Consider the following 142,154-nt stretch of genomic DNA (forward strand, 5'->3'; position numbering starts at 1 on the left):
TCCAAACACAAACTAGGTTGTTCCCGGGCTTTTGTGAAATGGAAGTGGAGGACTGACAGGGCCATGGGGGCTCAGAGGCCCAGAGGCTGGAGGCACATAAGGGAGGGGGAGGGACTAGCTCAGCTTGGGGAGTCTGGGCAGCTGTGTGGGTTCTGGTCCCTCAGTCCTGGGGCCTCCCCGACACCTGCACTTAGCCCAGCCATACCGCATCTTCAAGTTCCTTGTTCATTGTTTCTCCCACTTCCCCCGATGATCCCCTCCCTCACCCCCACAGAACTGTGGGCTCGGCAGGCTGCGTCATTCTCCCCCTGGCGCCGTGAGCTTGAGTTCCTCCAGGACCAGGTGGGGGGTCGCTCCCATGCTGCACGGTCCTCAGACAAAGGAATGGCTGTAGGGGCCGCCGCAGTGCATCCAGAGAAGGGCCTGGCTGGGAAGAGCTCAATTAATCGGAAGTCTCGGCCCCAGAGGAGGTGGAGAGAATGAGCGAGTCTGATCACCCTTCTCCTTGACCGGCTGCTAGTGGAGTTTCAATTAATTGTGGTCTCACTTAGCTGAGGCTGGCCGAAGGTCTGCTCTTTCCCGTGCCTTCTGTCTCAGGTGGTGGCACCCTACAGCAGGTGCCTGGAAGAATGATAAAATGAGCCTAAAGATGGTGATAACACCCATAGTAACACCAGTCCTGCACACTTAGGATGTTCCACAAGCACATGGGGTTGTTTTTCTTTTTTTTTTTTAATATTTTTTTAAAGAATTTATTTATTTATTCACAGAGACCCAGAGAGAGAGAAAGAGGCAGAGACACAGGCAGAGGGAGAAGCAGGCTCCATGCAGGGAGCCCGAAGTGGGACTCGATCCCGGGTCTCCAGGATCAGGCCCTGGGCCGCAGGCGGTGCTAAACCGCTGAGCCACCAGGGCCTGTTTTTCTTTTTAATCTTCACAATAGCCCTATAAAGTAGATGTTACGATTATACCCATTTTGCAGAAAGGAAACGGAGGCTCAAGGAGGCCAGCAAGTGGGTGGAGTTGGGAGTGAACTGCAGGGGGTCCACCATCAAGGCACCCACCCGCCTCCTTCTTGCCTCCCCCAGCTCCTCCTCTGCTGCTACCCTTCCACCTGCCCTCTACCTGCTACCCTTCCACCTGCCTTGTACTTTGTGTAAGTTAATTTATGCTAAGGTGTGAGTGACTGCTCAGCTCCACTCATCATAGCAATATTTGCCTTTTTAAGTGCCAGTTCTTCCAAACGCGTGCTTAATCAGAATGTAGAGAAGCATCAACCAAATAAAAGGGGCCCCTCTCTTATGCCTGTCCCTATGGGGTGGGCTGGGGGTGCCGAGGAAGACCTGCCGCTCTCCACCCATCCACAGGCCCTATCACAGCAGAGGCGGTGAGAGCATCACCTCCAGCCCTGCCCTTGGCCGTGAGTAAGTCTTTCCCAGCTTTTTCACAGCGGCCGTTAATCTCCAGCCCTAACGACCAGACTGTTCCCCGCACTTCCAGGTCTTGTTTGGACTGGAGCAATTTTAAATGCTCTCTTATAATTACAGAGGTAGTGCAGGCGGGGGCTGCGCCGCCAGGAGGCCACTGGACTTGCACGTCTCGGCTGTAGCCGGCAATTTCAGTAATGATAGTCATGCATGCTGGTTATCTTTGGGGTTTCCAGAAATACAGGGACTTTTCCAGACACTCGTGAGTGTCTGTGATATGAGTGATTCGGTCTGCATCCTTCTCAGAGGCTGTGGAGGACTCACTCCCTGGATGAGCAGGGATGCCTTTTGTGACTGTTCAGGGAACACTGAGCTCAGAGGGGTCCAGAGAGTCTATGGGGGGAAAGATGTCCAGAAGCTAAAGCTGGAGAAGTATAGTTTCTCAGGATGGAGGGATCTCCTGGGATGCAGGCCTTTGAGTCTTAAAACCAAGAAAGTCCTGGGCACATCAGGAGGAGTTGTTCACCTTATTCCCAGTGAACTCAGGGAATCGAACATGTGTGTTCTCTTAAATTCCATCCAGAGCCTAGGCTAAAAAGGTAACAAATGTTTAAATAAAGGTATAAACCTGGGCAGCCCAGGTAGCTCAGCGGTTTAGCGCCGCCTCCAGCCCAGGACCTGATCCTGGCGACCCGGGATCGAGTCCCACATCAGGCTCCCTGCATGGAGCCTGCTTCTCCCTCTGCCTGTGCCTCTGCCTCTCTCTCGCTCTGTGTCTCTCATGAATAAATAAAATAAAATCTTAAAAAAAAAATAAAGGTATAAACCTAAAGAATAATAGGGATAAAAGGGGGAACAACTGCTGATGAAGGACATCCACAACGTTCTCGGAAATGGAAACCAAATGAATGAAGACAACCCACTGAGCCCAGCAGAAAAGCTGCCCTCTGAGAAGCATGGGGTGGCAGAAGGCAGGCAACGACAAGAGGCCCAACAAATTAGGCTCTGGATCTAGCCCTTCTCTGGAAGGAGATGGGAGGTCTACACTGCAGAGAGACGAAATTCAGGACTCGCCATAGCCAGGGATGTCACCAGGGAGAAGACAGGGCGACTGTGTTGTGAAAACGGGAGACTTAAGTGCAAGACAGTGTGGAGAAGAGGGAGGCCTTCCCCTTCACCTGCCACAGGGACTGCCTCCTCATCAGAACCAGAAATCAAAGCACACACACAGAAAACAATGCAACATGGAGGAAACAAAGACAATGCAGAGAGAAGAAACTCACTTGAGAAGAAAACCAAAAAGCACAGTTAATATCCTCACAGAGATAAAAGACTGAATTTGTACAAGAAAGAAATGTGATTTTTTTTTCTTAAAAGAACTTTTGGAGAAGCAAGAATGTCCTTTTGTAAAATTGTAATGAGAGAGTCAATACAATCATTGAGAGATAAAAGTAAAAAAATATCCCTACACGTGGCGTAAAAACCTGGAGATGGAAAAGTAGAAGTCAGAGGCTCCATGGTGGGACCTGGCTCACAGCTAGCAAAAGTTCTAGAAAGAGACGATAGGATGGAGGGAGAAATTATCATAGCATTAACAATTCTTGGAAAACTGGAGATAAAAAGGACACGCCAAGTTTTCCCAGACAAAGAGGGGAAAGTTCATATACAAATGAACAGGAATCAGAATAGCCCCAAACTTCTTAGCAGCAATCCTGGAAATGTTGCAACTCTGAAGAGCACGAGCCAAGCCTTACTAGGCCTTCAAAAGTCTGGAGGAAAATTATTCTCAAATGAGACATTTAATACTGGGCTAAATAATCAAAGTGTGTGATAGAATGATGTTTTTATATATTAGAAATTTCAAGAAGTTGCCTCCCATGTATCTCATCCCAGCAGCTCCTGGAGAACTTGTTCTGACCATACAATAGCATAAACCCTGAAAGATGAAGGCATGGGATCCAGGAACTGGGGGCCCACCGCAGGGAGGAGGCAAAAGCTCATCCCTGGGTGATGTGAGGGGAAGTTCCAGGCATGCATCTGGCCTGGAAGCCACTGCCGGGAACCAGGAATAACTGAAAAACCAAAACAAAAAGAAAGTCACCCAATAGATTACCTGATGTCTTTGTGTTGAAAAATTTTTAGAATTCTTTTGGAGAGCTGGAGAAAGACATAGCTAAAGGCACAAAGAAAACTGAGCAGATTATTTTCTAGAGGCAATCATAAACTTCAGGAAAAACAAAGGGTTGTGCAGGAAATGATGCCATAATATACTACATGGCCTCAAGGGAAACAGTGTTGCCATGGCCATAATTACATAAAAACTAAACATTCATTTCACTAAGAATTGGTATCAATAGATCGACAAGTTGTGGGAGAGTAGTCCACACGTCGGGATAGTATGTGTTTAATCCTTATGTTCCATATGAGAAGTCAATGAATAATGCTTAAAATAGGAAATCAAGAAAGAAAAGTATGAGCATATTTTTTAGAAACACAAAGGTATATATGAGAAGAAAGAGTCAAAAGAATTTTTTAAAAAGTGGTTTCTTCTAGAAGGCACTAATGTCCACATTGCAAGTGCTCATCAGGTGCCCAGTGCAATAAAGTCCAGAGTGGTAGGTCCCCTTCTGTATCCCCACTGAGAGCAAGAGGCAGTGCTAGAGCTGGGGCCAGTCCACAGCTGCTCTATATTATAAACTTGTATTTGGTTTAACTTTGTACTTAGGGCAGCCCCGGGGAGCTCAACGGTTTAGCGCCACCTTCAGCCCAGGGCGTGGTCCTGGAGACCCAGGATCAAGTCCCGCATCGGGCTCCCTGCATGGAGCCTGCTTCTCCCTCTGCCTGTGTCTCTGCCTCTCTCTCTCTATGACTCTCATGGATAAATAAATGAAATCTTAAAAAAAAAAAAAAAAAAAAAAAAAAACTTTGTATTTACCTCTGCATAATAAAAATTAAATGTAAAAAGTAACAAAAGCACAGTTTCCTATGGGAAGAACAAGAAATAGAAGAATGTATTGGCATACACATCTGCGAAGCAGGGGTGGTGGTGGCCTGCTTTCAAGGACAGCTGGATTCAGCAGCTCACGTGATGTCACCAAGGGCTGGGGTGGCGGACTCCAGTCAGTTCGCCTGGGACTTTCTCAGTTACAGCACCAAAATTTCCACCCTCGGAAGAAACTGGTCAGTCCCAGGCAACCCGGGACGGCTGGTCCCTCTAGCAGCAAGGGCCCGGTGTTTCTGTTTCTCCGGCCTGCCTTCCACGGGGTCAGTGTCGTGCTCACATCCCACGGGGTGGCCCCTCGAACATTGTGTGGTCCTCTCCCCCGCCAGGTGCCCAAGCCATTAACTTCGCCACTCCTTTTCACAAATTGCTACCCCGATTTTATTTTTAATCTTCCTATTTTTCATATGTTTAAGCTTTCTTGTCAAGCCTCCCACAAAACCTTTTTTGGGAAGCAGTCCATCTATAAATCCTAAATAAATAAACACATCACTCTCCTTTCCACAGCTGCCTTGGCGAGCGCAGCGTTCACGGTGGACCTGCCAGGCTTCCCAGGGGTGGGGACTGCCAGAGCAAAGTGGATTCTTGAGCCTGAATTATCAGGGTTGCTCACAGAGCGGTCAGTGAGCAGGACCACTGCCAAAACCCCTCTTCATGCTGTGCTTGGTAGGTGACCAGTGAGGTCACTTGTTTATGTTTTAACTCATCCACATACAGGTTTGGGCAAGAGGCTGCTTCCCTGGATTCTGGTTCAAGTTCTCAGACGGTGGGCTCCCACGTCAGTGATGTTCAAAACCGGAAGAGTGCCGGAAGTCAGAGCGGGATCTGAAGTGCGACAGACCTGGGTTCAAAGCCCTGCTCCCGGCTGTGTGACCATAGCAAGTGACTTGCTCTCTCTAGGCCCAAATCCTCTTCCCTGGGGCCATTTCCAAGCCTGCCAAACGCCTCTGTGTGAGTAGGGGTGAGGTGGCCTTCTCGGTGGACGTGGCCCTCCACATGTTCTTGGGGGCCCATCACAGCATCTCTCTTGAGGGGTGGACTGGGACAGTGGGTGGAGATGCCCGGACCAGCACCTGGCCACAGTGCACAGGTCAGCAGCTAGTGGAGAGATTTCCCCCTCCTGTCTTGGTCCTGCCCCAGCCCCTGCCCCTGCCCCAAGACTTTTAAGGGCTTGTGCAGCCCCCTCAAATGAACAGATTCAAAACAAGATATTCCAAACTGAACTGAATAACTCGCAGGACTGTGCAGAATGAAAAAGGTGGACATACCAGCCGTTGGCAAGGATGCTGGGCCAACGGGCCCCCCATGCTGCTGGTGAGGATTTAGTGTCCAGCCACCCTGGATGACAGTTTGGCAGAATCAACTCAAGCGAACGACTTGCAACTCCTTGACCCAGCCGTGCTGTCCCCTGGGAATAGATCTGACCGAGGTGTGGGCCAATGTTCACCAAAAGGCAGGGAGGAGAGGTCGTTCGTAGCAGCGGCTCCTCCTTCAACAGGAACTGTGAGCCACCAGATGGAAGGATGAGGAGGATTTGCTGCATCCACATAATGGAGTACGACACAGCGGTGGAAAGGAGCAGCTGACAGCCAGACACAAGGTGGGTGACGCTTACAAACCGAATGTTCAGGAAAAAAGGCCAGACCCCCGAAAACACGTATCATCCTGTTTTGTTTGCCTGACTTTCTCTGACAGGCAAAACTAATTTGGGGGGGGGTAGGGGTGAGAATCAGGGCAATGGTTCCCCCTGGGAGGCGAGGCTGTCCCACAAGAGGCCCCTTAGAGCCATGATGCTATTTCTTGATTTCTTTTCAGCGCAGAGACTATCCCTCAGGGTTCACTTGGTGAATATTCATTCTCGCAAGCTTATGCCCTTTGGGGCACTGATGTCACACTTCAGTAGGAAGCGCAGAATAATGCAACGACATGCCCTTGACTGTGTTCCCCTTGTCCAGGGGGTGGTGGGGAGCTGGGCTGATGGGAACTCCCCTTGTCATCCTGTCTCAGCTGAAACGTCACCTTCTCAGAGGAGCCATCTCTGGAAACCTGTCCTAACGTGGCCAGAGTACCCCCCCTCCCCCCCGCATAATTGTCCCGTTGTCCACAGCCGCTGTGTCTTGTGAGCCTCTTTCCGTGGTTGGTGGGCTGTCACTTGGTTTGGGACATCGGTTGATGGTGTCTAACCTGTGTCTCTCTCCCTGCTGCGTGCTCGTTTTCCAGGACAACAGGTGTCGGGCGTGTGGAACGGACGAGTCAGACATTTATGAACAGACCAGAGGAGCGGAAATGCACACAGTGTTTTACGTCCGGTGAGAGAAGGTTGGGTTTCTACGTGATGTTTTACCTCTTCCCATGAGCTGCTGTTTATTTCCAAATCTAAGATTAGGAATAATCCGTGTTAACCACAGGCGCGTTCTGGTGATGAGCTGGACGTAGGCAGCCAGACGGAGGCTTCGGGTGACGCTGCAGGGGAGCCCCCCGCAGCCCATGGCAGGGACAGGAGCTCACAGCTGGGCGAAAGCTAGAAGACATGCCGTCCCAGGTGAGTCCACCGAGCATCCCCAGCGCCCAGAGGCCCACTCTGGCTGAGGACACTGGCCGAGGAACAGTGGCACCTGCTGTGCGCACGTGACTCCATGGGTGTCACGGACCCAGGGTGTGCCAGACTCTGCCACCCATGTCACGCCTGCACAATCAGGCCTCCGTTCCTGGGCTATTTATACCCCTGGAATGTCACCAGGCTGGCTGGGAAGCAAAGACCCTTGCGGTGCATCAAACCCACAACCGCCGTCCCCGTCTCAGCCCAGGACTTCCGAGAAGACCCGCTCAGCGTTATCGGCGGGCCCACTCCGAAGATAAGGAGCCCCCGCTTGGCCCCACTAATGGTATTATTTTAGGGACCACTCAAAGGGACAGGATGGGATGGGGCACAGGCGTCTGTCATCCTGTCCTTCATCAACAGGCTACACAGAGGAGAACAAAAGCCAGCGCTGGTTTGGAGAAACCATCCTCCCCCAAGGCCATTGGGGGAGAAATCTGCTCCGAGTGGTTATTTCCATCCCCCTGGCAGCCCCTCCGGACAACCCACCCGCCCACAGGCCACGGTGGGACGCAGGGCGGAGGGGCAAAGCTCTGGGCTAGACGGAAAGTGTAAGAGGGCTTCTGCTAAAACCTCCTAAAATAGAGAGATCCCGGATCTGGATTCGGTTAGAGGGTCAGAACTCGAATGTGTGAGTTAGAGGGTCAGAACTCGAATTGTTGGCTTTAACGATTGAAACCATTTTTAATCAGCATTTCTATGACTCACTTAAGTCGGAGATGCACCATCGAGGGTCAAGGACAAAGGTGCAGGCCTCAGCAAGTGCTGGTCCACGTAGCACCCCCCCCACCTCGGTCCCCACCGCTCCCGCCACCCCCACCCGACACACGCACAAACTGTCCTTGGGGGTTATGTCATCTCGCACTCGGAGGCTTGCTCACAGGCATTAAATAAGGCCGTGAATGTGGGGGAGCAGGTTCAGAGGCGTGGTTCCCAACTCCCCCGGCCACTCGCCGTCGCAGAGAGGACAGCCACCTGCCCGGGATGAACGTCAGCGAGAAGGTTCACCGCTCCGTTGGCGCGCCTGGGCACACCCGAGGAAACCCGAGGAAACTTCTCACTGATGATCCCAAAAAGTACCCACCCAGGGAAGCCAACTGTGAGACCCTGACCCGAGCCTGGATCTGAAAGGGAGGGATGCAGAGGGCCAGGCCTCCCCAAGTTCATGCAGCTACTGAGGGCAGACCCCGTCTGGTTCCAAGCCTGGCAATGACGGTAATGACATGTATTCCTCAAACAAGTCAAGGAAGCTCTGCTGTGTGCCAAGCCCTGGGCTGGGCACTGGGGACAGTACAGTGTCCGAAACAGACCAAAGTCCTGGCCACGAGTAGGGCTCATGCACAAGGTGACCTGGGGCAAAGAACTGATGAAGCTTAGGGAACAGCAGGCCCCTGTCTGGAGGAACAGCCTTCCTGGCACAGGCTGGAGCCAGTGCAAAGGTCCTGAGGCAGAGCACGCCTGGGGTGTTGAGCTCGGAGGGTGTGCCGCTGTAGCGGAGTACAGAAGGGGGGAGGGGGTGGGGTGAGGCGCGGAGGGCTGAACAATGTCCCCTCAAAGCTGTCCACATCCTAATCTCTGGAATCCGCGGGTAGGGTACCTCCAAAGAGGTGGCCTGTGTTACTCTGTGCCAGCTGTTTTCACCTACCACGCTTCTGACTCCAAATGTGGTGGTGAAGTGGGGGAGTCCCCCACACCAGCCAATTCTTCAAATCCTTAGACACCCACTGAGTGTCCTGTGATTCCCTTCGTCCTGCACTAGTTACCGGGAGAGTGTGCAGACCCCCGGGTTGAGGGCTCCCCCGCAGGCCACCCCACGCCCCTACAGCACCTGTAGGCCCCAGGAGTCACCTATACTTCTGACCCACTGGCTGTGCGTCGGGGGTTTCCACGACCCCCCCTCGGTCTTGACAGTCGGCTAGAGCAGCTCACAGAACTCAGGAGTCACTTTACTACAGTTTACTACAAACTTCCAGTTTATTCTGAAGTCAGGAATTGCCAAATGGAAGAGATGCCCGGGGCAAAGGATCTTTGTGGGGAGAGAGGGACGTAGAGCTTCCAGGCCCTCTCCCTCGCCAGCGCACCCCCCTCCCCACACCTCCCATGTGACCTCCAGTGGGGAAGCCCCCCAGACCCCATTTTTCAGGGTTTTATTGGATGTCCCATTAAGTAGGCAGCGTTGGGTAAATCCTTGGCCGATGGTGACTCCCTCGATCTCCAGCCCCTCTCACCTCCCGGAGGTCAGGGGATTGGGCTGGAAGTTCCAACCCTCTAATCCCAGGGTCCCCCTCCCAACCCCCCCCACCCGGTTCAGGCAAGCATCACCTCATTAGCATAAACTCAGATGTGGCTGGAGGTAGCTAGTTCTGGGAATCGGAGAACATCTCGAAAACCCCTCTTTGCATCCCTCAGGGAATCCCAGGGTTTTAGAAGCCCTGTGCCAGGAACTGGGAACAAAGATCAGACGTTTGTTTGTTTGTTTGTTTGTTTATTATCATATCCCACCTTGCACTGGGGACCTTGCAGATGCGAAGGATGCTGAGATGGGGAGATTATCTTGGGTTAGGTGGGTGAGGCCAACATCATCACTAGGGTCCCTGTGAGGGAAGGAGGCGGATCGGAGAAAGATGTGAGGAGATGTGAAGATGCCACCCTGCTGCCCTGAGGCTGGGGAAGGGGCCACAGGCTGAGGGGTGACAGCAGGGAGCTCTAGGAGCTGGCAAAGGCGGGGGGCCCTCCAGTCTCTGGGAGGAACCAGCCTTCTGTGGCCCGAGAAGACTCCTGAGCCCCAGAACCGTAAGGGGTAAGTTCGTGCTGCTGGAAGGCACTGGCTGGTGGTCATTTGGTACAGAGTCCCAGGAAACCGGGAGCGGGGCAGGTGCTGTGGGGCCTTTCGGGTTATTGGACTCACAGTGGAAGGTTCTGAGCAGAGGTCTTTTGTTTAACAGGATCACTCTGGCTGCGGCAGGAAGCCAGGCCCTGAGGTGAGTCCTCTGCTTACGTCCTGTCATTTCACGCCCTCAACGTCCCTAAGAGGTTATCATTACTATGCCCATTTGACAGAAGAGGAAGCCGGGGCTTTGGGGAGCTATGTGGTCACCACGTGGTCTTCGGGATGTGTCAGCTCGTAAGAGACTCAAATTCTCCCTTTACCAGGGCATTCAAGGTCCCACGGCCCCACCGGCTACAGGAGTTTCCTTCCGCCGTCCTCTGGAATAAATGCCAGCTGTCAACTGCCCCCTCACTGCCCCGGCAGGTGCTCACCGCCCTCCCAACGAGGCAGGCAGTGCCAGAGAGCGGACTCGGTCTCCAGTCCAGCAGGCTGGACATCACGGGGCTTCTCCAGAACCTCTCACCATCGGTGGCTCTCAGCCGGGAGCATCGGTGTTCCCAGGGGACGTTCGCCAATGTCAGGTGACATAAGCGGCTGTCACAACTCAGGGGATGCTATTGGCATTGAGAGGATGGGGGCCAGGGATGCCGCTGAGCATCCTACAGGGGCCAGGATGCCCCGCAGAGAGAATGACCCGCCCCAATGGTGGTGGTGCCGAGGCTGAGACGTCACCCGTCTGCCGGCCTCGTGTCTGTCCCTCGGGGTCTGTGGGGCACTACACGTGGTGATTCTGTACACTCTGCACACCCTTGTTGCACCCCCTTCCTGATGCCCCCCTCAACTGGTCCTGATTTGAGTGCCTTCTGTTCCCCTCGGGACCCCACACTGATCCCCACCCAACTCGTCCCATGCTCAGCCCCCTTCCCTCGGTTGTCTATTCGCCCTGCTGCTCTCTTGGCTCGTGGGGTATGGGTCTAAGAGCATGGGGCCCTCGTCTCCCCATTGCTCATGGGGTATCCTCGGTGCCCAGAACACTGGTCACGGCGTGTCGGTGCTCCAAATGTACTTGCTGAACAGCCAATGTGGCAAGGACCCAACTGGACCCCAGGCCTGACACCAAAGTCTTTTTTCCTCACCTGGCACAGGACAGCCGGGGTGGTGGTGGTGGTGGTGATGCTCGCTTAGGAGGCAGGAAGAATTTCAGGACAGTGACAAAGACACATTGAACCCGACAAGGGGCCATTCGGAGCACAGAGCCCTGCGTAGCTGCCTGGGGCACGTGGCCCGCGAGGCTGGCCCTGGCGGCAGGAGAGTTTGTACCGTCTCACAGTGCCCGCTGTGGTGACGAGGTCTGTGGCCACACCTCAGTACTCACAGCACGGCAGGCAGGGCCAGCTCTGGGCCTTGCACCCCGTGGAGTCGGGGGGCCGGAGCCCCTGCTCCCCGGGCCACCCCCTGAGCCTGCTCGCCGGCGGAGCAGGCACCGCTCTCCAAGGCCAGGTGCACTTTGCCTCCGTCCAAACAGCTGTCGCAGCTCCAAAGGCTTTGGAGAGTTCTGTGTTTTTCCTCTTCTATTTTTATTTTCTCAAATCTAAGACCAAGAGGGGCCAGTGCCAGAGTTCTGAGGCCGTCTGAGCCAGTGTGAAGTGATCCACAGGCGCAGGGAAACGCGTCTGGAAGAAGTCACTGTAAGTATCCTTGGAAGGGATGGACAGACTTCACCCTGAGGGTGAGGCCGAGTCCTGGTAAGGACTGGGTCCCCTGAGAGAGGGTCCGTCCCGCCGGCACATGCCCCTGGACTCAGGGCTGGGCAGGGCTGCCTCTGCAGGGCCCCATCTGGAAGCGCGGCTTTCATGGACCCCCCAGCCTGTAAACAGCGCCCCCTGGAGGTGTGCGGGGTCCGGTTCACTAACATCCAGCCACCGTGAATGGTCTCCACCTCCCGGGTCATAGAGAAAGTGGGAAGGGCAGTTGGCGTTCGCAGCTCTCAGCTTGCCCCGGCTTTCGATGAGCTCAAGTGCAAAGCTCCGTGTGCCTTGGGTGGGGTCCCCGGCCCGGAGGGAGCACTCCAGAGCTCCTACCAGGTCTTGCAAAGATCCAGTCAGGTCAGTCCATCATCCTCCCCAGGCACATATGAGAGTAGCTCAGGCGATGAGTGACTTTACAAAGAATTTGGGGATGACAGGTAATGATTCTGGGCACAACTCAAATGGTGCCACTCATTTGGTGGGGTAGGGGGCTTCTCAGGGGCAGGACCCTGCATTCAGCTCTAGTCATCGCTCTCTTCTGGGCCTGCTACTTGCCAGGGACCTTCTGTGTACGTGGTGCCTCTCACACCCTCTGTAACGCGCGGCTCCCCCAGATTTCTGCCCGACATATAATCATTGGCCCCAAAGATGAAGGGATTTTGCAGGTGCAATATGGGCCCCAAACCAACTGACTCTGAGTTAATCAAAGAGAGATTATTCTGGGTGGGTCTGGCCTAAGCAGGTGAAATCTTTAGCAGAACAAGGAACCTCCGGCTGGCTTTGAAGAACGAAGTGGCCACATTGTGAAAGGTCCACATGTAAAGGAGCTGAGAGTGGCCTCTAGGAGCTGAGAGTGACCTCAGCTGACAGCCAGCAAGGAAAGGTCGCGAGGGATTGAATTTAGCCAACAACCCGAATGAACTTGAAGAAGACTCAGGCTCCTGGTAAGAATGCAGCCACGACACGTTGACTGTAGCCTTGTGAGGTCCTGAGCAGAGGACCTGGCTACACCTTGCCTACACTTCTGACCCACAGAAGGTGTAAGATAATAAATGGGAGATGATTTAAGGCAACAAGTTTCAGTAATGGGTGTGTAGCGATAGAATTTGAATACAAACAGCTAACTACTTAGGATGTTCCAGCGTCCCTAAAATTCCGATGATGATAGAACCCTCACTGCTGATTTTTGACTATGTACATTGCCACCTAGAATAAAACACTAGAGTTTCCAGTCTCCCCTACAGCAGGGTGTGGCCATGTGACTGTAATTTTGTTAATTGGAAGTGAATGGGCATTTTGTGTCTACTTCTTTAGGATGGCTGCTTGAAGGGAGCAGTCAGCCTAGAATATGGATATGATGGCTGGTGCCCCAGCAGCCATGATGGACTACGAGGTGGATTGTTGAGGATGGAAGCCATGAATTAGGATGACAGAGCAGAAAGGCAGAGACTAGATCCCAAATGGTGGAGCTGCCATCCTGACCTAGGACGGCTGCCTTTCAGACTGCTTTTAAATGAGAGGGAAACATTTATCTTATTTAAGCCCCTGTTATTTGGGTTTCTCTGTTATATGCCACTGATGCTAATTCTAAATAATCTAGGTGGGCACCATACCATCTCGCAGCTGAGAAAACCGAGGTCACAGAGATGGCAGAGAGTTGCCCACAGCGAGGGACCCACAGCTAAGTAACCGATCGCAGGCCCCTCTGCCCAACACACGCTGTCTCTGGACTCTGTGGCGTGAGAATTCTCCTTCATTCCAAACAGGTATTTGTAAGAAAGCAGCAGAGGTCTTCCCCCGAGCTGGTGAGCTGGTGGTGAGTGCCCTCTCTGCAGCCTCCACCAATGAATTTGACGAGGTGTCACTTCTCACCCCAAACACCGGGTGAGGGGCACCAGTGCTCACCCCACCTTCAGCCTCTACAGATGAGGAGGCGGGAGAGGTTCAACTGGGGCCCCGGAGCCTTTGCACATGCTAATCCCTCAGGCAGAAATGCTCTTCCCTACAGTAACTCCATTGCCTTTCACAGGTCTGCTCTGTCCTTACTTCGGGGTCTCAGCTGCAAGGGCCCCAAGCTGTCCCTTGACAGCTCCATCTGAGGAGCGTGGCTGCCAACCCTCACTTCCTCTCCCTGCCCACTGTTTCCTCCCGATACACATCATTACTTGCCGCCAAATCACCCGCCGTCAGTGCCAGCTTGTCCATCAGGCACCGTGGACACAGTGCCCGGGGCTCGTGGTACCATCAGGGGCCCACAAAATGGATTGATGTCTTCTAAAATCAGAAGGCAAGGGCATCTGGGTGGCTCACTAGTTAAGCTTCTGCCTCCGGCTCAGGTCATCATCCCCGGGTCCTGGGATTGAGTCCTACATTGGGCTCCCGGCTCAGCGGGGAGTCTGTTGCTCCCTCTCCCAGTACCCCTCCCTACTACTTATGCGTGTGCTCTCTAAGTAAATAAAATCAGAAGATAAGAAATGAATGTGATTCAGCCTGATCTCTGTCTTTTTTCCAACACCATCATAAAACAGAATTTGTATTATTTTGCGTGAAGGAAGGGGTCCGCACAGCCATGCTGTTTGTTTCCTGTGCTCCCCAGATGCAGGCTTCATCGAGCAGACGCCTTGCCTGGTCCTCATCTCCGGTGCCTGCAGCGGTGCTGGCATCCAGCAGATACCAGGAATTAGTGCATGAGCAGGTGAGTGAAGGAATGCTTCTGGCCAGAGGGCAGTCGGGCTTTCTCCAAGTGATCGCTGCTCCTGTAGAGGGCTCCATGGTTTGGCTGCCCTTGGCTGTGGTCACCCCTGTGAGTGGTCTCCCCGCCCCTCCAGGGCTGACCTGGCCTGGATCCCTGGGCCGCATGAACCCAACCAGAGGATGGTGGCTCCTGTAGCGTGTGGGCAATGGGTAGGAGTCGGGGGAGCCGGGGGTGGGCTACCAGGCCCTTTGGCCAGCCACAGCATAGGGCAGGAAGCTGCAACTCTCACACCACCAGCACGTCGGGCACGAGGCACGTTGTGTGGACCATCTGAGGCTGGCTGGAAAGTTCTGTGAGGCCCCGAAACTTACTGGTGGGAGAGGGGGACAAGGCCTTGTGAAAAGGACGAGAGGCTTACAGTAATGGATCGAATGGTGGCCTCAAAATGATCTGTCCACATCCTCATCCCTAGTACTTGTGACCTTATTTGGAGAAAAGGTCTTTGCAGATGTAATTAAGGCTGTTGAGTTGAGAGCATCCTGCACTATCCAGGGAATCCTTAATCCAATGACAAGTGTCCCTCTAAGAGACAAACACAGGAAAGACACATAGGCAGATGCAGAGGCCACGTGAGGACAGAGCCAAGACTGGAGTGACAATTGCCACAAGCCAGGGAAGCCAGCAGCCCTAGAGGCTGGGACACACGTGGAAGGATGCTCCCCAAAGCCTCTGCACGGGGCACAGCTCTGCAGAAGCAGCTGGCCCGGCCACAGGCCCCACCCAGGGACAGAGCTCCACGTCGGGCAAGGGCGGACTTCGAGCAGCGTGGGAGTAGTGGGGAGTCCCCAGGCCTGCACTGTGGTCCAGGAAGTCGGCATGGGTCCAGGGCCTGACGTGTGGGATTGGGACATTAGGAGGGTGGGGGCTGAGGTCCAGGAACTCCCACATTCACGGGAAGCCCCAGCAGATCTCAGCTCCAGTGAGCTCAGCGGAGCCCAGGCTTTGGGGTTCGGTTTCTAGATCCAGTCCTGATTAGCTGGGACTTTGAGTAAATGCCTTCACCTCTCTGCACCCACTCTGTATGGCCAGTGGAGACGTCAGGCCAAGCAACAGAAGCAAATGGTACCCGATGCTGGAGCTCAGAGAGCAGGTGATGAAAAACTGCTCCACGGTGGAAATGAGCAAGAGGTGGAAGGCAGGAAGGGAAACGTGAAGGCAAAAGATGAGGCTACGTGTGGTGCTGCAGCCACAAACACACGTGCCTACCGGGGCCCGGACAGGTGCCAGACGGGGAGGTGAGGCAGGGGTGAAGAACGCTTGTCCTCTCTGCTTCCTCCTGCAGGTGAGGCCCTCCCGACCTAGCTTGTACCTTCCCGCTCTTCATAGACACACGGGACAAATACATAGCGGGCTGCGATGATTGTAACAGCAACGGACATTCACCCCTTCGTGAGAGGCAGCTGGGAGTAGTGGGGAGTGTGGCAACAACCACTCTTCGGCCCTAACCGAGAGTTCCATGCAGGAAGGGGGCCCAGGGTAGCCAGATCTGCCCATTTCTCAAGAGAAGCCAGGATGGGGCTTTTTTTCATCCCCTACTTCTAGTTCTCAAAAACACGTTGGCCATGAATTCACTCTTTGAAGACATATAAACACCATGCGGGGGTGGGGGCTGGAGTGGATAAGACGCGTCTGCAGGCCGCATCTGGGCCCCCCTCTTCCGCCCCCGGTTTGTGGCTCTGGTCTTTGGCCTGGAAACAGAACAAAAGCTAATTTGCGCATCAGGACAGTGACAAGAGGGTTTGGAAATCACAGGCGCTGGAACTGGTTAGGAGCAGCTGCTTCACTGGGGGCAACGGGGAAGAGCGAACAGTCTGGCCCTGGAACAGCTGCGGTTCTAACATCCATCAGGTGACCTCAGGGTGCGCTTCAAAGCGAGCAGGAACCTGAGCTGTCGCTGCGAGCTGCACCACCGAATGCTGCTCTGTGCACAGTTAGGTGGTGGGCCCCTCCCTGCCTCCTCCAGAGCCCCAGGGCCCCTCCACAGCCTGAGCCGGGAGCCAACAGCAGCCCCCAAACCACTGAAATAATTCGCACTGGACAATGTTGGCTTTGGGGCCTGGGCTGCTTTAGTTTTGGGTGTACACTTCCCCCACCCCGCCTTTCTTTTTTTCTTTCTTTCTTGTGCCTCTATTTTATTGGGATGACTAAATCTTTAAACTATGTTAGCAGTAAACACAGCTAATTTACCCCCTGCCTCTTTGAAACAGCTGTTGACAGCTGCACTGTAATTCAATCAAGGATCTTTGTAGCAGAGCCTACCAAATTCCCATTTGTTGTTGGGTTCCATCTCTCCTGCCTGGAGCCCCACACAGCTGCACCAAATATTGATGAGCGCCCCTTTCTCCCCAGGGCCTGGATGATAAACAGCGTGTTAATGGTGGGGGCCCAAGCAGAGAGTTCTTAGCAAACCAAGAGAACTCTAATGTCCAGGAGTTGAGAGAAAAAACGACACACACAGACATACACAGCCCCAAGAATCAGAACCAAATGTCTCCTTTTTATTGAAAAGTCAAAACCCTTTTTATTTGTCTATTTATACAGAAAATTTGCTGAAGACTGCTCTATGCAACAGCTGAAGGTACATTGGTCTGACCATTAATAAATAGTCTTAAATAAGAAAACAAACAGGCTGGGGGTAAGCGAACTCATCATCCTGAACAAGGGACCGAAGGAGGGTGTAAAATGAGCTTCTGATGGACATAAATAATTTCTTTGTTTTGTAACAATTATTTACATGTTTCAATGTACAAAGGATGCTAGCCAGGAGCCAGGTGGGGTGTAAGTGGTGAGAGAATCTACAACAAGGGTGAACCACACGAAAATCCCCAGATCTGCCAACAGATAAAACAAAGTTCAGCAAAAACAGTGACTGTTCCCCATTTACCAGGCAGAGTAGAGGCTGCAGCCTAAGCTACTGAAGAAGAAAAATAAAAGAAAATTAAAATGGGGCCCCAGTGTTTCTAGGAACCAACTCAATCAAAGTGAAGAAATGATTCCCCTTGGCCTGGGTTCCAGGGGCACAGGCCTCATCTGGATAACCCTGCTCTTTGTTCCCAGACAGCTCAGAGTTCTGCAAGGTCTGTGTTGCAGCTAGAGGCGGGGTGCACGGCATTTAGGGACCCGCTGGCCAAGGGAGGCTCATGCCAAGAGCCACATCAGAGATGGCACCTTTGAATCAGAATGCTCAGGACATCACTCTCAAAGCAGCTTCTAGATCCCTCCATATGAGATTCATATCCAGCATACCCTGCACCTAGCAGATCTCCAACCATGCTATCTGCTCCTTACGTCAAGGAGCTGATTGTTTGCAGAGCCCTCAGTAGGGGTCTGCAAATGAACATAGGTGGCCACAGGGGCCCTGGTTGGAACCCAGAGTTCAGAATGCTGCTGCCCATCAATAACCAACAGGGGAAAAGACCTGGAGGAGGGACAGTACCCCTGCCCACCCCACCCTTATCTAGAGTGAGGTTTTGTTGGCACTTCTTTAAATAGGGCTGTGTTAGCTACAGTTCAGGGTCACGTTGTGGGTTCTCTCCTGATTGCTATCCCTTCCACTCTGTCATTCCACATTGATTTTTCTACCATGAGGAGGGCTGGAAAACCAATTCCAAATGTCTGCCGGTGCTTCACACGCCTATTTTAATTTCTGCCACCACACACCCAGCAAGGATGGAACGTATTTTTCCTTCAAAGTCAACACAACCCCTCCTGCGAGCAAAAATTTGCCCTCTCTCTTCCCGGTCAAATCTTGGATTTGGGCATGTCTATGTAAACAGCAGGCCTCTGCAAGCCTCAGAATGAAACCAGAATGGAACGGAGAGGGGGGCCTCCCCTTCCTCCACCGGCCACGGCTTCTGTTTATGAAATCAGAATAAACCAAGAAATGGGGATAAATTGTTTAGGAAAATATATCTGTAACATCCTAACCATTTTCATTCATTCGTTTTATTGTGACATTTATTACAGGAACTTCCGTGTCAATTTTCCTTGTGCACAGACACAAATGTGCCCACCCCTCGCCGTGCCCCCTTCCTCCCGCTGCTGGGTGGCCTGGCTGAAGGGTGCTCCTAATTACCCCTGGGAACGAGTCAGTGCACGGCTGAGACTTCACAACCAATGATCGTGGCCGGGCAATTTTTCTTTATATATTTTTTTTTCCTTTAGGTTTTGCCTGCAGCAGCATGTAGGATCTTGTCCACAGGAGGCCGATGAAAACCTGATCAAAAGGCATTTGCCTCTCAAATTCCTTAATCCTCCTACGCCATTAAGATTGGGGACGGGGGCGGGGCAGGTCTCCAAAAGGTGGTCACTGTGCTGGGTGGTGGGGGTTCCCAAGGATCCGGGAACAACGCGGCCTCCCTGAGGGCCTGACCTCCAGGAGGTGCTAGTGGCAGCCACAGGCTCGGACGACCATGTTTCTGTATTTCTTCAGGATGACGTTGGAGCTGTCGTCGAAGTAGAGGACAGAGATGGCGTTGAGCTGAGTGGGGGCACAGCATGGCTTGGGCACCGTTTCGGGGTTGATGAAGTGGACCTGGAACACACACCGAATGGTGGCAGTGGTGAGAAGCGCTGGGTCACTGCTCCCAGCCTCATTTCTGTAAGGAACGGGAGCTGCTTGGGCAAAACAGTGGCATGTGACACACACACACCCCCACCTCCCCAGCAGTGACTGCAGGTGACACTTGCAGTTCTAGCCAGTGACACATGACCTCTGCTGCTATTGCACAGACCAGGGCACCAGAGCACACAGGTCTGGGCAGCACACAGCTGGGAAGCTAGGAGCCAGGTGGTTCTCTGCTGCGGGGCTGTCCTGTGCACTGCAGAGTGTTTCACAGCGTCTCTGGGCTCTACCCCCAAGCAGCCAGAGGCACTCCACCCCCAACCGTGCCCACCAAAAATGTCTCCAGACATCGTCAAAGGTCTCCTGGGAGGCGGAACTGCCCCGAGTGGGGAAGCCCTGGCTTAGACAGAGTGGGCCTGCAGGCCGCATCCTGCCCCCCTGCCGGTTTGTCAATAAAGTTTTATTAGCATCCAGTCACGCTCATTCGCTCTGTAGTATCTGGGGCTGCTTCTGCACGCCAATGGCAGAGTTCAGCTGCCACAGAGGCTTTGTGACTCACAAAGCTAAAAATATTTACCATCTGGACTTTTTCAGAACAAAGTGGCCGACCTCTGGGCTAGACCTGTCCCGTCCAAGAAAAATACAATGCAAATCACACGTGTAATTTAAAATGTTCTAGCAGCCACATTTGAAAAGATGGAAAAGAAATTGGTAAAATTAAATAAGATATTTCATTTAACCCAATATTTAAAAAAAAAAAAAAGACTATTGTTTCAACACACACTTGCCATAAAGTATCTTTTTTTTTTTTTTTTTAATTTAAAAAATTTTTTTGGTATTAAGTCTTTAAAACCTAGCATGTATTTTAGACTGAGAAAGCATCTTGATTCCGACTGGCCGTATTTCAGGTGTTCAAGAGCCACGTGCAAAAGCGGTCACTGTATTACTATATTGGATAGTGCAGATCCAAATTATACTAGACTCTTCTAGCAGTAAAACCAGGAGGACAAAGTTGGGCAAACACTGGGTGGGACGTCAACAAGAAGGAAGAAGGTCTAGAAGGGAGGAATGAAGAAACACGCCAGCTAGCCGCTCGGGTTACTGCTCCTTCTCGCTCATAAGATTCTCTGCACCTTACAGGGGACGAGAGCTGGGGGCAAACAAACTCAAAAGCCTGAAGGGGGGGATCCCTGGGTGGCGCAGCGGTTTGGCGCCTGCCTTTGGCCCAGGGCGCGATCCTGGAGACCCGGGACCGAATCCCACGTCGGGCTCCCGGTGCATGGAGCCTGCTTCTCTCTCTGCCTGTGTCTCTGCCTCTCTCTCTCTCTCTGTGACTGTAATAAATAAATAAAAAATTAAAAAAAAAAAAAAAAGCCTGAAGGGGCCGCGTAAGCACCCCTGGGTGCGCAAGGCAGGTGAGGAATAAAACAAGAGGGAATAGTGGGGGTTGGGGCGACCCGGAGGGCAGCTGCTGCCGCTGACCGCGGCCAAGCAAAGGCAGTGCGGTTGGCTGTGCCGAGTGGCCAGGACAGGCCAGAGACCTAGTTCTGCTGAATTTTTATGTGAAACTTCCAGGTTTCCGACGCACAACGTGTGCCAACTGAAAGCACTCTGTGGCAGCCTCTAGCCTGTGACCTCTGAGATAAGCCAGCACATGTTTTAGCTTTTTATTACGGACTGTTTCAGACCTTACAAATCTATACCGCCTCCTCCACCCTTGAATAATTTGAAAGCAAATCCCAGACATCAGCTCATTTCCTCTGTTTTTCACCAGGACTCCCAGCAGGCAAGGATTCCCACCCCCATCAGCTTTTTTGTTGTTGTTGTTTCAGAGGTAGAATTTTGTGATTCATCAGGTGCAAACAACACCCAGTGCTCATCACATCACCTGCCCTCCTTAATGCCCGTCCCCCAGTTACCCCAGCCGCCCACCACCCTCCCCTCCAGCGGCCCTCAGTTTGTTTCCTAGAGCTCGGCATCTCTTATGGTTTGTCTCCCTCTCAATTTTTACCTTATTTTATTTTTTCTTCCCTTCCCCCTTTTTAAACATGACCACAGAACTTCTTTTTCAGAATAATCAGAACTCCCGTTCTGATCCCAGGGCTCTCTTGTGACACGCAGACTAAGTAGGTGATCAGGGGACAGCCAGGCTCCCGCTACATGGGCCATGAAGCAGGGGTCGGAGGGTAGAGGTGTGCCCTGGTAGCCTGGGAGACCCCCCTGGGACCCCCCAGGGGCCACCAAGGCAGGGCCTGAGGGGGCATGCGGGCACAGGGGAACAGGCCTGGCCCAAGGAACAGGTTGGGGGCATTATTCATTTCAATCCTGAGCAGGGCTTCAGAATTTACCTTCCTTTCCAAGGAAGGGCCTTGGAAAAGCATGGCTAAAAAAGAAGCCTTCCCTCGGAAGGGCAGAGCATGGTCCAAATGAAAGGAACAGGGGAGCTTTTTCTCCAAGACATAACACGTGGGTCAGTACCAACTCTACCACTAAACCTTTAAAAGAAGCCAAAAAAGTTTCAGAACAAACAGAACTGTAGGACTGAGGGGATGGCCCTGGGTAATGAGCTCTCTGTCACCAGGAGCATTCAAGCCAGGGAAAGGCCTCAATAATGTTCCTGGCAGGGAGCTAGATAATCAAGATCCCTGAGCCTCAGATTCTAAGGAGAAGAGCCAAGTCCCTAATTTTTATTACAACTGATATTTTCGGTAGAGTAGTAAAAACCACTTCTACCAAGGGTCGCCAGGGCTGTGCATCCTGTTAAAAGCCTATCTTCTTATCACACTGAACCCTCCAGTGACCCCATGGAAGTTCGACCTGAAACAGCCCCCGCCCTGCCCCACCTCGCTGTCCTGCTTACTCCTCTCCCGCATCCTCTGTTCACCTGATTGCTTCTCTCCCTGGAAACTGAGGCCCTGAAGGCAGGGACCAGGTCTGTGCTGTTCCCTGCAATGCCCTCAGCTCCCAGGGCAGGTTTACCTGCAGAAGATGCTCAGCAGACACCCTTGGGTGGCTGACCCCCCAAAGTTTAAGGCTAGGAGGCAAAGACATGAGTTTGGGGAGTGGACAGGCTCTCAGGCTGGTCTGAACCCAGGGACGCCCCGACTCTCGGGGATGCGGGGGCACCTATGGGGGCGGAGCAGATGTGTGGTCAACTAAGAACAGCCGCCCAGAGAGGCAGGGCCAGGACTGACCTCGCCATTAGCCACAGTGACCATTATCCAAGACACCTTTGGGAGCCCCTGAAACTGTGCTTATTTCTTCCAGAATGGGGAGAAATACATGAACTTGAGGGTCGGGGATGATACATATCTTTATGCCAATGCTGTTGTAAAATAACATCTTTAATCTCTCTTTTTTTTTTTTTTTTAACGGAGGAAGGGGCCTATGACAGGAGGAGTGCCCAGGGCCCGCGGAAAGTCAGGGCCCCAGCCTGGAGGAGCAGCTGGGCAGGGCCACCAGACCCTGCCGTCACCCCACCGAGCGGAGCATGCCCAGACGGCACGCAGGCCCCACTCACCAGCGTCTGCACGATGGCGTGGTTGGTGGCGTTCATGTAGGAGTTCAGGGGGAAGGCACACTCCCCCTCACAGTAGTAAGCGGCATAGCCTTCGGGAGCGATGATCCAGTCCTGCAGGGGACAGAGCGTGAGCCCCACAAGGGCCTACCCTTCGTGCCCAAGCCCCCACCTACCCTGCGGCCCAGACTCGTGCTCCCAGAGGACAGAGGACAAAGACCCGGCCCACACCATCCCGGCAAGGGTGGGGAGTGTCCTGCAGAAGCATGAGAAATGGAGGACCCCCTTCCATGGTCCCCCACAGAATGCAAAATGAAGGAAAGACCACCCTGGGGCTGGGCTGGGCTGGGCTAGGCCCAGAAGAGACACCTGCAGGGCCTTATGGGGAGGCGGCACAGACCAGTGTGACCAGGGTGGCTTCGACTCCAGCGCTACTAGGTGGTTACGCGTTGGCAGTTTGCTTCAAACAAAAGCTCCACCCCTCAGTTCACGGACGTGGGAGAAAGACTAATAACCCACAACATCGAGAATTAAGCGCCCATGTAGACGAGCCAGCTCAGCGCTGGTGCACGTGTGCGGCTCGGTGGAGGATGCACACGGCCACGTCTGCCGTCAGGGCTGGGTTAGCACCGGAATACTGCTCTAGCACTCTGTCCACCCCTCCCTGACTCAAGTCCATGGACTCTTCCCGCAGAGGAGCTGGAGTCTGGGGCTCAGTTCCAGCACCAGGATGCAAGCACGGGAGCCGTGAGTGTGAGGTCAGCACAGCGGGAGGGCTCCACGCTGCCCGAGCGCAAGTGCTCTGATAGTGCGCTTGGGCATGATCCCCAGGGAAGCATCTGGACTCCCCCGCTGAACCACAAGCTCAATGAGGAGTGAACAACAAGACCAGTGGCCTTGGTGATCTCAACACCCCATTAGGACTATTTGAGCTCCACGAGGGCAGGCACACGGTAATGCTCCCTGTGGCACCTCCAGCGCCTGGAACAGCAGCCGGAATGTCAGATAATCCTAAACAGTCATTAGACTGTATGACCCTCATGCCTGTCCCAGGATTCACTCTTGCCCTTCGCCCCATTCCATCCAAATGGTTCTGGAAGGAGCAGTCATGGTCCTATGATATGATCCCATCCCCAAAACAGCTGACTGGTTCAGGATCAAGCCCCTGACCCCAGGTAGGCCAATCAGTCCCTGCCCTGGGATCTGAATCATGGAAGGGAAGGAGGGACAGACAGGGTGGAGGGTGGGAGCCGGCCCTGCAGCAGCTGAGTTCTAGGGCATGGGCCCCACCTGAGAGAAGTAGCCAGCCGCAGGGTGGAGATGGAAGTTCACATGTAGCATGGGGCTTAGGGTTCAAAGTGTTTGGGCTCCTGGTTCTAGCATGAGTCTCCACCACATTTCTGCTCCTGGGTGTCATGAGGCATCCCTGCATCCTTAACCTCAATTCTCTACCCTAGTTAGGACACCTGACACTGGAGTCCGAACTGAAGTAGATGAGAAACGTGACTCAGTGTACACATGGGACCCAGCCCCACTGCCTTGGGCGGGGGGCACGAGGAAGCCCACACCAGAGCCCCCACCATCGGGGCAGATCCGGCCACCCATCCTTACCTGCCAGCCCAGATCGCGGAAGCTGACGTACAGTTCATGCTTCTTGCAGGCCTGCCTCTGGTCGCTGCTGCTGTTTTCTGCATTGGTGGGAGACAGAGGCACGGGGGAGAGAAAACACACACACATATTAAGGTTCCCTCCATCTAAGGCAGTGGTGTGAGCACGGTTGAACTCAGCTAGAATGTGACCTTCCTGACATGAAAGCCATTCCAGTTCCTATAGCCTTGAAACTCATTTCCATCCTTAGCAAATGGCCTCTGCACCAACGTCCCCATCCCTCTTGCGCCATGTTAGCTCCTAGTATGCTCTGGATCCTTCTGTGGACATTGGCTTTTTTTGTACATGTGCGTTGTTTGGAGGCTGACCTCTGCCTGGGTTCCACATAGGAACCAAACTATAGCCACGTGCCACCATGCTGGCTGCAGAAGCCTGCTCAGAGGGGTCTGCCCTCAGCTGCTGAGGCCAGCCCACCTCACGATGCTCACCCCTCTTTCAAAGGGCAAAAGGGGCACAGCCAGGGCCTGGGACAAAGACCCCACTGCCAGGAAGAAATGCAGAAACTCACATCCCATTGACCTCCCAGAGAAACACACTACTTAGGTTTTTCTGAGGAGTGAAAACTATGACTGGGGTTTTCCAGAAGTATGTAAGGTTCGCAGGCATCTGCGTTAGGGCTTGAGCACTTGTAAACATGTAGAAAGCTCTGCCCTTCGTCTCTCTGTCACTCTCACACAGACACACACAGAGACAGACAGACGCACACACACACATACTCTGGTGCTCCTGCACCGTCTTCTACCCTGTAGCTATGGGGTTATGGGGATGGTTTTTTTTTCCTTACTCATGACTTGTCTTTCCTCCACCTAAAACTTTCTAGGGGCTTTCTATCATGCTTAGAGCAATGTCCCAACTCCTGCCCTTGGCCTGTAAGCCCCTATGTGGCCACAGCCTTCTTTCTGTGCTGTGAATGTACTGTCAAGTCTGTTCCTATCAGGGCTTTTGCACTTGCTGTTTCATCTACCTGAAATGCTCCTTCTCGTAATCTTTGTATGTCTGGCTCTACTGGATATTCAAGCCTCACCTCAAATGTTGCCTCTTCTAAAAGGTTTTGGGAGGTTACCATTGGATCCCCAAGGCCCAGTGTCCACCAGTATTTGTGTAGTTAACACACAAATACAGGAGACGTCAATGCCTCAGCTTCTGTGCCCTGCTGTGATCCCTCCAGGCTCAAGCATCCCAGAAGGTAATGAACACCAGTGGGTGAGGAACACAAGGACAACTCTTTGCAGGATGAAGAGGAAAGCCAAGGAAATGAACCAGGGTTGCTTGCCTACCTGACTTGCACTTGGGAGGCATCCAGATGCACCCAGATCCCCCTGCCTGGTCAGCTCTCTCAGATGGCCAGGTGAGTGGCCCTCCTTGGGCCTGGGGGGTCATGGCAACCCCAGCCATTGTCAGTGACTAGTTCAGAACCCAGGTCTGAGCTCACCAGCCCATATGTTATCCTTAGAGCGAGGATTGGTTCAGATAAGAACAACAACAACAAAAAGAACAAATGACACAATCCAAGCCAACAGGACATGGGTGAAAGCATGCTGGGGGCTTCCGGAATAAGTTTCTTTATTCCTAAGAAAGGCTCATGGGAAAAGATGCTCATCTCTTTCCCCTATTGCCTGGGAATAGAAAAGCAGTAGAGCCTGATGACTACCTACAGCCATAGCCTGAACGTGGTGAGCAAGGACAGAAAGCCTTCACTGTTGAAAGCTTTCACTGTTGTTGACTTTCTGGATCAACCTACCCTCATGTCCACCCAACCCCGTCACTGTGAGCCAATGGCTTTTCTAGTGGTTGGAGCCACCTGACTGGTATTTCTAAGACTTGTAGCCAAACCACGCAGTGGGTCCTACTTGGAAAGGTGCCTCCCAGTGTGGGGCTGATAGTCAGCTGGAGCCCAGCTGTAGACTCCAGAGCACACCAGCTCCCAGGTGGGGTCTGGCCAGGTAAGGGGGTGCTGCTCCAGCTCTGGAGTCAGACCCTGGTTCTCCTAGACCTTGAGATGCTCATCTGCAGAGTGAGGAGGAAGTGCCTCCAGGGACAGCCGTGCACATTCCCATCAGTTTAGCACACCTCTTAGCTCATAGCAACAAGCTGCTGATTATTATCCTTCCAGCCCACCTGCCAGGGAAAGTTAAAACTATACACAAACTTCATTCCTACACACACTCTTTAACCATTTGGAGTAAATGACTGTTTTTTCCAAACCCAATGTTTGGAAGAAGTGAAACACCCATCATCCATTTGCTGCTTTCCCCTGAGTCATAAGACTTCTATCTGTGTGGCTTCTAGGTTAATGAGAAACAGTAAGATTAAAAACGGTATTACTGAATTCCTTTCCCCAGACCTCAACTTCCCCATCCATGAAATGGGTGTGAGAGTGGTGGTGTGGTGACCATACACAAGTCAGGAAGCTTCCTCTGAGGCCTGCTGGACATTATGCTGTCCTAGAAGCCCTGGAGGTACAGCCCCCAGGCTACCCCAAGGCTAGGTACAAATCAGAAATGGGAAGAGTGGGAAGGAGAAACAGAAAGAAGAACGGGGTGGAGGAGAAGAAGACAGGGAAGGAGGGCAGCAGAGGGCACAGCGATCAGAGATGTGTAGGCCCAAGATGAGCACCTGTTTGCAGCTCAAACAGGGGGTTCAATGCAGCTTCCACCTCTATCAGCCTCTGTGAATATCCCCGATTTTATACATAGTTTTACATCTATTGTGCAGGAAAGCAATTTTTAAAGATTTGCAACCAATGAGAAAAATGAGAAAAATGGATTATGACAGAATTGTGTGTGTCTTTATAGGAGGGATCCTGGCCCTTGGGGACACTCAGAACTCCTGAGGTGACCTCAGTGAGGGCGGGGTGGGCACAGTCTCATCCCCTGGGGGCCTGGTGCACCATCCATCCATGCATCCACGCATCCATCCATCCATCCATCCAAGCATCCATGCATCCATGCATCCATGCATCCATCCTGGCATCCATCCATGCATCCATCCGTCATGCATTCATACAAACTGTTACTGAGTGTCTATTGGTTTGCAGACACTGTTGTAGGTATTAGAGATGCAGGTATGAACAGAGGCAGTCAGTAAGTCAGTGAGTAAATGTAAACTCTTTCCCGTGGAGATGGAGAGCAATAAGGTAGGAGAGGAGGCCGTGGGATGGAGGATGCCAACAGAAGGCTCTTCTGAGAAAGTGATGTTTGTGTAAGAACCAAAAGGAAATAAGAGCTAGCCAGAGAGTCATCCAAAGGAGGAACATTCCAGGATGAAGACATAGAAGTAGGGAGAGAAGGGTGCCCTTCATGACTGAGAAGACCAGCAAGAACCCAGACAGCAGTGGCTGCTAACAGAGGGACAGAGAGTCAGGCACTAGAGCCTTCCAGGAATGAGAAGGCATGAGCGGGGCTCAGCAGTGGGCAGAGTGGAGGGGGCAGGAAGTCAACCTTGCTGGGGGCTGCGGGGGGATTGGGAGGACAAAGCAGCAATGGGGAATCTGGGGTCCCCCTTCCCTACCTCTGGGCCTGGCAGCCCAAGGGCTGAGAAAGGGAACCAGCTACAGAGGTAGCTGGGCCTCCAGAGGGCCAGGTGGTCATTGATATGTGAAGGTCAAGGGAGCCATCAGAGAAGAGCCCAAGCAATCTACCGGACCGTTTGCAATACTGTCCGTAACGCACCGAGTGGAAGTCCAAAGATGGTCCCTGTTGCTGAGGCAAGGCCCACGGCCACAGGTAGCAATGTCAATGTGCAGGCCTCCTTCTCCCCTTCACTGCAGGGAGGTGGAAGGTAGAGGGGAGGGACGAGGAGCACCCCTCGGCCCAGTGATGTGTGGAGCAGCCTCAACAAGACAGGATCGAGCACATTAGTTTGGGACAGGGACGTGGCAAAGAAGCTTCGCATCAAGTGCCAACATCGCTGGCTGCTTAAGGTCCTGAGTAAAAAAAGGATCCGAAGCTGTGGAGGCTCAGTGAGAAGAAGATGCCACCATTGATTAGTGATGTCTACCATGAGCAGAGGGAGGGCAAGTATCGGCCTGAGTGCCACGTTTCCCAACCCCATCTTGAAGCAAAGCAATGATAATTGGCTTAATGTTGAAACCCAAGTCTGTGAGCAGCTTGCGAGGCCGGCTGGGGGTGTAAGTGGGGGCTGGACACAGGCCCTGCCACCAGAGACCCAGACCTGTGCACAGCACCTCTGGGCCTCCTTAGATCACGGGGCTGCTCCGGGAGAAAGGGGTCAGAAGTCCTGTTTCATGGTGGCCTCGTATTAGCAGATAGACCACAACAAGGAAGAAGAGATGCTCGAGAAGCAGACAGCTCCCCTGTCGCTCTGGCCTGGCCCCCGAAACCCACCCAGCCGCTCCATCTGCCTCCACCAGCCCCTGCCTGAGCAGCTCACAAGTTACAACCCCCACAGATCACCTGGGGAAGACACCTAATTACCAGGGGGTTGGGTGCAAATGTGGGTGAGGAGAAGTAAGTGGGACCCGGTCTTTCAACCCCAAGCCACACTACCTAGGAGGAGCTGAAAGCTCTGGGCCTGCAGGGAAGAGAGTTTTGCAGCAGACGGCAGGCCAGAGCGTGTGTCCCTCCAGCACATAAAGGGCTGCCACATGAAAGAGGATTCAGCTCGTGTGGCCCTGCAGCAGGATCCCCAGCCATCTTCACATGAGGTAAAGCCCTTCGGGAGGGTGTGTATGTGTGTGTACATGCACGTTCAGATATTCTGCTTTACCAAGCCTGGGGTGCGGCTCAGGCCTTGGTATTTTTTAAAATTAAATTTCCAGGAACGGTTTAGATAAACTGCATAAAGGGCTGGGAAGTAGAAAGTCCCAGGAGGGGAAGCAGATTCCAGACAAGCCATAACGGCTGCCACATGAGGTAGTGAGAGCCTCATCCTGGGGGTTATGTAAATGGAGCGTTTGGCGAGGATGCAGCGGGGGAAATCGGGTGTGGACTTCTAAGATTTTGAGGCCTGGTCCCTCTTCCTTCACTCCTGAGGTATACCTGATAGACCTCCAAGACCCTGGAGTCTGCTGGCATGGAATCTTCCAGCATTTTCTGCCTGGCTGATAAGGAAAGCCATTTAACAAGTCTCCCTCCTCTGACCCTTCCTCAGGACCCCACCCTGCTCCCCACCATTCTCAGGGCAGCCCCACGATCATCCGATCACCCCTGCCCCCGCACCATAGCTTAGAACTGCAAAGGCTTCCAAATTTGTTTTGGTTGAAGTTCAAACTCAAGGCACGACTCTCCGAGGACTCCTGATCTTGCTCACCTTGCCGGCCCCACCCTCCCCTTGTCCCAGACACCATGGCCTCTCTCTCCCCTCGAAGGAGCCCCGCTGCCTCCTGCCCTAGTCTTCTGTGCCTGTGGGTCTCACTCCCTGGACCCAGCCGGGCCTCAGGGGCATCTGCTGGTCCCAGAGCTCTTGGCGGGGCATCTCCCCTGTGATGTGTCACGTGTCACTTCCTAGTCACCATCCCCTGACTCTTAGGCCTGTTAGTAAGTGTGTCTGTGAGTGGCAGCCACCCCCACCCGGCCTAGGCCTGGAGGGCGGACCATGGCTGGGCTCTCTCCATCGGATCCCAGCCCCTAGAGTCAGCCCAGAAAGGGTTTCCAATGCAAGTTAAGGGATTCAGCTGGATTTTTATTAGGGAGCATTTCAGACCCTTTCAAAAAGCCTAAAAAAAGAATGGGTCCACTTGCCAGTACAGGATCCCACCAAAACCCCTGCACGTGAGCTTCAGGGCCACAGAAATCCATCCAGGGGCCCCTGGGGCCAGGGAACCCTGCTCTGAAATCTTCACTAACCACAGCAAGCATTCCTTTCTTCTCCTTCCAAAAAAAAAAAAAAAAAAAAAAAAGAACAAAAATGTAAAAACTGGCTACACGAAGCCAAGGACGCTGGTTAGAAGGTTCATCTGGGGGTGGGGGCTGCTCGGCCACCTGGACACCAGGTTTCTAACCACCGCCGTGCACCTGCCCGTGAGCCTCTCCGGGCCAACCCCGGGCCTAGGAGCCGGCAGGGCCGAAGAGCTGAGCCAGCGGGCTCCTTCCTGCTGCAGACCCTCCCCGGCCTCGCCGCCCACCCAGGGCCCGGAGACGGCGCGTGGGCAGGCCGAGTAAAGCCCTCGGCAAACGTGTGGACGGGCTTCCTAGGGCTGCTTCAGCGGATTAGCACAAGCACGGCGGCTGGAAACACCACCAAGTTATAATCTTCTAGCTCTGTAGTTCCAAAGTCTGACGCAGGCTAAATTCACGGCGTCAGTGGGGCCGTGTCCCTGCTGGAGGCTCCGAGGGAAATCCATTTCCTTGTCCCTTCCAGCTTCTAAAAGTCACCCGCGTTCTCCACTTGTGCCCTGTACCTTGTTCTCAGCTTGTGCCCTGTACCCCGCCTCCACCTTCAAAGCCGGCGACATCTCCCCTCTCTGCCTGCCTCTGGACTCCCACCTGTCCGACCCCAGTAAAGAGGGCTTCTCCCCCCTTGAGGACCCCTGTGATTACAGTGTGATGTGGGCCCCCCTGGGCCATCCAGACCGACCCTATTTTCAGGTCAGATGATAGCAACCCTCATTCTGTTGGAACCCTTGGTCCCCTTTGCCATGTAGTCACCAGTTCCAGGGACTAAGACAGGGACACCTGGGGACCTGAGGGCTCACCCCTCAGACAGCAGCACGGCAGGCCAATGTGAGGGGACAGGGCAGGTGGGCTTTCAGCCGCCGGGCTCCTAGCATCTGGGTGGTCATTTCTGCAGTCCACTGGGAAATTGGTTTGCTGGTGAAGTTCATTTGTTTGCAACTTTCTTTTTGTTCTGGGGTAGAATCGAAGTGCATCTTTGCAGAGGCAGCACTCAATGTGCTGGAGAACATGGCACAAGCCAGGGTGTGGGCATGGAGGCCTCAGGTGTCCACAGTGCTAGAGGCTGGTCCGGGCCAGCCCAGTCCCCAAACTCATCCCAGCCTCCCCAGGCCACCAGATGCCAAAACCAGAGGCCTGGTCAGCCTGGAGGTTAAGAGGACCATGTCCCAGTCAACCCCCGATGCTGGCACAAAGGTGGGCCCAAGCGGGGCTCTGCAAATGCCTGGTGAATTGTCAGAAGACATTTAACAGGATCGCTGGGGACGCCAGAGCCCACCAAGTATAGGCAGGTGCCTCCTGGCAAAAACCAAAAGGGCTCTAATCCCAGGACTGCCACCTACTTGCTTTGCTGACTTGGAAAAGTTACCTACGCTCTCTGAGCCTCATTTTTGGGGAGGCCACCCTCCTCCGAGCCTCAAGAACCACAGAGCACCATGCACCCTACAAGTACCTAAACGTCTCAATCCCTGGAAGTTTCCTTGGAGGAATGTACCAATAAACATTTTCTATTAATCTTAGAATTGCTTGCTATATAAATTCTACCTTTATTTTTAATTTGTTTTTACTTATAATAATGCAACATGGTGACGAACCTAAAAGTATCCCCACAAAATATACCAAAAAGTCTAGTGCTTTTTTTTTACCTATAGTAACAAGACATTTCAGACAAACCTAAAAGTATCCGAAATAATACACAAAAAAACCCCAACACCACTCCCTCATATTTAACAAGTACTAAAATATTTTTCACTCTAAGAACAAAAATGAAAAACACAGCAAGCAAACTCCCCTCATGTCTCCTCCTCTTCACTCCCAAGAGCAGCCTCCCTGGGGACGGCGGTGCCGTGTTCCGCTCCACGCCTTTCGAGCTTTCTTTCAGGTATTTGTGGCCATCAATTCGTCTACCTGGGAATTCACACAACTGGCATCTTGTCATACTGATGCTTTGCTACGCGCACTTCTCACTGAACTTTCTACTTTTATACGGTGAAGGCGGTGAGCTCGGCGCAGGATGGGATTTTGTGGGGTTGGCTTCCTGCCGTGTCAGCTGGGGGATCATTGGCCGAGCGGAGTCACAGCCCTATGGGGGTCCTGCTGGGGCCCGTGGGGTCCCCAGGGTCCGCACATCAGCCCCCACCCCGCCCTGCACATACCTGCGACGTTGGCCACCCGCAGGGCTTCCTGGTTCTTGGGCGTCTTGGAGCGGTTCTGGCTGCGCTGCTTGGCGCCCGTGGAGCGCGTGCTGCGGAGGTGGACTTCCGTGGCCTTGAAGAAGGCCACCATGAAGGGCTGCTTGTTCTGGGGCCCGTGCCGCCCGATCAGGCCCGCCAACTTGGGGTTGATGCTCTGCCCTAGACCGGAAGCAGCCAAACGCACAGATGGATTACGGGAGAAGCGGTTAGCAGGAGGGGCTGCGGGGACACGAGCTCGTGGTTCACCCCTGCATCTGCCGCGCTCCCGCCAGCGAGGCCTGCTTCGGCATCTACCCTGGGCCAGGTTGTTCAGGAGCTCGGAGCACAGCAGGGGGACCCACGGAGAAAAGCTCCTGTCCCCCGGGGCGTGCATGCAGCCAGGGCAGGTGGGCCACCCTGGTGACAGGTGTGCAGGGAGAGAAGCAGGGGGGAGAGGGGGCCGGCTGAGGTCTGCAGGACTCGGGCTGGAAGTTCCACCTACAACCCATTGGCCAAAGCAGGTCATGCGATCCACCCAATTTCAAGAAGTGGGGGAGACCCGCTTGCGAGGGGTGGGAGGTGGGGATGTTGAAGCAGCAGCGGAGAGACCGGCCGCCTGGTTGGAGCACAGGCTGGGGGGAAGCGGGGAAGGAGGAGGGCTCCATGGGACAAATCATGGGGGACCTCGGGGAGCACAGATAACAGACGGTCCTGTGGGCAACAGCACGCGCTCTGCTTTATTCTGTTTATGGAGTCGAAGTGTCACACGCAAATCAATGTCCCCCCAGAACCTCAGGACGTGATGTTATTTGAAAAGAGCCCCTTTGTAGATATAATTAGCTACGAGAAGGTCATACAGGACTTGGGGGGTGGTGGTGGCACCAACCCAATGACCAGTGTCCTTAGAAGAAGCCGCCCACACGCATGCACACCGATACACACCGATGGGGCCAACGGACGCCAAACTCCAGTGGGGCTGGGAGAGGCAAGGAAGGACTCATTCCTCGAGCTTTCAGAAGGGGTAGAGCCCTGGGACTTCTCCAGTCCTCGGGGAGGATGGAGGCCTGCTGCTGTGAGCCTCCCGGGGGGGGCCTTTGTAGCTGCCCTGGGGGGGCACTGAGACGGCTGCCTGAAGTGGCAAACGGTGGGGTGAGCTGCTGAGCAGCGGGCGCCCCGGGCGGACAGTGACGGAGCACCCCAGGTGCCCCAGGGCCGGGGGAGGCCAGTGGGCATCCCGGGAGAGGAACAGGGCTGGCCCCAGGTGGCGGGGAGTGCGGCTGGCCGGAGACAGATCCTCGGTGCTACGTTTTTCAAATGCATCCTAGGAAATTTTTTTTTTTAAGATGTTATTTATTTATTCATGAGAGAAACAGAGAGAGAGAGAGAGAGATTGAGAGAGAGAGAGGAGCAGAGGCACAGGCAGAGGGAGAAGCAGGCTCCATGCAGGGAGCCCAACGCAGGACTCGATCCCAGGACCCCAGGATCACACCCCAGGCTGAAGGCAGGTGCTAAACCGCTGAGCCACCCGGGCTGCCCCATCCTAGGAATTTATGTCGAATGTTTGTTTTGAGAGAATTACAGATTCATAGGAAGCTGCAGAAGAAAGTGTAGAGGGACGGGCCCAGCTGCACCTGGCGGTCACGCTACAGACCTGGGTACAGGTACATCCCAGGCTGGGAGGCAGCAGGCCCCGGACCTACTTTGAGAGAAAACGCTGGCCGAATTTGCTAAGGGGCTGGACAGAGAGGGTGTGAGGAGATGCAGAGTCACACCTGACCTTCACGCTCTGGGCCTGAGCACCTGGAAGAAGGCAGGTGGGGAAACTGAGGCAGGGGTAGGGGCAGGGTGGAGAGAATGAGCCGGGGAGGGAAGGGCGGAAGACAGAACGCAGGGTGGTTTAGTGGCCGCTGTTTGCCACGACCACCTGTCCCGAGGGAAGCTGGCAGGTGGGCAGCCTGGGTGCGGCCCTGGATCCAGAGGGAGACGGCCCTGGCACCAGACGTGCTCTGGCCTGGTGCCCGCCTTCTCGGGTTCAAGTCCTGCCTCTGCCACTCAACACACAGACGCTTCTCAGAGCAGAGCTCTGCACGTCGGAAGCGCCGGATAAACGCGGCTCAGGGCAGCGGGCGGGGTCCCCCGGGGGAGCTCACTGGGGACAGCGTGTAGCTGGACGAGCCGCGCGAGGGCTGAGCCCGGGCACCCCGGATCCCCCCTCCGCTGAGAGGTCAGGGGTTGCACCGGGGATCCCAGTTAGGGAGGACCTGGGAAGATCGGGAAGGTGCTTGGGGAGGAGGAAGGAGGACCCCCGGCGGATGTGGGGCCCTAGAGACGGCAGCGAGGAGGAAGCAGACGCAGCCAGCCCCGCGTCCTGTGCTCCGCGGCTGGGGGGCGGGACGGGAGCCGAGGACAGCCCGGCCGCTTGGGCCCGCGGCCAACATGCAGTTAACGTCACGCGCGTGGTGATGAGAATTCCGAAGAAAGATGAAGCAAGAGACAGGGCAAAGGAAGCCTGTCTCACTCACGAGAGCGCAGCTCAGAGACGCCCAACAGGCTGCCCACGGACGCCCAGCTCCGAAGGGAGGACAGAGCGGAATTTGAACCCAGGCCGCATCACTGTGACACGGAGGCGCGACCCCAAGTGAGGTGAGGGGGTCAGAGGCCAACAAACACGGTGCTCTGGGAGGCCCCGGGCCGCCCGTCCACATCTGGAATCAACTTCACCTGGAGCCCCCCGCCCCACCCCCCCAGGCCCCGACAGGCCCAGGTCAGGAAACCCAGCCTCCCGGGACCTCATCGGCACCACGGGGTTCGCTTTGGTTTTTTAACAGCTAATGTTTAAGAGCGCAAACTTCCTCCATCCACCACGGTTTCACCTTCACCCCCTTGAACGTTCTCGGCTTGCCTGCATTCTTCAGCAAGGGTTTCCTCGAGTTCATGCATTTATAATTCGAACGATTCTATAAAAGAAGCCATTAAAGCTGAGCCCCTAGGAATTGTATCTTGCCCCCACCCCCACCTGGAAGGCTTTTAGGGCAAAATAAAAATGCCTGGCCCGAAAACCTGATGCTGTTCCAGATACAGTAAAGTCACGTGCTGCGAGGGCTCCGTGCAGCCCGGCAGGCGGGGGTCGGGCCGGCTCTCGCAGCTGCTCGCGCAGCCGGGTCCAGGGACCCAGGGACCCACAGCCTTGGGTGACGATGGGCAGACGGAGTGGGGGGAAAGGAAAAGAACTTCAGGGAATTTAAACTCACATCTGCCGCTGCCCACCCAGTGTGGGCCAGCAGAGGTCAAGTTGGATGCTGGGGCCTCCACGGCCTCATCTGTAAAATGCGGATGATGCCACGTGTCTCACCCGTGCCCCCATTCCCTGGCACCTAGCTCAATTTTCATTGTGGCCTCTGTGCCTTAGGGGACCCCACTCCGGCCACAGGGTCTAACGGACAAGAACTAACCCTCCAGCTGCAGTGACTGGCTGGACAGGCACGTGACCCAATGCAGCCAATGAATGGAAGAGGTTCCCTGGACGTTCAGCCTTCAAAAGCAACCTTCTCTCTCCCTGGACAAGACGGAGGGAGGAGGAGTGGACGGAGCCCCAGAAATGGCCACCAACTGGAGACCACGAGAGGGTTACATTTTCAAATGGGGCTGATTCCTTCAAATGGAAGGAAGAGCAGAGACAGACACGGCATCGCTGGTGACATCGCTGAGCCACTGGATCAAACCAGTCCTGAAGCTCGTTTCTTGCCCCAACCACCGAGATGAACAAACCCCCGTAACTGTTTAGTCTAAGCTGCATGCACGTGTGCGCAGTTCCTCGTAACTGGGACTGCACTGTGACCGCTGTCTCATATAAACCCGGCCTTTACGCAACACACTGTGGACGTCTTTCCACATCAGGGAAACACACTGACCTCATCCCTCATGGCCACAGAGGAGCCTTGCATCTGGAATGGCCTTTACCTCATCCTCTCCCACCAACGGACATTTAGGTCATGTGTCCCAGGCTTGAGTGACCACCCTGTTACCAATCCATTGGTTCATTTGGTGACTACCGATGGACACCTACCGTGTGCTGGGCTCGGAGCCAGGTACAGGTGCAGCAGTGAGCCAGGGCGGCCCCCCAAGGGCCCCCAGGGAAGGAGATGGGCTCGGGGATGCGGAGTATCGTGTCTGATGGTGGTGATGGCCACGAAGCAACAAGGGCCGGGTCGGGGGCAGGGACAAGAGAGACTGGTCAGGGAAGGCTTCCTAGCCACAGGAGTCCCGGGGAGGAAGGTCCCCCACGGAGGAAGGGCAGATGCCAAGACCAGGAGATAGGAACACATGCAGCGTGTTGGAAGAATGGGGCAGGGGGGACCAGAAAGGGGGGGTGATAAGGCTGGGTCCCTGGGGGCCTTCATGGGGACTCTGGATCACATTCTAGGTATGGCGGCAGCCTCAGAGGGTCTGCAGAGAGGAACAGGGCCAGATTCCAGGCTGAGAGGCCCACGTGGCCTGGCGTGTGAGGCAAACGAGGTCCCTCCCACCACACTCTCCCCCAGAGCCCCGCACTTTGGGCAGCCTCTCTGGGTCCTGCACATATTTTGCCGCCCTCCCACAGCCCAGGGATTCAGGGCAGGGTGGCCGCCTCCACCCACCACCCCAGCACAGGACAGGGCTCTAAGACTGGCCAAAGCACCTTCACCAAACAGACAGTGGCGACACAGTGGCTCGTCCCCAGCACCGGGCACTCGGGCCTCAGGGGCACTAGAGGATGTGCAGAGGGGTCCCCGGAGCACCCTCTCTGCAAGTTCTGACGACCAAAACTGTCTCCACGCACTGCTTAGTGTCCCCTGGGAGGCCATGTGTCCCAGGTGGAGAGCCAGGGCTCTACACATACCCTCCCCTAAAGCGAGCACCTGTCCTGGACGGACCCACGAAGGAAAGTCCTTGCAGTCAAGGTTTTCAATGCAAAACGCTAGAGACAATGTGGCATTTTTATCAAGACAACGAACGGACCAGACACCTAAATAATTCATTCATCTCTTTACAAAATATTCATGGTGCATAGGCCAGGGCCCAGGACCACTCTGTACCCTGAAGGTCACAACCAGAACGATACAGGCCCAGGCCCCGCCAGGCCCCGGGAAGGAAGCACAGAACAAGACAGAGCGACGTCACATCAGGGAGAAAAGACATTTAAAGCCTACGCCAATACATGCAAGTATGTACATGTGTATGGTTTATTTTTGCTTTAATACCTCCAAAAAGGGCCGAGAAGGGTTTTAGTGAAGGAGAAGACATGTGGGTTGTCTGGGAGAAGAATTGCATCTCATTTTATGGCATCACAGGATATTGGCTTTACTTAGCACGTGCAAGGGCAAGTATCTGTGTCGAGAGTTTGTATCTAAACGTCCGGGACGAGTATCACCGAATAGGGAGCCAGGCCACACGCATTTGGCAGAGGGCTCGAGGTAGGAGAAGCTAACAGATCATGGCAAGGAGGAACACGAAACGTAATACTTTAACTGTAACTTCTGTATCTTCAGGGAAGTTGGGAAAGATCTACAGTCTAAGCTAAGAGTTAAGTGAAAAACAACCAAAACCAAAAACCTCACCTGAAGATTTGCCCAAGAACAGGGTTGCCAGACTTTGCAAGTAAAAATACAGGATGCCTGGTTATCGGAGTCTCAGAGCAATGAATAATGTTGGCAGCGTGTGGGGCATACGTACACTAAGTAATTACTTGTTGTTTACCTGAAATTCAAACCTCACTGGGGGTCCTGTATTTTAACCTGCCAAGAGGTGCTCCTCAAGCCAGGAGAGAAAGGTCTTCCGGATGGATCATCAGCACTGATCCCCCTGCTGGCTGCAGCAAAACGTGATGGTCCGGGCATCTGGTCCACCCAGGAGGCAGGTCAGGGGGCCCAGGGCGATGGCTTCACTGGTTTCTTCTTCTTTAGTAGAACACACGGTGGGCCTCTTGGAGGGATAGATTTTACCTCTGTTTTTTTTTTTTTTTTTAATTTTATTTTAATTTTTAAACGAGCATATACAGATGTGTATACAGATGTGAGTCTTCACGAATATATAGACTGATGTGATCACCACCTCCACCAAGATGCAGAACGGCTCCAGCACCCCCAGAACTCCTTTGAGCCGCCTGTTACCTCCGTGCATCGAAACCGGAGATGCCTCTGCTTCCCAGGGACACGTGTTGATGTCCGGAGACATTTTTGGGAGATTTACAACTCGAGGGAGGGGCATCTCCATCTAGCGAGTAGAGGCCAGGGATGGTGCTAATCATCCTACGATGCTCAGGATGACCCAACAGGGAATGAGGCAGCCCCAGCGGTTCAACAGTGCCAGGGTAGAGAAACTCTACCTTGTAGACCTGCTCTTGGTCCACTCCCGGCCTCTGGCAACTACTGATCCGTTCTCACCCCCATAGCTTTGCATTTTCTCAATATCTCATGTATGTGGACTCCCACTGTCTTCCGCTTCAGCTTACTTCAACCTGGATGTCTCTGAGATTCGCCTCTGGGGTCGCAGGTTCCAGCGGCCCACTTTCTGGTTGCTGACTACCCTTCTGTACTACGGATTTGATCCAGTCACTGAGTAGTAGTCTGCAGTGTGATCTGACCTGGCTCATTGATCCATTCAGCTGGTGGAGGACACCTAGGTTGCTTCTAGTTTGGACGGTCATGAACATGAGGCACAGTGACCACCAGGTTTTGCGTGAACTTGTGTTTCCCTTGCTGTGATGGAAAGCGGAAGTGAAATCCTTCGTGCTGCTTATTTCCACAGCCTTTGCACACTCCACGTGCCTGCCTGTTCCCAAATCACCACACCTACTGTCTGTAGAGGCCGGCAAAGCTGTCTGAGCAAGACTCTGCTCCACTCCGGAGCTGAGAGGAGAATGCCCAACCCTTGCAGTGCTCAGGGAGGCAGAACTGGCTGGTTGTGGATGCACGCACCATGCCCAGCCCCTTTGTCCCTGGCCCTCCTCCACACAAGGAGGCTACAAACAGACCCTTCCCAGTCCCCCCGCAGCTCCTTCTAGGATGGGCGCTGCAGGCTTCTCAGAGATGTCCTCCTCCCCCAAAAGGGCTGGCGGATGGAAAGAAGAGCCTTGATCTAGCCCCCCTGCTTCCTTCTTCCATGCTTGGGGATGTGGAGGCCAGCATCTTGCCAAACGTGATGTGATGAGTCCCAGGACACAATGGGAGGCCAGGAGGGAAAAAAAAAATCTTGACTTGTTGATTCTGTAACCCAGGGATTGGCAGGTGACACCCTGCAGGCCAAATCCATTCTGTTTTTGCAAATAAAGTTTTACTGGAACGCCACCTTGCACACTTGTGCACACGTTTACCACCTGCTTTCACGCTCTAATGCCACAGCTGAGGAGCTGTGCGAGAGAAGCCTGACCCACCAAGCCTAGAATGCCTGCTGACACTTTACAGGGAAGTGTGCTGACCTCTGCCCTAACCGACCCCAGACCCACATACCTCCACACCTGTAAAGGAAACCATAATCGCCCCGAGATAAGACGCTTTTATTGTCTATCATTTGCCGATGAAAGTATTGCTGGCAGAGTGGGTTCTAGCCACTGCTGGCTCACGATAAAGATGAGAAGTGACCGTTACTGAGCGTTTGCTCCGAGCCAGGCTGCGCTGAGGCCATTCCATGTGTGGCTGCTCCTGACTCCACACTTACAGATGGGGAGGCTGGCTCGGAGCTATGGACATAACCACTAAACCATCGCTGAGTCCAGGTGGATTGAAACACAGGAAGGGAAAGGTTCCCGGGGCATGGATGTGGCCGACCTACAGAGCCTCCAGGGAGGGACTCCCCGAGGCGTGAGGAGGAAGGTCTTCCAAGAGGTGAGCGGCCCGCGGTGTGGCTGGGGACTGGGGGCGGAGGGCGAGCCGGTGCCTCAGGCCACCGCTGGCGGGCCCTGGAGCGCAGTGAGCAGAATCGGCACGCCCAGCCCAGGGGGCTCCCCAGGAACAGGCATGGAGCCCAGATGGGGCCCCTAAGGAGAGGAGAGCACAGCCCAATCAGGGAAGGCGACATTTCTGTTTCTTGGGGCTTGTTTATTTTCCAGGCCCCGTGGAGGCCCGCAGCACAAGAATGCACTTTGCTGAGTGTGCAAAACACATACATTGCAGCCACCTGTCTCGATGCTGCAAGGCTCAAGTGACAAGTGACAATGGAGTTAACGCTCAGGGCATCTGCTTGGCCCCAGCCACCCCGTGTTGTCCCAGCCGCGGCGGCCCACCCAGCCCTGCAAGGACCCATCCCAGCCTCTGGGTCATCATCAAGGCCTCCTCTTTTCTCTCGCTCGGCTTCTGGACAAACAGGATGTGAAGCAATCGCAAAGGCGAAGGCACCTTGGAGCCAGCTGCGCCGTGGGCGGGATCCCTCGCCAACCTCGGCTTTACGGGGCTTAGTCTCCCCAGCTGCCGTGGGCGAGTGGCTCACCTCCCAGGCCCGTCCCAGCCGCTGCAGCCCAGCCTCGCGCTGGCACAGCATCCGCCCTCGATCCTTTAAATGCCTCGCAATCCCATTCAATCCCATCTGGGATGATCAAGAGACGGACACGTGCTCTCGCGCCCGAGGAGAGAAGCCCGAGGCTCCCTCTGCGCCCAGACGTCCAGAACACACGCGTCCGACTTCAGGAAGCAGACACAGGGTGGGTGGGAGGAGACGGGGCCCTCCTGGTCTGCGAGCAGCAGCCCGACGCAGGGAGGCGTGAGGTGGGCCAATGAGGCCGCCGGCTTGTCCTCTTGGATTGGAGAGATAGGGAGGAGGGGGACCCTATAAACTAGGACAAGATGCTGAAGTCCTTGTCTGGGGGACAAATGACTACATCTGCAAGGGCAAAAGTGTCTTCAACCCAAAGCGGTGTCTTCATCTCCCCGTAGCTTTGGGACGGAAGGTGACAGACGCCAGGAAAACCATGAATGTTGATCTGGGGAGCAGCTGGAAGCCCTTGTGAGGACCCCAGAACTTGTCTTCACAGCCTCACCCCTGACCTGCAGCATATGGTCCCGCCACCGTCCACCTTCCTATGAGAATATGGGCGCTGTGACAGCAAAACCCTGCAGACCCGGGCCCCAGGGCCTGCAACGATCCCTGGCTCGATCACATGTTTGTTGAGCGAAGAAACGTGTTTCCAGGACAGGCGGAGAGGCTCTCCACCGTAGGAAGCTGGTTCTAACAACCAGGTGTGGGGCGGGGAGAGTCCGGCGACGCTCCACGGCCCGGGATGCAGGGCCCGGGGCCATCCTGTCCGCAGGCACAGTGCCCAGGCCCGCAGTACTTTTAAGGGCCCATGAAAATGTTTGACTGTCTCTTAAAATCCGAAGAAAACTTTTGAGGGTTGTGGAAAATGTTTTAATTTTTAACCCAGCCAGGATTATGTTCATCTTTATACCAACATGGTCATAAAACATGGTTTTCCTTTTTTTTTTTTTAATGGAGGGAGGAACCCACAAAAGTCAAATGCAGCCCTGGCCACTTCTGTTAGCCCTGCAGGAAGCCCACTGTCTTCTGGGTTTTTTTCTCAAACCCCTTCCTTCCCAGGCAGGAAGCAGGGTGCTGTGGGGTCCTGAGCTGTCTGTCCGGATGGCCCGGCCGTGCACCCAGCAGGGGCTCATAGAATACACACCACTCCCCAAGCCTGGTCTCTGCTGACCACACTCCTCGGACGGCGTTCCAGGGAAGAGTGAGGTTGGGGGGCTGGAGTCACAACCCCCGGTGAAGCCCAGGTCTGCCCAGGGCACCGGGCGACTTCAGGTATGTGGCTCCTCCTTCTCGGCCTGGGTTTCCTCATCTGCTAACGTGTTGATGCTAATGGCTGTGCTTCCCAGGCAGGTCCCCGCGAGCACAGAGCACGCTGATGGCAACCAGGAGGGTAACAGGAAGCATGAGTGAGCGTAGACGGGGTGCCAGGCCCAGGGCTCAGCATTCCACGGGAATTCACTTTTCTTCCCAATCATTATGCACCCGCAGAACGGAAGAAGGGACAAGGCATCGAGAGGCTGGACCGACTGCCCAATGAGCAGGGCCTGGGCCGTTGGCTCTAGGGTCCGGGTGGGAGCCGCTGGCCTGTCCCTATTGTGCACAGGAGCCCCAAGCCAGCACCCTGGGCCGCGGCCACAGCCCCCCTGCCAGCTGGCTAGCCCTTCACTCCGGGGAAGCCAGAACGTGTCTGCACCCCACCATTCAGGGTGCCTCCTCTGTCTCCCACCGGCACCCAGCAGGGAGCACCGCCTGCATGGCTCAGGGGCGGCTGCCTCTCCTCTCTTCTGTACAAAGGAGAAGACAAGCAGACGCCAGCCCTCCTTCCCACAGCGTCCTGTCCTCCGATGAGACAATGCTCCCCGGCTGGCTCCTGATGAGCCACAGGTGCCCGGAGCGTTTATGGGCTTCTCCCCCGCACGGCGCTGGTGGAGCAGAAGCCCCGGCGTCTCCCCAGGGGCCCCGACAGGAAGGCACAGCTGCAGAGGGAACAGACGCTCGACTCCTGGGTGGTCTCGGGAGGTATCTGGAGACCCGCGGAGCAGAAGGCTCGCCTCACACCAGACACCAAACTTCTCAAAGACGATCTGGGACATCTGAGCCTCACTAGGACGGAAGCAAGCTCAGCAGCGTAACCGTCGTCAGCATGCCCATTGTATGGGTGTGAAAACAGAGGCCCCCGAGAGGGGACATGCTCCATATTCTGGGAGCCACCCATCTAGTGGCTGCAAGATGCTGCCGGGGTCTGGATGAGGATTAGACGCTGTACCTGACTCAGGGCCCCTCCCCGTCACCTCGCAGAGGGGGCCCTGGGGCCTGGGCACGGGCGCCACGCCCGGAACTCAGCTTGCCCAGGTGCCGCAGGAGGCAGGGACCTGGCTGCTCCTACAGGCCACACGGCCGCGGTGTACTGGCACACGGAGCCCAGCACCCACGGGCACGGTGGGGCGCTCAGCCTGGGCATCATCTTATTAGCAGCTACCCCAAAACACAGGGCAAGGCGTTGCCGGCGTTGTCAGCCCTGGGTCAAGGCCCTGAGTTATTCAAGGAGCCTGTGAGAAAAGGCAGGTTCCTGGGCCCAGTCCTCTGGGACCCGGCAACAGTGGGTCTGGGGTGGGGGCCCAGGAGTCAGTCCACTCAACAGGCCCCCAGCCACCCCACCCGGGGGCTTCTGATGGACACCGGGGTCAGAGGGAAAGCAACGCATCGCCAGGAGCCTGTGGTTTCAGAAACGTTGGGTTTATGTGCTTGTCTCATTCCCAAAAGGATCCTGAAATTCATACCCCTTGAGCCATTGAACGCTTTGCGCCTTTCGGATGGCTCGAGTGGGTAGGCCTTCCCCGACCCAGGCCACCAGGTCAAACTTGCTGCTCCGGCATGCACCGTGCCCGGCCAGAACACCCAGATCTTTGGGTGGCGGCGGCAGCCTTGCCCAGCTCCAGGTGCCCCCGGGGAGGAGACGGGTCCCAAGTCAGGGGTACAGCTTCCGATCCTTGGCCGGACCCTGAGCAGCATCGTATGTGCAAGGCTATGCTCCCCCTAGATGAGGGGGATCCCCGGGTGGCTCCCGGAACGTGGAGCCACACACCTCTGTCTCCTCTGCTGTACCATGAGGATCTTACTGGCAGCACCTGCCTTGCGGCCCCCAGGGTGGGCATGACAAGAGACCACAGCGTAAAGCACTGACTCTGGGCTCAGTCGCTGGCCCGAGTGGAACAATTAAGCTCTTCACCCATGAGCTCATCTGATCCTTCACCACCACCCTGGAAGGTGGAAACTATTATTAACCCTACTTTCCAGATGAGGGACATTTAGGTGACTCACCCTGGATCATGTGGGTAGAAGCAGTAGAGATGAGGTTTGAACCTGTGAGTCTAGCCTCCTGAGCCCAAGCTTTAACCATCGGGCTGTGCCATCTCAACGCTAAGCCTCACCTACATTCTGGGGGCAGAGGAAGCAGAAGCTGGAGGAAACGAGGGCACAAAACCCCAGACTTTGGGGGAGAACAATGATGCCAAGCCTGACACCAGGGGAACCGGGTTGGGTGTCACTTAAGAGAAAAACTAAACTCAGGCCACCCCAAGCCAGCAGGGCAGACAGCTCAGAGAAGCATAGGACCCGTTAAGGTCAGGTTGGAAGAATGAGACAACATCCACACGTCCAGGGAAACGGTCACTCCCCAGAGAGGAGCCAGGTCTACCCGAGACTCCTTTTTACCTCATCTCCAACATGTTCCTCAGGAACTTGTAAGTAAAAAGAAGAGTTGAGTGACTCTATTGCCGAATAAGTTTAGAATTCCTCTATGCTATGTTCCCCATCAGGAAATCCACAATGGACGTTGACAAAATAAAGGTTCTGATAAGTTCTGTAGAGAAACCTGCTTAGTTTATCCAACCTAACACTTTCTTTCTCACACTTTCTCACACTTAACTCATGAATGCTTATTCCCTTTACCCCTGGGACACCCATCGACACTTCATGGGACACAGTTTGAGAGATTTTGGCATACAACAGGGACCGTACATTTGGCCCATGATCATCTGAAAATAATATTTTCAACTTCGTGGACCACAAAGTCTCTGTCCCAACTACCTAACTCTGCTGCGACAGCATAAAAGCAACGCCTAGACAATGTGTAAATGAGTGTGGCTGTGTACTAATAAAGCTTTATGGACACCAAAATGTGAATGTCATATAACTGTACGTCATGAGATAGTCGTCTTCTTTTGATATCTCTCACCCATTTAAAAATGTGAAGACTATTTTCAGCTCCCAGGCCACAGTAAATCAGGACGCAGGCTGAATTTGGTCCACCAGGCATATAGTTTGCCAACCCGATACAGAACAACAGAAAACTCTAGCATTTCTGGGATCTCCCTCCCCCTTTAGGTGTCATGGAAAGAGGAAAGAGGAGGGGAGAGAGGCTGAATGCTCCATCAGTAGAAAGAACAGCCTGGAAGCGAGACAAGCATGGTCCTAAACTCTGCGGCACCTCCCACATGGTGCCTGGCCTCAGGCAAGCCTCAAGTCCAGGCGGCAGCTCCGGACCAAAGCAGTGGCCTCTGATGATAGGAAAGAAAAGAGTCTGCAAAGCCCACCAGTGATAAAGCAAAAGGTTAGACAATGTAGCTGCTCTGTCCATATCCATTTGGTAAAACCTGGCATTAGCCGTAGTAAAAACAAAAAAAACAAAAAAAACTAGAAAGTGGCAGAATATTTGCAGCTCCAATCACAAAGGGCCAGATATCCTTAGAATATAAAGAAGAAAAAGACCCTCACTCCGCCAGAGCAATGGGCAGAGGGTACGAGCGGATGGCACGGAGGGTTAGCTCCGGGGAGGGCACCCAAGAAAGGGCCCGGCCTCCCACCACAGACAGAAAAGCAAAGCCCAACTACAAGGTCCCATTTGTTGTCTCCCTGGTCACCAAAGATGGACAAGTCCGGGCACGGGTACCGTCCAGGCAGGGCCAGCAGGTGCCCCCGGGCACACTGGTGGGGGCGTGAATGGGACGAGCCCCGAGGAGGGGGGACTGACAACATCTCCCAGACGCACAGACAGCGCCCTTTTGGGAATCCGGCCCGGAGCTACACTCACGGGGACAGCGACGTATGCCCTGAGGCTCCACTGCGGGCCCCGTAGGTAAGAGCCGAGGACCCGAAAACACCTCCCCGCCCTTCCCAGGGGCCTGGAGAGGTCAGCGTGGGCAGCAGGGGCAGTAGAAGCACCACCAACACCATTAATACCAAAAGCAACAGCCTCGGTTTAGGGCGTGTGTCCTCGGCATCAGGGGCCACACTCCGCCTCTGCTTCTCGACCCTCTGCCGACCCCAGGCCCCCCAGACCCGCGGAATCAGAATCTGCACCTTAACAAGCCACCCGGGGGATGCATATGCACACTAGCGAGGCCGCAGCTTAAAAACTCTGTGTTTTTAAATTCAGAAGTTTTAAGCTTCTGTGTTAACTCGCCCCATGGCAACTGTGTGTTGGAGATGAGGAGGCTCCGAAAGGGTAGGAAAGTTGCCCAAAGTCACACAGCGAGCCAGCAGCAGACGCTCACCCCGCAGGGACACGACAACACAGCGGCCTCTAACCAAATAGGGCCGCTCTTCAAGGGCTGCAAAGGACCGACCCTCGAGGTAAGTTGTCAGGTACAAAAAAGCAGGGCGGCCAACACCGTATATACTATGCTGCGACTTACAGGAGGAGGAAAAAAAAAAGGAAGGCAGACTCTATATACAGTTGTTTAAACACCCAGAGGGCAGCTCTGAAAAGATAAGCGGATCGGGAAACAGCAGCTGCCTCTGGGGGTGGAAGCGAGCAGCGGCAGAGGCAGCCCCGGGGAGAGTCCACACTCTTGTGCGCATCTGCAGCTTGCATTTTGAGCCACCGGCAAGTTTTACCTACTCAAAAATAAATGTGTTTTTAGTTTGGGTGTTTTTTTTTTTTTTTTCTGAACGCTGGTGTAAGGAAGAAGCTACCCACTCCAAAGTCATCCCCCACTTAATAAGAAACACACTTTGGGGGAAGAAACGGATGCAAGCGGCTCCACCCTAGCTCTGGCTCATCCTCTGTCCTCCCTCGTGGGAGCCGGTGGATGCCTGGCAGAGGGTGAGTGGAAGGCATAGGGCGACGCAGGCGAACACTGGATTCTCCAGGTATTTGGGACGCAGAACCACATTCAGGCTCTCTTGGAAGGGGCTTCAGGCCTCATCCAACGCTGTGGTCCTTAACCAGGGGCAGTTTTGCTCTGCAGGGCACATTTGGTAACATCTGGAGATGTTTTTTTTTTGGGAGATGCTACTGGCGTCTGGTGGGTAGAGGCCAGGGATACTGTTAGACATCCTGCCACACACGGGACACTCAGGGTGTCCTCTGTCTCCCAGTTGGGGCACCTGGGTCATTGCATCTCAAATGGTTATGCGTTCAGGCACCACCTGGGGCTCCAGTTAAAATGCTGGTTGTAACGCAGCAGGCCTGGGATGCAGCAGAGTCTGCCTTTCCGAGAGGATGCCAACCCTGCTGGTGCAGGACCTCACTCTGCACAGCGAGGCTTCACCCAACCCGGCCTTGGCCAACTGTGTAATCATCTCTTGCAAAGGGGGCAGGTACTACTTTTGCTGGGGATCGAAATGCTGGACAATGAGTACTGGTGGCAGCGGGGGGGGGGGGGGCGGGGGGGGGACACTCTTTTGATGGAAACAAGCATGAGCTTGCTGAGCACCTATGTGAATCCAGGAGCACAGACTGCATCAGAATCAGTGGGGTGGCGGCCGGGGACCTACCGTCCAAGGTCTCCACGCAGAGCTGCAGGCCCAGGTTGTGTCGTGGGTTGACCACCCAGTGGTTGCTGGTGGCTGTGATGTCGAACACCAGCCAGCCCTCCTCCGAGGCCCAGAGGGTGCGGCTGTCCAGCAGGAACAGGTCTGACTCCCTGCAAGAGAGGAGGAGAGACACAGGCTCCAGGTCAGCAGGGCGTGGCTCGGTCACCCTGTCACCAGACTGCTGCTGGAGAGAAGGAGCATGTAGAGTAGGGGAGGCAGGAGGAGGTCCCCTGGGCCCCCAAAAGTGGCTGCATCAGAGCAAGATCCAGGCCTGAAGACCTCCTAAGAGCTGTGATGCGAAAAGGGGGTACAGAAGTGGCATTAAGAGATACATAGAGGGGACACAGAGCTGCTCCGAGGCAAACTCACCTTCCTACTTGTTGGGGGCACACCGATGGACAGGGTACGGGAAGGCCAGAATTCACAGCCTCTGTGTTGCTGGGCATCTCAGGGAACGGAGGCCCACATTTGTTAGATCTCTCACCATTTGCCAGGTACTGCCCCAAGTATTCTACACACATTATCTCATTCAACCCTCACAACCCTATGGTTTCGTGATATTATCATCTCCATTGATCATGGTAAAGCCATGATTGCCCCAGGTCATTGAGCCAGGAAGTTACTGAGTTGGGGCGTGAGCTCAGGTCACTGAGCACCAGTGCACATGATCTTCATTTCCATGACCTGCAACTTCTTCATAAGCTCAAAAGCAGTAGGAGGTAAACTCCTAGACTTCACATTTTTATGAATAGAGATAACTCTTTAATACTCTCTTCCTCATATTTTGCAGTAGTAAAATGGGTAAAACTACAACTGATGTTGTAATGGATGGAAGATGGATAGATGAGTAGATGCATGGGTGGATGGGTGGGTGGATGGATGGATGGGTGGGTGGATGAGAAGATGGATGGGTAGGTGGGTGGATAGGTGGGTGGATGGATGGATGGATGGATGGACAGGTGGATGGGTGGTTGGGTGGGTAGATGGATAGGTGGATGGGTAGGTAAATGGGTGGATGGGTGGGTGGATGAATGGATGGATGGGTGGGCAGATGGATTGATGGATGGATGGATGGATGGATGGATGGATGGATGGATGGATGGGTGGACAGATGGATGGGAATGTGATGGGTGGTTGGGTGGGTAGATACCCAGGTAGGTGGATGGGTAGATAGATGGGTGGATGGGTGGGTGAATGAATGGATAGATGGATAGATGGATATAGATGGGTGGGTGGTTGGGCAGGTAGATGGGTAAGTGGATAGATGGGTAGAAGGATGGATGGGTGTGTGGATAAGAGGATTGATGGGTGGGTAGGTGAATAGGTAGATGGGTGGATGGATGGATGGATGGATGGATGGATGGATGGATGGATGGACAGGTGGATGGGTAGGTGGATGGGTGGTTGGGTGGGTAGACGAATGGAATAGGTGGGTGGGTCGTTGGCAGGTAGATGGGTAGGTGGATGGGTGAATAGAAGGATGGATGGATGGATGGATGGATGGATGGATGGATGGATAGGTGGATGGGTAGGTGGATGGGTGGTTGGGTGGGTAGACAAATGGAATAGGTGGGTGAGTCACTGGCAGGTAGATGGGTAGGTCGATGGGTGAATAGAAGGATTGATGGATGGATGGATGGATGGATGGGTAGGTAAATGGGTGGATGGGTGGGTGGATGAATGGATGGATGGGTGGGCAGATGGATTGATGGATGGATGGATAGGTCGTTGAATTTTTACCTTCGTTGTAGTAGAATTCTAGAACAAGGTAACATCTTGTGCAGTTTTACTTATAAGCATTCAAAGTTTCAATATTTGGAGTCCTTCAATAATCAGTTAAAATATTTGAGCCCCCACATTGTGCCAGACACTGGGGTACAATGAACAACACCTAACCAGCCCCTCCCCCAGGGCACTGACATTCTCCATCATATCTGGAGTGACCTAATTTTCCTGGGAATTATGGTGAATCCTCTCTGCTCACACATAAAGGCGTGAGATGTAGTGGCATCTCCGCTCGAACTTATCGAGCACTTACCATGCGTCAGGCTCCGGGTTGAAATGCCTGACCAGCATCAGGTCAGCACTGAGTCCTTACTACAACTCTCTGTGGTGGATAATAGTATCACCTGTGCCATCGTGCAGACCCCAAAACTGAGGCTCAGAAAGGCATGGCTGTCTGCCTGGGGTTACCAGGGGTCACCGTGTGTGAAGACACAGTCAAGGCTGGACTGAAATCCAACCAGACGACCTGCAAGCCCAAGCTTGCAACCACCCATGAACACCATTCTTCTGGACACTTCCTTTGCTCGGATGTAACTGTCGTCATTTCAGCAAGTCAAACTCATCGTGATATAAGACATTAAGCCATCAGCTGGCGCCGAGGAGCAGATGCCCCCTTTGCCAGGCACACATCTATTGGCCTCGGTCCCTGAATCTCCGGTTACCAGTCATCCCTATTCATCTCTCCTGTATGGCCCGGACACTCCTTGTTTGTGAGGTCAGCAGAACTGTAATTCTGCAGCGTGGTGTGCCGTAACACACTGACATCCACCAGTCCCCTTAACGGGAACAAGACTCGTGAGAAGTCCCACGGAAGAGAAATCAGTAATTTCAGCCAGTGTCTCACATTCGCTGTAATGCAGAACCCACTGGAAATGTATGGGGAGGTAAACAGGTCACCCAGAGAAGCCTACACAGGGATGGAGAAGCAGCCTCGGAGCAAGATGGGAGCCACAGCAGGTGTGAGGACATGGGGCTGTGTCATCCAGCAGAGCCGTGGAAGGCAGGACTGGAGTTCGATTTCTCTCTTGCATCGCTCCGTCCCAGAGTCCGAGAGCGGGGAACCTAGCTGGCTTGGACAAGTTGGTGCCCCGCCCGTGGCCATGGGAGGGCAGGGCACCCCACGGTGACGGACAGCCTCCCCGGGGCCACAAGACAGGAACCTAAGGGTTATCTGCATCCACGTCCCCCCCTGAATCTCGCTTTTTAGCTCATACTCAACAATGGCCAGAACCTGATTCAGAAAAAAACCGAATTCTATCACCAGTGTGTGTGAATGGGCCGCGACTGCCGACCTGGCCAACGGCACGCAGCCCAACAGCACAGGCCTGCCACACTCGAGTCCCCGATGGGCGCACTCCCCGCTCCCGTACAGGGAGATGACAGGCGCCGGGGCGGCCCCATTAGAGCCACAGGGACCTTGAGGACCCTCCCTCAGCCCATCGCGTCCCAACTGAGTAACAGCGAGACGGTCTTTGACGACCACGCCGCTTCGGCTTTGTCCCTGTACCCCTGCCAGGCAGCCCGACAGCTGGCGTGGGTGGGGGACGTCCACGCAGGTTTCGAACTCACAAACAGGAGTCTCCCGCCGTCTTGGTCTCCGCTCTGCCGCGGTGACTCCCGGGCCGTGGCGCGCCGCCAACACTGTCAGAGCACCAGTCAGCTGTTCGCAACAATAACAGGCGGGGAAGGAAGCCCGATCCACATCAAAACAGCTCCCCCGCGCAGGCAGGCTCCCGGGGCCCTCGTGGGAAGCGTCCACACCGCAGCACAGAAGTCGCAAACCTGGGTGGTGGCTTTGCTGGAAATTGTTATTTGCAGGAAAATGTGACCAGATATCTGGATAAACCCTTATGGGCAGTAAAACAAATAGTAACTGAGGGCCTCGGAGCCGTGCACGCCTTGCCAAACGATACTAAACATTCCTATTACAGCCGTGACACCGCGCGCCAGATGTTACAGGCCAGCGTTGACTCATCCCGTGAATCAGCGCAGCGCACGGCTCCCCGCCCCCGGGGCACGGTCTGCAGTTGTCCCAGGCCTGCCTGCAAGAGGCCGAGGCACCGGGGCACGGAGGCAGGGCAGTCTTAGCCAGCCGGGGAGCAGGGGATGCTAGCACGGGCTTTGCTTCTGCACCAAAGGTCCGGCCGCAAGGCCAGCACGTCCACAGGGATGGGTGGGAGGGGGGAGGCCCTTCTGGCTGCCACCTGGCGCACCTCATTAGAGCACAGCGGTGCACACGCCCAGGAGGAACCAGAGGAGCCCCTTGTGATGTGTTCCTTACCTTGGACACCTTGGCCTCCCGGACCCAGCCCAGCTGCGAGCGGAGGCAGGAAGACTCCGGGTGAAGGGCCCCATTCTCCCACCCCTGGCACTGCTGGGGATCCGGGTCCTTCCTCGCGTCAATCCTCTGGAGCCCCCAACGGTAAGACGGTTGATGAGCACAGTGGGCTCCAGAGAAGCGAAGCCAAGCGTCCACGCTCAGTGGCCTTGTAAGGGACAGACCCGGGCACAGCGTCGGAAGTCTGACCCCAGAACTTCAGCCCGTGAGCGCTGTCACTTCCCTGCCTCACCTCTCTCCAAAGGACAAGAGACACGGGAGGTGGTGAGATCCTGCGTGATGCAGGTTACTGTCACGACACTGCATGGAGCAGAGAAAATACTAGATAAGGTGCGAGGTCTGGGTGGTGGGGGAGGGAGGAGGGTAGGGCAAGTCAGCGGATTCCTGGGCCTCAGTTTCCTCTTCTGTAAAATGGGGGTGATGCTACCTTCCTCAGCAAAGGGGGAGACCCAAGAGAAGGCCAGCTTGGCAGCAAACTCTCAAGGCTTCCTGGGGCATCTCTGGAGTTACTCGAGCCATGCAAGTGCTTGGTGCACGTTCCCTGCTGTGGATCTGTCTTCGTCCCCAATTTTTTTTAAAGATTTTATTTATTTATTCATAAGAGACATACAGAGAGGCAGAGACACAGGCAGAGGGAGAAGCAGGCTCCATGCAAGGAGCCCAATACAGGACTCGCCGGGATCACGACCTGAGCTGAAGGCAGACACTCAACCACTGAGCCACCCAGGTGCCCTGGCCTCTGCTGTATCATGACTGCCTAAAATCCACACGTCAATAGACTCAGTCAATCCACTCACTTCAACTCCAAAGTTCATCAGACAAGTATACTAGGACGTTCAGAGTCATAGACTTTCTGCAAATAGGGCCGCCCCCAATTCCCCCCACCTTGGCACCCAACTACAGCCCTCCCATAAATCACCGGGGTCTGTTCCCCACCTCTGAAGTCTGGGCTGACCTTGCAACTTGCTCTGATCAGCAGGACCCAGTGCAAGTGCGGCCTGGCTACGTCCAAGGCTTAGCAGTTCCATGTTTGCTCTCTGGGAAGCCACAGCCGCTGGATCAAGAAATCAGACTGCTGTGCTCAAGAGAGAGACAGCATGGAAGGGGGCAGAGGCCATGGGGAGGAGGGTCTAGAAACAGAGAAACCGCGCCAGCCCCCAGACGAGGTGCCTTCTTGGGTGTTTCTGACCCGGCCACACTGCCAGCTTCATCAGTGACCACAGCAGACACCGCGGAAAGTACAAGAGCCTCGCAGCTGAGCCCTGCCCAAATTTCTGAGCAACAAAATGACTGCTGATTTATCCACTGTGTTGTGGGTAGTTTGTCCCTCACAGGGACAGAACCCAAACCATAGTTACACTGCGTATTACAGGAAAACTGAAAACCATCTCCCGGGAGAAGGTTTTACCAGAGACACTGGTAAAAACATGGTGCACCTCAAGTGCCGCACAGCTGCTTGTTCCAAGGACCGTACAAACCAACCCTTCTGGACGAGGGGGAAATCAGGTACCAAGTGACATGGTGTTGTAACACAGAATGTGTAACGCACATTTCTGGAGAAACGCAAAATGCTAACGGCAAAAAAAAAGGAAATAAAATCTGAGCCTAAGGCCACGTAATGTGCCTTAAGAATTTAAACAGGAAAAAAAAAAATAAAAATAAAAAAATAAAAAAATAAAAAAAGAATTTAAACAGGAATATAAAAGCCTTGGGACATCCGGGTGGCTCGATGGTTGAGCGCCTCCCTTCAGCTCAGGTCATGATCCTGGAGACCCAGGATCAAGTCCCAGTTCGGGCTCCCTGCAGGGAGCCTGCTTCTCCCTCTGCCTGTGTCTCTCTCTCTCTGTGTCTCGTGAACAAATAAACAAAATCTTAAAAAAACAAAAACAAAGACAAAAAGAACCACAATAAGGTAACACCTCACACCACCAGGATGGCTAAAACCAAAACAGACAGTAACAAGTGTTGGCAGGGATACAGGGCAGCTAGAGCGCTTGGACCTTTCTCACGGGAATGTGAAATGGTGCAGCTGCTGTGGACACTAGTCTGGCCGTTCTCCGAAAGGCAAAAGACAGAGCTACCATTTTGGGGTAACTTTACTACCCAAGAGAAATAAGAAAATAGATCTGTACAAAATCTGATTCACAGATGTTCAGAGCAGCGTTATTCAAAAGTGGAAATGAAAAAAAAAAAGTGGAAATGACTCAAAAATCCATCAACCGATAAATGAATAAACCAAGTACGGTAAATCCACACAACGGGAAGTTGTCTGGGAGTAAGAGGGAACCTGCGACCACGTGGATGAACTCTGAAATCATCACCCGAGTAAAAGAAAGCAGACACCAGACCACATGTGGTGTGATCCCATTTATAGGAAATGTCCAGAGATACAAGAGAGCTCGGCAGTTGCCAGTGGCTGGGAGGGTGGGAGCTAGTGGGCACGGAGTTTCCTTTTGGGCTGATGAAAATGTGGAATAGTGGTGACGGTCACACAGCTCGGAATAGACTAGAAACCACTGAACTGTACGCGTTACAAGGGTGGACGGCTACATGGTGTGAATCGTACCTCAATAAATCTATTATTTTCTTAAACGGATAAAGCCAATGTAAGCCTAAAATTTAAAATGCAGAGCCATTACGCTAACGATACGCTCAGGCTTGCACACCTACGTGCCAAAGGCCTACGTGCACACACCCGGCGTCTGAGCAGCGCTCCTCCCTGCACCGCTGCCCTCGGCCCGGCATGTGTTCATGGATACCGCCCCGGCGCAGCTGGCACCTTCTACCTCTGAGGGAAGCGAGGTCGACACGGGCAACACGTCCCCAGGCTCTAACCGATCCGCGCTACGAACCCTCGGCCCCCCTTCCGTGGCTGCGGGACCCGCTCCCCCCAGGCCCACAGAGGAGCGGCTGAGCCGGGATGCGAACGTGGCCTCCCTGCAGCCCCTCCTGCCGCTCCCGCTCCCGAGGAAAGCTGCAACAGCCAGACCCCGGAGGTCAACCTCGCTCGCCCAGACTCAGGCGGCCCTGAAGCCCTGCTGTCTGCGAGGCGTGAACCTCCGGTGACCCCGACGTCGCGGCACTGAGGGCTGTTAATGTTTAACCAGCGGCCTGGGAACAGGGTGTTGCTGGGGCCTGCGGCCTCCTCCTCCTCCCGGGGACAGCGCTGAGAACCACTGACATCTCACCCACAGAGAGAAGCGGGAGCCACCACCAGAGCTGCCTTCCAGCGCCTCACGGCCCACCTCCCCTGGAAAGTTCCACCACACCGGAAAAGTGGGTATTTTTAAGTCTCCAACGTGGGAAGGTGGAAAGTCCTTTTTCCCCCCCCCCCTCTGGCTCCTTAGGAACTATTCAGAGCCGGTGATCTCAGGGGCCTTCACCACGACCCACTCCCAGAGCAGTAGGATCCCTCGGGGGACGTGGGGTGCCAGCCGCGGACCAGGGCCTCAGAGAGAGCAGCACGCCCGACAGTACGGCCCTGGAGCTGGCAAATGGCCAGCGTGGGAGCCTGAGGATTCCCTGGCCCGGGGCGCTGCCGGCAGGAGCAGGGGCCACGGGAAACAGACCCCGGCGCCTCCCCCAGGGCCCGCTGGCTGTCCCCAGACCGAGCCCCCGTCCTGCAGCCATGTGGGGACGATGCCTCCTCCCGCCTCCAGCCAGCGGGTCCCCACAGATGGAGGCCTTCAGAGCTGGCCCTGGAAATCTACTGCCCTTGCTTTAATTTTCAGCTTGGGAGGCCAGACCTTGTGCGTGGGCCACTGTGGCCACACGGGGATAGCCTGGTCTGGGCCTCAGTCTCGGGGAGTAGGAAGCAAAACACTCCCGCCATCCTAGCCTGCCATCCAGCTTGACCGTCCCTCAGGGGCTCCTCAGACATAGCCCGTCTCCTTCAGGGAGCCCACGCAGCTGGGGTTTGGAAGGGCCGCATGGGGAGGCGCCCAGGGTCTCTCCCCTGGCAGCCAGGGTGCCCAGCACCCCAACACCGAGGCCTGGGGAGCTGCTGTGCCACCAAGTGCAGGTGACATTCTCTCACCTAACCCTCCCTCCTCCAATGGGCTACATACGGTCGACGTGACCATAAGAACCTGCTTTATAGATGAAACAGTGGAGGCACAGATGAGTTCTGAAAGTGTCCCCAGGCGGTGAGTGGCAGGCCCCAGACAGGCAGTGACGTGAAGCCAGCCTTCCCATTGGGACCCCCAGCCAGGAGTCCTCCTGGGGGTTCGAGGGTGTGGAGAGAATCGAGGAGAACGTGGCTGGCCCAGTGCCAAGTGGCACCCATCAAGGAAAGAGAAATGAATTTCAGGATGTTAGGTGCGCAGAATCACACACACACGGACACACACACCCCCGATGCCCACGTCTGAATCCCCAGAACCCATGACTCGTCGAGGCAAGTGGGCTCTGCAGATGTGATTCAGTTAAGGACGCGAAGCTGGGAGATGCTTCTGGGCTCTGCAGGTGGCTCCGTGTCATCCCCAGGGTCCCTGCAGGGCAAAGAGGGTGACATGCCAACCAGAGACGAGGTGTGAGGACAGACGTGCAGTCACAGGGACGTGACTGCTAGCCAGAGGCCGTGAGCCAAGGAATGGGGGTGGCATCTGGGAGCTGGCAAAGACAAGGAAGCGAATCTCCGCCGGAGCCCCCAGAAGGAGGACAGCTCCCGACGCACCTCCGTGTCACTCCTGTGAGGTCCGAGAACTTCCCGCCTGCACAGACATAGGGTAGCAGCCGGGGGCCGTCTCGAGCCACTGTGTTCGTGGGGATTTGTCACAGTAGCCGATGCATTCCTGAAACCAGCCCCGGACACCCTCACCCCCGCCAGGCGCTCTGAGCGGAGCCAGACACACCACGGCAGCCCTGGCGGGGCCCTGACTCAGGAGCCGAGCGCACCCCACAGTGAAGGCAGTTGGACCCGATGGGGTGGCGTGAGGAGAGGAAGGAGCCCTCCAGGGCAGCCGAGGAAGGAAAGGCCTCGAGGGTCTCCCGAGGCAGCCCAGAGGGAGGGGCGGGCCGACCCCGCGCAGGAGGGCACGAGGGCCTCCCAGCAGAGGGCACGGGGCGTGTGAAGCAGGACAGAGGCGAGGCGGCCTCCGGCCACGGGAAGGCTCAGGTCCCAAGAGAACCGGGAAGCCGGGCGGAGGCTCCACGCAGGGGTTACCAGCAGGCCCCCTGCCCGCACCCCTGCTCGGATCCTCACCCTCACCCTGGGCTCCCTGGAACCCCGCGGGGCCCGACGCTTTACTAAAACTCCGCACGCCAGGGACTGCGGCTGGGCCTCGGGGACAGGCCCAGAAGACACAGAGCAAGAGCGAGTGTGCCAGGGAACCCCGAGCTTCCCGGGCTGACGGATGTCGCGGAGGCACTGCAGGTGTCCTGCTGGTGTGTGTGTGTGTGGGGGGGGGGTCAGGCCGGGAAGCCCGCGGCCGCCGCGCCCCTGGCTCAGACCTGCCCCAACAGCGGCCCGCGGGGCCCGGGAGGAAGCTGGTCCCGACTGGGGAGGACCCCGGGGCCCCAGCGCCTCACCTGGGGCTTCTGGGAATGCCCTGCCCTTCCTCCTTCGTCGCCCAAACCGCCCCTGGCCTCTCCGGGGCAGGATCATGAAGTCGGGGAAGTCCGAGGCTTTTTTTAAACATGCTTTCTTTAAGACGACGCAGATCCAGGAAGGCTAAAATTAAGTCATTTGGGAGGAAGGTGGAAAAACACACAAAGCGGCAAGATGCCCTCCTCCCACGGCCAGAGCATGAGTCGCCAGCCCCCGGGCTCCCCACCCCAGGACCGTCTGTCTGTCCGTCACTCTCCCTCCTCCTTTCCCGCCCCTGCCCCTCGCCTGGGCGTTCACTGGACGGTCAACAACACTCCTGTCCACAGGTTGTCGAAAGTCAGGAGGCAAATCAGCAGCCAGCAAGGTCTGGGCCTCTGGTTCCTCACCTGGCGAGGAAGGGTTTGGAGTTGACCAAGTTCTAGAAAATGCCTCCATTAATCGGACACCCAAGAGAGGAAAACGAGAGGGTCAAAAATCAAAAGGCTCCGTATTCAAATAAGGAGGCAATGCACCATCGGTGCTCCTTGAGAGACCTCATAATGTGCATTAGCTCCTTATAAAGCTTCTGAGAAGTCCTGCTGCAAAGAAATGTCTACTCTGGCCTTGGCATGTGATAAGGAGGCTTTCAAACGTGTGTGTGCACCTGGGTCATGGGGGGCAGGGGGCGGATGAGGAGGAGCAGAACGAAGAGCAGGTTTTTCCCTATTGGGGATGGAAGAACCACAGGAGAAAACAATCACGAGTTCTGAGTGGAGCCCAGCATCCTCTTTGTGAAGAAGCCCCCGGGTTTTTGGGGTCACACTTGGGTGGGCAGGGACGTAGGCATTATAACCCATGGCTGTGGATCTTAGGGGAGTTAAGGTGGAGTGACCCTGGGCAGGCCAACTTCTATCCTGCAAGTTCTTTTATTTACAAAGTGAGGGTGACTAGGAGGATTGGAGGATTGTTCTAAAAATGGAGTAAGTGGGATGATAGAGTCACGAGGCCACAGCAGGGCGGAGACCTCAAAGTCAAGGTTAATCTTCCCTCCCCCTCCCCCAGATGCAAGCAGCCCCAGCCCTCAAGCAAGGAGCCCACAACCGGGATCTGACCCTCACTTAAGATGATCTTACAAGAGGTCTGGCTCTGTGACACCCCCAGAGCTTGCTGATTCCCGCAGTCCCTGAGAGACAGGGGCTGAGGCTCAGGGAAGCCAGCAGCGCTCCTGATGGTGGAGGGGGGCTGCCACCTGGAGGAGCCCCGGGGGGGGGGGCGGTCCTATGCCCTCCCTTCCTGAGCCAACCTCCCCAGTCCCCAGCAACCGGCCAGGGCTCTCAGAACCTCAAATCCTGCCTTCAACCATCTATTAGCTCTTAGGATAAAAAGCCCGAGCTCCCTAACATGTTTCCCTACTTCCCTGGCCCCCTGTCACCCCACGGGCTGCCTGCCCGGCCCCACTGCTTTGGCCCCCCGGCCTCTCGTGGGGTGCAGCCTCCGCACACACCGTCACTCCACCTGCAGCACTGTTCCTGGTCCATTTATGCCCAGCACGCCGGTTCCTCCTCCAGCTCTCCCAGGAAGCCTCCACCGACGCCCCGATGGGCACGTTGTCACAGGACACGCTCGGGGCCTCTCCCTTCCCGCACAGAGCCTGGTGTCTAAATTTGGGTTCCCCCTTTTCCTACAGATCCTGAGCTCCCAGGCCACAAGAACCGGTCCCGCTTTGCTATTGCCGTAGACCCAGCACACGGCGTCGCACAGAGGAGGTCTCAAATGTACGTCGAGTGAAGGTGCCAGTGCCTTCAGAGGACCCCACCAGGCTGGGGGGTCAGCGGGGGCACGATTCTGGGATCACGTTCTGTAGTCTGCGTTAGTAAAAGACGAGAACCGATTTTTTTTTTTAATGACTCCAGTGTTTCCAGCAATGGATTCACCCCCCACGTCCTGGGGCCTCGGCCCACTGTGGGGCCCTGGTCACACCAGCTGGTCAGTCCCAGGCCTTGCGCAGCGCCCCCTGCAGACCCGCCCCTGCCGGCTGACCCAGGCTGACCCCCAGGGGGAGGCCGTGGGGGCTTCACCGCCCCCCAGCTTTGTACCCTCAGCACCATCAGCAACAGCTCCCTATGGGCACGAGTGCGGGGGCGCCAGGCGGGGGGACCCTGAGAGACAGGAAACCACAGCCGGGCAGGAAGCCAGTGGCAAATTCACTTCTGGACCCGACTCTTATTCCCCTTTGCTTTGGGTTCCAGAGTCTGGGCCCCAGGATTTCCGGAAACTGGGGGGGTGTCCCCCTCATTCCATTCAACCCGGGCACAAACCACACAACATCAGGAGACCGGCAGCGAGCCACGCCCGTGACCCCCGTGCTGGGGAACATCTCGGGGGTGGAACAGAAAGGCCCTTGGGGTCCCCCCCAGAAAGCAGGGCTGGCAGGAGCGGGGGCCGCCGTGGGGCTGCTGGGCGGCCGTGGCCCCAGGGGTGGAGGCGGGCGGGCCGCGCCGACGACACACTCATCCTCCCGGACCTGCCCTGGTCGCCCCATTTCCTCCGGCCTCCAGCTCCAGACCAAAATAGAACGAGGTGAAGTCGGCCTCTTTCACGCACACTCAAGGGATAAACAAACCAACACAAACACAGCTTTCCTGCTGGGTCATCTTCCCTCCCTCCCGCCTCCCGCCCTCTCTCCTCTCTCCTTCTCTCTCTCTCTTTTTCTTAAAAGAACCACAGGCTGTTTTAGGACTCCGAAGCCAGAGGCAGGAAAGTGAAGCAGGCCGACGTCGGGAAGGGAAGGGAACCACCTGGCGCGAGCTTCGGGCGATCACCAACCAAAGTCAAGGTTTTCAAAAACAAAGGTCCGGGGGATCCCTGGGTGGCTCAGCGGTTTGGCGTCCGCCTTCGGCCCAGGCCATGATCCTGGAGTCCCGGGATCGAGTCCCTGGAGCCTGCTTCTCCCTCTGCCTGTGTCTCTGCCTCTCTCTGTGTCTGTCATGAATAAATAGATAAAATCTTAAAAAAAAAAAAAAAAAAAAACATAAAGGTCTGACCCTGGGCCCTTACACAGAAGACTGGTGGCCAGAGGGGAGGCTGAGGAAGCTCTCGGGAAGCCCACGCCAGGCCCGGTGCCCGCGCCCCACACCGCTGAGCCCCCCAACGGCCCTGCCAGCTGGACCCTCCATCATACCTTCCATCGTATTTTGGGGACCCCCCCCAGCTGCTGAAAGTGGATCCTGAGTTACTTAAGTGCAAGTAATCTGAGAAGTGACCCCAGGAACCCCCTGGAGGGGAGAGGGAACACGAGGCAGGGATGGAACAAAGGCCCAACGGGACACCGTGTGCATCTGGGGCTCACACCCCCCCCCCCGGGCCCCCAGGACACGGCATGAACCCAGCTCAGCCTGGTGCTTCCCACGGTGACAAGAGGCTGCGGGATTCATCTCCAGGGCCCCTGACCACCAGCAATGGAGGGCTGCTCCCCGGGGCCTTGGCTCCTCCGCGGGCTGCACACATTCCCAGGGTGAGAGGAGACCCTGGGGCAGGAGAGGCCAGTGCTGCGCGGGAGCATCCGGGTCCGGCCACCTCACGGGGGAAGGACGGCCTCCGTCCGAGGCCACAGCTGGCGATGCCAACATGGCAGGAGTCACTGCCCTCGGGGTGGCCAGCAGGGGCCGGAGGAGAAACTGCTTCCAAGACTCGGGGCAGGGACACCCACCCCAAACGTGGTGCCAGCGAGAGGAGACAGTGACAGAGGAAGGCAGCCCCCCTTTACTGCCCAGGAAGCAAGACCGTGGGCGTCACAGGTTTTTCTGGGGATTCAGGCTCTGGAGATGCGCCCCCTGGACCCCCGATGGGAGAGGGATCTGAAGCCGGGTTCTGTCGGCAAAAACTTTCCAAAGAGAACCCCCATTTCCTTTCCTTTGACAAGAGGTTTCTCTGGAGGCTCCTGGTTCTGACAATCCCATCTGACTCACGGACCATCCTGCCCTCCCTCCTCCACTCCCCCCCCCACCCCGTGGGCCCAAACCCCAAGTCAAAGGTTGAGTGCTAACCTCTAACCCCACAACATCGAGGGGGAAAAAGAAGTCTGCTTGGGGACCCAGGTATCATCTTTAAAGAGTCCTTAATTAGGTCCTAAAGAAGAGTTGGAAAAAAACCCATTCCTTAAAAGACTCTTATATCCATTCATCTTTCAACGGACCCCGAGGCTCCTTCCAGTTTGGCTATTGTGGACATTGCTGCTAGAAACATCGGGGTGCAGGCGTCCCCGTGTTTCATTGCATCTGCATCTTTGGGATAAAGAAAATGTGGTTTATGTATACAATGGAACATTCCTCAGCCATTAGAAATGACAAATACCCACCATTTGCTTCAACGTGGATGGAACTGGAGGGTATTATGCTGAGTGAAGTAAGTCAATCGGAGAAGGACAAATAGTGTATGTTCTCATTCATTTGGGGAATATAAATAATAGTGAAAGGGAATATAAGGGGAGGGAGAAGAAATGTGTGGGAAATATCAGAAAGGGAGACAGAACATGAAGACTCCTAACTCTGGGAAACGAACTAGGGGTGGTGGAAGGGAAGGAGGGCGGGGGTGGGGGTGAATGGGTGACGGGCACTGAGGGGGACACTTGACGGGATGAGCACTGGGTGTTATTCTGTATGTTGGCAAATTGAACACCAATAAAAAATAAATTTACTATTTAAAAAAAAGGCTCTTATAATCTAGTCTTCATTCAAGAAGCAAAACCATTTGCTCTATGCCAGGCCCTGGAGGGTGGGTGAAAGCACCAAAGGGCTACATGGTGCACCAGGCTGAGGGCCTAGTAGGGATCTTGACTCCCAGCTGTCCGGGTTGAGAAGACAGCGAGACGCCAACGCAAGGGGGGATCTGGGCTAGATTTTCAAGTAGGCAAGGTTGTGGGGGCACCTGGCTGGCTCACCCAGGACAGCACATGGCGCTCGACCTTGGGGTCGGGGGTTTGAGCCCCGCACTGGGTGCAGAGGTTACTTCAATAAATAATAAATAAGTAAACTTAAAACAATAAAATACAAAGAAAATATAAAATACAGAAAGAGTCAGATTAAAAAAAAATAATAGGGATCCCTGGGTGGCTCAGCAGTTTAGCACCACCTTCAGCCCAGGGCGTGATCCTGGAAACCCGGATCGAGTCCCATGTCAGGCTCCCTGCATGGAGCCCGCTTCTCCCTCTGCCTGTGTCTCTGCTTCTCTCTCTCTCTCTCTCTCTCTCTCTCTCTTCTCTCTCTCTCTCTTTCATGAATAAATAAAATTTAAAAATAAAAATAAAAAAATAATAATAACAACAACAACAACAATAATAATGTAGGTAGGATTGTGACAGACCAGCAGCAGTGGGAGAGGGTGACAGAGAGACGCTCTGTGAAAAGCTGGTTTGGGGAAGGTCGTCAGAAACAAGCAACATCTAAGAAGGTCAGAGAGAGAAGTACCTAAAGGGACATGACCACGGAAAGTCATGTGGTGTCCTGGACGGGATCCTGCAACCGAAGGAAGGCATTAGGATAAAGAAAAATCTGGATAAATTGTCCGGATAAATTACTGACCTTAGTTAATAAATAACAATGCATCATCATGGGTTCATTTTTTATAACAAATGCACCCTACTAATGTCAGATGTTAATGGGAGGAGCTGGTTACAGTGAGTATGGGAATTCTCTGTACTAGCTACTCAGTTTTCCTATGTCTAAAATTTCTAAAAAAAAAAAAAAAGAAACTAAGAAAAAAAAAAGAAAGAAAGAAAGAAAGAAAGAAAGAAAAAGAAAAAGAAAAAGAAAAAGAAAAAGAAAAAGAAAAAGAAAAAGAAAAAGAAAAAAGTCTAATAAAAAGTGTATTTTTTAAAAATCTGGTTTGGGGGTGTAGGTGTGGGAATTAAACTAGAGTAGAAGACTGGACAGACAGGGAAATGGGGTGAGAAAAGCAGTGGCCCGAAAATGAGGGGTCTCCAGAGAAAAGGGGGAGTGCAAATGCCAACCTGGCCACACGGGAGGGCACGCATGCAGGCACGCGTGTGTAGGTGTGTGTGTGCATCAATGTGTGTCTGTATATACGTCTGTGTTTTGTGTGTCTGTGTGCATGACTGTGCGTGTCTATGTGTGTGCATGTCTGTGTGGGCGTGTGTGTGTGTGTCTGTGTATCTGCACAGGAGACAGCTGGAAATGAGGCTGGAGCTGGACTGTGGGTGGTGTGCCCTTGGACTCAAATATTGGAATTTCAAGGTATAGATGCAAGCTATTCAAGTAGAGCCACATTTTCATTTTGCACTGGGTCTCACTAATGACGTGGCCAGTCCCAGGCACTTGGTCTTAACAATGAATAGTAACAGCTACAACCTGTATGATTCCAACCACAGGGCACTCTGGAGAAGGCAAAATCATAAAGACAATAAAAAGATCAGTAGTCGCCAGGGTTTGGGGAAGGGGAGGGATGAACAGGGGGGGCCCAGAAGATTGTTAGGGCAGTGCAAATATTCAATATGACACTACAGTGGTGGATACAAGTCATTACACACTTATCCAAGCCCAGAGAATGGATCCCAGCAAGACTGAACCATAGGGTAAACTATGGACTTGGGGAGATGATGACGTGTCCGTGTGGGTTCATCCACGGTGACGGTTGTTCCACTGTGGCTGGAGATGTTGACGATGGGGGACAGGACACTGTACATGTGCGGAGCCAGGAGATAGAGAGGAACCCTGTATATCCTCTCCTCAGTTCTGCTGTGAACCTAAAACTTCTCTTAAAAAAAAAAAAAAAAAAAAAAAAAAAAAGAATACACATGAAGAATTCTAGTCTTGACACCTGACCTGGTGACCTGTTAGGGTCGGAAATGGAAATCTCTGTTTTTCTCTCTCTCTCTTTAAAGATTTATGTATTTATTTAAGAAAGATAGAGAAGAAGAGAGAGACAGAGAGTGTGTGCAAGCAGGAGGAAGGGCAGAGGGAGAGAAAATCTTGAAACACACTCCCTGCTGAGCATAGAGCCCGACGCAGGGCTCGCTCAATCCCAGTACCTGAGATCATGACCTGAGCGGAAGCCACCTAACCGACTGAGCCATCCAGGCGCCCTTCTGTTTTTCTCTTTAAACCTGTTCTCAGGTGGTCCTGATGACGCCTCAGCTTAGGCCTCACCATCCCAGATGCTGGGACCGAGAGAAACCGTGAGCAGGTGCTTTAGAGGGTGGACAGCGGTCAGCACGACAAACAGGAAGGTGGTCAGGACTTCCTACTGTAAGCACGCATCAGAGCAACACCATCCCCCGAGGCCCCAGAACCCCAGCACCGCAGTCCTCCGATGTGGCTGCACGGCTCCAGGGAGCTTCCCCCCACAAGGTGCCAGCACCCACGTCGCCCGTCAGCATCCAGAGTGGAAGCGCCTGGGGACTGCCATCCGTCTCCTCCACTCCAGCGCTTCTCAAGCAGGGGACGTGTGACCACATCCGCAGATAGTTTGGGTTGCTGACACTTGGCAGTGACATCGTGGGCAGAGAGGCAAGGATGCTGCCCGACGCCCTGCAGCGCACAGGACCCCCAAGCTCACGCGGTGATCCCTGGTGACACCGCGGCGTGTCCGTCTTGCCAAGCCTGAGAAACCCCACTGATGGCGGTGGAGGCACTAACATTTAGGCGTCTTGAGCCCTGACTGGGTCAGGGGTGCAAACCTACCTCCCAAAGGCCCTGCAAGAGGAGGGAGCCACAGTCCCCCTCCTGAGACCCTAGGCGGCCCAGCTGCCTACCTCTGCCCACCGCCTTCACTTCCCCTCTGCCGGGAATATTTTCTAATTACTCACTTGCACACACGGTCCTCGTCGTGGGCTGAGCTTCCAGGAGGCCTGACCCGAGCCCCGTGGCCAGTGGGCTTCGCTCCACGGCCACTCACTGGCCGGCAAAGGCTGCCTCCCGGCGCGGAGCGGTGCTGAGCACGGGGCAGGGGGGGAGAGCCCTGCCCCATGAGCAATGCCTGCCTTGGATCCCGGAGGGGGAATGCAGGCCAGGTGTCGGCTTTCCTTCCTCCATCCTTGGAGTGGCAACGTGGAAAGCCGTGGGCATTGTGCGGCTCGGGGGAGGGGGGCGGAAGAGTGGTGCTGACAGGCTGGCAAGAGGACAAAGCAAGGAAGAACCAGCATTTGCGAGAACCTTGAGCGTTTGCCCAGACGCCTCCCTCTGCCGTGAACCTGAACCAACCGAGGACTTCCACAAGCACGGGTGACTCCTTTCAAACATCGTGACTCCTTCCCCATCCTCGCTGAGTTCACATTTGAGCAGGCCCTTCACTTCCCAGCTACAGATGACCGCTCGCGACCAAATTGAAAAATATTAATTCTCTTTGTCTCCTGCCAAAAAGGCTAAAGCAATTACAGGCCCTGATATGAAACACAGATGTTAATACATTTGGAAAAACAGGCTCCTATAGGCGAGCAGAGGTCCAAGTATGAAGTGCTTTTGGAATTAAAGCGCCAGATCAAGTTATACAGCCAGCCCCCAACGCGAAAGCCATTCTCCCCGAAATTCATTCCAGTGTAGGAAACCCAGGGCCACGGCACACACGCTGACATTTCCCTTATTTGCAGACGAGAACCAATCCACCCTTGGGTACCCACTGGCACACAGCTCTAAATAATATAATTATAATCATCACAGGGAAACTTCCCTAAGATCGAAAAGTATTATAATTACGGGCAATTTTCACTTTTTTGGAAATTGGGCTCAAATGCCGAAGAAAGACTGCAAACAAGGCATTCTCAAGTTTCAGTTCTGAAAGAGGGAACACGCTGGAAGGTTTGCCGGGACGGAGCCGTCCAGGGCTGGAGGCAGTGGGGGAGTTTCGAGGCCGGACCAGGGCTCCTCGGCCGGCACTCACTCAGACAACAGGTAACTGCTGCTTGCGTCCTGGGGCCAGGGGCCAGCTGCACGCGAGAGGCAGCCTGGTCCCACGCGTCAGGAGGCCCACGCCCTAGAAGGCCCACACACTTTCCTCCAATCACACGCACAGAGGTTTTACTGAGGGCCTACTGTGCGCCAGGCTCCAGGTACAAAGAATAGGACAGTGGGCAAAACGCAGCCAACTCCTGCCCTTCGAGGCACCTGTCCCTGCTCTGCCGCTGGGCAACCGTCATCGTCTCTGCAGCTCCCACTCTGATCTTCTGAGGCTCAACCGGGGTCCCCGACCCACCCAGCTTCCAAGTGGTGGAATGGGGGTGGATCCGGGGTCTCCAGAGCCTCTGGTCCTTCCCTCTTTGTTGCGCAGGATCGTGGAATAAGCCGGCCAGGTCTTTTGTCTTCTCTGCCTCAGTTTCCTTTCCCCCACCATTACCTGATTCCCAGGATTGCCGTGAAGGAAAAAGGAAGATGTGTATCTGCCAACCAAGGAAGAAAAACAGATGGGATGGGAGAGAGATGCAAGCTTCCTTTCTTTAATCCCTAAGCTGGTACCGTGACTCAGTTTCCCTGTCTGGGAAAAGAGGTGGGGGGTGGTACGTCCCTCGGGGGTGCTATAATGGGAGGGACTGCATGGCTAGTACTCAAGGCTAAAATTAGCCCTGTCATCATCTCTGTTCGAGAAGGCCCGTGTCTTCTCTCCATTGGGACAAGTGTCCTCACGAGGGGAGGGTGAAGGTCGGGCCCGTGAGATGACGGGCATCGCCCAAATCGCCGCAGATGCACAAGCAGCAGCCCTGACCCGCAGGCAGGTCTGCAAAGGGACCACTTCATGGGGATCGTTGCACACCTTGACCTTGGCAACCAGGTGTGAAGCCCACGTGGAGTGATCAGAAGGGGGCAGAGGCGGAGGAGGGCCCCTGGGTGGAATCGTTTGTGTCCTCTCGCAGAACGACCGCTGGACGCATCCACTCACCTCGGGAACCCTCCGCGCCACTCAGCTGCACCGTCCACAGCCCTCGAGCCCTGGGAGGACAGGCATGTGCACCCCCAGGGAGCGGATGAAGCGACTCATCCAAGGTCCCTCAGATCCTCAAAGGAGCAGCGAGGGCAAGGACCAAGTCCACTCTGGGCAGCTCCAAAAAAATCACTATCAAGGTGACACTGGGAGCAGTTACATCAGAATTCCACGGGGACCCTGTCCCCCATCTTTACTTATTACCTGGTTTGAATTCTGCCTCCAGCGTGTGACCTCAGGAGGGTCACGCAGCCACTCAGTGCCCCCAGTGATCCCATCCACAAAATGGGAGAGTATGGACCTGGTCAGTCACAGGCATGTGACCAATGGAACCTGTCACCACGGACTCCCTAACAACCCTATTCTCCCCACGAGGCCAGGCTTGGGATGAATTATGGAAGGAAACAGAAGCACAGAGATCAGAAAATCCACCGAGGCCCACCAGTCAGCCTCAGCCTGCAGGACCCGAAGCCAGTGGCACTACCTGGACTGGACAGTCTCTGCCCAGTGGGTTGTCCCTGCTTGCAGGCTCCCTGCAGGGTGCTCCCTCCGGACACGGGAGAGGATCCAAGGGGCACCAGGGCCTCTGCTCCCGCCCAAGCAGCTCTGAGCTGGGATTTGACAAAGGCGGTAAGGAAACGTGCCAACGTGTCCTTGACCAGGCTGCCCCGGACATGCTCTCCCCTGACCTTCCAGAACATTCACTGGTGCCAGGCAGCCAGCTGCTCCCTCCCTGCCCTTTGAAAAGGCTACTAGGATGCTGAATCGGCCACTCCTGGGAAAGCAGCTCAAAACCAGCGCTCCCACCCTGAGGCTGAGGTGTTGCGGTGACGCGAGCAAGGCAAGAGACAGGGACCCAGGCACTTAGGCCTTCAGGAATGGCAGAAAGGTTCCAGAAGCTTCCGGAAGCCTCTGGAGCCAGAGCCCAAGGGGACCCCTACCCTCAGCCAGCCCCATCCCTGTGCTGCTGAGATTGTCAGTCAGGGCCTGGACTACACCTGGGCTCAGTCCTGGGGAGAAAAACAATCATCTTTGAGAGACCAGGCGAGAGGGAAGCCATGGGGGCCTGGACTAGAGGGGATCTGTCCCCCTCCGTCTCTCGGGCATAGAACACGGCTCACAGATGGGGGAGAAGGGAGCTGGAAGCTAGTAAAAGGAAGCCCGGCCCCGGGCAGCCCGGGTGGCTCAGTGGTTTAGCACCTGCCTTTGGCCCAGGCTGTGATCCTGGGGTCCTGGGATCGAGTCCCATGTCGGGCTCCCTGCATGGAGCCTGCTTCTCCCTCTCTGTGTCTCTGCCTCTCTCTCTCTCTCTCTCTCTCTCTCTCTCTCTCTCTCTCTCCTGTGTATCTCTCATGAATAAATAAATAAAATCTTAAAGAAAAAAAGAAAGCCCAGCCCTGCCCCCAAGACTCTGACGTATCAGGAGCTTTAAAGGCACTCCCCACCCCACCCCGCCATCCCACCCCCGGTGATTCTAATCCACAGCCGCGGGTGAGAACCAGAGCTTGACCAGAGCTTGGAGCTTGGGAATCTCAGGCGAGGAAATCGGTACAAGTGAGAGGCTCCATGGTGCCGCCATGGCCGAGAACGTGAGCCCTGGAATCCCAGAGACCCGAGGACAAGATCCAGCTCTGCCACTTTCCAGCCACGTGACCTCAGACAAGTTACTCCCTCTCCCTGAGCCAGCCTCCACACCTGGAAAATGGGGACAAGTCTTCCCAGGATCCTTTCCAAGGCACATAAGGAAGCTGAAGGGCTCGGCACAGTCACGTCCAGAGCGCACCAAACGACGACAAGCCTAGAGCATGGGGGGGGGTGGGGGGGGTCCTGCTGTGTGACTGTGTCCCTCTGCCCAGACATGCTCCCAGTGCTGAAAGTCAGAAAAAAGTTCAAGTCTCGCTACCAAGTCCTCAACTTGCACTTAACACGAGGGAGACTGGGGCAGGGGCCACTGACCTGCACCCTGGAGCCGTCCCGGCTCTCCCAGTAGATCTCTGCTCCCAGCACCCACACCCCTTCTCCCCTGCTTCCACGGATGCAGATCATGAGGGCATCCCCTGGGAGCTTGTCAGGAATGCAGAAGCTCAGGCCCCTCCACCCCCACCCCTGCAAAAGGTGGACTCAACCTTTTCACCAGAACTATCAATCTTTTCACCAGATCCCCAGGAGCCTTGTCACCAAAGTGTTTAAGGACAAGGATGCTGCTGGGCGTCCTTCTCGAGAGGAAGAGATAAGAGCTGTGGCAGGTGTGAGTGTTCTGGGGGGGCCGGGAGGTCGCGGGGAGGGCCACTGGGGGTGACACAGCCCCACTTGGCAGCAAAGAGGCACATGCTTGCCTCCTCCCTCTCCTGGCCTCCGGCTGCCTTGGCAAACAGCCCTTGGCCCCTACTCCAGCCCGTCACAGGGACAGCTCCTTCTTCTTCAGTGACTCAGGCTGCGGCTGATCCAACCGTGGCCCCGGAGACCACTCTGAGGTCACCCTCCTGGCAACCAAAGTCCGACGCTGACCGAGGGCCATTTTTCTTCCAGCTGCCCACAGCCCCTCGACCTTGGCAGTGACTGACAGCCTTTGAGCAGGTTTTGCTGCCCTGTAGGCCTGTCCACTTTCCATGAATGAAACTGGGTAACTAATGCAACTAGGCCCGAGCTGGTCCAGCCGGAGGCTTGGGGTTCAGAAAAGGAGGGAAGCCTCTGCTCCCTCGCCCCCCCACCGCCTGCTCCCCCGGCAAGGCCACAGAAGCCAAGGCCCCCAGCCCCACTAGTCCCACAGCCTGCCAAGGGCGGCTCCGGCGGCCTCTCCAGCTGTCTGGGGCCACGCGGTGCACAGGGCCTGAGGGCTGTGGAAGGCCTCCAGCTCCGCTCATTATCGGAATTTAATCTGGATTCCGAGAGATCAAGAGGACTTGGTGGAAAGTGGCTGCCACAAGGGGAGAGATGCTGAGGCTAACCCAAAGCCAGCTAATCCCCGGCACCCCAGAGCCTTCCTGGAGCTCAGGCATGAGGCTCGCCAGAGAGCCAGATGTCCCAGCTCCACACAGCTGGGCGGCTGGCAGCAGCAAGGGCCCAGACCCCTCAGCAGGGGGAGCAGGCTGGCCGCACAGCAGGGTAGTGGGGACAGGGTCTGGGATCCTCTGGGGATCGGCCTGAAGAAGATGCATGTCCCCTCCGCACCCCCCATTGCTCCAAGTTGGGGAAATGCAAACAAGGGCCCCACTGCCACAAAAGCTTAGGCCTTCATCCCTACCGGAGACTGCAACACGAAGACATTCAGCAGAGATGGGGGAAAGCACTGCTGCAGCCAAAACCTGGAGCCCCCCACCCCCATTTTCCTTAGAAGGTTTCTGCATTCCCTGTGATGATGGTGATCATGGTGAAGAAGATGGTGGGGGGGGTGATGGTGGTGATGGTGACAGTGGTGGTGATGGTGATGATGAAGATGATGACGAATGTGGTGATGGTGATGGAGGTGGTGATTATGGTGGTGATGGTGGTGATGGTGGTGGTGGTGGCCGTGATGGTGATGGTGGTGGTGACACTAGTAACAGTGAACCGTTACCGAACACTTACTATGTTCTAAGTAAGCATGTTAACCCATTTTATCCTCTCCACAGCCCTGGGAGGTAGATGCAGTTATTATCCCTTTGTACAGAGGAGGAAACTGAGGCTCCAAGGGTCATGCCGTGTCAGGATTTGAATCCATACTCTTAATAGCCAGGCTATCCCACCTGAGGAATTTATGCATCTGAATCATTTTGCTTCTGGACTAAAAAACAAAACAACCCACCCAGAAAAAAAGCATAAATAATTTTAAAAAATTGTTTGACCTTTTAATTTCTGGAGAACAAAGGCCTTGCCTCTTTCTTTCGGGCATAAAAAGGAAATTCAGAAATCTAAAGACAGCAGCCCCTTCCTCGCCCCCCCCACTCCCTGCCTCTTTTATACGTTGCTCCTGCCATGTTATTTCCTCTGCCTGAACACGAGCTGGAGGGTTGGGGCGTGGGTCTGGTTACTTCCGCTGGTGCACAGCACATGGCAGATACTCAAACATTTGCCAACAATGGACCTGGTCTCCCAGCAAGCCAAATGCCCCCAGAGTCAGGAACCCAAAGCAAGGCTCACAGCCCCAGAGATGGCCTGTGGCCAAGCTGCTCCCTGGGGACAACCTATTATGCCCACCTTCGCCACCAGCCAGGAGCTGCCAACAGCCGCCCCACCCATCCTTCTCCCAACCACAGTGACTCAGGCCTTCTCCCTCCCCAAGGGCCTCCGGATCCACCCCATGGAACTAAGCAGGGGGCAGCAACCTTAAACCATGATGAGACAGGTGCCCACGATGCCAGCAGGTTGACACAGGCAGAAAGACGAGCAGCTGATGGCAGCCCAGTGGGGAAGCCAAGGCTTGAGTTTCATTAAGCAAGGACTCAGTAGCTCACCGCGTCTGGCACCATCATGTCCCACTGTCCTCCCTATGACCCGTGCTTGTCCCCACCTTAGGACCACCGCCTTTGCAGTTCCCCTGACACTCCCCCTGTTCTAGCCCATGCCCCATTGCCAGATCCTTCTGGTCACTCAAACATCCCCAGCTCAACAAGGCCATCGATGACCAATCGCTTTATGAGGCTAGCTGGTCTCCTGGCTTCCTGCCCTTCTTCTTCACCCCCTGTTCTGGGTTGGATCGTATCCTCTAAAAAGATAGGCTCAAGTCCCACCCCTGATACCTATAAATTTGACCTGATTTGGAAAGAAGGTCTTTGCAGATTAACTGAACAGGCGAAGGAAGATGAGGTCTTCCAATGCAAGGGAGAAGTTCATGTGAAAGTGCAGGGCCACGAGGCAAGAGCAGAGAGTGGACCGACGCAGCTGGAAGCCAAGAGCACCGATAACGGATGGCCACCCCCGGGAGCTGCAAGAGGCAGGAAAGACCCCCACCCCCCACCCCTCAAAGCTTTCAGAGGCAGCACTGCCCTGCCAACATCTGGACTTCAGACTCCTGGCCTCCAGGACCAGGGGAGAGCACAGCTCTATTGTTTTCAGCCACACACCTCGTGGCACTTGGTTAGGGCAGCCCCAGAAAGCGAGATCACTCCTCAGCCACCGTCTTAGATGAGGCCCCCCATTCATGACCCGCGCTTGCTCGTCCCCACAGCCCAGTTCCCCAGCCAGCGCCGGCACGTAGGTGCTCAGGGTGGTGGGGACACACATCGCCAGGCTCGCGCGTCTCTCCCCTGATGCAGTGGCCTCTGTCCCCCACAGAGGAGGTCCAGTGCCTGTCCCGCCAGGCTGGCCTGACTCAGTCTCCGGTGTTGTCCCCAGCGCAGGGACCCCTCACGAGAAGTGGCAGCAGCCCAGCCAACCCCAGCGACCAGTGGCCAGGCAGGGCAAACGCATTCCTGTGTGGGAACTCGGAGAGGGCCGTGCAGGTGACACCAGCCAACCCTGCAGCTCTGTTCCGCCAAACCCACAAACCCACTTGGAGCAGCCACATTCCTGAGGCTAAGCCTCTTGATGGAGACTTCTGAGGCAGGTGTGGGGAGCCTGCCAGGGGGGTGGGGAGCCAGCAGGGCTCGGGGTGTGCACAGCGGGCCGATGGAGTGCTATTGACGGATTGCCTCTGGGCACCTGCCTCGCCTCCAATGAATCAGCCTTCAGGAGAAAAGTCAAACATATGTTTTTGTTCAGGAGTCCAGGGGGATCTATCAGAGCACAGAGCCAACATGTGTCACACCCCAAGAAGGAACTCGATGCTTCTTCCTACCATTGGGTCTGGGGGCCAAGGCACAGATGCCAGGGTGCACTGGGGCGTCCGAGTGCCTACGGTAAGATTCAGAGGTGACTGCCACGACCCTGTGTCACTCCCCGCCCCCGACACCACACCCTCCTTCCCGATACCCTCTCCTCCAGGAGGGTCTGCTGCTCCCCCCTCTCTGTAGGGGGAGTAGGGCAGCGCATTCGAGTGGCGGCTCTGAAATGCAAACCCAGCTGGTGCTAAGATACCATTTGTTGCCCATCAGACTGACAAGGACCAAAACAGTTTGATAAGAGAGGATGTCGTGAGCACGCGGGGCATTGGCCTCTCTTAGGTTATGGGTATAAACGGACCTAACCTCCAAGCACAGCCGTTCAGCGAAATCCATCAGTGGCCAACACGTGCACCCTCTCTGCCCCCACGATTCCATTTCCAGCGCTGTATGTGATAGACACGCAGCAGTGTGACATAATGACAAAACCAACGGGCCGCCGCCTGCAACACAGAGACACGGGGGACCCACTGGGCACACGCAGGGAACTGGCTGCGGCCCGCCTCTCGGGGAATGTGTGGCAGTTCAAGGAAAAAGGATGTTCTCTGTGAACCAACACGGGGTCGCCCAGGCTCACTGTCAAGTGCTCACAGCAAGATGCAGGAGGGAGGATGTGACGAGATGCCACCTGCAAAACTACACACGCGCACAGACGTTCGCCGATTTGAGGGACCCCGAAGACTGGGGTAGGGGGAGGCTGCAGGGGATGGGGCTCGGAGCCCAGAGCCCATCTTATGCAACAATATCTTTGTAAAACACATAGTTCCTGTAGGACTTTCTCAAGTCCTAATTCGGCCGCTTTCTCCCTGGACGGTGGTGACAGGCAGATGACACACCTGTGCTTTGAGCTCCTAACTCTCCCGCGTCACAGATGAGCGCCACCCCCCAGGGCTACTGGGAATACGAAAGCAGCTCACAGCTGCAAACGCTGGAAACGCTCAGAAAGTGGGGCTTGGTGGTCTTAGTATTTAAGACCACCCCTGAGACGGTGGCGCTCGTGAAGGAGGTGGTGACCGCTCCTCTGTCCCCAGGGCGGGAACGGGTCCCCATCCCGGCTGCCAATGCGAGGACTGTCCCTCAGGAAGCGCCCACAGCACCTCCCGGCCATGAGTTACGGAGCAATGGCATCGGGCGATGACACGAGCCGGCCGCTGGGCAGCACCGCCAGGAACACAGCCGCCTCTGGAATGCACGACGCTCGCTCGATGCTCCAGCCCATCCAGCTGGGGGGTCAGCTCCCCTGGCCTCTCGGGAGACCTCGACACTAAAGGGTCTCAAGACAGTAAAGTCTTTCAACACAGGATCTGGGTTCCTGGCCTTGTGCTTCTTAGAAAGCCGAGTTCTCTCTCTCTCTCTCTCTCTCTCTCTCTCTCTCTCTCTCTCTCTCTCTCTCCCTCCCTCCCTCCCTCCCCCTGGGGTTGGGAGTTTTAATCCCATTTTATCACCAATGGCCGTCTTCACTGGTTGCCTGACATCATGTTTGGAAGCGAGCAATGGGCGAGAGGCAGACCCTCCACCAAGAAATGTTTCTTCCTCTTCCCTCTCCCCATCCCCCCATGGCCCTGAACACACGCAGACCCAGACCCCCCATAAATACCCACACAGGCTCGCCTGGCTGGCTGTCCCCTTTTCTAACTCAGTTTCCCGACGGGGAGAGTCTTAAGAAATAGCGACCTATGCCATCAATGTTCTTGAACAAATAGGTTCGGTGTAGGGCCTGGCCCGTGGTGGGTGACCATGACAGAAGCAGCCCTGACCGCCCCTGCCCGGCCCGGCCCCGTCCTCTGGCCATCGGCCCCTTCCTCCTCTGCAGCCGAGGGCAGCTCAGCATGCCTCCCAGGCACCCGGCACGGTACCCACCTGCCCAAGTGCTCCTGCAGCACCTGGTAAACGCTGATCCGGAACGTCTCGTTGTCGAAGCGCTCCCGAATGTAGTCCTTGTAGATCCGGAATTCGGCTGCAGTCACAGCTTCCCCCTCTGGGATCTTGGAGAGATCGAACCGGAACTCCCGGTGGTGGTAACGTGGATAGAAGAACTCTTTGTCATGCTCCACTAGAAAGGGAAAGAAGACACAGCGACACCAGGAGCTCATTAGTAACTGCCTTTCAGGGCCCTGGCTCAGAGTCAAGCCCGCGGCCACAGGTCCCTAGTGCGAGCTGCCCCTTTCCTTGCTGCCCCCACTGCAGCCTGGACAGTCATGGCCTCAGACCCTGTGGTCACCGTGACATCGAGAGGAGTGACTCTGTATCAGCCCACTGGGAAGAGTGGGTCACTGACCAAGCCATCCTGAGCCGCTGGGCAGACCCGGGTTAGTGGGTGCACAGGCCTGGGTCAAATCCAGGGTCAGCCACCAACTAGCTGAGAGGTAATCTCCCTGGACCTCCATTTCCTCATCTAAATATGAAGATATTAGGGCACTTGGGTGGCTCAGTCAGCTAAGTGTTAGCCCTCGGCTCAGGTCATGGTCTCCAGGTCCTGGGATCGAGCCCCCATTCAGGGTCCCCGTGCAGTGGGGAGCCTGCTTTTTTCCCTCTACCTCTGCCTCTCTCCCAGCTCATGCTCTCTCACTCTCTCTCAAATAAATAAACATCTTTTAAAAAAATAAAAATAAAAATGAGGATAATAATCCTGCATGGGTTATGGGGAGAGCTAAGTAACCTAACTCACATCAGCAGCTCAGCGTCTGGTGGGGCTCGACAACTGGGAGCTATTAGGAGTGTAGACAGACCTCACTCTGCCTATCAGGGGGTCCCCGGGGCCCAATGATGCTCAGCCCTGGCTGCATGTAGGAATCGCCGTGGGGGCTTTGAAAAGTATCGACGCCCTGTCCCAGTGGTGAGCTGGTAAATATTTAGTAAGCGGCTCCCTGGGACCTGGTCTGTAGCATTTGCCAATTTCCATCTTGGCAGATTTCAAGCTACCGACGTGAAATCACTGACGATGGAGGAGGGAGTCTACCACGGGGGGGCTCTAGCTCACGGCTGTGCTCACCCCCCCTCAACCGACTGACTCAGTACCTTTGGGGAGGGGGCCCAGAGACCTCTACTCCTTAAAGCAGCCCAGATGTTTCTAACAGCCAGCGGGGTTTACAACCACAGCCTCAGACTAAAAGCAGAAAAAGGACTGAATGGCAAGGTTGGGGGATGTGGCTTTTGACAGTGACTTCTGGAAAAAATAAGCCCTTCACCTTTATACTAGCAACGACTAAGAGATTATGCCCATTTCGTCAATAATAAATGTCGAAATGGACATAAGCCCAAAAAGAGTGTTCCTGGGAGGGGGCCTGTGGTTCCCAAGGTTCATGCATCCACTGGTCCAAACTGGAGCCGTCACGTTCTGGAGAGAAGCATAATGGCCAAGTTCAGGCAGGTGTGTGGCATCTGCAGACACCTTTCTTCTCCTAGGAGACAAAGTCCCATCTCTGCTTCCTGCCTGGGGGTGGAGGGAGACCAGAGACACAGGGAAAACAGTAGGAACAGCGTTGCTGGAAGAGAGGAGAAACCCGCTCAGCTTCAGTTCCAGCTTCGGCTCAATGAGCCCTAGAGGCTCTCAGGCCGGGTCAGGGTTGCCAGAGCTGCAACCAGGACCTGAACGTCTTTGAGGAAAAAGGGTTCCCAACACTGGCAGCCCCAAGGCCCCTCCTACGGGCCTTCATTTAAAAAAAAAAAAAAAAAAAAAGCTGTTTTAAACCTTAATAATAGTTCCAAAAGATACTGGGATGAGGGCAGTGGCGTTGACAAGTTATCCACTCATCAGGCTGTTCCCTGCTGGGCAGAGAGGGGGCAGGTGAAGTCCTCAAGGCCAGGGGACTCTGGCCGGGCACAGGAGAGACCTTGCCGCTGCAGAGATCTCAGGAGGGTGACCTCTGACCTTCAGCTGCTGGAATCTTAGGGCCCTAGGAATGACCTCTTCAGAAACCGTCCTGTGGTCCCTGCAGACACCACCTGTCGTCCTCACTTGCTCTGTGCTCGACACCCACACAGAGCACTTGCCTTCTGACCCAGTCTAAGAGAAAGGCTGAGCTGGGGACAAAGAATGCTGATAGGGGCGTCACCCATGCCCCCACTCTGATTTATGTAGAAGGCAGGGAGGAAGGCATCTTTGGATAGTCTCTAGGAAGTGCAGCCCACTGGGGATCAAGGGAGCCTCAGGAGGGGACCTCAGAGTGAGGGGGCATGGCAAACAGCCTTGACTCTGTCACTGTGGAAATGCCTGAAGCCAGTCCTCTGTCATCCTTCTAGCTCATTCAACCTTCGGGTCACCCTAGGAAGGGAACGCAATGCCATTCGTAGGGGATGCACCTGAGACCCGAGAACCCAAGAGGTGTTGAGTGGCCTGCCCAGGGCCAAAGAGCTGGGACTCAAATCCAGGCCCCACCAACCCTTAGCCACTTAGCATCTCAATGGCTGAGCCAACAGCTCTGCAAGAGCAGCTCCTCTGCTTGTCAGAACATTCTCATTGCGTGCGGGACAGCATGCATCCGGTGCGCACACAAACTGCACGCGTGCGGGTCTGCGCATCGTCAAAGCGAACCTACCATGGAGCCTCCTCCCGGGTCAAGAACCAGAACATCGCCAGGCCCTCTCTTCTCTTCCCCCAACTTCTCAAGCCTCTGGCTGGTTTTGCTTGTTTTAGAATATCATAAACAGGAAATAGTACGGCACATATTCTTTTGCACTTGGCTTCTTTTACTCAACAGTGTTTGTGTGGTTCCTCCGCATTCCTGTGGCTGCTCATCCATCCTTGCTGCTGTCTAGTATTCCACACTTGGATTACCCCACAATCCACACGTCCATTATACAGCTGGTGGGCATTCGGGTAGTTTGCATTTGGGGGCTCTCAGAGCAGCACGGCTCTGAGCATTCTGGTACCCGTGTTCCCTGCATCTTGGAGAATGCGGCTAGGCACCCAGAGGTGGCATTGTGTGTGTTCACGTCAGGTCACACTGCCAAGTTCTCCCCACGTACCGCCCTGGGGGTTTTTTAGAGCGTGCAAGGAGGATCCCAATGGAAAAATACAAGTCTGTCCTATTAAGGAGAGGGGCACAATCTGGGGACCCTCCAAGTGCTTTTCTGCAGTGGACTGGGTGAGGGCAGTAAGACAGCAACCCCTGGAGAACGGCCCTGCACCCCAGCGAGCAGCCGGTGTGCACCATGCAACAGGCCCCACTTGCACTCCCTCAATAAGTGAGCTTCCCATGAACACCCCAGAGCTGCCCCCCGGCCCCACCACCCTACCCAACCTGAGGTCGCCAAAGACCATCTCATAACCAAATGGAAAGGCTGTTTTATGGCCACCATCTTGCCAGACTTCCAGGTAGCAGCATGCAACACTTGGTTCTTCCGGCCTTCGAAAACCTCGTCTTCCTGTGGCTTCCTGTACTGTGTGAACTGCGAGTTTCTCCCCAGCTCTCTGGCCATACCTTGAAACGTTCCCTTAGCTAGCCCCATTTAAGTTCCACGGAGCAGTGGAGTAACAGGGGAGCATTCCACAGGCCACCCCCCTGATATGGGTGGGGTGCTCATAAATCACACAAATTAAGTCTCCATTTCCAACCATCTGCCTCTGCCCTCCCCCAGAGGATGGGGGTGCAGAACCCCCAGCTTAGAGCAAAAAGGGCTTTAGAACCCAGAAGTACAAAGAAGCTGGTTCACAGAGCACCTGCTCTCTGTTGGGTCCCGCTCTGGGCACTCTCAGCCATCATCTGACGGAGCCCGGTGAGGCGGGATTGATCCCCATTTCACAGATGAGGAGCCTGAGGCTCAGGGACGCAGGTGACCTGCCCAAGGTCACACGTTAAGTGAGTGGCTGGGCTCTGCAGCTTACACTCTTGACCTTTACACTTTCTGGAGCCAGGTGCGCTCTTGGTGTGGTCTTGGCCAAGTTGGTTGCCCTCTCATGCCTCCCCTCGCCCCAGGATGATACTGGCCCTTTCTCACCGAGCTGTACAGAGTCGGCCCTTACGGCACTGTACGTTCATGTTTGCCTTTGTCTCGGGGCCTCTCAAACAATGAGGCGGGAGGATGACAAGCAGTGCAGAAGCCTCATGCGCCAGTGGGTATTTGCATAGTTGGGCTGTGACAACTGTATTTGAAAAATACCACAGTCAGACCAAACAATAAAGAAATGTTTGAATGAGCACGACATTAACACAGGTGCAACCACTGAAGTCACACCCAGTGGAGAAAGAAAACACTGATACATAATCACAGAAATCAATCTGTTCCTGCAGGTGTGTATATGCATAAGATTAAATGTATCTTAACTGTTAAGACAGTTAAGGGATCAGGGTTATGAGGTTTCTTTCGCTACCAGGACCTACGCAGAGAGTGGCCAGCTAAATTTCTCGCAAACCTTTCCGGGCTCTCTGGAACAGGCTTCTGTGGGAATCGCCTTCATTAATTATTTTAAGACAATGAGCAGAAACGAACCGCGTCGGCCTCCTGCTCTTCCTGAAACCACATCATCGCGGGTTCTAAAAATAATTCTGTAATTTATCAAAAGACAGAAGAGTCATATTTTAAAAAGAGCAGTTCGTGATCCGAAGCCCAAACCAAATTCCCACTCTCACGTCTCCGAGGCTTCCACTCTCTCCAGAAGCCTCTCCACGGCATGGAATCTGCATCGTTTCAAGGTCAGGGGTCAGGACGGTTCAACGGTCACCAGAAAGTAGACAGAAGCAGGTACTTTTAGGGAGAGAACACAGCTTTACGCTTCCTTCATATGCTACCATACTTGATTACCCAAGACTCGGGTTTTTAAATCACTGTCTAGAGCTGATATATCCCTTTGTCCATAAAGAGAAGCTTTCTCAAGGCGATCCAGACCCTAGGAATCCAGCTCTTTCTGCACCGCCCTTAACATTCCAGCACCCCACCGGCTAAGCGAGCTCACAGGCATTAACGAAGACTTTCATCTTCGAAAGATTAAAAGCGCCCAAATCCCTGAGACCAAAAGATAAGTCCCAAGAAAATGGATTCCGGAAAACCCCATCCTGACTGACAGCAACCAGCCCCCCAAAGCCCAATTCTAGCGTCCTCTTACAAAAGCCTGGAATAACCCCAAAGCAGGTCCTCAGAGGGGTAATTCTGGGATGGAGAGTGTTCCATAAAGGGTAGAGGCAGGTGGCAACCAGAAGCCGCCTACCAGGGTGTCCCTCTCATGACGCTAAGCCTGCTCCTCTGCGTCGTCCAGAGGTGTTTTGCCTCCTCTCAGCATCTGGGCTCGTCCTCCCACCAACGTTACACAAATTGCACAAGCATACCTCTCACTAAGTCAGTGCCCTCGGAACAAAGGGGTCATGGCAACCCCTTTGCGAATGCAACTTGCCGTGTAGACTTGTAAAGGGCAGCATGTATTTATATGGTACCTGAGCGCAGGGTGGACACCATAAAATTAGGCATATGAACTTCCCAACATATTTATACTTACATCCATACATAAAAATACACCCCAGAATACAATAAATTCTTACAAGTGCGAGAACACAGACCCAGGAGGTATCCTATTTCTCCTCCATGGGTTCTTTTGCGCCAGGGCCCAGCCTGCCCCGGTGGGCAAAGTGGCTGCAGTACAGCTCAGTTGATGTCACAAGTGGGTGCTGTGACCGTACCATGTCTTTCTCTTGGAAAGTCTCATGGGGCTCCCCCGGTCAAGCCTTGTGGTCCCAAGGAGCTGCCATCATGTCCCTTGACCCCTTTCTGCGGAGTTGAGGGAACAAGCCCCAAACGGGGCCAAACATGGGATTTTATTTTACTGGACCCTGGTGGGAAAGAGTCCATTTGTTTTCTCTGCCCTGAACTCTAAGGGTATAAGTCGGCCCTGTGGGCAGCCACACGCCACTGCTGTGCTCCTAGAGAAAGCGGGTGAGTGGGAAAGAAGATGCCAGGCGGAGGGGAGCAGACATCAGCTTTGAGGAGAGAAGCCGTTCAGGTTTGATCCTCTGGGCCGGTGATCCCCATGCTTCCTAAAGTTCGGGGTTTCAATTCTTCCCATCTGTGAGTCATGCGGGGACCCCTCAAACAAGTCCCCTTTACGCTAGCTGGTATCAGGTTTTGCAGTTTGACAGTTTGCAACCTACCCCTTGCAACCAAAACAGTTCTGAACAAAATAATCATGAGCCCAGTTATACTATTCCACACCCGGAAATGGAACCCAGGTAATAGCGGTTCTTTCCAGGTGACCACTTGCCACGAAAGCTGCGTTCTTCAGATCTGGATAATTTCCAAATACAAGATGACCCCCCGATCTGGCTCTGCAGGAGCACGAGCAATGGCTGACCCCATCGTGAACCCCCAGTGCCCAGCACAGCCTGACACACAGTAGGGCTCCATGTCTATTGGACTGAATATATTATTCTTTGTGTAATTCCCTTCTAGTCTTTAAATAACATACATACTGTAAAGCGTACAGATCGTAAGTGTTCACAAAGCTCGATCAACTTTCTCAATCCAAACACACCCAGAGCAGGAAATGGTACATTCATTCCTAGAACTGAAGATCTCTCCACAAGGCCCCTCTTGAACACAGGCCCCACCTCCCCAAAGGTGACCAGCATTCCAGCACCCTGACCCCACCGACCCAGTCCACCTGCTGGGTGCTAACCTCCTGTGTCTGCTTCCGTCACTCAACCTCCCCCTGTGCAGTTGCGTGAAGAGGTGGATCATCCGTTTCTAACTGCTGCATAGAACCCTGCTGCATGAATAGGCCACAATCTATTCTTGGATGGGCCTTTGGGCCGTTTCCAGTCTGGGGCTGTTATAAACTGTGCTATGAGGAGCGTCCTGAGCATGCCTTTGGGCGAACATGTTTCTATTGGGTGGACACTTTGAAGCAGGACTGCTGGTCACAGGGCGGGAGTGTGCTCGTCTATAGTGTACGCATCTGTTTCCATGTCAAGCATTTGATGGTAACAGGGAATGGGGCCAAATGAGACACAGTCCCTAAAGGAACAGTTCATTCTAGTTTATTTTAGTAAACCTCAGTGCGTCTGTTTAGGTAGGAGGGAGTTCTTCAAGGGGAAGATGTTGGATGCAGGCCTGAGGAAGGATGGAGGTTGCCCAGCCCCAGAGAAAAGGCAGAGGAAACAGACTGGCCCGAAGAGCTCCAGTTATAAACCTTTTTCATGAGGATGAGGCTCTGGGAATCAAGAGAGCCAAGCAGGGTCCACAATATAACCAGAAGCTAGAACTGAGCTTTCAAGGACCCTTGACGGCTTAAGATCCCATATCCCAGAATCACCCCCCAGCCTGATTGGACTCTAAAACCTCCAACACAGGCTTCCCTTCTTTTCTCCATGGATGCAATTCATGCACATACCAGAACCCGGGGGAGCGGACTGTGACAAGGCAGCTGTCGGAAGGCGATTTATGTTCCCACTGCTTTGGGGATGTGAGCCTCGACGGTGGCTCTTCGTTCCTTCAAAGATTTACATGGCGAGATGCAGGAGCTTGACAAAGCCGCCAGGGGCGTGCCATAGGCTGGGAGCTCTGGAAAACGGACAAGACGCATCCAACTACTCTACCAGGAAAATGTTCATTTGCTCGGTAATAGGAGTGTTGACACACTCTGCTCCACACTGTTACAGAAGAGAGGACGCTGTCCTGTACCCACAGGGAAGGAGGAATACCCCATAAAAGTCTAAAATGATACATGCCACCGGGAAAATATCTCCGCGTCTCCTCACACCCCACTGTGCTCATTCCACAAGCGCTTCCTGACACCCCCCCCCCGCCCCCGCCACCACCAGCAAGGTGGGAGAGCCCTCCGTCGTCTTGTGAGGGAGAGCGGGGATGAAGACAGATGAGAGCCCAGTTAGATGGCAGCTCTGTCACCTGCTGACCCCTAAGCTAGCTAATGGCTACTGTGTTTTCAAATCTATTCTTTTTTTTTTAAAGATTTTATTTATTTATTTGATAGAGAGCAAGCTTGGGTAAGAGGGAGAGGGAAGAGAATCTGAAACAGACTCCGCACTGAGCACAGAGCCCGACGTGGGGCTCAATCCCACAACCCAGTGAACATGACCTGAGCTGAAAACAAGAGCCGGACGCTTAGCCAACTGAGCCATCCAGGTGCCTCTCGATTCCATTCTTAATTGTGGTATAAAATAGACCTAAGATTTACCATCTTAAGCATTTTTTGTGAGTAGTTCGGTTGTGTTAAATACACTCGCGGTGCTGCACAACCAATATCCAGAACTATTTCAATCTTGCAAAAGTGAAACTGTATGCGTCAGACAAGCCCCTCATTGTCCACCCCCAGCCCCGGCGCCCACCACTCCATCTTCTGTGTCTATGAATCCAGCTCGTCTAGGGACCTCGTACGAGAGGTCTTTTCGGGCCTGGTATATGTCACTGAGCATCACATCCTCCAGCTTCATCCACGCAGTAGCAGGTGTCAGGATTCCCTTCCTTTTCAAGGCTGAACAGTATTCCATTGTCTTATAGACCATATTTTGTTTATCTGTTAATCTGTCGATGGACACTCTGGTTGCTCCTACCTCTGGTTACTGTAAATAATGCTCCTGTGGACATGGGTAGGCAAATGTCTCCTCCGAGCCCCGCTTTCAATTCTCTTGGGTGGTGGAACTACTGGACCATATGGCAATCCTATTTTTAATTTTTTGAGGAATGGCCATACTGTTTTCTGTAGAAGCTGCACCATTTTACAGTCCCACCAACCGTGCGCCAGGGCCCCAAGTTTTTTCCACATCCTCACCAACAAGCACCGACCTGTTATTTTCTGATGTTTTGTTTTGTGTTGATAGTAGCCACTCTCCTGGGGGTGAGGCGGACAGTCACGATTATAAAGGCCCTCCCACCGTCCTGGAAGCCACATCACATGCGTCACATGCAACATCTGGTGGAATCCTTATAAAATCCCCGCTCAGAGGCAGGCACGTGAGTCGTGTCCGTCTTACAGATGAAGACACTGAGGCTCAGAGAGGCAAGGTCACTTCCCCAGAGCCACACGGCGGGTCTGAACCCCCACACGGTCTTCCCCACTCGGCCGTGCAGACTCTCTCCCAGACACCAGACACCGCCAACATCCCAGCCATGGAGATAATCACGTAAGGACAACTCTGAAGGACAGCGAGCTCTTGGCCCACAAGTCACACTGACAACAGCAATCTCCTTAAAAGCTGCACTCCGTAAAGACTGCATGGGACTCAGGTCCCTCTTCGGATTGTAAGTTTTGCGCCTGCCCAAGGCCAGAGTCGCCCTCGAGGGAAGGTGCGACAGCTTGAAGACGGCCTAGCATTAACCTGTCTCCCCATCCTCCCTCCGCAGCCCCCCACATCAGGGCGGGGGGCAGGGCCCTGCCGGGCGGAGGGCACACAAGCAGCATTGTCTCCCCTGCCCCCCGTACTGCCGCTTCAACTCTCGAACTTTCCACCAAATACTTGGGCTGCCAACGAGACCACCTGGAGTCCCAGCGCCGGGCGCTCCGAGAGGGTCTTCGGAGACACTGCCTCCTTGTTCGATGCCCAGCGACGCAGGCGCGGAGGCCAGGCGGCTGGCAGGCCAGGCATCTGTCATCGGGGCCGCGGCCCAGATGTGGGTGGGGGTGGGGCCGGGAATCACTGTACCGCAAGATTAAACGCTTCAGTGTCAACATGTGCGCCGCGTTGCCCGAACAATGTTATCATTGTGAATTGAATGGACCAAAGGGTTTAGGGGATGGGGTGGAGAGAGGGGAAAAAAGATGGGTTTAATTATCTCTAGGGCCGAAGCCAGTTGTTTGCCTAAAAAGACCCAGACGCTGGTCGAGCTGAAAAGAAAAATGGGCTGTAAGCACACGCGGATCCTCCGGCCATAAACCGAGGCAGCCCTCCCTCCTCCACGGGCGCCCAGCTCCGCGGGGGCAGGGGCCCACCCCAGGGCCCCCTGGGTCCCCAGCTCATCTGCGGCCAGTTGAAAAAGAGGGAGAAGAATGGAAACTGGCTACTATTTTCAGCTCAACTAGTCATTGGCAACCGGGGTGATCTCGTCCTCCCTGCCACCCCGCTGAGGGGTGTTGGGCAATGCCTGGATGCATTTCTGTTTGCCACAACTCGGGGGGGGGGGGGGGGGTTGCTACTGGCGTCTAGTGGGTGGAGGCCAGGGACATTGCTAAACATCCTGCAGTGCACAGGCCGGCCCCCCACCGCAGGGAACGGCCCAGCCCCCACTGTCAATCATGCCACGTGGAGAATCCTTGAGCAGACAAGCAGATCAACCTCAAGAGCGCCTGGGAACCTGCGTTTGCACCCCATCCAGGCTCTCACCGAGGTGGGTGGGTCCCCAGGCTCAGTGGGTCTCAGTTTTTCCCTCTATAACAAAGGGATGGATTTGGGGCGCCTGGGTGGCTCAGTCAGTTAAGCATCCGCCTTTGGCTCAGGTCATAATCCTGGGGGTCCTGGGATCGAGTCCCACTTTGGGCTCCCTGCTCAGTGGGGAGTCTGCTCCACCCTCTCCCTCTGCTCCTCCCCATTTGTGTTCTCTCTCTCGCAAATAAATAAAATCTTAAAAAAAAAAAAAAAAAAAAACAAGGGATGGATTTAACTGGTCTCGCCCCCTCCCCATACTTGTATTAGGTTGTACCAGAGAAAGTCACCAACACTCTATCAATCTTGACCTGTATGGTTCAGCCTAATACCTCCAAACTTGGATTCCATATCTGTGCTTCCAGCATGACAGCCACTAACCACGTATGTCGATGAGCACTGGAGACGTGGCTTGGGTGGCTGGGAACGGAGTGTTCACCTTTATCCTGGTGTGATTCTCTGGATCTAAATGGCCACGTGAAGCTAGTGGCTCCTGTATTAGCACAGATACACAATATTCCCATCATGCCAGAAAGTTCTATCGGACAGCAATGCTCTACAGTATCAATGTGCTGGCTTCTTAGAGCAACAAGATGATACATAGAGCTTACTGCAAACCAGGGTCTGAATACACACTCTCAGAGGCACAAGAGGGGTTCACCCCACCCCATCCCACCCCAAAGACACTGTAAGAAATTCCATGGAAGCTTGGAGCTGTGCATGAGGGCTGGGATGGAAGCTGGTGACTCCGTGGCTCTCAGTTCTGTCCGTAAACAGGCATGACGACCCCTGCTCTGGTTACAGGACCCCTGGGAACCTGTCACTTGTGAGTGACATCGCGATGGATAATCATCAGACACACCAAGTTCTGGAGCCCAGGGCAGGGGCTTTGCTCCAGGTCTACCCTGAGCACCCCAGCCCCTTCCCTCTTGCTGGGCTGGGCTCAGCCTCATGGTCACAGCCCCACAGGGCCGCCGTCCCTTAACATCCCCTCCCTGCTAGCCCGTCCTGTTTCCCTCCTAGAACTTAACTGCTCTGATTATCTTATTGATTGGCCTGCTGACCTATTTCCTGTCTTCTCTTCTAGATTTTACCTAGATTTTACCTCCAAGAGAATACAAACTGAGCAAGGGCATAGAACAAAGCAGGTTTCAGCCGTGGAGCTACGCTGGGGTGAGAGAGTCCCAGCTCCATGGCCCATCCAGGGGGCTTAGCAAGTTACTTCTCACCTGTGAAATGGGAGGATGATAATACTTATTTCATCAGGCTGTTGTTGGGGTAAAACAGACAAGGGATTTGCAAACACCAGCATGGTCCAGAATCACCTAGGAGCTCGTCAACACAGAGACCCCTGGGGCTGACTCCCAGCATTTTGAATCCAGGGGGCCTGGGGTGGAGCCTTCAAAACCAGCATTTCTAACACACTCAGGGGATGCTGATGGCCTGGGGACCCCACTCTGAAAATCACTAGAATAGAGGCTGTCTGTGGAGTCCCGGGAGGTCGACGTGAGCTGTCACTATGTGGTTCTTCTCCACTGTTCCATCTGCTGGACTCACCTGCCTGGCACTTGGCAGAGTCTGGAGTATCTCAGTGGAGAGGCTTCAGGAACGTCCCCCGCAGGCCCCCTCGCCTCACTCTGCTCAAGGAGCGCTGGAAAACTGGGGCCTCAGGTGGGCCAGGGGCCTGACGGCCTGGGTTGGAGCACAGGCTCTGCCAATCACCAGCAGAGACTCAGGACAAGTTACCCATCTTGGGGAGGCTCAGCTTCCCTCCTCTGTAAAATGGAGACATTAAGGCCTCCAGTTTGGGGGCCTTCTGAGAAGTCAAGGACACAGAGGCTAGCAATCACGGGGCGTGGGAGGGGGGACGCATGTGCCTTGACCAGAGCAGGCCCCAGGAGCGGCTGGCGGCGGGGAGGGGGCTGCTGCGGGACAGGAGGGTGCCTCTCCAGACCTCCCCCCAAAGCAGCCAGAGAGATTCCTGGGTCAGCTGGCAGGCACAGCTGGTTTAAGGTATTTTTGAAGCAAATCAAACCAAATGAGAATTTATAATCCTTCCTGAGGTCTGGGTTCCATCAAACCCAAACTCATTAGGCCCGGGCTATACAGGTGCAGCTACGGAAGAGATGGGTCTGCGTTTCCTCCGTGCCGGGCTCCCGTCTCCCTTTCAAAATAAGAGTTTCTCTAAAGCCCTGCACTTGGGCCAAAACACCACAGAGCCATCTGCACTCAGGATGGTGCGGAGGTGTGCAAAGCCTGTGCCAGGGGCTGGCGGGCTGGTTTGCTGGAAACCAGCAATCTTCAGGAGCCTGAGGCATTTGATATTCAAAGTTTTTTTTTTTTTTTAATTTATTTTTAAGTCATCTCTAACACCCAATAAGGGGCTCGAACTCATGACTCTGAGATGAAGAGTCGCATGCTCCACCGACTGAGCCAGCCAGGCAGCCCGATGTTCATATTTTCCACCAGCTGAATGAACTCAGATTCCCAAGCCGAACTACGGAAATAGCCTCCACATCGCAGCCTTGTCCTCTGAACCTATTTCTGGTAAGGGAAGGAGAATCAGCAATCAAACCAAAGAATGGCTTCGAAATCTGCGGCATGTGATCAGGAGAGGTGCAGACGGCTTGCAAAGTGAGTCTCCAGCTTGCATGACGCAGTTCTAAATGGGGTCGTCTTATAAATCACTGGAAATGACTAACAATTTAAGAGAATTCCTGTGCAATTAAACTTTTTTTTAAAAGATTTTATTCATTTATTCATGACAGAGGCAGAGACAGAGGCAGAGGGAGAAGCAGGCTCCCTACAGGGAGCCCCATGCAGGACTCGACCCCAGGACTCCGGGATCACGCCCTGAGCCAAAGGCTGAGCCACCCAGGTGTCCCCCTGTACAATTAAATTTATATAAAGCTTAAAAACAGGCGAGGCTCATCTATGCCATTACAAGACAGGACAGTGGGCGCCCTTGGGGAAGAGCGCAAAGGCGGCTCTGGGAGCCGATTGTGTCCTGTTTCTGGATTTGTGCACTGCTCTGTACACATTTACATGTCAATAAACAGTGTTAGTAGCAAATGTCGGCTGGCTTTATCCACCTTCAGTTCAACATGAAAAGTATTTGTTCCTTTATCTCCTCTGTTGTGAGAGGTATGATCAATGTCATGGCAGCTCTTTGGGGGAAAAAACTACCTTTATCAATGTTAAGACGTTTTGGTTTCAGAAACAATGATAATCAAAGAAATGGGGGTTTGATGCCTGAAGCAGACATTTATGTGGCCTCCTACTGCCCTCACACAGGACCTGCCCACTAGCAAGGCTGTTTACTAACTGGCTCCAAACCCAGCCTTTGAGCCTGAGGAGCACTTCGGGATCAAGTTTAAGAGGCAGGGCTCAGGAACTGGATCTCTGAATTTAAATTCACATCCTGGCTTTATATCCTAGGCCAGCTACTTTACTTCTCCGTGCTCAGTTTTCTGGTCTATAAAATAGGGAAGGATAAGGATGGCCTCCCCCTGAAATGGTGGCCACGAAAATTCACGAAGTTAATTTAGGTAAAGAGAACCAAGGGTGCTTGGCACACAGTAAGCCCCTGACAAATGTTACCTACTTAGACGATCATCGTGATGGCTAACAGTGCTCTAGCTGAATAGTTGCTATACCCCCAGGCCCTCGAACCACCGTAAGGGACCAGAACCTGACTCCCAGCAACCTTATTTACGTAGCGTGATCTACCTTCTAGAACTGATGTGGGCATGAACATGTGATTCACTGTGCCTAAGAGTCTCTCCCCAGAAATTTTAGTTGAGTTAAAGAGGTTAATCATGTCATCAAGAAGCCAAGTTCTGGGACCCCTGGGTGGGTCAGTGGTTGAGTGTCTGCCTTCCGCTCAAGGTGTGATCCGAGGGATCCAGGATCAAGTCCCTGCTTCTCCCTCTGCCTGTCTCTGCCTCTCTCTCTCTCTCTCTGTGTCTCTCATGAATACCTAAATAAATTAAAAAAAAAAAAAAAAAAAAGAAGAACCCAAGTTTCTTCTCTTTGCTCTGCCATTGTCTCCACGTGATATCTAATCCCTAGGCCTGTGGCCTCATGATCACAAGATGGCTGCCACGACTCCAAACATCACATCTTCACAGAACCACACTCAAGGCAGAAAGAAGAAGAAGAAGAGTACAGAGAGTTCTGTTTGCTCAGCTGTCACTCATCTGAAAGCAAAATATTTTTCAGGAGAACCACCTCCTATCCCATTCCTCCTCTAGCAAATTTCCTCTCGTGTCTCTCACTGGCTAGGACCGCATCCTGTGGCCATTCCACCCTGCTAGGGAAGTTGGGAAAGCAAGTATGTGGCTAGCCAGATAGTTGTAATTACAAGTTGCTGTGGGTGGCCTTCTTTCTCCCAATCGGCAGAGGAGCAGAGGAAGCCAGTGAGGCAGAGAGGCAAGAGGGGCTGTTCACTGACAGATGAGGGACACGGACAGAACAATACTTGGATTCTCTACGGGCCTGCAGCTTGCCGGCATGCCCTTTCCTCCGGCGTGGGAATGCACTGACTTCTTTTCCCCCCCAATTTAAGCTCGTTTGAATGGATTTATTTTGCCAGCAACCATAGAATCCTGTTTCATGTACTCTTGTTCACACCAAACACACACCGCCCAAAAAATTATCCCTGAAAATACCTTCTACCTCCTTCTCCTCTGATCATCCATTTTTTTTTTTTAAGATTTTATTTATTTATTCATGAGAGACACGGAGAGCAAGGCAGAGACACAGGCAGAGGGAGAAGCAGGCTCCCTGTGGGGAGCTCAATGTGGGACTCGATCCCGTGACTCTGGGATCACACCCTGGGCCAAAGGCAGATGCTCAACCGCTGAGCCACCCAGGTGCCCCTGATCATCCATTCTAACCGTGAACCCAAGGATGCGCTCAGACCCTCGCACGTTACTGTAATCTTGCAAACCAGCAGAAGCAACCCGGGACCCCAGAGCCCACCTGCTGGAAGAAGTAGTTTCAGGCTGTCCGTGGGCACACGAGGTTCCACCGGGACCGGCGGACCTTCCTTCCAGGCAGCCCCCCTCCCTTGGCTTAGCAAACCACGAGATGCACATTCTTGTGACGCCTTGAGGATCTCCATCTATTCGTCCCCTACCCACAGGGCACAGGAGCCACCTGTCCCACAAGCACAACTCAATCCAAAGCCCTGGCCCGGCCTCTGCTTCCTCCCCAGGGGACGACAACGCCTGACCTTCCCGGGTCTCTCCTCAAACACCTGGGGTCCCCGTCGAAGGAGATCGGGAGGGCTGAGCTGGTAAAGTTTGTTTTCAGCAAACAACTGGCTGTTGGGCTGGAATCCTCTGCCGCCGTCGAAGTGAGGACCAGAGGGTCGTACACACTTAGGGGTTTGAGTGTCAAGAGAAGCTCAGGGTCTCTCCTCGGGTTGCAGGGGGTCTGAACCCATGTCAGCACACCACCAACCTTCCGCCTACATTCGCGAGCCGCACTCTTCATGTGGACACCAGAAACGAGCCGAGGGCCTCTGCCGTACAGAGGAGCAAAACCACACGTGCAAAGAACTCATGTAAATCCAACTATTCGGCAACAACGAGAAAGAGAAACAACCTAAATAATTTGGGTGTGGCTACCCTGCGACCACCTCCCATACACTTCTCCCTTTCATCCCTTCCCACCCTCCCTTGCAGCAATAGCTGGCCTTACCAACCAGCTGGGCTCACGGGACTTGAGAACTTTTCTAGACACTTGTAGGCAATGAAGAGCTAGGCAAGCAAGGAGAGCTCTTTGAACCCACCCCCTCCCTCCTGCCTTAAAGGTGCGATTATGTGAGGGTGTGATGTCTGGGGCTGTAGCAGCCGGCTTGTAACCATGAGGTAATGGGCGAGAGGAATTCGAGGATGGAAGCGAGACATAAACCTCAAGGATACCAAAGTGATATCACTGCGCCATGACTCCAAACTTGGAATCACCCCCCACCCCAAAGTCTTGCTGTTATAGGAGATAATATGTTTTTAATGCTGAAGCCACTGTTGGGCAGGTGTGTTCTGTGACGTAGAACACGTCCTAAAGGAGACGTCTGAAGCAGGGAGCGGGCTCTGGGAGGCATATACCTCACAGCATCGCCCGACCCTGAGGGTGATGCTAGTGGTTAAAGGTAAGCATTTGGATCCACTATGAATCCTGAACCTCAACCAAGGACATGACCTCATGGGCAGTGGAAGCAGCAGCAACGTGCCCGACCCCCAAGGAAAACTGGCTCCGAGATTCCACACAGAGCCAGCGTGTGTCCATCTAGCTCCAATGTGGCTTCTGAAGGGATTTTTTTTTTTAAGATTTTATTTATTTATTCACAAGATACACACAGAGAGAGGCAGAGACATAGGTAGAGGGGGGAGAAGCTGGATCCATGCAGGGAGCCTGATGTGGGACTCGATCCTGGGACTCTGGGATCATGCCCTGAGCTGAAGGCAGACGCTCAACCACTGAGCCACCCAGGCATCCCTGAAGGGATTTCAAGGGTAATTTCCACTCTGCTCAACTTCTGTCCAACCCACTGGCTACAGCCTAGCCCCACGGGAGGGGTGACTGCAACATCACAGGCCTCTTGTCAAAGTCTGCAATGGGGGGTGGGACATAGCTGGGGGGCTCAGTCGGTTGAGCATCCAGCTCTTGGTTTTGGCTCAAGTCATGATATTGGGGTCACAGGATCGAGCCCTGCATTGGGCTCCACACTTAGAGAGGAGTCTGCAATAAGGACTCTCCCTCTCCCTCCCTCCCCCAACTCGTGCTGTCAAATAGAAAAAGAATAAGTATTTTTAAAAAATCTGTAATGAGAGTTGTAAAAAAAAGAGAAGTATAATTTTTAAACTGTGGAGTCCACCTACAGAAATGCCGTCTTGGATACAAGGGCCCAGGCCAGGTTGAGAGAGGGATTCAAAAGTCCCCCGATCCCACACCCCGCAGAGTGTTGCAGCTGGCAGACCAGTGAGCACATCAGGGGCTAGCCCATCACCATGTTCACGGATGGGCCTAGAAGAGACTACAGCAGATGGTGCTCCAGAGGCAGCCCCGGGAGCGGCCCCCGTTTGCTGAGAGCTCCCTGTTACTATCTGGCTTGGTCCAGGGGCACTGAGCTCTGAGCCACGCTGCCTAACAGGATAACTGCTATGGACCGAACTGTGCCCCCCAAATTCACATGTTGAAGTCCTAACCTCAAAATGATGGTATTAAGAGATGGGTCTTCAGGAGATACTAGGTTTAGACGTGGTCATGAGCATAGGGGCCCCTGCAAAAGTTAGTGTCCCCCCAAAGAAGAAGAAGAGACTGAGGACACCTGGGTGGCTTAGTCAGTTAAGCATCTGCCTTCAGCTCAGGTCATGATCTCACGGTCCTGGGATCGAGTCCCGCAGCACGGTCCCTACTCAGTGGGAAGCCTGCTTCTCCCTCTGCCTCCGCTGCCCCCCCTGCTTGTTTTCTCTGTCTGTCTGTCTGTCTCTCTCTGTGTCAAATAAATAAAATCTTTTAAAAAAGAAGAGGAAGAGATTGGAGCTCTGGCTCCCAGCCTTGTGAGCATGGACGCAGCCAGTCATCTGCAAGCCAGGGAGAGAAGCAGATCCAACCACGCTGGCAGGCTCATCTCAGACCTCCAGCCTCCACAGCCGTGGGAAAATACATGTCTGTGCTGTAAGCCCCCGGGGGTACGTGCTCTGTTCTGGCCCAAGCTGACCAAGGCAGAAACTGAGGCCTTGAGCACCCTTGTGTCACCCGCCTGAGGTCACACATCAGTGCCCAGGGACTCAAAGCCAGATGGACCTGCTGTCCCCAAAGGTGGACAAGAGACTGGTCGTGCCCCACCTCTGCTCTCCTCGCAGGTAGTAGCAAATGTGAAATCATGCTAACGGCTGGTGTGGGTAGGACCTCATTTAAGATGAAGAAATGGGAAACTCCTGGGTGGCTCAGTAGTTGAGCGTCTGCCTTCGGCTCAGGGTATGATTCCGGGGACCCTGGATCGAGTCCCACACGGAGCTCCCTGCAGGGAGCCTGCTTCTCCCTCTGCCTGTGTCTCTGCCTCTCTCTGTGTTTCTCATGAGCAAATAAAATATTTTAAAAACTAAGATGGAAATAAATTAAATAAATAAATAAACAAACAAACAAACTAAGATGGAAACGCCACCCCACTAACTCTGACATACATGGGATTCAGGGGGGAAAAAAATCAAAAAACAAAAAACAGGTAAAACTTTACTGTGAATTTTTCATTAATTAATTAATTAATTAATTAGGAATAGGCCAGTTCCCGGTAAAGTTTATAAATCTGAGGGGTAGGGATCCCTGGGTGGTGCAGCGGTTTGGCGCCTGCCTTTGGCCCAGGGCGCGATTCTGGAGACCCAGGATCGAATCCCACATCAGGCTCCCGGTGCATGGAGCCTGCTTCTCCCTCTGCCTGTGTCTCTGCCTCTCTCTCTCTCTCTCTCTGTGTGACTATCATAAATAAATAAAAAATTTAAAAAAAAAAAAAATATAAATCTGAGGGGTTGTTTGTGCCCTAAGCTGGTGGGCACACGTAGAGCTGGGCCTGATGATGGTTCGGTGTTTCCTTAAAACTGCCTCGATAAAGACAGATTGTAATCGGCAAGAGGCAACTTTCTAGTATAACAGGATTGGTCGTACGAAAACCAGCTTCCTGGTTTATCTCGTGTCTGGGTAACACAGTTGAGCTTCCGGCTTCACCACGGGGTATCACAGCTAAGGGTGGACCACCCTCAACCCCAACCCTGCAGAGCTCAGCGGTGGGACACACGCACACCCCACTGTCACTCCCAGAGCGAGCCGGCGCGTGTCCCACTGCCCTGGACGCCCAGAGGAGCTGCACCCAGGCCTGGCACCTGCAGGCCACTCCCCCTGGTCCAATGTTCCTGGGCACCTGGCGCCTCGCAGGCACCGTACCTGGCTCTCCTGCCTCCACGCAGGGGACCCCCCCAGCTACCCATGAGGCAGGCACCAATATTAACACAAAGGAGGAAACGGGGACCCAGAAGATAATCACCTGCTAACAAGTCGCAGAAATAGGATTTAGAGTCATGGGGTCCGACCCCAGAGCCAGGCTTAACTACCACCTGAGATGTTTTAGGAGAATTTAAAAAAAAAAAAAAAGCAAAAAACAAAACATGGAGATGAGGCTACTAGGACCAGGCAAATTTAGGAAGAGCCAAGCACTGAGCTCCAGCACCCTAGTGGGGATACACGATGCACACCCCACGTTACAGATGCCGAGAAGCCATCAGAGCAGCAATCTGTTTAAAGCAGAGTTTCCTCGAGCTACAGGAGCCCCTCTGCACATCCAGGAGGACACAGGGTGCACTGTGTCACTGGTCGTCCGCAGAGGGGTAAGGAGGGCAGGTAAAATCAAGCTGTTTAAATTTTTATCCCTTCCCAGGTAGAGGGGCCGGGCAGTAAGCAGGGGTCAGCAAACTTCTCGAACGGGCCAGACGCTAAGTATTCCAGGGCTCTGGAGAACCTAGCCTCTGCTGCCGTGACCTCCCTCCCGCTGCAGGGGGAAAGCAGATGCAGATGATACATCAGTGAGCATGTCCCAATCAAGCCTTACAGATGCTGGAATTTGAATTTCATCTAATTTTCAAATGTCATGAAACATTATTCTTCTTTTGATCATTTATCACCCTTTTAAAAATTACGTAAAAACCATTCTTGCTCACAGGCTGTGCAAAAACAGATGGAGGTTTGGATTTGGCCCGTGGGCCGTGGTCTGAAGCCAGCAGCTTTTTTCTCTGCTCGGAGGAGCTCTGGCACTAGCTGCGATGCCCCTGCAAACACGAGGCTTCTCTGCTGCCCTCCCGCCCCCCGCCCATGAGTTACCTGCCCACAGAGGAGAACAGGTAAGAGAGGTTATTGCCCTAATTGCTCCTGACAAAAAAAAAAAAAAAAAAGAGGGACCATTTTTAAGTGTGTCTTTAATCATCTTTTAGCATCAGGGAGCAAAAAGCATTGTAAAACCATCTTGGTTCCCAGGACATGATGCTTCTCTGCAGAGACGGGATCTCCATCTTCGTCCCGAGGGTGTTTCGAACCCAGGCAGGCCGTGATCCCAGGACAGGGCTCACATTTTGATCGCGATCTGTGTTCCTTTCACCCGGAAAATAATCCATCAGTCTAGAAATGCTGGCTTCCCCCGTTCACTGCCATGGGCCAGAGGGTTTGAAGCACAAGCTCTCAAATCAATTGCCAAGTTTGAGGAAAGTCACCCTCAACCGGCTGTTTGCAACTGGGGGCAGTTTTGCTCCCCGCCCCTCCCTCACCCCGGGGACACTGGCAACGTCTGGAAACATCCTTGACTATCCCAGCGTTGGGCTGGGGTGCCCCAGGCATCTGATGGGTAGGAGCCAGGGATACCGCCCCACGTCCAGTAACACACAGGACGGCTCGCACAACAGAGAACTGTCTGGCTAAAAATGTGATTGTGCCAAGGCTGGGAAACCCTGCCCTAAATCTGCCTTTAAAAAGCCATCTCCCAGGTCGTAGGGTGTTTGAGCCACAAGAGACCCAGAGACTTCTGGATCCCCTTTCCCATCCCCTCCTCCCCCACCACCCACCAAGTATATTAAGACAATGAGGAGCTCAGGGTTCGAGTTGGTATAAGGCAAGTAGCTTCATTTATTGTTTCCTCCTAAAGGAAATGACCAACTGGTGCCTCCACCCTATAAACATTTACTAGCCCTGGAAGGTTCTGAGGCCCCACTGCCATGTTTAAGGGCTTCTCTCTCAACAAATGTTAGGTCACGTCAGTCCGACGGTGGAACCTGAGAAAGGGGAAGATGATGGGGGCCTTTTACAAAGTTCAGGACCAGGAGGAAAACCGAGAGCCCTAACCCGACCTCCCCACCCCGTCTCTTGCGCTCTCATAAACGAATGTCTGCTTCACACCGGGCATCTTATGAACAGAGGCAGCAAGCATTTTAAAGGTCTCGGGGCTCAGCTGCACAGGGTTTTCATTTGCCAGCCGAGTCCCTGTCGTGCGAGTGGGTCTGCAGATTGATGGGTTATTGGCCCTTGGGGCACAAGACCCTGAACACACTCCAAGACTGGCTCTCCGGGAGGGTTTCCCGGTTCCTTGGGGTTTGGGGGGAAAAAAAAACATAATCACAAAGAAGGCAGAGGAAAAGTGTAACAAGCATCCGGGTGCCCACAACTGAGCATTAATGAGAGTTAATATCCCGGTTGTATCCTTTGCCGATAAACTCCTTGTTTTAGAAGAACTTCAGATTTACAGAAAAGTTGCAAAGATGCCGCAGAGATTAGGAGCAGGCTCGCCAGCTTCCCCCAGCGCCAACATCCACCAGAACCATGGGACACTTGTCAAAGCGAAGAAGTGCACATCACTGTTCATTTCCACTTACTATTAACTAAACTCCAGATTGTTTTTTAAATTGCACCAGTTTTTCCACTGCGGTCCATGTTCCGTTCCAAGATCTAATCCAGGATACCACATTGTACTTCCTAATGGCTTCTTAGTAAAAGAAAGAAAACCGTGAAGGGAACAGTCCGAGTTTATTTAAAATTTCTCCCTAATTGCATCCCACGCCGCGCCCCCCAACCCCCTTCCATCTCCCTAGAGGCAGCTGGCCTGAGTCCTGCTGCCCGTGTCACGTTCCCCTGGTGTGATCACGTATGTATGGCCCACGAATGACATATAATATTACCTGGTGCCCTCCTGAGTGTGTGTGTTTTGACACAGGGATAAATGGTTACACCCTAAGCGTCCTTCCACAACTTGCTCTGTCCCTCTTGACAGTGTCTGGAATCGGTATTGATACCTCAGAAAGAAGTCCTTCCATTCCCTTTCTGATTTATTATAAATTTACAAATAAATTTATTACAAATCTATTTCTCCAATCTCCTGTTCATGGGCACTTAGACTATTAATGATTTCATACTATTACAAACTATGCAGTATTTATTCTGGTATATCCATGGTCTTGATGGATATCTGTAGTGTCTTGAGGTATTGCTATGAAAATGCCAATCTCGGGATCCCTGGGTGGCGCAGCGGTTTGGCGCCTGCCTTTGGCCCAGGGCGCGATCCTGGAGACCCGGGATCGAGTCCCACGTCGGGCTCCCGGTGCATGGAGCCTGCTTCTCCCTCTGCCTGTGTCTCTGCCTCTCTCTCTCTGTGACTATCATAAATAAATAAAAATTAAAAAAAAAATCTCTTTAAAAAAAAAAAAAAGAAAATGCCAATCTCCAGCTGCCTCTGGAGTTTTCCCATCCAAGGAGGGTGGGTGTCTGCAGGAGCCCCAGGACATGGCACTCAGGACGGGACCCTCAGCCCTGACTATTGTTTGAAGTCAGAGAGATGGCGGAGGGGGAGTGATGGTAAACGGGACGGAGAGTGAAAGAGAAAGGTAGGGCAGCCCTGGTGGCGCAGCGGTTTAGTGCCGCCTGCAGCCAGATGTGATCCTGGAGACCCGGGATCGAGTCCCACGTCGGGCTTCCTGTATGGAGCCTGCTTCTCCCTCTGCCTGTGGCTCTGCCCCTCTCTCCCTGTCTCTATGAATAAATAAAATCTTTAAAAAAAAAAAAAAAAGAAAGAGAAAGGTATACACTGCTCACCTCTATCTTCCCCTTCAGGACCCCAAGCCACAAGGTCAAGGGCTCGGTGTGTGCTTCAATGGCCTCAACACCACTGTCCTTGTGTGTCCCCCCCTTAACCCCCATTCACACACATCCACGGGAGTAGGAGGAAAGAGTGTATGGCTTTACCTTCAGAAAGAGCTGGGTTCGAGGGACGCCTGGGTGGCTCAGTGATTGAGCGTCTGCCTTTGGCTCAGGCGTGATCCTCGAGTCCCAGGATCGAGTCCCACATCGGGCTCCCTCATGGAGCCTGCTTCTCCCTCTGCCTGTGTCTCTGTCTCTGTCTCTCTCTCTCTCCCTCTGTCTTTCATGAATAAATAAATAAAATCTTTAAAAAAAAAAAAAAAAGAGCTGGATTCGAACGTCAATCCCACCACTTCCTCTCTAGGCAAGTTTGGGCTCCCACCAGTTCCTTCCTCCCTAAAATGGAAATGATCCCACTCGCTTTGCAGAATGCCGAGAGAATTAACCGAGAAGCCCCATAAAGAAGGGTACCACAAATCCATCACTGCTACGGAAAGATCTCAACCCTCCCACTTTATCACTATGATTTATTTCAGCAACGCATGTAGGTAACGAAGGACTCTCTGAAGTCCGTTTCTAGATTCAGCCCTGCAAGATTCTTTCTGCCTGGACCAGGGATTGCCTCTGAGGGCCGGGAAGAAAAGGCAGCAATCCCATTCAGGGCAAGACTTCATGACGGGCAATCGCCTGCACGACCCACACAAACGCCAGCCAGGACCCGCACCTCTCCAGCCAGGACCAGAGTCAGCCTCCTCAATTCTCTGGGTAGTGAACCGGACTAGGGCTGAAGCATGCTTTTGCTGAAAGACCAGTCCCAAAGAGGCGAGTCATTTTACAAGTGGGAATAGAGAGAAGTGGTTATTCTTGCTGAACTATGTGAATACCTCGGTGATGCAGAAACTTCTAGAAACACTGGTCTCCAGGATGGAGGGGCAAGCACCTGGGGGGATGCTGGGGGGGATCTGCTGGGATATGGGGAAAATACTACAATCATAATTATAATAAATTTCAAGGACTGATGGACATCAGGAAAGGTGGAAATTCATAATGGAGCTTTGACAAAAATCTCAGCATTAACTGGTGGATGAGACTGAAAAGAAAGGACCCCGTTGCAGCCAACAATCTCTGGGTTCCATTTCCATATTCTTCCCGGGAGACAGTCTTCCTACCATAGTGTGGCAGGCACTGGTGACATTTCCAGGGCTCCTTCCGGGGCTTCCCTCTCCAAGCCCAGGTTGATAGTTTCCCACCCACCTCTGGGCAGATGTGACTACCCGACTAGCTTTGACCAATGACATGGGAGGAGAAGTGGGGCATTCACGTCCAGGTGGAAATTTTAAAAGCCCAGGCACAAGTCACAGAGTCTTTCCCTCTGACACGGTGACCAGTGACATTCGAGAGGGGGTCAGCCCCATCAGCCAGGGGACCTGAGCACCCTCCCACCTGGCCAAAGTGCAGAGGCCCCTACGAACCCACAATGGAGCCATAACTTTATACGAGAGAAAAAACCTCTGTGGCTTTACCCCACCAAGACTGTGAGGTCTTTGTTATCACATGATGACTTCATTTGTGCCACACAGACAAATGAAGGATGAAAATAATCAAAACGTAGGACCAGGCCTTTAGCTCGCTGATCTCACACTGCCGAACCACGATTTTGAAAGACACCAAATTCTATCCATAACATTAACTCATTTATGAGGGCAAAAAAATTTTTTGAAGATTTCATTTTATTCATTCGTGAGACACACAGAGAGAGAGGTAGAGACACGGGCAGAGGGAGAAGTAGTAGCTCCCCCACGGGGAGGCCAACGCAGGACTCGATCCCGGAACCCTGGGATCACTACCTGAGCCAAAGGCAGATGGACGCTCAACCACTGAACCACCCAGGTGCCTCTGTGAGAGCAAAATTGAATGTGTCTTGTTCATTAAAAGCATAATTTTGTCTGTCTTAATAATGACCAATTAGTTAAAATGTGATTAACATTCAAACTTTTATCTTGAGTGCCTCCTCCTTAAGTTTTATATTTTAGTCTACATTGTATAAAGTAAGAAAACTAGACTACAGCAGTAGGATTTATTTCTGTTTAGGGCAAGGACCCACAAACTTACTGGCGGGGATGAAATCACAAAGCATTTAGAAGATGCTGCCTTAGAACAAACACCTTCAACGCATCCATGCACATGAATAGCCAATATCTGAGCACCTCCCGTGCCATGAGAATTTGGCGAGGCAGTGCAAGAACAGGATAGTAAGAACGTCTGAAAAAACAGTCAAGAAAGGAGTCCTTTATCAAAGGCCAAACACAAGTCATTGAAACCACAGAGTAGCTCACTTGCCTCTGTTGGCAACGTTACATTGCCGGGCAGATGAGCACTGGGACGGGGATAGAATCGGTCTAAGCCGACTGTCACGCTAAGTGTTTAGATTTTATTTTTTCATTTTTTTTGCAAACTACATAAAAGCAACAGAGAGGCTGGCATTACAAGACAGTACAGGCCTAACTCTGATGCTTAAAAACACGCAAGTCCTCGATTTTGGAAACAGTGCAAGTTTTCATTCACAGCCAAATTTAATTAAGCCAGACAACAAAAGATTGGAACTTGAAAGCTACTCTGGGGAGATAAAGATGTGAAAGAATAACACGTGACCTCAAAGATGCAGGGAAACCTAATACTCACCGAGTCAGATTTTTCAAACAGTACAGAAAGAGCTGAAGGGAATTTACAGGAAGCCTTGAGTGATTAAGCCCACCCCTTGTCTCGGGCCCTGGAGACGTTCTCTTTCGTCCCTCCTGCCCCCCCACCCCCAGGGTCTCCAGAGGCTTCTAAACGCACTGAATCCACATGGGGCTTTGTTGTGGCCTCACCCCAGCCGGGGGAGTTGGGGGGCAGCCTTGCACCTGCTCCAATAAAGAGTGGGGAGGCTGTACTGTTCTGTTAATGAATGCTTTGGGCTTGTCACTCCCTTGAAGGAAAAGACAATTTGTACTTTGACCATCTTCCAGAAGGGGTGGGAAGAAATACTTCAGTCATGTGCTTTTTTTTCTTTTTATTTATTTATTTTTTTTGAAATTAAAACTTTTGATTTTGGAATACTTTTTGACTTAGAGAAAAGTTGCAAATAGAGTACAGAGAGTTCCCTCTGTACCCCTCACTTTGAGTTTCAGTTTGCCTAGTAGTAAAATTTTTAAATACCTATAGATGCTAAAAGCAAGGGAAGGAGCATTATACTCTATTTATCCTCAAATAAGTTTGGTGTTCTCTTTAAAAAAAAAAAAAAAAGATTTTATTTATTTATTCATGACAGACACAGAGGCAGAGACACAAGCAGAGGGAGAAGCAGGCTCCCCGCAAGGAGCCCGATGTGGGACTCAGTCCGGGATCCTGGGATCACACCCTGAGCCAAAGGCAGACACTCAACCGCCAAGCCACCCAGGCGTCCCTAGTGTTCTCATTCAAATTCCAAAGATCTCTGAAAGAGGGAAAGGTGTGTGTGCAAATACACATTTTGGGGGCCGTTTTTTTGACATCTTCAAAATAACGTGGGTGGCTTAATCTCAACATTTTAAGATTAAGTATTTAAAAACTGCTATTGAAAAAAAATAATGATAAATTTTAAAAAATTAAAACTGCTATTGGGGGCACCCGGTAGCTCAATCAGTTATGACTTGGACTCTTGGTTTCGGATCAGGTCATGATCTCGGGGGCCTGAGATTGAGCCCCATATACCTTGCACTCAGCGGGGAGTCTGCTTGAGAGTGTCTCTCCCTCTCCCTCTGCCCCTCCCACTCATATGCTCTGTCTCTCTCTCTCTGTGTGTCTCAAATAAATAAAATGAAACTTTAAAAACCGATATTTGGACCGGTATAGCAAAGTGAGTAGTGATGTGGCCACCACAATAAAAACGAGAGCTACGATTTATTGTGCACCTACTGGTGCGAGACTCTACGCACCCATGTTATGATTTTGGCTTCATGAGGGAGCAGTTTATTATCCAGCTTTCTCTGAGACAAACTCAGAGACGTCAAGTAAGTTGTTCAAGGTCACACAGCTAATAGGCACCCACAGTGGAAACAGACACATGGATTTAAGCTGCCTCGAAAGAGAATCGCTGTAGATGCCGGTCCATTCTCCCTCGCCAAGTCACACCCTCGGCTGTCACCGAGAACTTCCGTTACACGGCAGTGAAGCCCCCCAACCCCCCACCCCATATATCACCCAGAATTAGCTGCAAAGTGTCAGGAAACTTGGCCAGGCAGCCCCAAGCATCAGCGAGGGCTGGAAGCCTTCACTGTGAAGCCCTTTATAGAAAGCCGCAGTTGGCAGCCCCCTCTCCTGCATGGGAACAAATTAACATTGGCATTCCAAACACAGGAAAGGAAGGAAATTGGAAACACAGTTTATACTTGGCCAGCCCTTTGAAATACTGTACCATGCTACCGACATCAATTAATGGAAAGCAGGGTTGTGCTGAGAGGCTCTGGTTTGGAAATGCATTAACACACGTTAAACATGTTTGTACAGGAACCGGATTATAAGCACCCTAGCTCCAAAACAATAAAGCAATTACCCTAAAACTGGTGCTCTCCGAGTTGTCATTAATTCAATCCACCCCACGCGGATCAGCAGAGGCTTTGCGCGGCTCCCAACAATGCCTTCTGCCACAAATGCTGAAAGGACGCATCGCACAGGCGTCTCCGAGCTGCACATAAGTAAGTGTCAAACTTCATGCGCTCCTCGCATCCCCCCCAAATCATAAACACTCCACTGGGGTGGGGGGGAGACGCGCACAGCGGCGGCCCTGGGGTTTGTCCCCGCGGCCACTCCACGCTGGGTACGCGCCATCTCTCGCCCGGGGAAGGTCAATGACCAAATATCTGTTCCAGATTAAGAAATACCAAGTCCCATTTTTGTCAAATATTATTTGTCAAGTGCCAGTCGCTGCAGACCCCAGAATTCAATTGCAGCTGAACACACAAGCTAATACCAAACGGTTCACATAAGAGCCGTGGTCATACGTGGGATCGTTTGCAGCGAAGGAACCCCCCCCCCTTCCTCTATAAACTGTTTCAGGAATTGGAAAGAAAAGCATCTGAAGCTCTGGAATAAATAAAGTACTGTGCCTTGAGCCGCCCCGTGCAAAAGACCCAGCACGCCGGGAGCGAGGACTTAAAAGGACCAAAAAGGCAAGTGCCCGCTTCACGATTTTGTAAGAGTGCCCGAGAGGAAAGATCGTAGAGGATGTGGGTGATTCTCGACGTTTCTGGCTCACGACGAAAGCATCGGCTGGTTGCTGGCCAGCCCAGCCTCCCCCCGGGGCCCTCGCCCACGGCTGTGCCCACCTGCGCGGGGCACCCGGGGTCCCGGGGACGTTCCAGGCGCCCCCGCCCTGCTCCCGCGCCCCGGTGACGTCACCCTGCAGCCCCACGCTGCTCTGGGACCCATCAAGTCCGAGCAATTTGGGTGTGTAAAGCTAAATGTGTTATCATTTTCACCACAAATTAACAGTTTCTATGTAAATATTGGTATTTCCTCACCCCATGAAGGCGAGAGGAGGCAAAATGGCACCGGCGCATTTGATTTAAACTAATTAAAAGCAGAGGGTCATGCAATTCAATATATTGATTTTACCAGTGGGACTTAAGTCTTTTATAATAAGTGTACACAGCTGCAGCACTCTCCCACCACCACGTTTTAAAGGCTAATCCTCGCATTCCTTCTGACAATAACATGACAGGTCCCACACATCCCTGACTGTGCCCTAACCCCGGTGACACTGCCAGAGTGCATTAAGGCGAAGCGTTGCAGCAGCCTGCCAAAAACAGTGTGTCGACAGCCCCCAGCTAGGTCTGAAGAGTGATTGCAAAAAAATTAACATGGCCAGCCATTCGGGCTCTCCATTCAAAATATTCATCCGGCAAAATGGATGGGCAGGCTGGGGAGGGTGGGGACTGGGGGAGCGTTAGGACACTCTGATGCTTGCGATGGGCCAAATATGACCTTACCCAATAGGGAAAAAAGATATTAAAGCGATAGGGGTGATCAATCAACTTAGATGGGACTCTCCCCGGAATGAAGTCATCACTTGCCTCTGAGTTCAGCGGACATGTGATATTCGCTCACATTGCAGGCATTCCGGCGGTCAGGGGATCGGACACCAGCTGTGTTTATCTCGCGGAGGTCTGATAGCCCTACTACGCGATGAAAGGCCCCTGAGCCGCGGCTCACAGGCCCCTTCTTCTCTCGGGGCATTCACAGAATCATCCCTTTACTGCCCGGAAATCGATCTTTATCTGGGCCGCCTCCCTTGCACCTTGGATGGACCACTACGCAACCAAACAGAGAGGCCCGGAATAAAAACCGAAAATAGCCACGCAGGCTGGCATCCGGGGCTGGGCCTTAACCTGCCTGTTTTCCAGAAGGCAAATATAAAGAAGATCAAAAAAGTTCAAATCTGGGTCACATACATCCTTGGGAAGGGAGGGGGGGACGGTGGGGGAGGGGGGACAGATCTTTGATTTAAGAACCAGGAAAGTGAGGTTTAAAAGAAGTGATTTTGAAAGGGTTGCTAAAAACACAGCTGTTGGTGCACTCCTCTAGCGAAGGCGCTCTGCAGCAAGCAAGAAAGCAGGGGGAAAGCCTGTGTGACATCTATATTAACCTCTGGCTGCTTACCAGTGAGGGCCGGCGCTCCAAGTGCTGGAATGTAGAACAGCCCCTTCCAAATTTTAACACAAGCCAGGTTACAGCTGCAAATGCCTGCAGCCCATGCTCCCTTCACGAAGCACTCCCTGAAGGAAATTTTTAAACTGTAACAGAATCTTTTTCTAATACTCTACAGTGGTAGGGCCTGTAAAGGGGCAAGAGGAGAGATCTTAATGCCAAACACTTGTCAACGAAAAGGACAGCCAGATGGTATAAAGCAAAGACTCCACAGCCTTCTCACTGCTCTTCGGCTACATTAACAAAAGCCACTTTTGTACACCGAGTCCAATAACGACCGGCTTCCAACTCCGTATTTTTTTTTTTAATTTAGCTTCGAAGATTAAAACAAATTTGGTTCTTTCATAACCTGGGCCAGAGAGGAACATGCATCACACACCCCTAATGCCAGCCGGCTTCTTTTTGAAGATTCCAAAAGGAGCTGCTGGATTTCTCCAGGGGCGGGGGGGAATGGTTAGGGGGCTCTAGCTGATTCGGTCTGCAGAACTCACGTTGCCTGGGGACAATTTCAGAGAGGGTAGCCTGTTTTGAATTCCAAAATTAAGGCTACACAGAGGAGTCGGGGGCTTGTTAATCCAAACCAGTTTACAAATCTCGCCATTGAACTGAAGAGGCCCGGGCTGAGAAGAGGTGGGTCTCCCTCCGTGGCTCGGCGAGCATTACACGGGGCTTCATCGGACGGGCCACTCTTTGTCACAAGGTGGGGTCTGAAGTCCTCATTCTCAGCACCTGGTTTTGTCGTACATTCTCCTCTAGCTCCCTCTCTAGTTTAGATCCCGCTCCGCCTGGCAAAAAGCTTGAATTCCAAGGAGGAGGACTTATAGGAACAAAAACCAGTTTGGCTGCAGACAGAAGGAAGAATAAAGGCACCAGGTCTGCAAAAGCCTTCAGAATCTGGTCCGAGGTCCCCCAGGCACGGCAGGACAGCAGCGCTATGTGGCGGAGGAAGGAGGGGGCAGTAGAGAAAGTCAGCCTCTCCCTCAGCAGCCCCCCGAAGTCGCCCCAGGCCTCCACCCCCTCCACGTGTTACCCAAGTAAGGGTCTGATATGAACAAATGACATTTTCTTATTATTGGATAAAGTGTGAGACTTAATGCACCTTTAGAAAACTTTGCATGTTACAGATCAATTATGATTTGCAGTCCAAGGAAAAACAGTTGTGCTTCCTTAGCAAACTTAGCTTCCAGATTGGTCTCCTACGCACTCCCCTCCACCGCCACTACCACCCCCAAGCCCCTGCCATACAGAAATCCCCAAGCCCCAGACAGAATGGAAGAGACAGGAGCTTTACTCGTCCCATGCTGCTGCTGAGAGGAAATAAAGGCCACCCTTAAAGTGCCTACAGGAGGAGTCTTGCCAGACTGCAGGCCAGGTCTTCACCCAACCAATTACCTCGGGTTTTAGGGACAGCTAGGGAAAGAAAACAAGACCAGTGCACACTCTGTTAAAAGCCACTGCGCCATCTAATTTGGAGTGATGTTCCAGAAAGCACGACCTGAGAAAGTCAGGACTGTCCCACAAAGCCCAAAGCCAGCCCGACTGATTAAGAGGCTCAGACAAGCCGGTCTTTGTCCTTTCAAGATGAAAGAAATGGGGCTAACGGGTTGAAAGGTGTGTGTGTACAGCCAGAGGAGGAGAACCACCCAGCTATGGCCTTCCCAAACAAGTATCGGCTTGCTCCCACCACCGAGGGGGAGCAAATAGCTTTGCCCCAAGGTTCCCAGAGGCACCCAGTCAGCAGCCTCCTCCTCCTCTGGGGTGGGGGGAACCCCGGCCACACTGCTGGTCCACAGAAGCAGCAAGGTGATTTTTGGCACTGGGTTTGCAGAAGCCAGGGCTTACAAATGCCTTTTTAATGACCCCAGCCTGGCCCTGAAGGCCACCACTGGGACCTGCGGCATTCACTGAGACTCGTGGGTGGGTACCCAACAGGACAGAGGATACCACAAATCCCTCGCCAGAGAAAGGGCCTAGCCCCAGCTAACCACCAGCTTCTGGACACTACAGAGTGTGTCCTGCTTTAATTTACATATTAATTCATATATATTTATATATGTGTGTAAGTCTTTAGTTTCTGGTATAGGTCACACATACACGTTGCAAAAAAAAAAAAAAAAAAAGAATCACACGGACAAAAGTGCAGACAATGAAAAATCAGAAATCAGACCCCAGCTCCCACTGCCCTGCCCCGCCCCCCAGTAAAACCTACTTCCAGTTGGCGGCGTCTTCTTCCAGGGGGGAACAGATGATATACAAGCGCCTACGTAACCTCACTGATCTGCACCTTGCTCTTTTCCACCTCATACATCTTGGAGATTGTTCTAAATCGGGACATATGGAGCTGCCTCCTTCTAACTGGCCGCTTAGTATAATTTAAACTTTCTTGAAGTTATTTTGGCATCTGAACCTCCCACCCCTTTCTCGCTGAAACTCGTTGCACTGTTTGATTTTCGGCTATTAGGAAGGACAGACGAAGGCGACCTTCTCCGCAGCTGGGAGCATCAGGGTGGGTCCCCGGCGCCCCGCGCCCCCACCCGCGCGCCCCGCGCCCCGCGCCCCCAGCGAGGGGCTCCAGAATCACCGCCGGGGTGACGCGGCGTCCGTGGGCGTGACTCTGCGGTCTCGATCCCGTTCGGATTTTCGCCGCAAGTAGAATGAAATCGGCTCAGGAAACAACGCTATCGGGGCGTGTTATCTCGGAAACCAAATATTTGATCGCCAGCCCTGCAGCGCGCCGCCGGGGGTTAGTTTGAGCAAGCCTGGCGGACGTGCGTGCACGGAGGGAGGAGGAGCCCCCGCGCCCCCGCCTCGGCCCCCCCAGCCCCGGCCCCCGCGGCTCGGGTCGTCGGCGAGGTCCCCCGGCCGCCCCCCGCGGCGGCTGCTCCGAGCTCCGCGCCACTCCATCGCCAAAAGCCGTGGTCTGCGCGCCACACGTGATAAACGCTGAAAATGGATTGTGCCCGCCCGGGACCTATCATTAAATATTTAAAATAGAAAGCTCGCCATGGCACCGTTTCTTCCCCAGCCCCCGCCAGGAGAGCTGAGAGCCAGGGGGCGCCGGGCCGCACGCAGGGCCCCCCCCCCAGGCGCAGGCGGCGCGCGGCACGCTCGGGCGGGCGCACCGCGAGGGCGCAGGTAGGGCGGGCCGGGGCGGCGAGGGGGCGCGGCGTCGGGGTGCCAGGTCCAGGCGGGGCCCAGGGGGGCCCCGAAAGGGCGGGAAGGCGGCTGCGCCCCGCAGGGCCCTTTAAATCCAGGTAGCCGGGGCGCGCGGGCCGGCACAGCTCACATGACCCAGCCCCGCGCTTTGAACTGAGCCGCGGCCGGCCCGGCGCCTCCAGCCCCGGAGGTGCGGCCGCCGACCTGACCCGGAGGGGGCTTCGGAGCAGCCCTCTCGTCCGCCGAGCCCCCCCCCACCCCAAGGCCGGACGAGCCCGGGCCGCCCTACCTGGGGGGCGCGCACAGCTGGGAGTCCGCCGGGGCTGGGGGTCGGAGCCCCCGGGGCGGGCGCTGCGCTTCTGCAAAGGGCCGCGAGCGTCAAGATGCAAGCAGCGGCCCCCTCCCCGTCCCAAAGCGCCCCTGGACCGAGACGCTGCCCCCACCCCCACCCCGCCTCCTGCCCTCACTCACCGAGGTTGACGAAGCTCATGACCATGTCGGCGTCGGTGAGGAAGTGGCTGTCTTGCAGGCTGGCCAGAGGGGGGCCCTGGGTGCTGAAGACGGCCTTGTAGGGGTAGGAGAAGCCCTGGCCGTCGGGCCCGCCGCCCTCCTCCACCGCCATGGCATTGTACAGGTCCAGCATGAACATGGGCGCCGAGTTGTGCTTGCCCTGGAGGTGCGGGCGCGGGCGGTGGGGCAAGCCCAGGATAGAGAGGATCTCGCGCTGCATCTCCCGCCGCTCCTGGCTGCGGAGGCGCCGGTGGATGAAGCTCGAGTGCACCTCGTTGTCCAGGCTGAAGTCGGCCAGGGCGGAGCGCAGCAGGAGCAGGGGCGCCCAGAGCGCCACGAAGCTGCGGGGCGCCGCGGCGCAGGGCGAGCGCACGTGCATCGCGCCGGCTCTACGCGCCACCCGGGCTCCGGGCCCCCGGCTCCGGGCCCCGCGCCGCCCCAGGTGGCGGAGGGGGGCAGGCGGCCGTCCGCGCCGCTCGGTCACTTGCTGCAGACGGGCCCCGCTGCGCCCGCGCCAGACATGGCCCCTCCCCGGCCGGCTGCGCTCTGCCCGGACCCCCGCCCCCCGCTCGGCGCTGGCCCCGGGGCCCCTCGCCCCGCACTCGCCCGGGCGCACCGCGGGGCTTGGAAACCGGCTGGAGGGAGCGGGCGGGCGGGCGGGCGGGCGAGGAGGCGGGCGCGGGTGGGAGGAGCAGCCAGCAGACCCGGGAGCCGCGGAGCGAGCGCCGGAGAGGCGGCGGGCGGCGGCGGGCGGCGGGCGGGCGAGCGCTCCTTCCTCCCGCTCCGCTCGCGCTCTGCCCTCGGGCGGCGGCGACCCGCGCTCTTCCGAACTCCGGCGCCGGGAGCAGGGGCCCCGGGCCGCTCCCCCAGCCGCGCGCGCCCTGGATCGCACGAGAGGCCGCCTCGGGAGCCCCAGACTGGTGCGCGCCCGGGCCTGGGAGGAGGAGGCGGAGGACGGGCTTCCAGGGGCCCCTCCCGCGCCCGCGGCCTCCCACCTGCCCTCGGCCCCGCCCTCCCCCCAGCTGCGCCCAATGGGTTCATTCATTCCTTCTACTGCGCTTTACAAATATTTACCGAGTGCCCACGGGGTGCCCGGCGCCCGGCCGAGCGCCGCGGGGATGCGGACGGGGGAATCCGAACCGGCCCTGGCCTCTCGGGGCTCGAGGTCGGGACAGGGAGGGAGGAGGCCAGAGCGACCCGTGGGATTCGTTTTGGGGCTGAGGTAGAAGAAGATGAGGGAGGGAGGGAGGGAGGGACGGAGGGAGGGGCGCAGCGCAGCAATCGGGAAGGCTTCCCGGAGGAGGAGACCCCGAGCCCCTCTCGTCCCTCTGCTCCACCAACTCGCCGTTTGCTCCAGCCACGCGGACCCCGCCGCGCCTCCCAGCACGAACCGCTAGGCTGTCTTTGCACTTGCCATTCCCTCTGCCTGGAATCCCCTTCCCTTTAATCCCTCCCACCCCCATCTGCGCCTAGCTCCGGTGGCCTCCACCTCCCCGTGCCACTTGGGTGCCACTTCCTCCCAGGTCGGGAGAGAGAAGGTGGCCTCCCCTCCTGACCCCTGTGCACATTTGTCTTCTTTTCTCTGACTTCCCTCACGGTCTGCAATTGCTGTTGGGGTTACTCGCGCCTCCCTTACCGTCTTGTGTCCCCCAACGGAAACAGAGGTGCCGCCTGGGGAAGGGGGGGAACAGGCTGGCGCTTTCTCGGTCTCCTCTGTACCCACAGCGCCTTGAACCCAGGTCCCCGTAGCTGCCTGCAGCTGCGCAGTGTTTGAGGAACGACTGTGTGGACTGCAGAATTTCTCCCCACCTCCTCCCCTGGGGGCCCCGGCTTATTTCCAAGCACTCTTCAGCTTGACTCTACATACCGGATCCCGACCCCACCCCTGGGCCCTGCCCTGCCGGCAGTGTCTGGGGAGCAGGTGGTCACCTTGCATCCCAGTCCTCCTCTGAGGGCCTGTGCCCGAGGTCCATCCCGCCAGCATCCTGAGCTGCCTAGAGCCCAGCACATCCGGCCATGGACACAGGCACCCCGACAGCCTGGAGCATGCCTTGAGACCTCCTGTGAGTTACTGCTCTTCAGGAACCCCATTCCTTCACTGCAAAAATGGGAGCAAAACAATGCAAGTGAGGCCACAAGTGAAAGTGCATCCTCGCCTCCTTCCCCTCCTGGGGCTGCCCCCACCAGGCAAATCCACAGCTTGGGGTTCCCAGATGATGGGCTAGTTGGAGGGTTGCCACGGGCAGCTTGGGATGAAAGGTGGATGGCTGAGGTGGGGAGACGAGGGTTGGCGGGAGCAGTCAGGCCAAGCCTCACTGGGGAACAGGAGAAAGCTCCAGGATTGGCAGAGAGAAACCTGACCTTCTAGAGTTTTCTGGAGCAGAGCTGGTTCTGCCCTGTAGCCCTCTGGGGGCTTTGGACAAGATGGCAGTCTGAGGGGTCACGGAGGTGGATAGGTGAGGCCAGAAGGTGGGCAAGGAGGTGAGGGATGCAAGGTTTGCAGGTCATGCCCATTCATATCACAGGCTCCCACCCGTTATTGAGGCCCCAGCTCTGAGATGCAGCAGGTCCTGAGCGCCCTGACCCTGGGCTGGGCCTCTGCCCACCTGTCAGTCGAGGCACTCTGGGAAGCCCCGTCCACCTGCCCTTTATCCATTAACTCCTTCCTTCCGCAACAATCAGTGAAGTACTTCCTGGGTGGCAAGCAGGGTGGGCTTCATGGGCGTGACACCCGTGTGGATGCCCAGGCTGCCACGCTCAGAAGGGCCTCATGCTTGGCTTATGTTCTGCTGCGTCCCTATTCTTCCTAGCCTGTGCCATTCTTACTAGCCTGTGAGCAGAGGGCCCCTGTTTTCATTTTGCATTGGGCCCTGCAAATTATGTGGCCCATCCTGGTGCCAAGCACCATGTTGGGCTGGAGAGCACAGAGGTGAGGGGGCCCGCGTGGCAGCCTCTATCACAAAGCTGGCTTTCAGCCCAGAGGACACAAAGCGGGAACCTGCAACAGGATTTGGGGGTGGGAAGGGTGGCAATGCCATCCCTCGATTTTCTCAGGGAAGGAGGAGGTGTGCTCAACAGCCAGAGCCCGCTCCCAGCATAGGGAGCACAGGAGGGTCAGGGAGGAAAGACCTGGATGGGCATCATGGTGAGTGGGAAGCCAATAGCACAGGGACTTGTGGGGGCACTCAGAGGGGTGCTGGCTGGCCATCTGTGTCCACAGGTGAGCGTGCCACCCATATCATCATGGCCTGTGATAAGCGACAGGGATAAGTCAACAGGGTGAGGGAGTAGGAGGTGGGAAGGGGATCTCCTGGAGGAGACCCATTGCCCTGAGTCCTGGAAGAATGAGGAGGACACAGCTTCCCCAGGAAAGGCCTCCCAGGCCCAGCGACCAGCAGGTGCACAGACACCAGGCTTTGTTGCCCTGAGCTGTCCTGTGCCCCCGGGGCTGACCTTCCAGGAGCAAAATCACTGCAACTGCCCTGCCCCCTTCCAACACCAGCTGAAATGCTTCTGGAAAGCAGCCGCCTTCTCTGCTTTTTAATCCACTCTCAAGACTTTTGGAGTGGATTTTTGTCAGGCAAGGGAGGCCGGTGCCAACAGTTTACATATGAAGACAGCTAATTGGTCAGCATCCACGTTATTCCCATCCCCCACCCCCTCCAACCACGGGAAGGCCCTGAAGCAAGGATTATAGTTTACCCCCTGTGCATCCCACCTGAGCCCATGGGAGCCTGGCACACAGCAGGTGCTCCACAAGTATCCATTGAATGAATCACAATAAGCACAGCAGATACCTAAAGAGCACTGCTAGGCAGGTGCCAGGCTGAGGTGCCTCCCAGGCCCCTCACTCCGAGCCCCTTCCTCTGGGATGCCATCTTTTCTTATGCAAGATGAAGAGAAAACCTGTTCTCCATATCCATATTCATGGAAAAGATAAGATTCCCTTTGAATTCCCACAGCCCCATTTAGGCTTATCTTTCCTGTAATCCATGCTGGAGGAGGGGTCTCTGTTTTCCCTGCTTCCTGCCCCACAGGAGTGCCCAACACTGCACAAGGCCCTCAGGGAAGGCTTGCTTGACTTAATGAATGAACGAACCAAATGAATGAATGCAAACACACAGGCAAGAAGTATCTGGCTGGGAATACAGCAGATGCTGCTTTGAGAGCTGAGGGCACCAGCAAACCCTTCGAGATTGTTTAAGAGAAAGTTGGGTGGGGGCTAGCAGGCAGGCCCTGGGAGCCTGTCCGTCTGGTTTCACACCCCTGGCCTGCACTTGTGTCTCAGAGATTTAAACTCTCTGAGCTTCGGTTCCCCCATCTGTATAATGGGAGGCTATTAGCACCCCCTCTCCTAGGGTCACCTGTCTCCTAGGGTTGCCAGGAGGATTTGGAAGTTAAATCAATTCGCGTCAAGTGCTTTGCAAGGTGCCTGGGGCACAGAGAAAGCATCTGGTCAATGTTTGTTACCATCTGGGTGAAAAGGAAAATATGTTAACAGGAAAGCCTTCTAAGTTAAAAATGACAATTCTTCACGATGGTCTGCTTCTTGGCCACGCGGAGAAAAACACATTTATCCTGACCAGGAGAGGTCCAGAGCAGGGGTGAGAGCAGGAGAGCAGAGTGAGCGGGCGGCCGGGACTAGAGATGAAAGGGCAGGGCTTGCATTCTGTCCCCCTCATTGTCCCGCCACCCCTCCCCGTGCATCCAGGGCCCCGGAACCTCCCCGGGGCCTATCTCATTTCCCAGCAGCCAGCGCCCCAGCCCCCACCCCGGTCGTGGCTCTCCACCGGGGCACCCAGCGCTGGACTCCCAGGCCTCCGTAACCCGATCTGCCCTAGTCTGCTCCACACCTGGGGCCGGCTTCAGCCGGCTGAAAGACAGCCTGGAAAGCTGAGGGGTATCATTGTGTCTGGCCAGCCCAGCCGAGTGTCCACACCCCGCGCTCGCCGGCCTCCCAGCACCGGGCCAGGGGTTTTCATTTCATACATCATCAGTCACATCTTGCCGAAGCGATTTTGACCAAGTCAGCATGTGTCTCAAAGGCAATAAAAAAAAAAAAAAAGAACAGAATCCTGCTGACGCTCACATTGGGCAGGAGGCAGGGAGCCCATCCTCACCGGCAGGACTCTCGTACCACCTGTCCTGGAGGAAGTTCAGCAGGCCAGGGGGCTCCCTGCGGGCACCGTCCCCAGCCGAGGCCGTCTGGGAGCTGACGACCCGGGCCTCAGACCCCAGCAGGGAGTAGGGGGCCAAGAGCCTCCTCATGCGCTGGCTTTAAAATCCTCACGTGCAAATCCTTGTGTGCGTGTCCACTTGCCCTGGAGAGGAAATTATTTTAGCACACCTGTAATGAAATGTTGCTTTCCATGCAGATCTTTCACTGCACTGGACATACAGACCCAACTTGCTTAGTCTGGGGTTTTCTTTGCACAATTTTTTAAGCAGAGGAATAAAATACTAAACTTCTTCAATCCGTCTTACATACATGTGGCAGTAGCCACAGTTGCAAATGGGAAATACAGACACGGACAGACACACACACACACACACACACCCCAGAGAAAGCTGATCTCTGGATCTCTGAAACAGCTAGGAGGAAGCTTGGTTTTATCACGAGCGTGGCTTCTATTTCTCCCTCAGTCAGAGGAGCTGGTTTTGAGCATTTACTAATCCCGGTTCAGCTTCGGAAGGACCCCTTTCCTCCTTCCCTCAGTCGTGAGTGAGAGCAGCTGACGAGTTTGAAGCCAGGCACCTGCTGCACCCTACACCGCCTCAGCCCACATCACCCTCCCGCATGCAGGGCGCTGCTCGACCTCTCCGGCCACGGAGCAGACCGAGATTCTGACAGCAACTTGCCCAATGTCGCACAGCTCATTCGAGATGGAGCCATTATCCGAAGCTGTCTACACAGCCCAGGTTCTTCAACACCTGGTGGTTTAGCCATCTGGGAGCAGATCGTTTTTCCCCCTTGCTTGATCAGAAGGCAGCGCCTCTCCATCCCGGATGTGCACACAAATTCCTGGGGAGCTCTTGAAATGCAGATGCCCACTTAGCGGGTCTGGTCTGGGTGGGCTCCAAGATTCTGCGCTTCTACTCAGGGGTGCTGATGTCGCTGGTCTGAGGACCACATGTTGGGAAGCAAAGTTGTAAAATCACAGCTAATGTTCCTCCTCTTCCGCTGTAGGAGACCCTGCTTGCGACAGACATGACAACAGGAGACAGATCGCAGGCCTAGATATAACAGGGAGGGCTGGGGAGAGGGTGACCTGGAAACCACATTCCCATGGCATCCAGGAATTGTATTCTAGGGGTGTCTGAGTGCCTCAGTCTGACGCTTATAGAATCTTGACTTCAGTTCAGGCCACGATCTCAGGGTCGTGAGATCGAGCTCCGTGTCCAGTTCTTGTGCTGGGTGTGGAGCCTGCTTGGGATTCTCTCTCCCTCTCCCTCTGCTCCTCCCCCACTCTCTCTCTCTCTCTAAAGAAAACAAGCAAAACAAGTGAGGGAACAAACACATTCTAAAAAAAAAAAAAAAAAAAAAAAGAATCCTATTCTAAGGTTACCACCCAGTTCTGATTTTCAAGAGAAGCTGAAAATCTGTTCGTATGTGACAACTGTCTACGTGTGTTGGCAACTAATTCAACTTGTTTAACTACTAGACCAAAGAAAACCCATCTACCAGTCAGATTCTGGACTCCAGCGTACCTCCGGCCTTATAAAGGGCTCTGCTGGGCTTGGAGGGTGTATCAGGCCTCCCCACCCCCCAAACCGAAAGACCCCAAGGTCTGTGCATTTCAAAGCAGCTCCATTTAACACACTATTCATGGAGCACTCAGTGAGTGAGAGAGGTGGGAAAGACCTACCACCCTCCCCACCAGACCCTAACCCTCCCCACGGTCCCCTTCCCACTGACACTCCTGCTATTTGGCCCTGGTAACTGATCTTTCCATAAACTTGCTCTCCCCACAGCTCGGAAAATTCACCCACAAACATCAACATCCAGAATTCTTCCTCGAGGAGGCAGAGTCTTCATGGATGTTGCTCCTAAGTGTCTCCCACCTCCACGCTGCGTCTGGGAGCCCTTCTTTGCGTCCAGGGAATCTCCCATCTTGGAAAGTGGAGCCTGTCCGCCCCCCCCCCCCCCCCGCCCCGGCCCCCACAGGAGCTGCACTCAGAGATACACTGTCACAGCCTGCTTTGCAACTAGAGCATGTGAGCAAGTCCCAGCCCATCAGACGCTGCTGGTCTGTGCCTGGACCACTCTGCAGAGCCCCCCAGCCTGCTTCTCTGGCCTTCCAACAAGTTCCGTGAGCCCCTCAAGATCCTCTGGTGAGCTCCTTTCCTGTAACACTCAGCCCCAGATGGCTTCTGTTGCTTGCAGCTCTGAACCCTGCGGGATACAGCAATAGGGAGCTGGAAGGGGCCATCGAAATCCTGTCAATCTAAAGTGTACAGACCTTCCCTTTTTTTCAGCAGCTGAAACTTTTGATCAAGGAAGTTTTCACAGATGCTCAGTGCAGAAGACAGAGCTTCTGTGGTTAAACAGGGCAAGAATGGAGCTAGAGTTGCTACATTTAACAAATAAAAACGTAGGCTGCCCAGTTAAATTTGAATCTCAGATAAATAATGCATAATTTTTAGTCTAAGTATGTCCTATGCTTTGAGACATACTTATGCTAAAAATTTATTTCTGGGGATCCCTGGTGGCTCAGCGGTTTAGCGCCTGCCTTCGGCCCAGGGCGTGATCCTGGAGTCCCAGGATCGAGTCCCACATCAGGCTCCCTGCATGGAGCCTGCTTCTCCCTCTGCCTGTGTCTCTGCCTCTCTCTCTTTCTCTTTCTCTCTCTCTCTCTCTCTCTCTCTGTCTCTCATGAATAAATAAATAAAATCTTTTAAAAAAATAAAAATAAAAATTTATTTCTTTGTTTATTGAAAAAGATGTTCAATAGTTGAAGCCACCTTGTACTGAGTTATAGTCAGTTACAGCTCAAATCCTGCAAATGTGTGGTTCCTGCCCTTCATCTTGAAGATGGAGAAATTGAGACCCAGAGAAACCCTGGGGGCGGGGGGGTGGGGGGGTGCAAGGTCTCCCAGTGAGTCAGGGCAGAGCTGTCATTCAAATTCGAGCTCCTGGCTCCCAGGGTCTAGGAGCTCTTCACTCCGCCACATCATGCACTTCTCCATCTCTGTTTCTTCTTCTTTCCCTTGCCTCCCTCACTGTGTTCCTGCCCCCCTTTTTTTTTAACATTCTTTCTTCTACTTTGAGTTTTATCTTTCTTGCCTCCCCCTTGGTAAACCCTCATTCTGAAAAAAAGTTAGTCTTGACTCATGTAAAAAGATAATTTGGAAAGATGAACAGATTTGAGCTCATCTTGCATATGATGCAAAGAATAATGAGGGTCAGCAGTGATGATGCTGCTATCTGGTGCTGGGCACACCGCAGATTATCTCGAATCTTCTAACAGCCCTAAAATTAGATGCTCTGTCTCTCATTTCACAGATGAAGCTATCAAGGCACAGAAGTCAAAGAGCTGGGCCAGGACAAAGGGCAATGCCAGCATTCAGACCCTGGGGAACCTGCTTCTGACTCCCTTATTTCTTCCAGCCACACCTCTCCATATAAAGCCAGCCACAATTTTTATTTCCATGGCTCACACGATGACTGACCACTGAGTAAGGTTGCCAGATTTAGCAAATCAAAATATAGGACACCCAGTTAAATTTGAATTTCAGATAAACAATGACTAATTTTTAAATACAAGTATGTTCCAAATTGTGTGGGACATGCTTATGCATACTTACCACCACCCGAAATATATAGTTACATGTCTATTGGTTTATTGTCTCTCCCTCACAGGAAAGTAGGCATGGATTTTGGTCTGATTTGCTCATTCCCGTAAACAGAGCCCAGAGAGCATCTTGCGCGTAATAGACGCTCAACAAATATTTGCTGAGTGAATGAATGAACTCCCTGAGAGCACATCTTAGTTTCTGTCTGGAGCATTGCCTGACTCAGAATCAGGAGCTGGGATGGTCACTGATACCCTATCATGGAGGCACTGAGTGACAGTGGGCATGCCCCTGAGGGGCTCATCATATAGCCCAGTGTCACTGGGGCGATCAGGTGACAAAACGGCCCTGATGGTTGGATCTAGATGAGAACGGCCATGTGTTCAGGTGTTCAGGTGTGGCCAGGGAGAGGCTGAGAACAACAGGTGGGAAGGCTTCTCTGAAAAGGTGAGGTCTGAGAAGCCAGGCATGTGACCCACAGGGAAAGGGGGCTCCTGGTAGAGGTAACTGCCACTGCAAAGACCCTGAGGTGAATCCCAAGAGCATCTGGTCTACTTGACTCCAGTAACACCTTCTCACTCCAGCTTTTCCTGGGGCCCGATGGTTCCCTGTGCCCAGATCCCCAGACACAGGTGTCTTTATGACACCACCACATTCTTGGGGTGGCTTGAGTGGGTGCTTAATTCTTACAGCCAAATTAGCCCAAAGTCTGAGCCTGTGCCCCTGTCCTGCAGCAGAGCCCAGACGTGGGCATTGCTGCATGTACGTCCACTCTGGGCTGAAGCTCAGGGTCCTCATGGGCCAGACCCCGGCCACCTTCGAAGAGCGTGCTCCCAGGAAGCTATCTGCAGTTTCAAAACCAGGAAGCGTGATGTTCCCAGACATCAAAGAGGTTGCAAAGATCGCAGTCACCTCAGACCTAGACCTCTTCCGGAAGCTGCTATTTAGATACCAAGTCTGAGGATTTTTCTTCAGGGCTCCCATGAATGGTAGAAGCCACCGCCCCCACCTCCACGTCCCGGCTGTCATCGGTCCCGTGTCCCTCCATGTCTCTGGCACTATGGCCCTGATTTTGTTTTTATGGGGTAATATTCTTTGATTCCCAAATGCCTTGTGGGAACTTGCTGGAGGTTGGGGGTGGGAGCCAGAGAAACAAAAGGATGATTTACAGGGCTTCAAAAGCTTCATCGTAACCAGAAAATTTAATTACAGACGTTTGGTTGTTTCGTTTCCATTTTTGAAGGAGGAAAAAAAAAATCAATTGAGTGTGGCCACACTGAGTCGCTCTTAGAGGTTAGTTCAAGGCATGTGTGACTTCTGAAATCCTTGTTGGCGTTCAGCGATAAACAGGCTGAGAAGATGAAGCTGTCCCGTGTTTAAACAGGGGTCAGTCTCTGAGGCAGAATTTTTATAGATGAAACAACGGAATGTGACTCACAGAGGTTTTCTTGTCCAAATGGCCCCGTGTAGACCCAGATCTCCTCACTCAGGAACTGAACCCGAAAACACACAGGAAGGTGGAGGTAGCCAGAGATGAGGGGGAGCTAGATCCTTTTCTGCAGCTGGCTTCCGAGGAGCCACCTGGAAGCTCCATTCTCCAGTTGAGTTTGATGTTGTGAACATCCCCTCCCCGCCTCTGCTATCTCGCTGCCCGGGCCGCCTTTCCTCTCCTTTCCTCTTTCTGTCCATTCATCAAATGTGCACACGCAGTACTTGGAAAAAGGACTTCCTGGTCAGGTCAGTTCAAGAAATGATGAGCTGGAGAAAGACAAACAGGTTTCTTCACTTCAGAGCTTCCCAGTCTTTAATTAGAGCACAGTGTTTCCCTGGGCTGTTGCATTAAGTCAGGAGTGCATCCGGTGCCAAGGATACGAGCCCAGACCCAAGAGGGAGTCCTGTCCAGGCAGTGCTGGGTCCAGGGGCACACAGGGCGACCTCGTCTTCGTGGCCCCATGCTCTCTGTCTCTCTAGCTCTGTCTTTTGACTTGGCATCTGGCTGAATGTTGGCTTCGCTATTTCCCACCACAGACTGGCCTCCTTTGCATGGCAGGGAGACTCAGCCACCGACTGTTCCAGATGGACCGTGCTGGCTGGTGACCATGATGGAGAGGGAGAGCTTCTTGCTTCCAAAAAAAGGACGTCCAGGTCGTGGGCCAGGGAATGGAGCACTTGAGTTTCCTGGTCTAGGTCACCTGCCCACCCCCAAGTCAGGTTGGAGGTCAAGGTGACAGGCCACCTTCCCCGGAGGCTTATACCATGGGGCAGAACCAGGAATGCCAGGGTGTAATTCAGTCTAGGTCTGAGCATCAGGGGGGCAATGGTGTAAGCCCTGGTGCAAGTCTGAAAGCCCGAGAGCCAGCAGCGTAGATGTCCAAGGGCAGGAGGAGACAGGTGTCCCAGCTCAGACAGAGACATCGAATTGGCCCTTCCTCCACATTTTCACAGTACTTAGGCCCTCAGCGGATGGGATGGCGCCCACCCACATTGATGAGGGCAGTCTTCTTTACTCCATCCACCAATTCAAATGCTAATCTCTTCCAGAAACACTCTTCCGGACACACCCAGAAATAATGTTCTAGCAGCCAGCTGGGCATCCCTCAGCCCAGTCGAGGTGACACCTAAAATTAAGGATCACGGGGAGGGGGGGGTAAGACGGCCCCACCCCACACTTCTACGAGCATGTGGTGGGTGAGTTTCGGAACCACTACCCAGGGGCACGAGGATGATTCAGGGGCCATCCGTGTCTTGGGGGGAAGGAGAGCCACAATCGTGGCGGCGTGAACACTGCCGTGGCGGGAGAACCGCGCCTCCTACTCGTCCACCGCTTTCCAGCTGTTGGCCGACCAGGAGGGGTAGAGAGTCATGACACCCCTTTCGTGCCAGGACATGTCAAGGGGAAGGGCAAGGGAAGACCACATGTCATCAGCTGGCACAGGGTCACACAAGCACGCTTGGCTAACCCGGGAGTATTTCTGGCTGGCCCCTTGTGGCTCCTGGTAGACAGGAAGGCGAGAGAAAGGAGACTGGGTCAGCAACCAGCAGCATCTGCCCTGTACGCCACGGCCTGACTCGGTTCACCCTCCTGACATCCTCTAGAGGTGGCAACTATCGACATCTAGTCGAGGGACTAGATCAGAGGTCCGCATACTACATCCTGCGTGCATATGCGATCGCCTATTTTAGTTAATAAAGTTTTATTAACACAGCTACGGCCGCACGTTTACATCTTATCTAGGCCTGCCTTCATGTGTCACAGCAGCGTTGAGCTGCTGTGACGGAGACTGTACAATTCTGCAGAGTCAGAAGTATTTACAATCCAACTCTACAGAAAACGTTTATGGACCCGGGCTAGGAACCCTGGCTACTCGAAGTGCGGTGGGGGGACCAGCAGCATCGCGATCGCCAGGAACAGAATCTGGGGCCAGCGGAGCAGAACACGTGCTTACTCACTGCAGGAGCCTGCCCCTTCCCGAGTCTCCAGTTTCCCACCTGCAGGATGGGCACGATCGTCCCTCTCATCTATCTGCCTCACGTTGCCTGGAAGCATCAGAGAGGCAGTCCGTGGAAGTGCCTGGCGGATGAGAACCACTTGAGAAAGGGCAACAAGTCACTGGTACTGGTCTTCACGTCACTGTCACAATCCACTCTCAGGAATTCCTCGGAGGGGGACAAAAAAAGACAGGCTCCTGCACGCTCCTGGTTGCTGGGCCCTGATAAGAAAGCGGCCACGACACCAATCCGGTACCGGATTCTCTTTGGGGCTTTTCTTTGACATCACACAGAAATGTTTTAGTCCTCCTATTGCTCTGTAGTTTTCTGGCTACTTCTTGGGTATTTGCACAAGAGGATCACGTTTTTCCCCAAATTGAGTCCCAAGCAGTAAGGTTGGTTCCTTTGACCTGTGTTTAGATGTGCTCATGAGCCTACTACGTACACAAAGACACTTGTGAGCTGCATCAGGCCCTGCACAGCAGGGAGAGTCTACAGCCTGCTGGGCTCACCCTTCTGGAAATGTGGAGGAGGAGTCCACAGGTCACATGAGATGAGTTTCCGAACCTAGTCATCCTTAGAACTTCATCTTTGCTGGCACATAAAATAATAGAATTAAAAACTAATTTCAAAACCCAAAGATTTAAAAATGGCCTTTTTCGGTGGGGGGGCAGGGGGGCATCCATTCCAGAGCATAGGTGGTGCTGAACTTCTCTGATGTCCCAGGAAGCTGGCCACAAAAGTTCCCATCCCCCACAACACACAGGAAAGCTCCATTTTGGGGCCATTCTCCCTGTTTCCGGAAGGTTCTGGAGGTTTACCACAAAGGCCCCTGCCTGTTTGGAGCTTCTCAGCAGCAGAAAATTACTAACCACAAAGCTTTCAGGACAGGCATTTAGAATCAACCCAAAGATACTCCTCTTTCACGGGCTTCTGCCTCCAGATAATTTCTCACAGTCCAGTCCCACACCGTTCCTCGCAGACGGGATCAGCATCCAAACCCAGGATGTTTTTAAGAATTCAGTATACGTTAATACGATCACCTTGAGCCTGTGCAGGATGAGGAGCTCCAGTTAGCTAGGGACTTTTGGAGGCTTTTAATAGGAAACATTTGTGCCAAATAAAAGGGCTTCTCCTTGTGTTTTGCTTTAGTTGTAAATTATCTCCTCCAAGGATCCATCCAGAAATCTCTGCGGAGGGTGAACTCTGCAGCATGGCTGGATTGAGATTTGTTGCTTGGTGCAGATAGATTTTCAGTTGCTGCATCCAAACCGCAATGGGGGTGGGGGGGAGGACAATAAGAACAGAACTCCTTTTGTTCTGATTAAACTGTTTTTAATGGTCCCTTCTAGTCTGGGCCTTGGTGGATGTCTCAACAAGGCCACTCATTGAGACGTCCTTGAAAGAGGCAAGTGGAGCAGAGCACAGGGGAACCCTCAGAGGGGGCCGACGGCCCTTTGCTCAGCCTTGGTGGTCCTGCCACAAAGGAAACTGGGCTATTTTATGTGTTGTCTAAGATGGAAAAGGGGAGGGGGTGGCAGGAGCAGGACGGTCCCACAAATTTCCGTAATTAGTGCTTGCAAAGTGTTAGGGCTCACACACACACACATACAGGGTGACATCAAAAGTCATCCTGGAGGGACAGGGGTTCCCAAAAGCTGAAAACCCAGAAGCTGGTGGAGCCTATCCACTAAATGGAACAGCATGTGTTCCTCTGGCCCGAGAACTCAGACTGCATTAAGGGAGTCACAATTCTGACCACTTTGCTCTTCATCTGGAGGCCTGGGGAGTCGCTCTTGTTCGCGCAGAATCCAGAATACAGGAGAGAAGAAACACAGTGAGCACCCCCCACGGCGCCAGTGTGCATCCCGCTCAGCACCTTTGTTAAAAACCCAGGACCCACAGTGTCCATCCTGGGAGGGTCTCCCAGATGGCATGGGAAGGATATGGTCCCCGTAAAAACAGGGACCAAAGAGATAGGGAAATGCAAGGTGTGATTTAGCCCTTGGAGAAAGTTTCCCCGCTTTTAGCTTTAATACAATTGACTTAATATCAACTAATAAAAGATCACGATTGGGCAATGACTAAAAATGACACATGAAGTCGAAGAGATTTGTTCCTTTTAATTCAAACCTTTTCATACGTATTCAAGGAATCTGAAAAGAGAAAAGACAGAAATGTGTGTACACGTGTAAGCACGATTTTAAATGTGTTTAAGAGTTCTTTGCTTTTCTAAAGAACACACGTGGGTTCCTCATATTAGTGAAGTCTAGATCAGTGGTTCTCACCCGGGGCAGTCCTGCCCACCCCACCCCCAGGGTGCATGTGTCAATGTCTGGGGACAGTTTTAGTGTTCCCAACCGGGGGAGAGTATTACCGGCATCCGGGGAATGGAGGCCAAGGGTGCTAATCGATATCCTACCGTGTCCGGGACACTTTCCTATGACAGACACGGACCCAAACTGAATGTTCATAATCCCGAAGCTGAGAAACCCGGGGCCTAGAAGAAAGTGACCCAGACCCCAGTCAAGCCCCCCACCTCTGTCACCGAGGTTGGAAGGATCCCGATCCTCATTTAGCTGAAGGTTAGGAAAGATCGAATTGCTTTCTGACCAGTGGAGGCACAATTTCTCCCAAATGCGTTAGAACAACAAGGGGGACTGCAGCTCTTTGAAGCAAGGGCTTGGGGGTTAGTCTTTATTTGGCACTAAATCATCTAAAATTGCATGGGGCGATGGACTACAATTCAAGTTATATTACTAATCAATCTTTCAGTGGAATAAATCATGTGGAATGATATTCTATTAAATCTGTAAGTAATTAAAGGTCACACGGACTACACGGGGAAAATTCTGGACTTTCATCAAGTTTCCCTCATGCTCACCACCCCCCTCAAAAAAAAACACACCTGCTTCTATCACAGGGGACTGTCTGGAGGTAGAACATGCTTATTATTTGACATAGTGATTTATTAATCACGTCTATTTTTCTCCAGGAAGTAATGGGAAGGGGCTGATACCAAAGAACTTTGAACGGAGATCTGGATGCAATGTAGAGTCCACATCCCATGGTTTGCATCTTGGCTCTGCCGGCTGTGACCTTGGGCAGCTGACCCCCTCCCACCGAAACTTGGGTTGCCTCCTCTGTAAAAGGGGGAAAAAATAGTTCCTTCCTTGTAGGGTTTTCACCAAGACAGAATGAGATCATGGATTGTATCGTTCAGCACACTCCCTGGACCCTGAGAGTCCTGGCCCTGGACCCAGGAGGTGTTAGCTACCTTGATGGTCCAGCTCTGCCCCTCTGCAAGAAGCCTGGAGCAGCGAGGCCCCCCCCCCCCCGGCAAGTGTCCTTGGGGTACCCTGCCTCTCTGCACCATGTAATTATATGGGCCCTTAGGACGTTTGTGATTGGAGTCTGAACTTCCCTTGAGATTGGAAGCTCCCTGAGCACCCAGCAGGTCTCAGCACCTGGCCCAGCACACAGTAAGAGCTCAAAAAGTGCTTGTGAGATGAATGAAGGATGAAGAGAGTATTTGACCAATGCCAAGAGCCTGGATTTCTAGTCCTTTCTCCACAACGCAGTAGCTGTGGACTTGGAGTAACAAAAACAACAGGCTTCTCTTTTCTCCTGCACGTCTGAGCCATCAACAAATCCTACTGCTTCCACCTTTGAGGTAGATTCCAATTCTACCCACTTCTCCCACCTGCAGCTGGATCCAGGCCACCACCACCTCTGCTTGGACCGTGGCCATGGCCTCCCCGCTGGCCTCCTTCAAAGCCCCACAGTCCACAGTTACCCCCACCTTCTGGCTGCCTTTACCACTCTTGCTCTATGCCCTGCGTTCCAGCCACCCACCCTCCTCCACGCTATCGGCATGGTGCCTTCTACTCTGCAGCCCTACACATTGAGGCCACCGTCCCCGTGTCAGTCACTCTCAAAATCCACTTTAGTAAAAGTTCTTCAGGAAGCTCGTGACACTGATCTACAAACTGAGACTCCTTCACATTACACCTCTTGGCTTCAATACTTTCTTTTTCCCTCCTTTCCCATGGACTGTCTCCCTGGTGACCAGAGGTTTAGGGGTATTCTCTGTTATTCCTCCACTATTCTTACCGCTATGGGTGCCTTTGAAGCTAGAGGTCAACCTCTGACTGCCTGAAATCTGAGCTTTGTCCAGCATCAAGATACACACCAGCGGGATCCCTGGGTGGCTCAGCGGTTTAGCACCTGCCTTCAGCCCAGGGCATGATCCTGGAGTCCCAGGATCGAGTCCCACATTGGGCTCCCTGCAAGGACCTGCTTCTCCCTCTGCCTGTGTCTCTCTCTGGTCTCTCATAAATAAATAAAATCTTAAAAAAAAAAAGATACACACCAGCATTCTCTTTTAACCTCATTTTTCCTATTACACATAACAATAACCAAGGGATTACATATTTTGCTTTTTTCTTGTTAGTTTGCCTTTCCTTACGTATCCTATGACCCAACTCTCCAAAAAGAGTTGGATCCAACTCTGAATTCTGTTGCTTTTACCTTTAGCAACTGATTACAGTACAGAAGCTGCTCTGTTTGATGGGTGACTGCGTGGCCATAATCCTCAGGCTTCCACTGCTCTCTTTTCAAATCACACGTTCTCATGAAACAGGGTGAGGTGGACAAATCCCACTTCTGACACCAACTGTGATCTCTTTCTTCTCTAAATGTGTGTTTTTTTCTACCCCAACCAATACTCCAATTCTCTGGACACCAGTTGGATGTCCTGCAGTTCAATTCAATTCTGATATTACCTAGAGTTAACATAGACCCCACAGGACAAGGGCTCGGTCCCATAGGACTGTGTGCCAACATCAGGTGCCAATTGCAAGTCCTGGGCCTCCCATACTTTTGACTGACCAGCTATAAACTGGAGGAGGGGGGGGCATGACACCCCTCCTCAGGTTTAATGATTTGCTATAATTACTCACATAACTCAAGGAAGTACTACTTATATTTACTGCTATATTATAAGGCATATTACAAAGAATGCAAATGATCAACCAGATGAAGAGGTAAGTAGGTCTGGAAGCATCCCAAGCCCAAGAGCTTCTGTTCTTGTGGAATTGGGGTACATAATGCCCCCAACATTATGGTGGATGTGTTCAGCAACCCAAGAAGCTCCCTGACACCATCATTTAGGGTTTTGTATGGGGATTTCATCACATACATATGACCAATTTTAATTTATTAACTCAATCTCCCACCCCTCTCTCCTCCACTCAGATTGGGGGTTGGAGCTAAATGTTCCAAGTTTCTAATCACGATTTGATCTTTCTGGTGACCAGCCCCCATCATGAAGCTATTTAGGGATCTGTCGAGAGTAGCCTCATTAGAACAAAAGATGTTCCTATCACTCATTAAATTCCAAAGGATTTGGGAGCACTGTATCATGAACCAGAGCCAAAGACCAAATATTATAACAAAAGACGCTCCTATCACCCTATTACTCAGGAAATCACAAAGGTTTTAGGATCTCTATTGCTAGGAACTGGGGATGAAGGCCAAATATGTATCTTCCATTATATCACAGCCCCTCTCCCCCAACCACCTCTTAGCTTCATGCTACTACCATTATCTATATTTTTTATTCATCTGCTATGTGTTATCTTTCTCTCCCCATGGGATTGGCAACTTTACCTTCTTTATCACTATATTCCTCATGCCTAGAAGAGTGCCTGGCCCATTGAAAAAAATCCCAATAAGTATTTCTTGAATGAATGAACAGATTGATTTAAAATAATTGATGGTTGATGAATGGTGAAGAGCTTGGGTTCTAAAGCCAGACTGCCTGGGTTCAAATCCTGGCTGCTACCCATCCTAGGTGAATGTCTCAGGGTACATGATTTGGGGCATATAAGCCTCAGTTTACTTATCCACAAAGTGAAGATCAGCTGTATCCAACCTTGGGGTTGCTGCAAGGATTAAATGATGCCCACGTTATGTGCCGACCTAGCCTAGTGCTTGCACGTCCCAGACATTCAGCGACTACTTATAGGATGAGCTCACCTCTTGCATTAGTACAACATGTACCCATTTTCAAAACACCCTTGCACTCTTCCCTTTTAACCGATTCAGGCTCAACCATCTGGAATTGCTGATATCTGGCCATTTTTGACTTACAAAAACAGCAGTTCCAGAGGGTTTGGTCCAAATAGGTAGGCAGGAGCATTCTATTACTGATCCTGTTTTGCACGTAAGTAAAATCACAGTGAGGCCAAAGCCAGGGACCTTTCCCCAGGCCGCACAACTGGGAAACCCTGGAGCCAGTCTGAGTCCAGAACTTCTGCGGGGTGTTCTAGCTGGGACCCTTCCAGTCTTCAGAAGCTGGCATGTGATGCCAAGAGAACTTCAAAATCCCTTTGTTCTGCCCTGGTTGCAGGAAAGAGGCACGATTTAGGGGTGGGGGCAACAGGGGGAGGGCCATGGCAGGAACCACTTTCCCGCTGAGCAGGAAATGAGCTCATTCTGTGATAAGAGTTGTTCCTACCCAGCCCCCAGAAGAGCCCCATCCCCTGAGAGTATCACCCGCTCTCCTTCCTCCCCTCCCCCTCTTCTCCTTCCTCTTTGCTTCTCGTTCCTTCCTTCCCTCCTTCTTGCTTCCTTCCTTCTTCCTTCTCTCTTCTTTCTTCATTTTTTTAATTAAACAATGACAGGATTCCTTTCTAGTGGTTTCACAGGCGTGAAATCACTTAGCAACCTTAATTATTTTCAACTTACTAACTTCCTGGGGTTGGGGGGAGCGGCCGAGCCCCCAGTGGGTGAAATGCCTTGCTGGTTAAGCTGCTCAGAAGCAGGGTCTGGAGCAAATGAAGCGTTTGACCAAATACTTCTCATATTTTCCCTCTCCCTGGTAAGCGCTTTTGTTTGGAGTGAACTTTTTTTTCTCCCCCTGATAAACATGAGTGACTACAGTTGACTGCAATTTTTTCAGCTGGCTGTAGCTTCAAAGGTTTGCGGGTTTCGAATTCCAGGCTTTTAAATTATGGTTTTTTCCCCCCTTCTCAGACACACCTATAACAGATAGTAGAAATATGAACTTCATCTTCAAATAAAAGAGAAAAAAGGAGGTTGTTGGCAGTAGTTCTCAGTGTGGTCAAATCGGCATGGATGGTTTCCAGGGGTGGAAACCCCGTAGATCATTGCAACCCTGAGCAGTGACAAGGGGACCAGAGTTGCCAGACCCTATCCCACTGGGACCAAATAATCACAGGAAACGAGTACTGAGCCCTGACCATGAGTGCTTTGTGGAGACATAAAGTCACTGGCCTCAAACCGCCCTAGGAGGCGGGTGCCAGGACTACTGAGGGAGAAGCCGAGGCACAGAGAGGTCAAGCAACTGATCCTGGCACACAGCTCCACAATGAAGCTGAACCCGAACATGATTTGACTCCCAAGCCGCCTGCCTCCCCAAAGTCACTCCTTGTACCGAAGGACTAACGCTCTATGAGCAAGCACCTATAAATCAAGACTAATAAAATGCCTACTTTGAAGTGCTGCCATGGTGATTCAATGAGATAAAGGGCATGAAAGATTCTGGTACGTGATTCCTTAAGAAACATTCGCCCATTTCCTGCCTCTCCCAGCTGGCAAGACACATTTGTAAATACCAAAGACAAAGATTCAGACAGATTAGGTTCAATTTGAGCACTCATCACTGAGTGGCCACGTGATCTTGAGTGAGTCACTTAACCCTTGCTGGGCGTCAATCTTCCTCACCTGGAGAATGGAGCCAAGGGCAGTGCCTACTGCTCGGGCTGGCTACGGCGAGGGTACAGGAGGAAGACCTGGCAGTCCCTGTGGTTTTAGAAGACAGTAGCCAGCTGGTGACCTTACAGGGCATGGCTTGACCTGGAGAACACAGGCGCCGTGGAGCCTGGGGAGGTGGGAGACCTGGGACGCCACCTGGAGGGAGCCCCAAGGTGACTCTGCACCTTTGCTTTATGCCAGGTGCTGAGCTAAGCTCCACTCAGGAACTGACCCAGGACATTTGCTCTGATTCTCATTTAAACCGCGCAAAAAGCCCAGGGAGCGAGGTCCAGGGATGAGACCTGAGGCTCAGAGAGAAGTCCCTTCCTCGGTCGGCCACGCAGGGGTGTGGCAGGAGGAGACCGTGGGGCCCCTTCCCTGCCCCAGCTGCCCATCACACCCCCGGGCACCGGGCCTCCCGCATTTCCACTCATCAAAGGCCTAGCGTCCACTCTTCTGGGTTGGCTGCTGAGCGACCTCAGAGCCTCACCAGGCAGCACAATCGCGACATCCTTACCGGGCCCCTTAGCTGTTTAGAAAGGACTCAAGGAGAAGAAGACTTTGGGGAAACCGCTGGGATTCTTCGGTGGCTACACCCTCGGGACGCAGTTGGCAGCCTCGCCGTCAGAGGTGAACTCGGGTCAGGGTTCTTAAAAAAAACTCAAATCCCACAAAGTGGCCGGGCTGCAACCTGTGCGGATGTGTCCCCACCCCCGCCCCCAGCAGAAAGAAGCAAATCCCCGAATTCTTAAAGCCCTCCCAAGAGCGCTGGTCTGGTGGGATCTTCCAACCTCCTCCCTGGCGCCCCGAGACCAGGCAATTCTTTGTCATGTTAATGAATCATTTTAATAGGGAGTTTTAACAGAAACATTCATCACCTTTTGTACAACGCGGCTTTTCTTTTTTGTTTGATTTAAATGGTTAAGTAGGTAATAAATGCCTATCAGCTTCTCCGCTATAGGCTGGTAATCCCTCCAAGCCGTCAATCATCCCAAAGATTATTATTGTCCTGATAAATTAACACTTGGAGGAAACGGTAAGCCAGGGTTTGGGGCTGTCTGGCCCACAGGAGCAAGGAAGAAAAATCTGGGTTTTCTTTGAGACGTTAATCTGCTGATCAGTGAGGGTCTGGGTAGAGGAGGGCCCCACTCCTGCCCATCGAGGCTGCGATGCCAACCAGGGACGGTCACTTCTCTCTCCCCGTGCAAAAAGCCCTGCCATGTGCTGGGGACTTTCTAGGCCTGGGGCAACTGAAGAGAAGGAGCCAGATGGCACGCTTGTCTTTACGGAGCAAATGGGCAGCTGAGAGCTGGGCAGAGATGCCCAGTGACCCGACGCTCTGCTTTGTCCTGCTGTGGTTCCACCAGGATGGAACTGGGCAAGGCCTGGCTCAGCTGTGCTCCTGGTGGGGGTGACGTTCATCTGAGAGGCTGGGCTTGCTCTGATGTCCTGATGTGGCCAGGCTGAGCCATGGAACCCCCTTCTCTGTGGGGTGTATGGGGGGGTTGCATTTGTTTCCTGGGGCTACTCTAGCAAAGTACCAAAAGCTTAGATGGCTTACCAGGACACGGCTCTATTCTCTCACAGTGCTGGGGCGGGAAGGCTGAATCAAGGTGTGGGCAGGGCTGCAATCCCCAAAAAAAGCCTTTAGGGGAGGAACCTTCTTCCCCCTTCCCATTTCCAGTGGCCTCAGGCCTTCCCTGCCTTACGCCTGCCTGCCCCCCCCACCTCCAATCTGCCTCCTCTGTCACACCAGCCATCTACATGCCTGGGTCTGAATGTCCTCCTTTTAAGGTCACTGAGCTAGAGCGGGACACCCTACTCTGATATGACTTCATCTTATGACCTCAATGAAGCACGTCTGCATTGACCCTACTTCCAAATGAGGTCACGCTCAAACATCCAGAAGGTCAGAGCTTCAACATCTCTTCGGCAGGGACACAATTCAACCCCTAAGAGGGGGCAGCGGGAGAGATCCTCGTGTGAGACCCGGAGGGCGCCGTGGGGCTCAGCCTCTCTGGCTCACCGCCACTCACCTCCTGGCTCACCTCCGTAGCACCAGGCCTGCCACTGGCCCTCCTCCTCTCCCCTGCTTCCTCCTTCAGCTCCTGGGCCAGGCTGTGTTCAGCTTTGGGACATTCTGGCTGTTGCAGGACCCCCTGGCACCAAGTCAGAGAGAACAAGAGGGGACCGGCTCCAGTCCACCCTCAGGGACTCCAGCTCATGCTCGCAACCCCAGCATGGTCTGGTCGTCCCCCACTTTACATGCACCCCTGCTCCCTGCCAGTCCTCCACATGTGTCCAGGCTGCCTGGGATCCCCCTCCTGTGCTGTGCTCACCTCTCCAACACCCCGACGCCCCCGCACCTGCCCTCCTCCTCAGAGGACGTGGCCTGGGCTGCGGTGGCCCCTCTGCCTTGCAGGTACAGGGACCAAGAAGCACCTGGTTGTTGACATGCTAGCAGCCTCTAGGCTCTGAGTGTCCTTCACACTCCAGAACCTTCCGTGGGACTGTGGGATCGGGCCCAGCTGGGCATTGTGCCCAAAACCACCCCCAAGTTTGGCTTCTTCCCTCTCTTGTCTGGCTGCCCCCGGGCACACATCCTTAGCAAATCACGCGCACATGAATCAGCAGCTACTTCAGGGGGACTCGACCTAATGCAGAGGCTTTTAGCAAGGTGGTTTCAATTTGGGGCTAGGGGTCAATCTGACTGCGTTCAAGTTCTGAGAAGCCAAACGCAGGGGTATTGGAGCATCAATATGTGTACTTTTTTAAAAGATCTTATTTATTTATTTATTTGAAGGAGAGAGAACACGAGCAGAGTGAGGGGCAGAAGGAGAAGCAGGCTCCTCGCAGAGCAGGGAACCCCATGCGGGGCTCGATCTCAGGACCCTGGGATCACCATCTGAGCCAAAGGCAGACACTTAACTAACTGAGCCACCCCGCAGCCCTAATATGTGTGTATTTTGAGTGGCTTTGCTTTGTATTAGTGGAGCCTCACGGGGCTGGTGGATAGACGAAGGACAGGCCTTGACCCACAGGATAAGGAGGTCTCGCCCTCCGTGGGGCCTGAAATCAAGTCCTCTAGGACCGTCAGGATGAATGGGCCCCTTTTCTTGTTAACTTTTTGTTTTGGAAGTAATTTTAGACTTGCAGCAAAATTGCCAGAACAGCACAGAGGGCTCCAGTACACCCCTCGCCCCGCTTCCCCTAAAGTTAGCGTCTCACATAATCATGGTACAGGGGCATCCTTTACAAATTCATACTAGAGACCCAGGGCCAGCAGCTGCTCTTCCCCCAGGGTGAGTGGAGGAGACAGGGAACCAATGCTTCAGGGAGGGGTGACCCTACCTGATCCTCAGGGCAGAGGCATGCCAGGAAGAAGGAACAGCTCATGTGGAGGTTGGGAGCAGAAAGCACAGGCTCGGGGGTGCTGCAGGGTGGGAATGGGTGGGGACACCAGCGAGGGCACAAGGCAGAGAGAGCCGCCACCCCAGCATTTTGGAGATTATGTGCAAACAGGGGATCCCGGGCCACTTCTTAGGACACCCCCATTCCCAGAGTTTACTGTCTTCACTCCAAGGGAGCAAAGGGAGGGGGTAGGGAGTGGATGAGGACAGAGTCAAAGGCAAGACAGAGAAGCAGGGTGTCCAGGACCCATCCCCCTGGGATGGAGTCACCTCCTAGCAGGGGCAGCCTTCGGCCTTCCTGCTGTGGTGAAGGCAGTGACCTTATCACCAGAGGGCTTGGCCGGTTACCTGGGACCCTACATCTTTCTCCCATGCCTCCCAGCAATGCCCAGGTCTGGCACCTTCCTCCCGCCTGCACCAACCCCTTCTAAGTGTCTGGGAAGTTCCCCCCCTCCTCCCCGGCCCCCTCTGTTCCTCCTGCAGTTCCTGAAAGTAGCTTTGTCCCCACTCGGCCTTGGGTTAGCTTCCCTGAGAAAGAAGTCTGTCTCTTTCCTGATAAGGCCTCAGGGGAAGTTAGGACATCTAGGAGGCAAGGTGCTGATCTAATTAGCTGAGTAAAGCAATTGCCACTAAGGTGTGAGTGACAATAGGCCTCACCTGGAGGGGAATGTTTGCAGGGCCACGGAGGAGACTGGGTGAGTTCTGACAGTGTGCCGGGCAGGCGACAGCCACAGCGAATGGGGAGGGGCACACAGGTGGCTGCCCCAGGAGTGCCAGGAACTCCCAGAGGGGCTCACCTGCTTGTTACCTGGAAGTGCAAACGCCCTCCTGGCTTGCTTCCTCACCTTTAGGGACTCTTGGCCGCTAAGGACTATCACAGCCTTGCCCAGGAAGAGTCTTGCCCTTCTGTGGATGGAAGCCTGCCCAGCTTTGTCCCCAAATCATCCCTAGCCATCCCCGTAGACCTCCAAGGGCACTGCCACTGCCATCCACCAATGACACCAAGCCTACTACCAATGTAGTCAAGGAACAACTGGGGAAAAGGATCACCTGAGGGGCCAGGAGCCATGGACTTCCTACGATTTTCATGTGAGTTTTCTTTCATTTAAAAATTAAACAGATGTCATAATCCCAATTCCTCTTGTATGCAAGCTAGGTGATCTAAAGCAACAACCATTTGGCCTCTGTGCCTTGATTTCCCCAATAGTGAAGTGATGGGGTTGTGATGATTCCAACGGGATGATGCACAAGGCATTTTGGAAGCGCTCCATAAGTGTGGGCTCCGGTCCTCCGCAACCTGCTTATGTTGGAGAGTAGGAAAAGAGGGTCAGTTGGCAGGAGAAGACTTGGATATGATCCTTCTGGGGGTCAATGATAGAATATGGGCCAAAATTTAAAACATGCTACTCACCAGCTGTGATCTCAATTACTTCACCTGTCTGTGACTCCGTTTCTACAGCTGTAAACGGGGCTAAGATTGCACAGATCACTGTAAGGATTAAATTAATTAATAACAGTAAGCATTAAACAATGCCTCAGTCCTAGTAAGTGCTTGATTCCTACCATGATATTCACTGACCCACTGATTCTGCTTTTCTAGTTTGAATTCTAACTTTCAATTTTATGACTCCTCCAGTGCCTTCCAATACGGGCATAAGGCTGTTCATTGCAGCAGTGTTTGTAATAGCAAAAAATTAGAAACCACTCAATACCTACCTGTAGCAGTGGGAATGATATATTACAGATCATCCCTACAACAGATTCTTTGCAGCGGTTGAAAAAGGATTTGGGACTCCTGGGGGGCTCAGCAGTTGAGTGTCTGCCTTCAGTGTGAGGGGGCGTGATCCTGGGGTCCCGGGATCCAGTCCTGCATCAGGATCCCCACAAGGATCCTGCCTCTCCCTCTATGTCTCTGCCTCTCTCTGTGTGTCTCTGATGAATAAATAAATAAAATATTTTTAAAAATAAAAAAGAAAGAAAGAAAGAAGGACTTGATTTGGAATGATGTCTAAGATGTGCCTAAAGGGGGATCCCTGGGTGGTGCAGCGGTTTGGCGCCTGCCTTTGGCCCAGGGCGCGATCCTGGAGACCCGGGATCGAGTCCCACGTTGGGCTCCCGGTGCATGGAGCCTGCTTCTCCCTCTGCCTGTGTCTCTGCCTCTCTCTCTCTCTCTGTGTGACTATCATAAATTAAAAAAAAAAAAAAAAAAAAGATGTGCCTAAAGGTAAAAGAAAAAAAAAGTGACTAAATTACACATAGTGTTGCCCATGTTTGTTTAACAAGTAGTCAGGATATACCCCAAAAAATCCTAAAGAATTTTTCAGAAACTGCTCATTTCTGGGGAAAGGGATTCACTCATGTTTCAACATTTAAAAAATGAGACTATACGGCTTGCGTAACCTAGAAATAACAATATAGTAGTAAAGTTACATGGAAATGAAAACGGCTATAATTGCTCTCCTCAGGGGAGGACAGAGATTGAGCTCCTGAGAGGCGGGTGGGAACAAACCATGGAATCGCCTAACTCTGGAAAAGGGCTGAGCCAGTCTCTGGGGGTCAAATTCCACTGCAGTGACCTGGAAAGGGCTGTCCCGCACTTTGCAAAAGGAACCTGGGTACACTGAGTGTGACTTTGACGTAGGTGATCCGGGAGCGTGGCTGGGAGAGGTTTTACTATCCAGAGGTAGGTGCAGGCAAGCAAGGAGCAGGACCCGGTGGTGCCCTGTGTCAGTGCATCCTGGCCACCCAGAGAGGACTACTGGGGCCTCAGAGCAGGGAGATGGCCCTGGGAGCTTGGCAGGCAAGGTCTCCATCCCCGCCATCCCCCACCTTGGAATGCAGCCACTTGAAGGTGGGAGAGGAAAGACCAGAGGGGGGTACAGGAGACAAGGAGGTCGAATCCTCCTCTCCTTCCCATGTCCCTGGGACACACCTTCGCTCTCAGCCATGCGCGTGCCTGAGATGGCTCACAGCCCTCTGTGCATGAGCATCATGTGAGCCAGTGTAATTGAGGGCTTCCCATGAGCAGATGCTGGGCGCTCAGCATTACACTCACTTTATTTCGTCTCTGAACAAACTGTGGCTAGCCCATTCTCCCCCTTTCTAGAGTCAAGATCCTGAAGCTCGGCGCTTGAAAATAATTTATGCCAAATCACACACATCACAAGCAGTGGGTGGAATTTATACTTTTGAAATGTGTACATCTTTTTTTTTTTTTTCTACAAGCTACTGTTTTAATAAAATGTAAAAGCAGGGCAGCCTGGGTGGCTTAGCAGTTTAGCGCTGCCTTCGGCCCAGGGCATGATCCTGGAACCCCAGGATCGAGTTCCACGTCGGGCTCCCTGCATGGAGCCTGCTCTCCCTCTGCCTGTGTCTCTGCCTCTCTCTCTCTCTCTCTGTCTCTCTCTCTCGGTGTCTCTCATGAATAAATAAATAAAACCTTTAAAAATAAATAAATAAATAAACGTAAAAGCTGAAATTTCAGCTCATGATGCCTTGAAACCATCACAACACAACATAGTAAATAAAGCACCAATGTCTGAGAACGTCATTGCTGACAAGCTCTTGAGAGATTCACTGCACCGTCCAACAAATGTTTGACGAGTCTCTTCCATATGCAGCACACTGTTCAACTGTTCCAGTCCTGAAATGCCTGCTTGGACTTCAACAGGAGGGACACCTGAAGGGAGGACCTCAGCCGGTATTTTAAATGAATGAATGAGCTAGTGAATGAGTGAATACACTTTTAACATTGCAAAGTCACTCAGACTCCTGGATCAAAAATCAGGTGGATGTGTTCTTTGGGTTAGTGGGGGAAGAGCTAGGCTTTGCCCTAGAAGATGGCGACAACACATTTCTCAAAAATGTAAATGAGTGAATAATAGGGCTGCCCACCCTCATCCTATAAAACCTCAATCCATTGAATTTCAGCATTTATAGAAAACTTCACGGAATACCTTTTTAGACTGGATTTCCTTATACTAATATCTCCAACTCACTTTGAAAGGATCGCCAAAAAGCAGATGGAATGATTGGTGGCCAGAGGGAAGGAGAGATGGATAGATATGAGAAGAAGTGAGTTTAGTGAAATGGGAATATGGGTGTTCACTGTACAATTTTTTCTGCTTCTCTGTATTTGAAAGTTTCCAAAATAAGAAGGAAACAATTCGGACTTCTTTTGAAGCCGTATGTTAAAGAGTATTCCTATAATTATTCAGACCAATGTCTATCAATGAGCTAACTGATCATAAAACCTACGTTTTAGTCTTGTGACTCCAAAGAGCATGTGAAACAAGAAAGAAGAAAATCCATCTGACAAGAGTAAAGCCAGATAGAAACGTTCATGTGAAGAAAACCAATGTTCTTCTGATGGAGACTTAGGGAATTCTTTGCATTTCACTTAGCAATTGGGAGGAAGGACCCCTCCATTGTGGGGACTTCAGCACAGGTCCCCTTGCTGGGGAATCAGCCAACAGATATTCTCTTGGGGTTGCAGGACTGAGGACGGCTTGAGGGGCCTCGGGGCCCTTAGCCTGCGGCCTAGGGGCCAGCCGCTGGAAGCCACAGGACACACGAAAACCTTTTCTGTGTTAAGACATCCTCCTCTACAGGGCCGTGCACGTCTCCTTTCCCAAGATTAGAAATATGTAGCCAAGGAGCTCATCCTTCTGCCTGCCCTAAATCTTCGTGCTGAGGTGTGGACGGAAGGCTCTCAGATGCCCCCGTGACCCCCAGCTTCTGGTATTCATGTCTTTGTGGAATCCCTCCCCTGAGAGTAGGGCCTGGCCTGTGATGTGGGATGTCACTTCCTGAGTAGGCTACCAAAGATCGGGCACTCTGATACTGCCATATTCTATTGATACACTGTGATATTCCACTGATACACATAATACTCTATTGATAGAAATGAAACTCCATCGATAAAACACAATACTCTACCGAAACACTATGGTACCCCATTGATACACATAATACTCTATAAATACACTAGGATATTCCACTGATACAGTGCAATACTCTATTGATAAACTATGATACTGGTACATATAATACTCCATCGATACACTGATACTCCACTAAGTCAGTGCAATACCTATCGATACACTACGATATGTCATTGATACTATGTAATTCCGATCATTCCAATCCCTACCTCACTCCTGTTCTTAGAAAAAGGATGGAAATTCTCACGGGTCTCTCAGGCTCCTGCATGCCTTTGCCCATGGTCCTCTCCAGCTCCCCTTCCCCACTCGCCACCTTCCCCAGCTCTCCAGCCTTGCCCACCTTCTGAGGTCACCATGCTTTCCCCAAGCCATTTGCACATGCTCCTTTCCCCTGGAGCTCTCTTCTCTGCCTCTTGGGCCAGGTAACTCTTCCTCAGACCTCAGCTCAGGTGTCACATCCTGCATGAACTCTTCTCTGGTTCCCCAGAGGAAATAAAATCCCTCCCCGCCCCACTAAACATGCCCTCAAAGTCCAGAAACACTTTTCCCATTAATCCTCTGTGTGACAATGTCTGCCCACCCATCTAGACTGTAAACTTCACAAGGACAGGACCATGTCTGTTTGCTCTCCACTGTCTCCCCCAGATAGATGCTCATTAAGTAACCACTGCATAGGGTCCAGCCTTAAGGGGGAAGGTGGACATGTGGTCCAGATAACCCTAAGTCAAGACAGGCCAAAGCCATATATGATGTTGCCGTAAGAGGGGAGAGGAAGGTAAAATTGCCCCCAGCCAGCAAACACAGAGGACACCTGATGGGGGACACACAAGGACCCAGCCTCAGAGAAGGCCAGGAATCAAGGTGGCAGGGGCAAACAGTCAGAAAGGCTGAGTGGACAGTGCATCCTCTACCCGGGTTGAAGGCTGGCAGGAGGCATGAAAGATTGAATCCTACGTACCTACGATGACAACAACTTTTGTTTCTCAGAGTTGCTGCCCTGGTATTTTACAGTATGACAACCCTGCTCACACCGAGTCTGGACATTTAGGCAAGGTACTGAGTTGAGGATTTTGCCCTAAGTCCCTGCTTTGCTTTTTCCAGGGCCTCTTTCAAAATAACTACTTAGTGAAGTAGTTCGTGACGTTAGTGACCTCCACCCCAACTACCTTCTAAGTAATACTAAGTGCTCGAGCCTGGGATGGAAGAGGGCTCTTGTCCCGGTACATTGCGCTCCCTTGGTCCTGGGATCTGTAAGCAATAAATCTTGCAATTTTGCTTCCGTGGCATAGGTGTACTGAAACTGCCTTCAATGAAGATGACCCTGCGGCCTTCACTTCCCCAAAGCGGAGCTCAGCTACTGAGGGAGCTCCCTGCCAACCCCGTGTGGGTGGCATGAGCCACCCCATTGCTCAGGTCGTAATCTGCATCATCTCAACTCAGCACACCAGCTCCAACTTCCCCACGCAGTATCAACCTCTATCCTTTCATCTGCACGAAGCAGAACCACCACTCCTCCCAGCAGGGATCTCTGCTTTTCCTCAACTGGCCCTGCACAGCCCTGGTGGGGCTGCCAATCCCTGAACCCATACCTCCTGGCCATGACGGGCGGCACAAGACTCAGCCTGGGCCACCAACGTCCTTATGAAGACTTTTAATGGGGCAGGGAAATGGTGCCACTACTAACGTGCAGGAGCACCACACACACTTAGATATGTAAAATGACCTTAATTATAGGAAAAAATATTCATAGTACATAGGAAACACGCTGGAATGTAATATGGAGGGCTTCCTCTGAGTGTGAGATTATAGGTTATTTTGTTTGTTTGTTTGTTTGTTTGTTTGTTTTGTATTTTTCCACACAGTCACATATTCCTTTATAAACAGAGGAGAAAATACTGTTGAAGGTGTGTACAGGTGGGTTGGGCAGGTAACACCTGAGCAGCTCCTGAGGGGGAGCTTCCTGCCTTTTGGTTTGTGAGAGCCTGCAAGCAGGTGAGCAGCTGGGGGTAATGGCAGAGTTACTGCACCTGCGGTGGTTGAGAACGGGAATGGCAAAGAGTAGAACCTATGGGAGATTTTTCTATAATAGGAAAAAGCTTGGGGCACCTGGGGGCTGGCTCTGGCAGGAGAGCACGTGACTCTCCATCTTGGGCCTGTGAGTTCCCACCCCATGCTGGGTGTAGAGATGATGTTTTTGTCTTCTCTCCTCAGTATGCTTAACACTTTTTTTTCTTTTTTTTCTGAAAATTTCATCGGAGACACACCCTCCTCTGAGTCCAGGGAGCTCTGGCGGGGCTGGCACTGGCTGTATATGGGTGAGCCAATCAGAGTGTCACATCCCCCTGTGGCCAAAGTGATTGGTTCAGGGATGGGCACATGACTCAGGCAACGTTGGAGTTAGTGCCACCCCGTCCCAGCCTTTCTGTTGGAAGGAACTATTGTGGGAGAGGCACTTCTTCCCACTGGAGTTGCTGAGAGCACTGGACACAAGCCTGGAGCTACTGGCTACCATCTTCCCGGGAGAGTGCCTGCCTGAAAAAGGGGGACACCGCAGAGAGCAGCACTGTTAGAGCACCTGGACCCAGCCGCACCTGAAATCGTCTACTCTGCACTTTTAAGTGAGGGAGCCAATATTTATCTTTCTGTTTTTCTGTCAAGCCAGTTTGATTAGGTTTTCTGTCACTTGCAACCTAAAGTGTCCTGCTAACACCAGAGGCAGAACACGCAGAGTTGCTTTTGAAGTGGCTTCTTGAGGCCACACCTCCTTGATTTCTTCTTGGAGTTCTGCAGCTGCCTGGCTGCAAGCTGACACTCCTGCCCAACAGGCTTGGGCTCCCCTGGGAGGCCTGTGCCAAGCATCAAGGCCATCCAACCTCCCTCCCTGACACCTGCACCCCTTTCTTCCTCCAATTCTCCTGTCCCCTCACCATCTTCTCCCTCTTCTCCTGAGGCCATTTTTCTTTCCTGTTTTTCTAAGAGGAAGAATTGTGAGCCAATCAAGGATGAGAGGATGGAATTTGGACTCAAGACAACCCAGACTTCAGATATCCAGTGTCCCTGCTGTGTGACCTAGGCAGATTACTTAACCTCTCTGAGCCTCGGTTTGCTTTTCTATAAAACAAGGATAATAATTCCTTCTCACGAGGAATCTTATATATAAGTTGTGCACAGTTTGTAGGAAGTACTCATCAACGTTGATTGCCACTGCTAGCCTTTTCCCAGGATGTGGCCCCTTGATGCCCATAGCCTTTGGTGGCCTTGAGCCATCTCCCTGGCAGTCTCCACGGAGTCATTTGGAGACACTGTTGGCTGATGACTTAACTCTTCAAACAAGGCCCACCCCAAAGAAATCCTGTCTGCTCAGCCACATTTTAAGAATATAAATACCACCATCGGCAAGATTCAAAGGCCAAGACCAGGTAATGACTACCCCTTATAGTCTAAGGCAGGTTTCAGCTTGCTGTGCAGGGCACGGAGCTTGTCTTCGATGAGGCTGTAGCAAGCAGCTTTGTCTTGCAAGGAGCATTTCATCTGAGTTTAGGGAATAAGAGTCACGTAGAGCTCTGCCGTGTCTTCTCGTCCCCAGGTTCAGCTCCCTTACAGCGGAAATGGAACACGGTCACTGAGTAGACTTAGCTAGAGGTCACTAGGAAACCGCATCACCAAGTGTAGCCTGTGAATGAACTGGAGCAGCACCCTTAGCCGAAACCGTCCCCGGGGATGCTGCTGGGTTGTGAGGTCTATTACGAAGCCTCTTCCATTCACAGAGCACTATTCCAACAACTTGCTATTTGTGTGAAATATTCAACGTGTTCTAGTCCATGTCTTTGCATAACTGGGGATTCTCTTGGAGTGACACAGACGTCAGTCCAGGGCATTCCAGAAGCCATGGAGTGCAGTGTCGTGACACGAGTGTGGGCTTTGGACAGTCCTTCTGTAAGGAATGGGATCTGAGGCACATTGTCTGCATTTGACTTTTTTTTTTTTTTTTTTTTAAGTGCAATGTAAAGCAGAGCTGAGTTTTTGGTGTAGTTGTTTTCTTCGTGCCCACTAAATTGCAAACTCGCTGAAGGCAGGGTGGGCCTTGTTTGGCTCTGTCTGCTGACAGGCTTGCTTAGTTTCCCAGTCTGCTAAATGGGGATCCTAGTGGTTCCTGCTCAGTAAGGCTCCTGTAAGGCTTAGCAACGGCTGCCTTGGCTGAGCCTATACCCCGCATGGAGCACCTTTCTATGTATGCTACAGACCTCACTTTATTTAATCCGACAACATCCCAGGGAGATGGGTACTGACATTATCCCCAGATGAGGGGGATTTACAGATGAGGAAATTGATACCAGGGAGCCTGAGCAACTTGCCCAAGGACACAGATGTAGCAAGTGCTGGGGGCAGAATCGAACCCGGACAGTTGGACGGTAGAGCCATGCATGCCCCACAGCTCCCCAGTTCAGCACGTAATGGGTGTGCAACACACGCACAGCACAGCATCTCGTCCAGCCGTCTGTAACTTGCAGCATTTGACCTCAGCACCCTCCACACCCCACAGGATTTTCACTCCTTCATATTTAGAGAATGGATTCATGCCGTTGATCATCAAGTACTGGTGGGGTTCCTGCAATGCCAAGGGTACTATTCCAGACATCAGGAACGGAGCAAGGCCGAGCAAGGCCTCTGTCCCGATGCTTCCACTGCAGTAGAAGGAAACCACAGCAGACAGAGAGTCAGATACGGAACCAGATGTAATCTAATGCCAAACGGCGGTATGAAGGAAAACACAGCAGCCCCAAGGACGAGGGAAAAACAGGAGCCGAAAGGGGAATCACTTATGGTTTGTTTCAAAGTGTGGACTTTTCAGAAAGAGAGGGGCAGTGAGAAAAGTTCCAAAGGGAATATATTTGTGACTCTGTCACACTTTGGTGAAATTAAGTGCCAGCACACAGCAGTGAGAGTAATGGTAGGGGTTTTGGGGTGGCAAGCAGGAGAGGTGGTTGGTGGGGTTGGGCTAGGGGAGGGGGGCGGGGGTTCGTGGGGAAGCCTCGGAGCACACCTGCTTGCTTGGGCTTCCAGAGCCTAAGGCCCAGTTGAAGGCAGGGACCAGCCCCCAGCAGAGGTCGTCCACCTGCACCTCACCAGCCTGCCTAGTGGACCTGGGAAGGGTGCCTCTCGAATCCTGTATTTCACCTACTCTTGAGTGAGTGGTGAGCACAACCTAACATCTGATGCCATCCATCTGTGGCTGGCACAGAAGAAGCTAGACCCCCCAGATGGAATGGTCGATGACGTCAAAAATGCAGATGCAGTCCCTGCCCCGGTTGCAGCTGCTGGACACAGCGAGAAGCTCATCAAGACAGGGATTTACAAGCACCTGACAAAATGGACAGCTTCCCTGGTTGAGAATCCCACAAAAGAGGGTGGGTATCTTCGAGTTGCAGATAACCAGATAAGAAAGAAAAGAAAACAGATCAGTGTGCAATTATCTCCGGCACTGAGTCCGAAGGCACATGAGTGGCGTCCTGCAGGACTGTCATCCATAA

General features: G+C 53.5%; 1 protein-coding gene and 1 long non-coding RNA gene across 6 annotated transcripts; one reads left to right on the forward strand and one right to left on the reverse strand.

Annotated features, from left to right (window-relative positions):
• The first annotated feature begins 5,151 nt into the window (after positions 1-5,151).
• On the forward strand, positions 5,152-18,098 carry LOC140618677 (uncharacterized). Of its 4 annotated transcripts, none has more exons than XR_012018737.1 (9): positions 5,152-5,379; positions 5,927-6,028; positions 6,649-6,737; positions 6,837-6,970; positions 9,973-10,008; positions 10,181-11,545; positions 12,361-12,549; positions 13,206-13,371; positions 13,635-14,060. It is a non-coding gene; the product is annotated as an uncharacterized lncRNA (long non-coding RNA). The 4 variants fall into 4 exon arrangements; XR_012018739.1 differs by lacking the exons at positions 5,152-5,379; positions 13,635-14,060 and adding exons at positions 14,202-14,300; positions 15,643-18,098 and having other exon boundaries at positions 5,418-6,028; XR_012018736.1 differs by lacking the exon at positions 5,152-5,379 and having other exon boundaries at positions 5,418-6,028.
• Positions 16,838-108,914, reverse strand: BMP7 (bone morphogenetic protein 7). Of its 2 annotated transcripts, XM_072801503.1 has the most exons (7): positions 108,171-108,885; positions 74,698-74,890; positions 47,424-47,572; positions 32,118-32,315; positions 24,053-24,129; positions 22,445-22,555; positions 16,838-18,894 (listed from the first exon to the last, which is right to left on the reverse strand). In XM_072801503.1, exons 1-7 carry the CDS (start codon positions 108,586-108,588, stop codon positions 18,745-18,747), a joined length of 1,296 nt encoding a protein of 431 aa, XP_072657604.1. In that variant the 5' UTR covers positions 108,589-108,885; the 3' UTR covers positions 16,838-18,744. The 2 variants fall into 2 exon arrangements, with proteins under 2 accessions (XP_072657604.1, XP_072657605.1); XM_072801504.1 differs by lacking the exons at positions 16,838-18,894; positions 22,445-22,555; positions 24,053-24,129 and adding an exon at positions 31,536-31,869 and having other exon boundaries at positions 108,171-108,914.
• Positions 108,915-142,154: the final 33,240 nt, after the last annotated feature.

The sequence above is a fragment of the Canis lupus genome, chromosome 26, assembly GCF_048164855.1.
Source record: "Canis lupus baileyi chromosome 26, mCanLup2.hap1, whole genome shotgun sequence".
Lineage (NCBI taxonomy): Eukaryota > Metazoa > Chordata > Mammalia > Carnivora > Canidae > Canis > Canis lupus.

Coding starts and splice junctions, on each gene's coding strand:
- BMP7 (XM_072801503.1), bottom strand. CDS start 108,588: ATGCACGTGCGCTCGCCCTGCGCCGCGGCGCCCCGCAGCTTCGTGGCG. Junction 74,891..108,170: donor CATGAGCTTCGTCAACCTCG/GTGAGTGAGGGC, acceptor TTCCCTTTCTAG/TGGAGCATGACAAAGAGTTC. Junction 22,556..24,052: donor TCCGCGATCTGGGCTGGCAG/GTAAGGATGGGT, acceptor TGTCCCCTGCAG/GACTGGATCATCGCTCCCGA.